This window comes from Rhinolophus sinicus, chromosome 15, assembly GCF_057876585.1.
Source record: "Rhinolophus sinicus isolate RSI-liver-muscle chromosome 15, RSI-T2T, whole genome shotgun sequence".
Classification (NCBI taxonomy): domain Eukaryota; kingdom Metazoa; phylum Chordata; class Mammalia; order Chiroptera; family Rhinolophidae; genus Rhinolophus; species Rhinolophus sinicus.
Genome location: NC_142515.1, coordinates 86,865,165 through 87,004,293, shown reverse-complemented (window position 1 = coordinate 87,004,293; position 139,129 = coordinate 86,865,165). Strand labels below are relative to the sequence as shown.

At 52.7% G+C, this 139,129-nt stretch overlaps 5 protein-coding genes, 2 long non-coding RNA genes and 1 other non-coding gene across 19 annotated transcripts; 6 read left to right on the top strand and 2 right to left on the bottom strand.

Annotated features, from left to right (window-relative positions):
* Window positions 1–2,186: 2,186 nt before the first annotated feature.
* On the top strand, window positions 2,187–2,260 carry TRNAK-CUU (transfer RNA lysine (anticodon CUU)). Its single transcript has one exon. It is a non-coding gene; the product is annotated as a tRNA-Lys (tRNA).
* Window positions 2,261–36,452: 34,192 nt separating this feature from the next.
* LOC141572705 (uncharacterized) lies at window positions 36,453–48,341 on the bottom strand. Its single transcript, XR_016019018.1, has 4 exons — window positions 48,257–48,341; window positions 47,473–47,740; window positions 40,984–41,156; window positions 36,453–40,764 (listed from the first exon to the last, which is right to left on the bottom strand). It is a non-coding gene; the product is annotated as an uncharacterized LOC141572705 (long non-coding RNA).
* On the top strand, window positions 48,325–95,233 carry ADGRL1 (adhesion G protein-coupled receptor L1). Of its 11 annotated transcripts, none has more exons than XR_016019017.1 (24): window positions 51,085–51,258; window positions 66,976–67,140; window positions 70,567–70,780; window positions 74,185–74,294; window positions 77,836–77,850; window positions 81,260–82,060; window positions 82,943–83,257; window positions 84,010–84,113; window positions 84,424–84,609; window positions 84,843–84,881; window positions 85,037–85,220; window positions 85,394–85,516; window positions 85,982–86,196; window positions 86,475–86,645; window positions 87,095–87,304; window positions 87,391–87,611; window positions 87,745–87,811; window positions 88,144–88,235; window positions 88,690–88,858; window positions 90,105–90,501; window positions 90,579–90,707; window positions 90,876–90,893; window positions 91,353–93,115; window positions 94,228–95,233. XR_016019017.1 is itself a non-coding variant. In XM_019746109.3 (24 exons), the coding sequence occupies exons 2-24, from the start codon at window positions 67,071–67,073 to the stop codon at window positions 92,093–92,095; spliced, it is 4,422 nt and encodes a 1,473-aa protein (XP_019601668.1). In that variant the 5' UTR covers window positions 51,089–51,258; window positions 66,976–67,070; the 3' UTR covers window positions 92,096–95,233. The 11 variants fall into 11 exon arrangements, 10 of the variants coding, with proteins under 10 accessions (XP_088648560.1, XP_019601665.2, XP_074194195.1 ...); XM_019746109.3 differs by having other exon boundaries at window positions 51,089–51,258; window positions 90,105–90,233; window positions 90,405–90,501; window positions 91,353–95,233; XM_019746108.3 differs by having other exon boundaries at window positions 51,089–51,258; window positions 77,833–77,850; window positions 90,105–90,233; window positions 90,405–90,501; window positions 91,353–95,233.
* Window positions 92,929–106,606, bottom strand: LOC141572707 (uncharacterized). The gene is made up of 2 exons (XR_012498090.2): window positions 106,352–106,606; window positions 92,929–97,660 (listed from the first exon to the last, which is right to left on the bottom strand). It is a non-coding gene; the product is annotated as an uncharacterized LOC141572707 (long non-coding RNA).
* A 174-nt stretch (window positions 106,607–106,780) lies between these two features.
* On the top strand, window positions 106,781–115,909 carry ASF1B (anti-silencing function 1B histone chaperone). The gene is made up of 4 exons (XM_019746165.3): window positions 106,781–107,205; window positions 112,372–112,487; window positions 114,179–114,355; window positions 114,728–115,909. The coding sequence occupies exons 1-4, from the start codon at window positions 107,097–107,099 to the stop codon at window positions 114,929–114,931; spliced, it is 606 nt and encodes a 201-aa protein (XP_019601724.1). The 5' UTR covers window positions 106,781–107,096; the 3' UTR covers window positions 114,932–115,909.
* A 1,762-nt stretch (window positions 115,910–117,671) lies between these two features.
* PRKACA (protein kinase cAMP-activated catalytic subunit alpha) lies at window positions 117,672–134,266 on the top strand. 2 transcript variants are annotated; one of them, XM_019746152.3, is made up of 10 exons: window positions 117,672–117,894; window positions 125,907–125,968; window positions 126,406–126,534; window positions 128,002–128,100; window positions 129,029–129,111; window positions 129,945–130,071; window positions 130,161–130,256; window positions 130,356–130,478; window positions 132,198–132,362; window positions 132,785–134,266. In XM_019746152.3, exons 1-10 carry the CDS (start codon window positions 117,849–117,851, stop codon window positions 132,908–132,910), a joined length of 1,056 nt encoding a protein of 351 aa, XP_019601711.1. In that variant the 5' UTR covers window positions 117,672–117,848; the 3' UTR covers window positions 132,911–134,266. The 2 variants fall into 2 exon arrangements, with proteins under 2 accessions (XP_019601711.1, XP_074194191.1); XM_074338090.2 differs by lacking the exon at window positions 117,672–117,894 and adding an exon at window positions 125,554–125,779.
* SMIM46 (small integral membrane protein 46) lies at window positions 122,893–123,331 on the top strand. Its single transcript, XM_074338091.2, is given in 2 exon segments — window positions 122,893–123,162; window positions 123,164–123,331. Coding segments are annotated over 2 exon segments (153 nt in total). The 5' UTR covers window positions 122,893–123,039; the 3' UTR covers window positions 123,194–123,331.
* Window positions 134,267–135,452: 1,186 nt separating the features above from the next.
* Window positions 135,453–138,448, top strand: SAMD1 (sterile alpha motif domain containing 1). The gene is made up of 5 exons (XM_019746084.3): window positions 135,453–136,523; window positions 136,944–137,238; window positions 137,327–137,423; window positions 137,521–137,632; window positions 137,715–138,448. Exons 1-5 carry the CDS (start codon window positions 135,582–135,584, stop codon window positions 137,871–137,873), a joined length of 1,605 nt encoding a protein of 534 aa, XP_019601643.3. The 5' UTR covers window positions 135,453–135,581; the 3' UTR covers window positions 137,874–138,448.
* The last annotated feature ends 681 nt before the right edge of the window (window positions 138,449–139,129 follow it).

The following is a 139,129-nucleotide window of genomic DNA, read 5'->3' as shown; positions in this document are numbered from 1 at the left end:
AAGCCAGACATCTAGATTTTTATACAAAACCCTTAACTATTTAAGTCTCAGTGATCAATTCAAATATTTCGTAAAACAAAGCAAACCCGTGGGCTGGTTTTGACCGGTTCTCACCCTCTGTGCTACCCTTGTCAAGCATGCCACAGTTCCAAGAACCTGATATATCCTTTAAAAACCCCAAGCCTTTGCATAAGCTTTTCCTTCTGCCTGGCCTGCCTTTCCACTCTTGTGGAAAACTCCTATTCATTCTGCAAAACTCTGCCCAGAAATTACCCAAAACAGAACTCCCCTGGGAATATTTCTTATTTTATTGGGTAGATTTATTTGTCTCTCCCCCCCGCCAATCTGTGAGCTCTGTGGGGACCAAATCTGTGAGTCTTGTTCAGTTCTGTGTCCTCAAGTTTCAGGGATCAGCCTGACAGAGCACAAATATAGCTGTTTGAAAGCGTGCCCTTGGATTGTCTACATCCAGTGGTGTAGTGAGTGGTGTGTAAAAAATAGCTCTTAAAAATTAAAAAGGGGCCGGCCCAGTGGCTCAGGCGGTTAGAGCTCCATGCTCCTAACTCCGAAGGCTGCCGGTTCGATTCCGACATGGGCCAGTGGGCTCTCAACCATAAGGTTGCCAGTTCAATTCCTCGAGTCCCACAAGGGATGGTGGGCTGCGCCCCCTGCAACTAGCAATGGCAACTGGACCTGGAACTGAGCTGCACCCTCCACAACTAAGACTGAAAAGACAACAACTTGAAGCTGAACGGCACCATCCACAACTAAGATTGAAAGGACAACAACTTGACTTGGAAAAAAGTCCTGAAAGTACACACTGTTCCCCAATAAAGTCCTGTTCCCCTTCCCCCCCAAAAAAAAAAAAATTAAAAAGGTCCGGATCTGTAGCATCTACCAATTTCAATGGTGTAAATGCTCCCACCATGGCTGATTTCAAGATGTGAATGTGACGTCACAAGCTACTAATGCGACGTCACTGAACACAGAGTTGGAAAGGGATGTGTGCACTATGAACCAGCTGCTTCACAGCACTTCCCCCAGCGATAACTTTCCCTCTTGGTTTGATGACAAAACAGAAGCCCCTCCCCATCTTTCTCTTCTAAGTGGCCATAGCCATCTCTGTTTTTCAAACTTCTAAAAATCTTTTTTACTGGAACATAACAAACATACCTCAAAGCATGTGTATCGTAAGCATACAGCTCCGTGAATTTTCATGAAATGAATACTCACATGTTACCAACACCAGGTCAAGAATAGAACATTCCCAGCTCTGAGAGACCCCCTTCCAATCACTACCCCTTTGCCCAAGAATGACCATTATCTCAACTTCTATCATCACAGAAGAGTTTTGTCCATTCTGGAATTTCACATAAATGGAGTCAGACAATATGTCTTCTGTACTTGCTTCTTTTCTCCAATATTAAGTTTGTGAGATTCTTTCATGTTGTTGCAGAAAGCAATGGGTTTCTCTTTTTCATTGCTGTGTGGTAGTCCATTACCTGACAGTATCACAGTCTGTCCATTTTACTCTAATGGGCAGTTGGGTTGTTTCCACTTTGGGTCTATTTACCCAAGAGCAGAATCATGGGGTCATGGAGCAGGTGAATATTCAGCTTTCACAGATGAAACAGTTTTCCAAAGCAGGTTTAGCATATACTCTCCCACTGCCAGTGTGTGGGATTTGGGTGGCAGAGCTGTCTTCTTATAATGTAAATCAAACCAAAACCCTTTAAGGACTCCCTGTGGCTTTTAAGACTGACAAACACCTTTTGGCCACTGCTGGCCTTTCCCACATCAGCTGTCTGCCACTCTCCCTTCCTCTGGTGCTCAGGCCACATTCCTTGAATATGCCACATGTTTGAGCATTTCAGGGACCTCCACTCACTGTTTCATCTCCCTGGAAGGCTACCCTCTCCATTCTTCACCAGCTATCTTTTACGTCCCTTAACTGAGCTCAAATGCAACGTCTTGGGGATGCCTTTCCTGACTTCCTTCACTATCTAAATTGGTTCCCCCAGGTTATTCTGTTAGCTCCCTGTTCTTTTCCTTCAAGGTACTTATCACAATTTAATGACTTAGGTATTTATTTCGTCAATGTCTAGATATCAGTCATGTTCTGTTTCTTAACTGGGGTTGCAGATGTATTGTTTATTAAATTATACATTTAAAAATATATTGGGGGCGGCCGGTTAGCTCAGTTGGTTAGAGCGCGGTGCTCTTAACAACAAGGTTGCTGGTTCGATCCCTGCATGGGCCACTTTGAGCTGCACTCTTCAGAACTAGATTGAAACAACTACTTGACTTGGAGCTGACAGGTCCTGGAAAAACACACTTAAGTAATTAAAAGTTAAAAAAAAAATAGAGTGAACACATTAAAGCCCTTAACCCCCTGTTAGATACTGTTCTAAGTATTTTTTGAATATTAATTCATTTAATTGATTAATTTCACTTAATTTATTTTATTGAATCTTCAAAATAACCCTATGAGGTAGAGGCTATTATTATTCTACTTTATAGGAGAGAGTATGGAGGTACAGAGACACCATCCCAGCCCCCCCCATTAAGACACTCAGAGTCCCCCTGCATCCCTTATGTCTAATTGGCTAATGCCAGAGGAGGGGTGGATGGAGGGGAGTGGAGGCACTGGTAGGATATTTTAAGGTCCTGTCCCCAAAGTAGAACAATTACTTCCTCTGCCTCCCATTGGCCAGAACTCAGCCACATGACCCTGTCCAGCCATAACGGAGGCTGGGAAATGTGTGTACAGGAAGAGGAAATAGGTTTGTGGTTGACACATTTCATGAGTGCCTACTAAGTGCTAGGTACTTTACCCATGTTATCCTGTACAGTGCTGGTAAATAATAAATAAACAAATAGTAAATAAACAGATAATAAATTATTTTAAAATACATTTTTAAATAAAAATTAAACAATTTTTAATAAATAAATTTTTAAAGTAAATTATCATTAATAAAGTGATCGTGTGTGTGTGTGTGTGTGTGTGTGTGTGTGTGTGTGGAGAGAGAGAGAGAGAGAGAGGATATGGGTTATGGAGTTGGGATGGTCCTGTCCTTCTACATGAGGCCAATTGTCCTAGAGGGCAGAGCCCACACCCAGATGAAGCATATCCAGCCAGCAGAATGAAATACTAACTGCCCCTTGGCATCCATTCTCCTCTTTTTTTTTTAGGATTACAGCCCCCTGAGTTTTAGGTGGACACATAGCTTCCCTGTTAGAGACTACATTTCCCAATCTGCATTGCAGCTAAGTGTGACTATGTGACTAAGTTCTGGTCAATGGGGTGTGTGCATACATGATGTGTGCAACTTCTGGGTATGTCTTTCAAAGGAAGCTGTCGCCCTCCACTTCCTTTTACCCGATTCCTCTGGGAACCCCAGAGCTGTTCCACTAAACCTGGACCATAGGCCTCTGGACACTTACGAGCTCATCTTGTTACAGTCACTGAATTTGGGGGCCTCTTTGTTACAGCATCATGGCTTGTGCTTGACTAATGCAGCATCAGCCTTCACCTCAGGCTAACCCCTTGGCTGCCAAGCCAGCTCCTCCATTTCTGTTCCCGCGGTATCTCCCTCCTTTCTCTGGGACTCTGATATCCTGAACAACACTGCACAAATCTTCCTCGATTGTGTCCTGAGTAAACACCATTACGTGAGAATCAAGAGTTAGATAGAGAGGGTATGTCTAGACTTCATTAGTTCAAGGTCCTTACGCTTGGGGCTGATTGTACCTTATGCTTCAATCACCAGCTTACACTGAGTCTAGGCTCATGGAAGTCTAATCTGTGTGCCTCCTGGCATCCCTCTCCTCTTCTACAGTTTTCCTTTGAGGAGCCACCTCTATACTACTTTTGGTCAATGTGAAACACCATGGTGGGGTTGACATCCCCTCACCTCTAATGATGAACATGTGGCCCAAGATGGGAATCTGGCTGCTTTTGTTTCATTGCCATCCTTTTTTTTTTTTTTTGAGTGTGGGATAAGGGCCATGGGGAGAGGGCAGCTTCTCCTCCTTTCACTATTGAAACTGTCAAAATTTTAAAGTGGCTTGTTGTGTTTTTACCAGGTGAATCCATTGGGCCATGCCTGCTGTATGCTTGACAAGGAGGTATGCAGAAAATGGAAGCGAATGACTAAACTTCAGAGGATACTGGGGTGTCAGCCTGGGCTGCTTTGCCCTCACACCAATTCCTCATCTTCATCCTTATCGGCTCCTACCCAGTTTGGCTGGAAGTGGCCTCTAAACATTCTACATTCAAGGCCTCCAAAACTTTCTACCCCTTCCTCTCTCCATGAACTCTCTCTGTCTTCGTCGCCTGCTGGCTGGACAGGGAGGGATTGCAGAGGGCTCTGAGTCGTTGGAAGGAGGTGGCACTTTCCTTCAGTTCAGAGGGAGGCTAGGTTTGCCAGTGGAGCAGAGCCACCTGCCACATGAGTGAGAAATAAGCCCATAGTGTGTTAAGCCCTAGGAGCTTGGGGGATGCTTGTCATGGCCACTGGGGTGTACTTATTCTGAATAATACAATATTTCAACTTGCTTAATCCTCAAAACAGCCCCAGGAGATAGGTTCTATTATTATCCGCACTCTATGGATGAGAAACTGAGGCACAATGAGTCAGCCATGCACCCAAGTTCACAAAGGAAGTGAGAAAGCTAGAATTCTAACCCACACCAACTGCCTTCAGAGCCTGCTCTGACCCACCACAGTAACCTGCCAGATGGTGCAACTCAGGGCAAAGACACTTCCCCTCTCTGGGCCCTGAAGTCCCTCCCCCTACAGTGTATTTCCTGTTCTTGTGGGGGCGCAACCCCAGCCCCCAACCTTGCCCTCCTTGTTGTATCAGAGAGTGCTCAGATGTGGCTTGACTCTTCTTCTAAGAGGAGCCCACCGGAGATGTGTGAGGGGCTTGTGTACTGCTGGTGCATAATAAACTCTCAGTAAATGTTTGAGATTATTATCATCATTGACGGTGATGGGGCACTGAATGAGAGGCAGCATAGCTCAGCAGTTCAGCCAGCTGGGCTGTGTGACCTTGGGTAAGTAACCCCATCTCTCTGTGCTGCAATTTCTCTATCCATAAAATGGGAATAACGATGCTATTTCATATGGTTACTGCAAGGATTAAGATATAAAATGTTCCACAGTGCCTGCCACTACTAATGTTAGGTTTTATTATTGTTCTAACACTTTTCCCTGCTCCGTCTCATCCCCTAGGTCCCCAGGCATGGCAACAGCTGGATCTCTGACTGGGGCTTCTCCAGGCTGTCCACTACCCATGAGATTCCCCTGCCTTTCCCCTTCCTTGGCTCCTGGTGACCCCTGCCCCCAGCCTGGGTTCCAGTGCCCTCTCCTCCCTTTTCCTTTGCCCCTCAGCCCCAGGGTGACCAGAACCCCAGCCTCGTGGGACAGCTTTCTAGCACTTTCCCCTTTTTAAGAGATTGACTGCAATTTCTATAATAACATCACATTAGCTAGAAATTAATGTCCTCATTAAGACAGCAATTAGGCACATTAGTGCGGCAATAAAAGAGAAGCTTATGAAATAATTGCTGGTTCCAAAATGCCTTTAATTTGGTATTTTATATTGCACCGTGTTATTAATTTTTTCCCTCGGCAGAAGATAATAAGAGAAACATTTGCATTGTGAGGAGGTTTAAAATAAAATAAAAAATTTTTTTAGAGGAAAGAGTTGTTGATACCTAGAGACAGACGATCTTTCTTCTCTCCAAAGCCCCATCCATTCCTGAGTCCATCAGATGACAGTGATGATGGAGGTGGGCAGAGGGCCAGGCCATGTCCCGGACTCTCAGCCAAGCCTGAAATCTAAGGAGGCTGGAGTGGGGCTGCCTTTGATTCCAGAAGCACAAGGAGCGGTGCCATGTTTCTGCCCTACACAACAAATACCTGTTCCCTTCATTTTTTTCCAATGGCGTCATCTTCTGCATTCAAATTCTTTTAGCAAATGTTTCCTTGGGACCCAGTGGCTCTGTTGTGAGGTTCCCAGCCTGGTGGAGAAGGCAGGTGTATAAATGTGAAAGTGCAGTGGTAAACTGGAAATAGTGCTATTTTGCAACTGGTAATGAAATCGTGGATCATTTGTGGATTGGGAAATCATTAGGGGAAAAGCAGATCAGGGATGTATGCGTGGGACGTTCTTTTGCCCCTTTCTGAAATTGTGGGTCGACCTTGGCATCCCTAAATTGGCACAGTTAGACATCAGGTGTCTCCTGGTGGGAGCAACAGATGGTATCCAGCACCACTGGATGTCCTCGCTCCAAATCTAGAATCTTCTCTAGCTTCTAGAATTGTCTTAGGTTGGGTTCCTCCAGAGACCGACCCTGAGACAAGAATTTGAGGGCAAGTAGTTTATGCGGGAAGGGACCTCAGGAAACACCAGGAAGTGAGACAGGGAAGGGAAGAAAATTTCAGGTAGTGACAAGCACTGTAACAACAAAAATTAGAGGAGGGACTGGAGGGCAGCATACATGTCTGAGCTAGAGAGGGCCTCTTGGAGGAGCAGACACATGAGCAGAGACCTAGAGAGGCGAGGCAGGGACCCACATGAAGATCTGAAGAAAGAGGGTTCCAGGCAGGGGAACAGCAGGTACAAAGGCCTGGAGGTGGGAACAGGTTGGAAAGTGTGAGTATCAGCCAGGAGGCTGGTGAGGCTGAATGGAAGTGAGAGAGGTAGAGAGTGGAGGGGATGCACTCAGGGAAATATCAAGAAATGGAACAGGGAAGAATTCATAAGGAAGTGAAGGACATGGTAATCAAATCAGTTACCAATTTTCCATTCTGCTGCATAACAAACAACCCCCAACTCCAGTGGCTTAGACCATCAACAGTAATTATGGCTGCACTGTCTACAGGTCAAGTGGGCAGTTCTCCTGGTCTTGGCTGAGCTCATTCTTGAGTTTGCGGTCAGCTGTGGGTCTCAGAGGCACACTCTGTTCACCCAGGTTGTTCTCTTCACATGATTGGGTCTCAGCTGGCTGCAGGCTTGTCTAGGATGGCCTCAGGTCGGATGACAGGTCTCTCCACCATGACCCTGGCTGGCTAGCCTGGGTTTTGGTCATGTGACAGAGACAAGGTTTCCAGACAGCAAGTAGAAACATGGAGCACCTCTTGAGGCCCAAATTCAGAACTGCCCTATCACTTTCACTGCACCAGAGTGGCCAAATCAGGTGAGGAGACCAGCCCAGATTCAAGAGTGTGGGGGAAATAGGCTCCACCTCCAGTGGGAGGAGCTACTCAGGCTTGACCGTCTACCCTGGCCCCTCTAGAAATTCTTTGCTCTCTCTAAGATCCCTAAAGATCTGTAGCTAGTGTTGTTCAAACCCCCAAATTCCTGACAAGGCTTCCTTTCCTTCTCTGCTTCGGAGTGTGACCAGAACTGAAGTTTTTTATTGAAGTAATTGGCTCTCCTAACAGTGAAGGGAGTCGGTGTCAGTTATGGCAGCCCGTAGGGTTCCCCTGAGCGAAGGAGAAATGGGCACTCACAGCATGGCTTGAGCTCACTCACTGACCCCTTGTGCAGTGTCCAACCTGCCCAGCATATCAGCCTCCCCTGATTATGGGATTGTTGAGGAAAAGGGAAGAGAAAAGGAAGGGAAAGGGATTCCACCGGGAATCAGGGTACCATTTAACCTTAGCCTTGGGGGCAGATGAAGGACCTTCCTCAAGCTGATGAGGACCCAGGAGGGAGCCATGGCCCAGCAAAGGAACCCAGATAGGCAGCCTGGCTGCTGTGGACTGAGGCTGGACCAAGCCCTGTGGGGGAGGGGTGGGGGTCAGGAGAGAAGGTAGGTAGGAATGTGCCAGCTGAAACGACCCAGTCGTCTTCCTCATCCCCCCACGCCCCCCATCCTCTAGAAAATAAAGTACAACTGGGTTCTTTGTTGCCATGGCAACTGCCACACAAAAAATTGGGGGGAAAAGCACCCCAGGGGCATGAAGAAGCAATTTGCTCTCAGCTCTGGGAGGCAGGGGGTGGGGGAAGAATGGGAGGTCAAAATCTCCTGAGTGGGGAAAAAGCAAGAGAGAGAGCTGGGCTAGGGTAAGTGATATCCTAGGCTGGAACTTTCTGTGGCCCCTACCAGCCATCTGTAGGAAGAGGGTGGGGGCTACTCTGGGTTTAGCATAGGGAGTTTCCATACCTAAGCCCCCAGTTCCAAGGCCCACCAGGCACCCAGTGTCTACGGGATCTGGGCCTCCATACGAATTCCTTTTTTGTTGTTGTTAATTTCCACTTCCACCTAGGGGATGGCACAGGCCTGGCACCCATCAAATTCCCTCCAAACCTAGGAAGGGGCCAACCTCTCGGCCCACCCCCGTCCCCACCTCCCCCTTCAGGCTGTGAAGGAAAGGTCCATGCATCCTGGGGTGTGGTGAGGAGGGTGAATTTAAACCTTCAGAGGGACCCCGCAGCCCAGTTTCCCCCTTCCTCTAGTTTCCCTTAACCTCCAAGAAAGCAGAGAAAGCACAGTGTGGTGGCAGCTGAGTTTTTTTTTTTTAATCTGTTAATAAAACGCAACTGAATCAAATCCGCTCTGAGGGAAAGGGGGAGGGGGCAGCAAAGCAGGGGCCATGGTGTTTGCAGAAGTTGGAAATTTAATAAGAAGGAAAAATAAAAATAGCCACTGTGCTGGAGAGACAAAGAGAGGGCTGAGAGAAGCAGGCAGTGTGGGACTCTAGGCTGGGTAAGGACTGGTGCAGAGGGGAGACAGGGTGAGGGGCTGGGGAAGGTGAGGGCCCCCCAGAATCTGGAGGGGCAAAGAAGGCATAGCTAAGGCAACAGGAAGGGGGGCTTGGAACACCACCCAGAGTGGCCCAGTTCCCTGGCCAATTTTCCACAGGGGTGAACAGGGCACAGAGGTTAGGGATTGGCAGACTGAAAGCCTAGGTGGGGAAGTGCAGTCTGGTCTTCACAGTGCCTTCCCCCTTCCCCCCATCGCCCCCCCCCCCCCCCAGCTATTCAGGAGACACGTCACACTAGCAGGGTTGCCATGAATAGCTGTGCAGGTTGCTCAGGACACAAGAGCACAGGACAGAAGCTGGAGGAAGGGCTGATATTATCTGTTCCCCTAGCCACCCACTGCATCTGCCCAGAGAAAGGGGTGCCTTTTAAAGAGCCACACAAAGAAGGTGGAAATAACCCAAATGTCTGCCAACAGATGAACAGATAAACAAATGTGGTCCATCCATACAAAGGAATATTATTCAATCATAAAAAAGGAACCATTGTTTCTGACATACGCTAGGATGTGGCTGATACTCAAAAACATGATGCTAAGTGAAAGAAGCCAGAAACAAGACAAATATTGTATGAGTCCATTTATATGAAATGTCCAGAATTAATAAATCCATACAGAAAAGAGATTGTTGGCTGCCAGGGGCTAGAAGGAAGGTGAAAATCGGGGTACACATTTATTTTTGGAGTGATGGAAAGTTCTGGAACTTTAGATAGAGTGGGTGGTTGCATGACATTATGAAGGTATTAAATGTCACTGAATCATATGCTTTAAAATGGTTGATTTTATGTTAGGTGAATTTTACTTCAATAATAAAAAAAGGAGGGTCGGCCCCCTGGCTCAGGCAATTGGAGCTCCGTGCTTCTAGCGCCGAAGGCTGCCAGTTCAATTCCCACATGGGCCAGTGGTTTCTCAATCCAAGGTTGTCGGTTCAACTCCCACAAGGGATAGTGGGCTGCGCCCCCTGCAACTAACAATGGTGACTGGACCTGGAGCTGAGCTGCGCCCTCCACAACTAAGATTGAAAGGACAACTTGATTTGGAAAAAGTCCTGGAAGTACACACTGTTCCCCAATAAAGTCCTGTTCCCCTTCCCCCCCCCAAAAAAAAGGAGAGGTCCCCACAAAGATGATGGAGGACAGGCCAGTCCCCTGCACATGACTAATAACACCCCCTGCACCCCAGAAAACCCAGGATTGCTGACAGGCCGAGGCCAGAGCAGCCTTAGGGGGGCTCCCTGGGAGTGACTGAATGGAATTCATTCATTCACTGGACAAATATTTACTGAGTGTTTATTTCATGCCAGGTGCTAGGCTGGGCAGCGAATAAATAACCCTCTGCCCTTGGGACTGACACTCCAGTGGGGGGACAGACAAGCCCAACAAACACAGCTACAGTACAGGAGGTGATGGTCTGTGTTATAGAGAGAAATACAACCAGGTGGGCTCGGGGCACGCAGAGGCACTACATGTAACTCTAACAGGATGACCACACCGAGGAGGTGACATTTGCACAAAGCCCTGAAGCAGGCAAAAAGGAGTCACACAGGTACCTGGGGAGAGAGCATTCCAGGAAGAGGGAACAGTCAGCGCAAACCGCTGAGCTGAGCCCTGTTATGTGCAAGGAGACCTCCAAGATGATCCCCAATCTATGCTAGGACACGGACAATAATCATAGCAGCAAATCCCGTGTTTCCCCGAAAATAAGACCTAGCCGGACAATCAGCTCTAATGCGTCTTTCGGAGCAAAAATTAACATAAGACCCGGTATTATATTATATTATATTATATTACATATTATATAAGACACTGTCTTATATTATAGTAAAATAAGACCGGGGTCTTGTATTAATTTTTGCTCCAAAAGACGCATTAGAGCTGATTGTCCGGCTAGGTCTTATTTTGGGGGAAACACGGTCGTAGACAGGACTTACCATGTACCAGATATTGCCACCATATTCACTCATGTGGTCCTTACAACGAACCGCAGTGACATCAAAAATGTTATTATCTCTGTTTTAACGATGGGGAAACTGAGGCACAGAACGATGAAGTGGCTTCTGGGTTTGCACCCAACACTACTATCTGCAGATCCAGGTAGGCGAGGTCTGTGAGCTTCCGAAGCCCCACCTTGACAGAGAGGGGTGGAACTTGGAAGAGGGTCCCCAGCAAGAATCCTCAGCGTTGGCAGGTGATTGATGGTTTAATATCTCCCGCTGTGACCCGGGGCCCTTCCTTGCCCACAGCTTCGCAGGCAGTCCCCAGCGTGAGGCAGAGATGGGATAATTCGGTTACCAAAAAGAGAAGGAGAATTCCAGAGAGGAAAAGACCAGGGGAAGAGCTGGGAGCTGGCTTTGCTGGCTCTGATGGGAAGAAGGAGGCAGATCCCCAACCCAATCCTGTTAGGGGCCAGGGAGCTCACAGCTCTCAGCCCCTCTCCAGCCCCATTTGACTTCCTGCGTAGAGAATGGAGATGCATGAGTGGGAAGGACAGGGTCAGGACCTCAGAGGAGACGGCAGCATGTGGTCTCCACCTGAAATGGCTGGATGGAGGATGAGGGGACACGGGAGGGAGGCCAGGGATGGAGCTCGGGTTGGAAGGGGCTGGGGGCTCTTTGTACTCAGGTCAGAAGTTTTGAGTCGTTCTTGGTTAATCTCTCTCTGTCTCTGTTTCCGTCCCTCCCTCCCTCCCTCCCTCCCTCCCTCCCTCCCTCCCTCCCTCTCTCTCTCTCTCTCTCTCTCTCTCTCTCTCTCTCCCCACTCACATCCAAACAACCTTAGATTTCACTTGTCCCCACCTTTATGGTTCACCACCTGGTCAAGCACAGCATTGCTCTCCAGGACGGTGCAGTTGCCTCTGCCTAGGGCACAGGCTCAGCCCTCGCACTAAAGTCTATTCCCCTCACAGCCCCAGAGGGCGCCAATGAGCCTCGGAGCCTGGTCTCCCTTCTCTGCTCAGAACTCCCCTGACTTCCACCTTGGATTAGTTCCTGTTGCTGCCGTCATTAATTCCCACAAATTTAGCGGCTTAAACACATATGTGTCATCTCAGGTTCTGGTTCAGGTCTCACTGGGTTAAGATCCAGGTGTCAGCAGAATGCGAGGCTCTAGGAAATAGCAGGGGTGTGGAATTCAATTTGGTGGAATTCAATTCCTGTCCTCCTCTTTTACCACTGTCTCCATCCATCACCTCACTCCAGCCTCCTCAATGTTTCTCAAATACACCAAGCGAGTTCCAGTCTTAGGGCCTATCCACATGCTTTTCCTCCACCAGTAAAAGTCTACCTCCTGGCATTTGCATGGCTAGCTCTCTCTCTTCACTCAGGTTTCTGCTTGGGATATAAACTGTTTCCCAACACCACTTTGTCTTTTTTTGTGTGTGTAAGTAAATTATTTTTTAGTGTGATAAAATACACATAATCTAAAATTTACCATAGTAACAATTTTACAGTGCACAACTCAGTGGCATTAAGTACATTAACAATATTGTGCAAATATTACCGCTGTATAGTTCCAGAACTTTTAATCACTCTCAGTGGAAACCCCATATCCATTAAGCAGTCACTCCCATTCCTCCCACTTTTTTCCTTAGTTTTTTTGGTTTGCTTATTTTTGTCTAATAGAACACCTCCATTTTTAAGCTGGGCATATGGCCACCCAGGAAAAAGACTACATTTCCCAGTCTTCCTTGAAGCTATGCCGCGTGATGATATTCTGGCCAATGGCATGTGAGCAGCAGTGAAGGGGCGGTGTAGAGCCTCCCTGACCTTCCCCTCCCATTGGCTGGAGGGTGGACCTGATGGGTAGTCATTTAGGTTCACCCTAAAGATGGTAGAACAGAAGACGCAAGACAAACGGAAAGAGTCTGTGCCTCCACCACAATGTAGTCAACCATCACAGCCCTGGACCATCTACACCCAGACTACGAAGTGAATACTAAATAGAATTATCTCTTGTTTGAGCCACTGTAATGTTGGGCTTCTGTTCCAGCAGCCAAAGCGATGTCGTAACTAACACATCATTTGGTAATAGAATCTAAATTATGCGACATTACCTTAGCAGGTGGGCAGCTGGTGAGATCCCAGACATGACAGGCTGGGAAGTTGGTGGCCCCTGTTATTGAGGGACAAAACATCTACGAAGCCTGTTACTAGGGACTGAATGTATGTGTCCCCCAAAATTCACATGTTGAAACCTAATCCCCAATTTGATGGTATCCGGATGTGGGCCTTTGGGGGGTGGGGGGTGGTGTCATTAGGTTATGAGAGTGAGAGCCTTCATGAATGGGATTACAAAAGAGATTCCAAAGAGCTCCCTCACTCCTTTCACCATATGAGGACACAGTGACAAGATGGCTGTCTATGAACCAGGAAGTAGGTTCTCACCAGAAACTAAATCTGCCTGCATCTTGATCTTGGACTTCTAGCCTCCAGAACTGTGAGAAATACATGTCTGTCATTTATAAGCCACCCAGTCTGTGGTATTCTGTTATAGCAGCAGCCTGAACAGACTAAGACAGCTGCCATCTGTGATATCCTTGAAGACAGCCTGTCGCTCTAGAGTGGTTGGCTTTGTGCAACACAGGCCATGCACCGCCTATGGCTGTTATGTGAGTCAGAAGTGACCTTCTGTGTCCTTTAAGCCATGTAATGTTTCTCTTGCTATCCACAGCCATTGATTTCCTGAGTTCAGAAGACAAGAGTCAGGATGGTAAGTTCAGATGGTGGTGGAGACTGCATTTTTCAAACAGCAGACCTTTGGACAGTGAGGGGTACATGCATTTGGGGACCTTATTGTCACAGCTGCCTAACATTTGCCGTAACTAATACCCACTAAGTAAGAACACTTTTTTCATCAACTGTTGTGGGGATTCAATAAGGGACCAGAAAGCACCTAGCATGTACCTAACATATAACAGGTACTCAGTAAATGTTCACTGTTTTCACAACCAGTTTTGGTTTGGAGAAGCTCCTTTTGTATTTCTTTTGTTGCCATACAAGACATAGCTCCGTGGGGCAGACCCTCTCCCCACAGCTGGTTCTGGTAACTCTGTTTCCTCCCCATGTCCCTTCCTGCCTAGTTTATTCCTTTCAACCTTGCTCAGGCCCCTCCCTTCCTTAAATGCTCCTCCACTAACCCCGTAAGCACACCAGCAGCAGCAGGGCTGCGGCCAGTTTCTCACAAAACTTTTTATGACCATTTTCTGACTACTAAGTGGTTAAAAATATCCACTCCGCCCAGGCAATTTTGCTAAGCTGGTGTCAGGGGGAGAAAGGAAGACTCGGGAGAACTCACAAATGAAGCAAATTGCTGAAAATCGGATTTTTACTGTTTTATCTAGGAGCCACATGAGAGGAGATGAGATTGCAATTGCTGCTGGAAATTTCTCACGTCCCCGAGTCTGGGGCAAGTTAGTAGTGGAGAGCAGGGAGGAACGTTGAGAGAAGATGGGGAGAGAGAACAGAAGGGAAGACAGAGGTGCGAGGAGGAGGGAGCAGGAAGAGACGGGGAGAACAAAGTGAACAGGAGACATTATGTGCAGACATTAGGGGCATGGGTGTGGGTGCCATGACCCCAGCCAGGTGCACTTGTAGAGGCTGTACCTCTTTCGCCCATGGCATCTAATTTTAATTGCCCAGCAAGCTCATGCAATAGATAGAAACAATGGCCCATTTTACTGATGAGAAAACTGAGGCTTAGAGGAAGGAGGCCTTTGCTTAAGATCATAAAGTTAACGTACTAGTCATGGGAATGACCAAATGAGAATCTAGAACAGGGGTGGGAAAACTTTTTCTGTACAGGATCAGAGAGTAAATATTTTCGGCTTTGCAAGGCACATGTTCTCTTTTGCAATGACTCAAGTCTGCCATTGCATGGTGAACGCAGCCATAGACAATATGTAAAGGAATGGGTGTCTGTATACTGTATATTTTTGAAAGTTCTGGAGGCTAGAAGTCCAAGATCAATAAAACTATTTACAAAACCAAGTGGCCCACTGGATTTGGCCCCGGGGGGCCTTAGTTTGCCAACCTCTGGTCTAGAGTTGTATTGCCCAATATGGTAGCCACTAACTACACGTGACTATTTACATTTAAATTCATTGGAATTAAAATTAAACATCCAACCCCTCAGTGGCACTAGCCACATTTCAAGAGCTCAATGGCTGCATCTGGCCTTGAATGTTAGCTACTCTGTTGGGCAGCCCAGAAAGAAACCATTTCCATCATCACGGAAAGATCTATTTCACAGTGCTGCTCTAGAGTGTTTGTCTGTAGTTCGTGTTTGTCTCTAGTTCGTGTTTTTTAGGGGTCAGGGTTAAAGGAATGATAGTTGGGGCTTTCATTTATTCAGTCAACAAACATTTGTCCAGCACTATCTGGGTGCCAGATCCTGATGTTGGTGCTGGGGGCACAGAGGAGACTGAGAAAGATCCATTCCTGGTTTATTCATTGCTTTATTGTCTCTCTGAGTTGCACCTCCACTCACATATCTGTGTGTCTTGTTCTGATTTTCATTCAAGTTTCTGCTCCAGTGCTGCCTCTTCCAGGAAACCTACCCTGACCACTTCAACAGAAGAGAAAGCCCCTTCCTTGTGCTCTTTACACCTGCCTGATTTTCCTTTATAGCTCTCCCTGACACTGTGTTGTATATCCATTATTTGCTTATTTGTCTCCACCTCCTCCACCAGAGTCCAAAGTCCATTAGGACAGGTTTTATTCTGCTTTCTCTTTGACCCAAAAGGTGATTGCAAGCCCAGGCTTTCAAGCAGACCACCTGAGTCTGCGTACTGCCCTCCCCTCTTGCAGGCTCTGTGATATTCCACAAGATCCCTGGGCTTTCTCTGTTTCTGTTTCTTCACCTGTAAAATGGGAATAATAATAGTATGATGAATGGTGGCCCCCAAGAGATATATCCATGTCCTAATACCTGGACCCTGTGAATGTGACCATATATGGAAAAATACCTGGGTGGACTCCAAATCCAGTGACAAGTGTCCTTTTAAGAGAAAAGCAATGACATGATTCAGCCCAGAAATGACTTGTTAGTTGTGCTCAAAATTCCTTGGCCAGAAGGGGGAGAACAAGAGATATTTGGAGAACAGCAGTCATGGCTAAACCACATGGCCATGAGAGAGTGGTCTGGAGGGAGATGGAGAGCCTGAAACCCAACATTTAATGAACTGGGTAGAGAATGACCCTATAAAGGAGGCTATCAGGTTATGGCTGGGGGAACCTGGAGACTTTTCTGTGCATCAGTCTGGTGGCTGCTACAGACAGAGGACAGGCTACCCCAGACATAGCTAGGAACTAAGGGATGAGAGCAGTCCACATGGCCAGGCTGGAGATCATCCCTTCAGCAGTCTGACCTTCCACCCTCCCCAGAATCCCATCACATTGGTGAGGCTCAGACAACGACAGATGCCACACTAGGTATTTCAATGGGAAGGGATTGAATGCAGGGAACCCGGGCCTGCAAATGTGCTGAGAGGACTGGAGGGAGGCACGCTAGCTTCCAAGAAGGCAGCACGGGCAGGAACCTTGGAAAGTCATTGCCATTGATCTTAACTGCCTGCTCTCAACATCAAAGCCGGCAATTTGGGAGATGATGCCCAGACGGTGCCAGGCAAACCACTGTCATTTGCCAGGGCCCAGGTTCCTGCTCACCATTGACAGAAATAGTGACGGCTCCTGTTTCTCTCCCACCTGACCAATCTTGTATGAGTGCTGCTCAGTGGTGGACTCCAGCCTATAGCCCTGCTGACAATTACGTCTTAGAGATGTAGCGCTCAGACTTCCAGCCCCTGAGATACAGTGGAGGACAAAAAGAGGTACAGAGCTCCTGGCAGATAATCCAGCACACCCAAAAAGGTGGAACATGGCGCTGGTGGCCAGAAGGGATCGGGGCATGGTGACGTGCTGGCCAGGAGGAGTTGGAAGTGATCTTGGGTCCTGGTGGGGACCCCACTCCAGATGTCCAAGGCGGCTCCCTTGTTCTATGAGGTCATTTCTTTCCCAGGCATCTCTTGGATTGTGTTCCTCCTTGCAAAGTGACAAAAATCAGGTGACAAAGTTGAGCCCTGGCAATGAAGAGGATGTTTAAAAGTAAAGAATGGAGTAGGATGCAATGATCAAAAGAAATGAGCTATCGAGCTGCGAGAAGATATGGAAGAACCTTACATGCAGATTGCTGAGTGAAAGAAGCTAATCTGAAAAAGCTACAGACATTGTATGATTCCAGCTCTATGACATTCTGGAAAAGGCAAAAACCATAGAGACACTGTCGCTAGGGGTTCTCGGGGAGGGATGAACAGGTGGAGCACAGGGATTTTAGGGCAGTGAAACTGTTCTGTAGGATACTTGAATGATGGATCCGTGAAATCTTGCCATTATCAAAACCCATGGGACATACAACACCTGGTATCAACCCTAATGTCAACTGTGGACTTTAGTAACACTGCACTGGTATTGGCTCATCCGTCGTAACACATGTACCACACTAATGCAAGATGTTAATACTAGGAGACATTGGGGGGTATATGGGAACTGTCTGCACTATCCATACAACTTTTCTGTAAATCTAAAACTGCTCAAAAATATAAAATCCATTTTAAAAAAAGAAAAAAACAGTCGAAGAGTGGCTCCTTGGGGCTGGATCGTGCTCCAATCTGTGGGTGTTCTCTGCTAAACAAAGAGAGCTGATTGAGCTGCCGTGGGTGCACTAGGCATTGAACTTCCAGCCCCTATGGCTGAGAGCCAGGCACATCTCACTTTGGGCAGACCCGGGAAACTAGGCTGGCCTGCTTCCCCTGCCAACCTCGACAGTCTCTCTCCAGGACCTGGGCTCCTTTGCCAAGAACTCTCTTGGTCTCTCTCAGATAAGTAAGCTAACTGGATCTCAGTTTCACCATTTATAAGTGGGGATATAATATGTAATAGTTAGGACAGCCTAGGTTGTGCTATAAAATAAACAAGCCCAGATTGCCGAGCTAGAAGAGGCTGTGTTTCTAGATTCCAGACATGCTACTTGTCAGCAATCTGGAAAATGAGACTTTCAAAAGACACTGCCATGCAAGGCGTCCGGCGGGGTCTCAGCTCCCGCTCCCCACATGAGAATGCAGGACATGGTGAGGCCAAAAAGGAACACCCATGGAGCCATAGGTAGGGGAGTCATACCACTATATTCTCGCTGGCGGCTGGGTTGGAGACACAGGAAGCAGGAGCCACACTGTCTGCAACCTGCTATCCACTTCTCTGCAATTCGCAACCTGCACTCTGCCGTGCTAACTGCAATCCACCCTTGCCAGCCACCATCTTCTTGCTAGCCCTCATTTTCTGCTAGTGTAGCCACAGCACTTATATTAGTGGCCAATGGCTCACTGGTTACAGCTGACGGCCAACTAGCCACAGCTGATGGCCGTCCAATCACAGTTGATGGCCATTTACTACCTGAGCCTGCACCTTTCCACGTGAGGCCGAGAACCTGGAGACTGCACTCCCGGCTCTGTCCCCAGGCCCAGGTTTGCAGCGGGTCAGCATGGTGGTGGCGGCTATCTCTGAGTGTCCGCCAAAGCAGCCGGGAACTCACAGATGATGACAATTTTGCAAACATGGCCACCTGCTGCCTGCCCAGAACCAAACAAGGAGACAGTACAGTTCCAAACCCAGCCTTTCCTGGGGTCCACTCTCCCAGTCCCAGAGCCAGCCCTTTCTATCCTGTCCTGCTCGCCCCACATTCCCTCAGTGCTGGAGGTTAATAAACTCATCACTGGAGAACAGGGAACATGTCTGCAGAGGTTTTAATTATAGCAGAAAATTGGCCCAATTGGTATTTAACGCAGAATAAGTGTGGAGTTAACTGGTCAGGGCAGGAGGAGCTGAGGTTTGCATGACGGTATCCTAAGCCTGGCTGGTTTTCTCTGGAAGCCTTGAGTGCAGGGGGGCTGTGGTTCTGGCTCTCTGGGGAGGGCAGGGGAGCTTCAGGGACCCTGGAAGAGGAGAGGAAGCAGCCTAGGATAAAGGGGTGAGAAGGCATTTCTGAAACCTCAGCTCAGGGCTCTGCTCTCTATCCTCAGGCTTTTTCTCCCTTGTAACAAACATTTCATTTCTTGTAGGCAGCAGTGGAGGAATGTTGGGGTTCATATATAATGAGAGTGTAGGAGGAGCTGGGAAATGGGGTGGAGATCTCTTAGGACCGGAGGGATTGGTCCCTCAGAGGAACAAGGCTGAGCTGAAGGAGCTAAACTTTCTTTTTTAAAAAAAAAAATAACCCTAACGTTTATGATCAGTTGACTTTTTTTTTTTTTTTTTTTAAGGAGGGCACAGAACACAGTGGCCCAATGCGGGGATGGAAAACCGGCAACCTTGGGATCATGAGCACCACGCCCTAACCACCTGACCTAACCAGGCACCCCCCCAACCCCCGGAGCTAAACTTTCTAAGGGAGGATGAGGGAGAAGAAAGCTCCCTGGTCCTCTCACCCAGACTCTCTAGGGATTCCCCAAGGGGAGCTGAAGGAGGGAAATTTTCCAGGAGAGCCAGTGCCCAAGAGAGAAAGAAACAAAAAGCCCCAAATAATTGGCAGCAACAGGATAGCAGAAGTCAATCTCACCCAGAATCCATTACTGTTTATGATTTTCTATACATTCCAGGCCCCCCGAGGTCTCACCCAGAGACATAGTTTAGAAATAAAGGCGGAGACTCTGCAGTCAGACTGCCTGGATTCTAACTCTGACTCCATCACTTACTAGCTGGGTGACTGAGGACAAGTGACTTAAGCTGTCTGTCTTAGTTTTGTCATCTGTAAAATGGGGGTGTAATTTCTAATGGTTAGATTAGGCTAGGCTAGGCAGCAGAAACAAAGAAACCCAACATATCAGTGGCTGAAAATCACAAGTTTTAATTCTCACTCATCTTTCATGTCCATTTTTGGGTCACTAGGGGAGCAGTCTTATTCTGGAACATTCTGGAACATTGCTGCCATGCCAGGAAAAAATAAGAGCTTTGGAAGGCCTCTCAAAGGCAATTAAATGCTCTAGTGTGGGGATGACTCTTGTCAATCCCTCTAAGAGCTCATTGGCTAGAACTAGACACAGAATCTCACCCACAAGGTGAGCAGGAGGTACGATTCTTGGCCAGCAGCACTGATGGCCTCCAGCTGACAGGATGTTGTGAAAATTAAGTGAGTTAATGAACGTAAAGTGCTTGGGACAGTGTGTGGCACATAGAGAGCACTCTTTACCCAATCCCGGTTCTAGTTTTCATCAGGAAAAGTCATCTCACCCAGGTATCTGATGTTTCTCTGATGCTGGTTGAGCAGAACCAATATGGACCAGTGGCTGGAAGCGTGGAAGGTGTGCTCCAGGTATGCTCCAGGTAGGCGTGTGCCAGGGATGCCCAACCATTCAGGCACAGTCAAGGTACACTCGTGCCAGACCCTGAACTTGGATGAGGCCATAGAGAGCTCCAACATGCATTCTGGAGAGGGAGATGTGAGCTGGAGCCTGCCCAGATCCTCCAGCTCTGGACCAATAGGCACCCACAACCCACAGAGCTACCCCACATCCAGTCCACCCACGCCGCCTGGGCAAGGGCAAGTGCTCATGTCAGCTCCAGCCTGCAGCCCTGGACCTCCTGAAGGTAGGCGCCTGCCACCACTCCTCATTGTCCTTTTCTCTTGGCCAGGAGGAGCACTCACTCAGAACCAGACCCTTTCACTCACTCAGTTCTTGACCCAGAGGAGGGGACAGCGACAGGTAAAGAAATAGGCTCTGACAGGCAAAGTCACTTGCTCGGGGTCTCCTAGAGGAAACTGGTGGAGGCAGGATTCGAACCCAGGCTGCACTGTCTTCAGAGCTTTCAAAAATGTCACCAAACTGCATCTCTGAGGCCTCTTCATTGCCCATTAGTTCACCACCTGTCCCACCAGCCTTCTGCAGCTTCCCACCTTGACCCAGCCCATAGGAGCAGGGCAGCTTTGCAGAGCCTCAGGTTTTCCCATCACCTAACCGGGGTTCACTTCAAAGGTGGGAACCGAGGCCTGCCTGGCACCCAGGGAGCCCCCTGAATAATCCACATCGCCCAAGGGCCCAAAAAGCACTGGTAACTCCAGTTAAAGCCCAGTGCCCTCCGCGGATGCAACTTAATTATCCTGGCAGAGCCCAGCCAGGCCCCAGGCCAGGCGGCTTTTCCAGCAGCTTGGGTATTTTTAAGGAGAGGAGAGCAGCAAAGTAGTGCAGCGTGCCAGCTCCCAAATCCTCTTCCAGCCCCCTACCATGCGGGTGGTGGGGACACAGCAGGCCAGGAGGGGCTGTTTATCCGGGTTCTACAGCCACCATGGTGGAATCCCAGACGGGGGCGGGGGTGGGGAAGAGGCAGTGTCTTGGTGCATGGCAGGCAGAGGGGAGGAAGTACGAGCTGCCCTTCCCAAGGGGACATCCCCCAAGTACACACTACACAGTTCCTCCTCTCTTACAGGGCGGCGGGAGGGGATGTGGGGGAGGGACGCCTGAGAAGTCCCCCAAAGTGCTCCAGCTTCCCAGCTTCATTCGCTGAGAGCTAAGCCCTGCCTGGGGCCTCCCTGCCCAGAAAGGGCAGGAAATGAGAGTTAAGGAGGATTTAGAGACCCGCCTGCCTGCTGAGAGATTAGATTAGATCAATATGCAGAGGGTTGGGCGAAGATCCCCTCAGAGGGGCTAGTTAAAACCGTGACCCTGAGAAGTAATTAACAGGCTTGCTGGGGTTGGGCCAGGCCCCCCACCCCCACCAAATACTCCTATGAAGCTGGGTCTGGGGTCCTGGCTTCATCTTTCTCTTCTGTGCCTGCCCTTCGGGTCCAGAATCTGGGTTCTCCATCCAACTACTGGGGGATAAAGAGGGGAGAATCATTCTAATAGTCATTATGATTTACTGAGTGCTTGCTGTGTGCCCTTAGGTGTCTAAAGCTTTAGAAAGCTCTGTGAGCTCTCACCACAATTCTAGGAGGCAGGTTTCTATCAGGAGGTCTACTTTGCAGATGGAGAAACTGAGGCACTGGGAAATGAGGGAACTTGCCCAAGGTTATACCATCAGTAAAATGATTCTGGGATTCAAAGCCAGGCATTTGGGGGCCAGAGCTTGGGCCTCTAACCTTCTGGACTACAGTTCCCTTTCTTGACCCCACCTGCCTCAACTCCTAGACAACGTAACACCAATAACACTACTGTATTGTCCCCCAGTCATTTTTCTGGCACCTTAACCAACTGGAACCATCTGAGCATCCAAATGCAAGGAAAGACTCTCTATGAACCAAGCACATATCATAAAGTCCATGCGTCAACAAAAGCATGTGACCCAGAAGGTCTAGAAGCTCCAGGAAGATGGTGATCCCCGGGAATTCCATTTATCTTGTTTTTAGAAGGTCTGGCATGTGGTGGGTGGTCAATATATTTATGTGGAGTTGAATTAAACCGATGGGTATGGCCCTTATTGATAGCCCATTTACTCGTAGTTTAGACACAATAATAACAATTAGTTAAATGTATGCAGGAACTATTCAAGGTAGACAACCAACAATGCTGGAGGCAAGAGATGGGAAGAACCCTTTTTGGTCAGGGTTCCCATGGGAAGCAGACTCTGCAATTTAAGTAGGTGACTTGAGATTTGTTATAAAGGTGAGAGAAGCTTCAGGAATAGCTCTGTCAGGCTGCCCTGGGGCCCTGTGAGGCTGGGAGTCTTAACCACCCCCAGAAGCTGTGGCCCTGGTCAGGTGTGAGTGACACCAGTTGCAGGATAGGTTCAGAGCTGACCTCACTCCCCTCTTACTCTCCATCTCCTACCAGCACTTTCTGTTAGCTGAACCCATTGGAAGCCAGAGGACCAGGGAGCCCACATCCATCCTTGCCCCCTGAGCTGAGTGGAGGAGGGTGAAAAGTGGATCTTTAAGTCCACATGGGAGCTATCTTGTCCTACCCTTCTTAACTTAGAATTCAAAACCAGACAGCTTTTTCACCGGTGGGAATACCTTCTGGAAAGGTATTTGTCCTCCTGCACAAGATGGTATAGATAAGTACTTTGGCAAGAACAAAACATTGGATACAATCTAAAATACAGCCACGGGAAATGAGTTAAATGAATTATGGTTCATACTATGGAAAACAAGACCAAAAACAAAAAGAAAGAAAGAAAGGCAGTGGAAAAGGCACCACAATCTAGTATAGTAGGTTGAATTGTATCCCCCCAAAAAAAGATATGTTCAAACCCTGACCCCCACGACCTGTGAATGTAACCTTGTTTGGAAATCAGGTCTTTGCAGATGTAATTACCGTGTTTCTCTGAAAATAAGACCTAGCATGATTTTTCAGGATGACATCCCCTGAACATAAGCCCTAATGTGTCTTTTAGAGCAAAAATTAGTATAAGACCCAGTCTTATTTTCGGGGAAACACGGTAGTTAAAGATCTCAAGATAAATTCATCCTGGATTTTAAGGTATGCCCTGAATTCAATGACTAGTATCCTTATGAAAGAAAAGAGAGCATGATATACAGGACAAAAGGTAAAGAAATACCAGGAGCCACAAGAAGCTGGAAGAGGCAGGATGGATCCTCCCCTAGAGCCTTTGGAAAGGGCCTGGCCCTGTCAACGCTTTGATTTCTGACTCTGTCTGGCCTCCAGAACTGTGAGAGAATAAATGTCTGTTGTTTTAACACCCCCAGTTTGTGGCCAATTGTGACAACAGCCACAGGAAACTAATACAGTGAGAAAAGAACAGGGAGCTAGTGGATATACCCCAACTCTCTCACCTGGTGGGGACAAGTCTGAGATGCACAAGGTACACCCAGAGTCTCCCAGAGGTCTGCAGCAGGACTGAGCCCACAGGGGTCACCTGCCCATTAATGCCCCCCGCCCCCCCATTGGCTTCCTCCTTTCCCTGTTGTATTAATTATAGGATCCTGCTTAACTAATGACCCCAAACACAGTTAAAACAATGTTCATATATTCTCTCTCATGTTTCTGTGGATCAGGAATTCTGACAGGGAACAAGGGAAAGAGTTTGTCTTTGCCCCCAGGTGTCTGAGACCTCAGCCGGAAGTCTTTTAAGGCTGGGGCTGGAACCATCTGAAGGAGCGTCTTTCCTGCATGACTGGTGGCTGACACTGGCTGTCAGCTGAGGATCTAGCTGGGGCTGTCGGCTGGACATCCACATATAGCCCCTTACTCATTCTGGGCACCCTTACAATATGGCGGCTGGGCTTCAAGTGCAAGAATCGGAAAAGGGAGAGGGAAGAGGGAAAAGGGAGATGGAGAGAAACAGGTGAAAGGTTTCACCTCCTAGGACCCTCCTCTAGAAATCTCTCGGAATCACTTCATTTATACACCATTGGTTGGGGCAGTCACAACCCCACCCAGATTCAAGGGGAACACAGACCCACCTCTTGTGGGAGGAGCATCAGCATATTGTAAGAAGAGCCTGTGAGATGGGTGGGATAAATAAGAGGGGCGACCATCTTTGAAAATCACAGCCTGTGATTCCTTTTTCACTTCCGTGCTCCCCTACAGTTGTTTCTTGGGATCACCTCCCAGACCAACAACTTGTCCTCAGATCCTTGTCTCAGGATCTTTGCCTTTGAGGGAATCCAAACTAAGACATCACACAAATCAGTACTATATTTATTAGGTTGCTGCAAAAGTAATTGCAGTTTAAAAGGTTAAAAAATCATTGTAAAAACCACAATTACTTTTGCACCAACCTAATATATAGGTGGGTAGAGGTATATGTAAATGTTCAGAAAAAGATCTTTAAGGATACACCCCAAAAAGACAACAGTGGGTCCTCTAATAAGGGAGTTGGGACGGGAATAAGGAAGGTTCCTCTGTAACATCTGGATTTTTTGCCCTGAGAAAAGATTTCCTGCATCCCCTATAGAAGTAAAATAGGGAGGGGCAGGGTCAGGAAGCCATCTTGACTTTCAGGGACACTAGCCCTGAAGCAGCTGTGACTCTCTTAGCATACACAAGAAGCAGGAAGAAAGGCAGAGGGCAGCCCCAGGCAGCCCCTCTCTGTACCTTCAGGGAAGCCACCAGGGAGCTGAAGGCTTGGGGCAGTTCAAGGGTCCAGGATTTCTGGGAGACTGGAGAATACCCTCACTTAGGAGGGCACTCGAGCCTCAGTTACCTAATCTACAAAATGGGTATGATAATGACAATCCCACAAACTTGCTGTGAGGATAACACGTTATTACATACAAGGGACCTGGCACACAAAAACAATGATAGATGTATTGAGCAACAGCTGTGTGCCAGAAGTTGTTTTAAGTGCTTCTTGTGTGTTAATCCATCTCACTCCTCACAATAACAAACACTATGAAGCGGGAAGCATGATCGTCTCAATTTTACAAAAGAGGAAACAAAAAGGTGAAGGAGTGAGCCGAGGCCACACCGTGCGCTGCCAGACACTTGACCTTCCCTTCCTTCTGGTCCCAAATGCCGTGCTCTTTCTACGTGTCATCCCGCACCTCCCACGGAAAAAAGGAAAGAACGGGAAAAGTCAAGCTGGAGAGAGACTATGTTTCCTTTGTCTTTGCTGGGACTTAGGAGAGGTGGTGTAACCCAAGAAGCAGGTACCCTCCCCTCTCTATCCTAAACCAGTCAGGAGTCCACTCAGACCCTCCTCTCCAAACCAAGTTTTTGGGGCAAAGCTGGTGGGGGAAGCATCTCCTTCGAGATCCCAGATCCGAGGACGGGGGTTCCTCCTCTCCCAACTCCCATTTCCCTTTTAAGGGGGGAAAGCTCCCCATGCAGTGAGATGGAGCAGCGGGTTCCAAGGGGCCTCAAAGCTGTTGCCATAGCAACCAGACTCACTAGCAGTTTCTGGTACAGGAGTTGGCTGGGCCCACAGCTTAGGCAGGAAGGAGATGCGGGGTAGCAGGAAGGAGACCTCAAGAACATCCCCTTGCACTCAGACTGGACCTTCCAAACCCCAGGACCAGGGGAAGCTGGAGGCTCAAGTCACCCCAAGGACAGGGGAAGGGGAGAGGAGCACAGCTACCCCAGGACCTCCCTCCTGAATCTGGGGCAGCTGTTTACATTTTCCAACTTTTGTCCATCCTGGAAGACTGTGGTGAAATCTCTGAGGAGGGAGGTGTCAGGATTCTCACAGCATAGGGTCACACACAACTCTAGGGGACATTTTCTTTTCTGTTTCCTTATTTGTTTTCTTTGAATGAGATATAACTTGCGTAAGATAACGTGCACAGTCTTTGAGTTTCAGCTCAATGAATTTTTACACCTGAACACACCTGTGTATCAACCACCCAGATCAAGAGAGAACATGTTCATCGCTCCAGAAAGTTTCCTCACGCTCTTTCTTGGAAGTCAGTATCCTCCAATCTGACTTTGCCGTCATAGAGTAGTTTTGCCTGTCCTTGAACTTCATATAAAAAGATCCGTACTGAGTGTCCTCTTCTGTCTGGCGTCTTTCGTGTTACAGAAACCTGTGGGAATCATCCTTGACATTGAGTATTATTAGTCTGTCCTTTTTCTTTGTTATGCAATATTCCATTGTAGGGATGTACCACACTTTGCTTATTTATTCTACTGTTGATGGATATTTGAGTTGTTTGCAGTGTTGGGTTTCTCTGAATAAAGCTGCTAGAAATATTCTTGTGTCTTCTGTGGAAAACAAGTTCATATATCTGTTGAGTCAATACCCAGGAGTGGAATTGTTGGGTCATAGGGCAGTCATATGTGTAGTTTTAGGAGATACTTCCGGGTTTCCAAAGTGGCTGTTCCACTTTACATTCCCACCAGCAATGAGTGTGAGTTTCTGCTGTTCCACATCTTCACCAACATTTGGTGTTGTCAGTGTTTTTCATTTTAACTATTCTGGTGGACATGCGATATCTCATTGTGACTTTATTTGTATTTCTCTAGTGACTGATGATGTTGGGCTTCTTTTTATGTGCTTACTGGCCATTTTGACATTCTTTTTGATAACAGTTCAAGTTTTCTATCAGTTTATACATTTGGTTGTCTTTTTGCTATTGATTTGTAGGAGGTAGTTATATAGTCTGGATATGAGTCCTTTGTCAGATATACATCTTGCAAATATCTTCCTCTTGGGGGAATATTTCCTACTCCAAATTATCTTTCCAGGTTCTGGACTAAGAGAGGCCACAAGAGCAAATAGCCACAGATTATTCTTTTCTGGTTCCATCTCCATGAAGAAGGCAAGTGCCCTGGTTTATTGGATCCTGGGATATGACAAGGACTTTATATCATTATATCCTTAAATAGTTACAACATTCTTATGTATTTAATTCACTTGTTCAATACATATTTGAAAATCTAATAGATGCCAGATATTCTGGGACACACTGAGAATAAGAGTCAAGGTCTCAAAGACTTATTCCAGTGGATAGTGGTGAGGCTGGAAAGGTAGTGGATAGCGAGCCACAGGAGGTGGTCAGGAAGGTCCCATGGAGGAGGTGACATGGAGCTGGGGCTTAAGGAAGGAGCTGGAGATCGAGGGGGAAGGATGTTCTAGGAGCGGGGAACAGCTAGTACAAAGACTTGGTGTAGCTGGCGCGGAGTAAGCAATGGGGAGAGAGATCCAGAGAGTCTGAGTGAGGGATGTGGATTGAATCTAAGAGTCACAGGGATGGACTGCAGCATTCTGAACCCAAGGACATGAATAGCAGGATGCCGTAATAGGGCAGGACCAGGGTGGGGTCCCAGAAGTGAGAAGAGAGCAAATTCAGGTTCTATTTGAAGAGGGAAACATCAGTACAGGGAACTGAATCTTAGAGAGGTTAAGTGACTTGCCCAAGGTCATACGGCTAGAAAATGGGGAAATGGTGAGAAAATCCAATTTTGACCTTCTTCAAATACTGGAACAATGCCATGTTGTGGGTGGCATGACCTCAGGAAACCTAAAGATGAGGGGATCCAGGGTGGTGATGGAGAGATAACAGAAGGGTGCCTGCAGACCCAGAAAATCCATGTGTCCTTCTGGTGGTCTCGACTTGCCCCTGGACTGCAGGGCAGGCACGTGGCAAGCTGCAAACTGAACTGAGACCCCGTGGCAAGATACATCAAGCGATATCCCAAACTAGCTTGGACCCCTATACCTAGCAGGGGTCATTCAGAGAGATGACCGGACCCTGGGCCCTCAGAAGAGGCCAGAAGCCCTGGTTGGTTCTTGAGTGTATGGGGTACTGGGGAGGACGCTGGGGCGCTGCCACTATCAGCCCCATTAGCACCACCGTCATTATCCCAGATTTATGTGTGTGTAATTCTCAGCCACCTCCCCGAATCGCTCCTGCATCTCCCCTGGCTGCAAACCCTACTTCGCGGGAAACAGCCGCGGAGCTGCTGCTACGGGGCCATTAGCACGCAGGGAAGGGGTGGTGGGGGGAGGGAGCAGTCAGCAGGGAAGAGTGGGGGGCGGGGACAGGAGGGAGGAGGAGGCGGGAGCTGGGAAGGCTGGAAGAGGTGAAGGAAACCAGGATAGGAGGGGAGGAGAGGGAGAGCCACGACGGGTTGGGGGCGGGGGACACGGGTCCCAGTAGGCTTGGCCACAGAGAGCTGCCCCAGGGTCAGCCCAGGATCTCCTGCGTCTTTTCTGGCCAATGCCAAAGCCAATGGGGGACTCTACTGGACCACGTAGGCCCAGGAGTTACTAGAAAGCCACACGACCCCCGAAGCCCCTTATTCTGGGAAGCAGCGCCTCAGGCCCGGCCCACCTGCGGGGCTGCCCCTGCAGAGCCCGCAGATCTGGGGGTGATTTGCGGGGGGCGGGGGAGGGCTTTGGTCCTGGAGTCACGACTTCCGCCCCCATCCCACAACGGCCCCCTTTCCCCCATCTCAGTCCGGCCCCACCCTCCGGCCCCTCAGGGGACGCGTGAGAGGCCCCTCCATCACGAGGGAAATCAATGCAGCGTTAATGTACTATTTCCAGGCGGGTGGCGGGGCGCTTCATAAAAGATGCATTGTTTCCATGGCCTCCTCGCGGCTCCCTCCCCAGCATCCTGCAAGATGGCGGCGGCCCCAGCGGAGGGCGGGAGCCGAGACCACGGCCGGGGAGGGGGTGCAGGGGGAAGTGGGCCCCCTCTCTTTCACTGGGGAAGGTGGGATGAGAGGCCAGCATGGAGGAAGGAAGGGTAGAGGGAGGGAGGGAGAGAGAGAGGAGGGGGCTGGGAGGACGATGGGGAGGCGGGAGCCAGTCAGAGAGAGGAGGGCGGGCTGGAGTGGGGAAGTGAGAGGGGGAGAAAAGGGGTGGGTGGGAACCGGGAGGAGGGACATGAAAGGCAGCCCAAGGAGATGGCACCGAGGGAAGCAGGAGAGCAGGCTGGGGGGGGGGGGGGAGGAGGGGGTAAGGTGGAAGAAGGGAGGGCGGAGGGGGGAGGGCAGGGGGCCAGGAAAAGTGGCCATCTGGGGTGGGGTGGGATGGGATGGGTGAGGGAAGGATGGGGTGAAGGAAAGGGGGGAGAGAAAGGCTATGAGAGCAGCCTGGACTAGAAGGAAGGTAAACTACCCCCCAACTGTCCCTAGGCTCCACCCCTGCCTCCAGCGGGGCTCCCTAGCTGGCTCTCTCCTGATTCATGTGCACGCTCCCCCATGGAGATGAGCTAAGGAGCCCCAATCCTCGACATAGAAGCGGCTGCACCCATTTGGTCTGGCTCCCCACCTTCCTTCCCGCCCTGGCACCAGGGGTGCCAAACCTCCCCCATCAGTTTTTCTGGGCAAAGGGGTAGCCTCCTCCCTCCCCTTAGCTTCTCAGGCCCCTGACAGCTTCCACTTACACCTGTGGCCCAGCTGCACTGCCTCCCCACACTGTCTTCCCAACTCCAGGCCTTCAGGTTTGACCGCGAAGAGCCCCCTTCCCATAGCAGGGACAAAGTTTGAGTACGTCTGCATCCCATCCCCGAGTTTCTGGAGAGGCGTGCAAGGGTTCCAACAAGGGGAAATTGGGGCAGAAGAGAGCTGAGAACACAGTATGGGTCTCCTTACCCCCAAGTGTCCCACCCTTGGCCCCAAACCACCCAGAGTCCCCCTCTTTCTTGCCTACTCCCTCATCCTCCCTCAGCAACAATGATGAGAGTTTCAAGGCCCCTCCCCATCCCGACCTTCCTGCTTCACGGTAGGGGAGCTCCCAAACGCCTGAAAATATCTTTAAATTAAGAAAAAGAGCTAAGCCGCCAGGGTCCTTTGGTCTATGAAAGGAAGAGCAGAGGCCACCCCGCCCCCACCCCCTTTACTCTCATTTTGCATTTGAAGCCCTGACTTCGGATGATCCAGCGGGAACAATGACGGGCCGGCCCAGCCGGCCCCTGCTGCTTCCCTTTCAGAGGCCCTGTGCCCCCTGCCAGGTGTGCCAAAATTAGCATGGCTCCCTTCTCCGGCCCTTTACATCCCCTTGGGGCTGCTGGGGCCTCAGAGGCGCTAATGAAGCTTCTGTTGCTGCCTTCCTTTTAGGCAGAGCTGGCCTGAGGGAAGCCAGGCTGGAGAGACAGGACCACGCCTGGAAATCTGCCCTCGAAGAACTGCCCCCAGGAATGTATTCATGTGCCACATCCAGTGAGGGTTTTCAGGTAGCACCCACCCTCCTCCCCTCCTGGCTCCTCCAGTCCCTCTGGGTCCTGGTGACATTGGCCTTCTTTAGGCAGCCCTCCCAGCCTGCAGGCATTTGTTTTCTACTGTATCCTTTGGGGTTGGGCTTTGGGTTCAGGCTGCCAGGGTTCACATCCCGGTCCCACCGCTTTTTGGCTGTGCCTCTGGGGTAGCTCAGTTAACCTCTCAGAGCCTCAGTTTCCCCATCTGTAAACTGCATATAATTATGAAAACCTATGTCATGAGACTTTAATTATGTCAAAGGAGGTCATACATGCAAAGTGGGTACAACAGCTCTTAGTCCTGTGGTTCCAGCCGCAGCAGCCCCTCAATGAAGCCAAACACACCCACATGCTCCCACCTCCAAGCTTCCCACTGGCTGTTACTTCTAGGTATCCCTACAGCTCCTTCTTCCCTCTCCGCTCATATGTCACCTCCTCAGAAGGGACTTCCTTGGCCACTCAGCCATCACCATGTTGTTCATTGTTACCTGTTTTATCACCACCTCACACTGTATTACTTACCTGAGCTCTGGCTCTGGAACCCAAGGACCTAGGTTCGAATACTGACTTCACAGCTACTGGCTGTGTGACTTTGGACATGTTACTTAACCTCTTTGAGCCTCAGATGCCTCATTTATGAAATGGGGATCCTAATAACCTACCTCACACAGCTGTTGGGGTGAATAAGTAACTTAGTGACTGGAAAGCCCTCAGAACAGTGACTAGCCCACACTAGCTGTTATTCACAGAATTAATATTCGTATTATTTCAGGTACCTTGTCTCTCCCTTCCTGCCTAACTAGAATGTATGCCCTCCTGAGGGCTAAAACTTCAGGGGCAGCATTCACTTTATTCACTGCTGCATCCTGCATAGTAAATGCTCAACAAATATTTGATAAATAAATGACTAAATGAGGTTCTACTGGGCCTGCCTAAGCCTCAGTTTTTTCATCTGTAAACTGGGATGATAATAGCATGTGCCTCACAGATGCTGAGGATTACATGAAATAAATACTACTGCTTTGATTCTAGGAGTAGCAGAAGTCAGCTGGCCGGGGGCGGTCGGGGAAGGGTGGGCATGTTATTGTCCAAGTCTCAGTTGCTTCATCTATAAAATGGCGGTAAAAACAGCAATATGCTGTGGTGAGGATCAGATAAGTGACCTAGAGGGTTATCTAGGTGACCAGCGGAAGCTGGACGGTGCTGGCTCTGATGCCATCGAGCTGCTCACCTCCAGCAGCCCCAGGTGCTAAACTCTACATTGTTTGATGAGGAAAAAGCAATCTTTCTGTTTAAGACACTGCAGTTCAGGTATTTTGATACTTGCAGCCCAAGGCAGTCCCAAGTAGTGATATTAAATTTCCCTGGATCTCTGAGAATGCTCAGGACTGGGTAGCAGTTTACTGATTTAAAAATTGCTTTCCTTTTATTACTTGTTTTAGTTAACAGACTATGAATTGAGGCTCAGGCAATGCAACAACAACAACAACAAATGGGAGAGTGGGTGCGTTTGACTGGGCCCCTGGACAGCCCAGGAAGCAGCCACACGAGATTGTCTGTGAGGGAGGGAGAGTATTACAGGGTGAATTGTGTCCCTCTGAAAAAGATGTTGAAATCCTAACCCACAAGACCCCAGAACGTGACCTTATTTGGAAACAGGGTCATTACACATGTATTTAGTTAAGATGAGGTCATAATGGAGTAGGTTGGGGCCCTAATTCAACGTGACTGGATTATACATTTATTCTAAGAAAAGAGACACAGGCACAGATACATGAGGGGGGAACAACACGTGACAATGGAGACAGAGATTGGAGTGATGTGTCTACAGGTTAAGAGACACCAAGGACTGCCGGCAGCCCCCAGAAGCTGGAAGGGGCAGGAAGCATCCTCCCCTAGAGCCTTCAGAGGGAGCCTGGTCCTGCGGAGCCTTGATTTCAGAATTCCTGCCTCCAGAACTGTGAGAGAATACATTTCTGTTGTTTTAAGGCCCCCAGTTTGTGGTACTTTGTTATAGCAGCCCCAGGAAACTCACACAGGAGGGCTGAAAAGCAGGGAAACACAAAGCAAATGACTCACGAGGGCTTTTGGATGCGTGACTCTGGGCCTTCGTCTGTTTAGCACCTGCAGGCCCAGGGCACAATGATGGACAAGGAGGGTCCTCTGTCCATGAGCACCGCACCACTCCATGTGCGGGAAGCCTTCCAACCTTCCAGAATCTCCCCAGGCAGAGGTAATGTGTCCCAGGTTCCCTCCACGCAGGGGTAGGTGGCTGCTGTCATTCCTGTGGATTTCAGGTTACCGATGCCCTTGTCTCCCTAGCTAGGCTGGAACCTCCCAAGGGCCGGGGAATGGCCCTTTCCTTAGTGCCAGACAGAGTCAGCTACCTTCTGTACAAAGCAAAGGGGTGTAAACCTGCTTAGGTGTCGGAAATACCCAGCTGGTTGAAAGTGAGAGAAGTCATACTTGGAGCATATGAGCCGAATCTCAATGATGACCCCAGTGCTGGTATTGAAACTGTCTACGTTCAAATCCCAGACCCGCCTGGGACTGGCTGAGTCACCCTTAGGCAAGCAGCTTTGCTGTTCTGTGCCTCAGTTTCCCTGACTGCAAAATGTGGCAGTCCTACCTGGGAGGGCCATTTCAAGGGTTAGGTCTTTAATCCATTTTGGGTTCATTTATGTGAGTGGTGTAAGACAGGGGTCTAGTTTCATTTTGCGTATGAATATTCAATTTCCCCAGCACCGTTTATTGAGAAGACTGCTTTTTCTCCATTGAGTCTTCTTGGTTCCCTTGTCAAATATTAGTTGACCAGATATGAATGGATTTATTTCTTGGCTCTCAATTCCCTTCCGTTGATCTATGTGCCTGTTTTCATGCCAATACCACACTGTTTTGATTACTATAGCTTCATAATATAGTTTGAAATCAGAGAATGTGATGCTTTCAGCTTTGTTCTTTTTTTGCAGGATTGCTCTGGCTCATTTTGAGAATTAAATGAGATAATGCCTGTCAGGTACTGAGAAGTCAGGGGCATACAGTAAGTGCTTAATGAGTGCTGGTCCCACACATAGATGGGCACACTCGCTGAGTGTGTGCTAGGAGGAAGACATGAGGCCAGGGAGCTACCTCCAGGGGTCCCCCCCCCCCCACCTTATATCATTCCCTTCCGTATGCAGGTGCTAGAAGGGAAAAGGGCTGACCTAAAGGTTATGAGAGAGACCCTGTCTCAACTGACTCAAGACCTGAATTCACTCTATCATTATTTGAGCACCTACTGTGTACCATGATCTGCTTTATGATTCGAAAGCCCTCTCTGGCTGTGGAGAGCCATCTGGATGGAGATTGGAGGGGAGGAGGAACCCTTGCTTTAATGAAAGAGACCAGGCTAACTTGACCTGGGCTGGTGGCAGTGCAGCAGGGGAAAGATATATGGATTCAGGAGAGATTTGGAGTTGGAGATGACAGGTTTAATAATGGACTGGATGTGAGGGGTGAGAGAAGGAGGGGGAGTCTAGAGAGATTGAGTAGATGGTTTACCAATCACTGCTTGTATGCCTTCCCTGCTGTGTCCCCATGGCACTCAGCATTTCCAGTTATCTATTGCCATGTAACAAATTACCTCAAAAGCCAGTGGCTTAAAACAACACACATTTATTATTTTATAGTTCCTGTGGGTCAGGAATCCAGGTGTGGACTTAGCTGGACACCTCTGGCTCAGGGTCTCTCACAAGCTTCAGCTGAGATGGTGGCTGGGGCAGTGGTCATCTGAAGGCTCAACTGGGGAGAACCTGCTTCCAGATTCACCAGTTGTTGGCAGGATTCAGTCCCTCGTTGGTCAGAGGCCTCCTTAACTTCTTGCCATGTGGGACTCTCCCTAGGGCAGCTCACAACATAGCAGCCTGGCTTCCCTCAGAGTGAGCCAGAGACAGATCAAGAGGGCACTCAAGATGGAAGCCAGTGTTTTGTAACCTAATCTCGGAAGTGATATCCCATCACCTTTGCCGCATTCTGTTGATTAGAAGAAAGTTGTGGAGTCCCAATCACACCCAAGGGTAAGGGATAACACAAGAGTGGGGATCCCTACGCGCCATTTAGAAGCTGCCACTTCACCACACACATCGATCCAATGGCTTCATACTGTCAGCCCATGCCACTTTGCCAGGAGGCTCTCTCTGGTTACAGAGGTAACTCTGGCCTACTGGGGGCAGCCAGGTGTTCTGGAGAAGCCATTCCCCTTCCTGGCAGACCTCAACCAATAAACACTGGGAGATGGTGAATAAATTCCCCAGCTCCCTCACCCCTCCAGAGATGACGGAGGTCTCCATGGGGATCAGACCCTAGCTGTCCCAGGATAACATGCTCATGAACACACTCTTTACTGGCTGCCCTCCCTTCCCTGTCTCATCTCCCCTCTCCCCTACCAGTGCTTCTGTGATTGCCTCCCAGGTAAACCATTTGTATTCAAATCAGGGTATCTTCTGTGTTGGTTTCCTAGGGCTGATGTAATAAATTGCCACAAATAAGGTGGCTTAAAACAATAAGAGTGTATTCTCTCACAATCTGGAGGCCAGAAGTCCAAAATCAAGGTGTCATCAGGGCACCCTCTGCAGTCTCTAGGGAAGACTCCTTCCTTGAGGCAATCCTTGGCATTCCTTGGCTTGTAGCTGCATCGCTCTGGTCTCTGCCTCCATCTTCTTTTCAGTGTGTCCTCCTCCTCTTAGAAGGACACCCATTGCTGGATTTAGGGCCCACCCTAGATCCAGTTTGATATCATCTCCAGATCCTTAGCTAATGAGTTCTGATTTCTGCAAAGACTGTATTTCCAAATAAGGGAACCTCACATTCTGAGGTTCCAGGTGTTCATAATTTTGGGTGTGGGAGCATTTTATTTTATTGGGGAATATTGGGGAACAGTGTGTTTCTCCAGGACCCATCAGCTCCAAGTCATTGTCCTTCAATCTAGTTGTGGAGGGCACAGCTCTCTGGCCCATGTGGGAATCAAACCAGTAACCCTGTTGTTCAGAGCTCACGCTCTAACCAACAAGGCATCCGGCCGCCTGGGCGTGGGAGCATGATCCCACCCACTATAATAATGGACAACTGTGGTGGTACCAGTTGACTAAGATGGGGGAGGTGCAGATCTGGGACGTGTGGTGGGGTTGAGAGTTCTGTTTCAGACATGATATTTGGGCATGGCCACCTGGAGACACCTGGAGGGAAGTCGAAGGTCAGCAGAGGCTCAAGCTGGAGATGTCATTGGCAGGTGTAAGTGGCATTTAAGTCCTCAAGACTGATTGAGATCACCTGGGAGGGCAGTGTAGACGCAGGAGAGAAGAGAGCAAGCTCATGACTCTCTCTCCAATGTCAAAGTTGGGGGATAAAGAGGAATCCCCCAAAGAAGAGAGAGAAGGGGCAGCCGGGGAGATGGGAGTTGAACTTTGGCAGCATAGCGTCCTGGATGCTGAGAAAGGACCATTGGATTTGACAGGCTGGCGCCCTCTCCCTAGCTGGCAGGGGGGTGGGGGTGGGGGAATGACAACTCTTGGGACAATATGCTGGAAAAGGAAATGTATTCATTTCCTGCGGCTAGTGTAACAGCCACAAACTGAGTGGCTTGAAAAGAACAGAAAACAAAATCAAAGCAAAACAAAACAAAAGCCACACAGAAAAGCATTCTCTCAGTTCTGGAGGCCAGAAGTGCAAAATCAGTATCATTGGGCTGAAATCCAGGTGGCTCTTTGGACACTAGGGGAGGATCCTTCCTGCCTCTTCCAGCATCACTCCAATCTCTGCCTTCGTTTTCATGTGGCCTCCCCCCCACCCCCCATGTCTGAGTGTCTGTCTACCTTTCTTTTCTCTTCTAGGACGCATGCGAATGGACTTAGAGCTCATCCTAATCCAGGATGATCTCATCTCAAGATTTTTAATTTATTAACATCTGCAGTGACCTTTTTTTCAAATACGGTCATTCATATGTTCCAGCGGTCAGGATGTGGACATATCTTTGGGGGGGGGGCACCATTCAGCCCACTACAGGGAAGAAAGGAACAGGGTTGGGGATGGGGAGGGATAAGGAGGTGATCTGGACAAGCCACATGACCTTCCAGAGCTGCTGTTTCTGAATCAGGAAAACAAGGATTGTCATTGGCTTTGAGACCAAAGGACTGAATATGTACGGGACAGTCACAGCCATGTGTCAATACAGGAGGAACCCTTTCTGCCCAGAAACAGGGCAGAAGCCCCCCATCCTCGTCTCTGGCCACCGACCCATGAACAAGACCTATGCCATTCTTCAGCACACCAATTAGCCCTCCTCTACACTGGACCCATGCTTTTTCTCCCAGGTCTGAGCCTGCAGCAAATTCTTTCAAGCTTCCACGTTTGCCCAGGAAGTTCCCTTCCCCTAGATGGACTTCCCTCCTGCAACTCTGTCCCACTATCCTTCAAGTTTCAGCTTACGGGTCTTTCCAAGGAAGGGGGGGGGGGGCTCAGTTAAGCCAAGTGTGGGGACAGAGCCAGGAGAGCAGTTTCCAGGCTCTCAGCCTCACGTGGAAAGGTGCTGGCTCTGTTATCAGATGGCCGTGAGCTGTAATCAGATGGCCATCCACTGTGGCTGGTTGGCCATCAGTTGTTACCGGTTAGCCATTAGCCACTGATATAACTGCCGGGGCTACGCTGGGGGGTTGGTTGGTTGGCAGAGAAGCGGAGAGCGGATTGCAGATCCTGTGGCTCCTGCTTCCTGTGCTCCAACCCAGCCACCAGCGAGAATATAGTGGTATGAACCCGCCATCCATGGCTCCGTGGGTGTTCCTTTTTGGCCTCATCATATCCTGTGTTCTTGTGCGGGGAGCGGGACCAGAGTCCCTGCAAGACACTAAGATTTTGTTATCCATTCCCGACATGCCCCATACTCTATTCTGAACAGCTGCCATCATTGTAATTACATAGTTTTGCCTAATTATTTTGTAATGTCACTTTACCCCTTTCTGGAATGTGGGCCTGGGGCAGACAGGGCTTAGGAGGCCACTGTGTCCCCTTGCACTTAGTTCAGGCATGGCACATAGTAGGTACTCAATAAACATGCCCAGGTGGTATCTCAACAAATTCCTTTGTCTGGGTGACGGGGATGCACTGGGACTCTGACCATCTTGTCTCAGCAGGACATTCTGGAATCTTCTCTGAGGTGAAAGGAACACCACACACACACACACACACACACACACACGCACACACACGCAGACACGTGTGCACTCACATGCACAGGGTGAGACCCTATTTCCAATTTCTTGACAGAATATTTTTTCCCCTGGGCAGAAAATGAGCCATTATTAAAACAACAGAGTGACCAGCTGGGAAAACCCATTTGCAGCCATTTATATTGTGTCACCCAAGGAAATGGGAGGAGAAGCACGGGGTTTAAGCCCTGGGGGAAGAATTGCGATTAGAGGGAGAACAGATGGGTGCTTTTTCTCCCCTGTCTCCCCTGCTTGGGCTGTGAGTAAGGAATCCATGTCAGCCACAGGTTTCTTCTTCATGGTGTGATGGGGGTAAGTTTGGGGAGGAGGAGGCGGGCCAGGATGCTGGGTCCTAGTGGGGAGAGGCAGCCTGGGATCCACCTAGGACACTCTGTCCCTCTGCCCACCTGTTCCTGCTGTCTCCTGGGCTGGGGGGTCGCCCGATTTGAGTCCCTTCCCCTGTTCACCTTGTTTTAATTTTTACATTTTTTAAAAGTATCACCTGGATTTTCCTCTCCCTTTATTTCCTCCCTCATCCTTTGTCCTTTTCCTTGAAGGCAGGACCATATCCTGTCCCTGTGTCCACTGCATGGAACACACAGCAGTGGCTCAAATATCCACAAACATGGGCTCACCACCACTGCCCCGAGCATCATACCCTGACTTTATTATTTAAGCATCGCCCTCCGCACCAGGCTGTGAGCACACTGAAAGACAGGGGCTATTTCTGCGTTTCACTCATTTATGGATCCATGGTCCTTCCACCCCCAACAAGAAAGCCTGATCCACAGCCCGCTTTGGGGTGGGGAGAGATGAAGAGTTGAACATGACTGAGTCATTCGCTGTTTCAAAGCTATCCTTAGCTTCTCGAATCATTCAAAGTTGAAACCTGTTAGCGTGGCTCCAGTGGCCCTTCCCAATCCAGACTCATCTAGTTTTATCTCCCGCCAACACCCCACACCTGCCCTGGCCCCAAGCACCTCCCAGTCAGACCCACTGGCCCATCCATGGTCCCCATCTCACCCACGATGCTTTGCACTGCCGTCTCTCTGAACATCCCTGTTGGCAAACCTGGATGCCCTGGTCCGTCTGTGCCCACCTCCTGAGCCTGGGCTTGACATCCAGTCCAGCCCACCGATGTGATTTGTTTGGCCAAGGCAGAGTTTTAAAAAGTGTAATGAATGGCTAGCTTTTAAATATCAGGTGATGGTTGCATAAAAACCTGGATTCTTGGCTTTCCGTTAAAAGATAGACTCTGGGAAGCTGAGGCCTCCATCCCAGCGGGGCTATGAGTGCTCAGCGAGGGCTGCCCTCTCCCCATCCCTCCAGGTTTGCCAGTTCTCACTGAGTGAGTGGTTAAGGGGACTCTGGGCCCAGACTGCCCAGGTTAGAATCACTCAGTATTCCTATTCTAGAATCTTCTACTTGCCCAATTGGAGAAATTCTCCCTTTGCCACCTTGTCTGGTGTTCTGGGAGGCTGGGCTGTGTGGATCCCACCAATGCAAATTAGGCCCCTGTGGAAGGCAGGGGGTGGGGGTGGGTGAGTGTGACATTATTCCCCATGGTTCTCTACATCTTTCTGCGCTTTGTAATTGCACTGCTCGCATTACCCAGATTGTCCTGGTTCCTGCTGGGGCCCTGACTGACACTGCCCCTATGCCTCAGGGAACCCACCTGGAAAGGGGATAATGGTAGTGCTTACCTCTAGACTTATGTGGATTAAATGAGTTACAACTATGTAAGGGAAGGGCTTAGCAAGTGCAGATAAATGTTATTATCCTTTGCCACAGTCCCCACCACTCCTTTTTATCCCCCTAACACTGGAGCTGAAGGTCACCTGCGCCATTGCTGACACAGTTGGTCTTCTTGACGTGGCTGTTTGGTGTGTTTCCATTACCTGCTGTCCCCTGTAGGCTGTGGCATGCTCAGGGCCCAGCACTGTCATTACCACTGCTGTCGAGGTCTTTGGCAGCCTCCGCCCCCCGCACATCCCTCTCCCCGGAGCTCTCTGTGAATGATGACCCCAACACACGGACAGGATCCACGCATGTGTTTGCTTCCCCACTGTACCCCAAGCCCCTGCAGGGGCTTCATAAATGCGTGTGGAATTGAAAATCAGGGCCTGTATTCGTTTCCTAGGCCTGCTGGAACAAAGGACCACAGACCAGGCAGAGTAACACAAGTCATTTACTCTCTCACAGTGCTGAAGGCCAGAAGTTGGTACTAAGGTGTTGTCAGGGCTGTGCTCCCTCCGAAGGCTCTAGGAGGGGAGTCTTCCTGCCTCCCCAGCTGCTGGTGGTTCTTGGCTTGTGGCTGCATCACCCCGATCCCTGCCTCCATCTTCACATGGCCCTCCTCTCTGTCTTCTCTCCTTTTCAAAGGACACTTGTCATTGGATTGGGGGCTCACCCTAATCCAGGGTAATTTCATCTCGTGAACCCTAATGACATCCACTAAGACCCTTTATCCAAGTAAGGCCACATTCACAGGTTCTGGGTGGATATATCTTGTGGGGGACCAGCATTCAGAACACTACAGGCACCACAGTTTTCTGGAGTCTTAGCTTTCTTTCTTTCTCTCTTCACTCATTCAATTTTTTTGAAAACAGTGGAGAACAGAAACCAGACAGCCATCCCTGCCCCCAGGCCCACTTTGGGAGGAGGTAGGGGGCAGTCTCCTTGCCAGGTGGGGAGGCATAGGCCCAAATGCTGCCTGATGGCCCTGTTTCTAAAGCAGGCCAAGCCCTCAGGAAGCCAGCTCCTCTGTGGGCGGCAGAGGAGCTGGGGTGAGCCCCCCACCTTGCCCCAAGCTCACAGAGAACACCCCAGCAAGCACCACTTTATCATTCCTCCATGGCGGGCTGGGCTGAGAGGTTGTCATTTCTCTTCCACCCGTCAGAACTCTGCAGTCCCTTCCACAGTTCCAAGGCTAGCCTCTGACCTGCCAGCCGATTTCTTTCCAGGGCTGACAGGCTGGGTTAAGAGGGAGTGCTCCCCTGAGCCCAGACATACTTTCTCGACTCCAAGTTGCTTCAGCCCTCCCTCACCGAGAGCCCACAGCTCCTGCTGTAAAGTGATGCCTCCCTTTCTCTGAGTTCTCCCCTCCATTGTAAAATGGCCAAGCTGGCCCAGGACATGCGGTGTCTTGTGCAACCTGTGTGGGTTAACTTTTTAAAAAAAATAATTTATTTTTGAGGTAAAAACACTTAACGTAAGGTTAACCATTTCAGAGTATACAACTTGGTGTTTTTGCATATTCAAGTGTTGTGCCCCTGTCACCCGTGTCTAGTTCCAGAACATTCTCATCACCCCAAAGGAAACACTGTCCCCATGAGCAGTCACTCTCCATTACCTCCCCCCGCCCCCCGCCCCTGGCAACCACCGACCTGCTTTCTGTCTCTATGGAGTTGCCTGTTCTGGACATTTCATATAAATGGAGTCATACAATCTCTGGCCTTGTGTGTCTGGCTTCTTTCACTCAGCATCATGTTTTCGAGGTTCATCATGTTGTAGGGTTAACTCTTTTATTGTGAAGCACAAATCTCTTAGGAAGACAACTCTGTGAATTAAAAAAATATGTGCCACCCTTTGTCACCACCACCTAGCTTAAGATATAGAATATTTCAGTCCTTTAGAAGCTCCTAAGGCTACTTTCCGGTGAGCATCCTCCCCCAAGGGTCACTTTCCCAGTGGTCCTCACCTGAAGGTGATTGTGGCCCCCCCCACAAGGGACACCTGTCACAACTGGGGAGATGCTACTGGCATCTAGTGGGGAGAAACCAGGCATGCTACTCCACATTCTCTAATGCACAGAATGCACCCCAACAGAGAATCCTGCAGCTCCAAGTGTCACAGTTACCACCATGAGGAAAGCTTGGGCTCCCCTGACTCTCTCCACAGATTACTTGTGCTTGTCCTTGAATGTCATAGGAATGTGACCTAAGACCACGCTGTGTGTCCTGTGTCTCACACTTTTGCTCAACATTATGCCTGGAGATTCATCTACACTGCATGCATTCGTGGTTTGTTCTTTTTCATTGCTGCATCATATTCCATTGTATGGATATACCCCAATTTATTTTCCATTTGCCAGTCAGCGGCCACTGAGTGGTGTCCAGCATCTGGAGATGATGAATGAAGCTGCTATGAACATTGTTGTGTCTTTGGGTGGACATAAGCGACTGTTCCCGTTGGGGATAAAGAGGAATAGAATTGCTAGGTCAGAACAATGGAATGTTAGTAGATCAGTATGTGATAGTTAAAGCTCAGGGAATTCTGAACAAAAATCCTGACTTCTGGCTTCTCTTGAAGAAACATTCTAGCAACTCTGAGCCTGACTTTGTACCTGGTAGCTCTCAGCTGGAGGTGAGTAGTAGCAAATGGCTGCCAGCTTAAAAGAGGGTTGTGTCTCCAGCTCCCCACAGCTGCCACCCTCCATCTTGACTGCCTCACACTGCTCCATTTCTGCATTTTTGTCCCCTGGTTGGCATTTGGCTTTGCAGCCCCTGTCCTGGGTCCATGCAAGGTCAAGAATCACTTTCTACCTTCCTGTGGCTATGGCCTTGATCTCCATGAAAATCTCATCTCCATTCTCATCATTTTCCCCAGTTCCACTCCATCTCACAGAACCTGTATCCCCTTTAGACCTGGCAGGCATTTTCAGGTTGCCTCCGGCCCTCCCACTCCCTATTGCCCTCCTGTAGCCTGGACCCTGCTGGCATTTTTTTTCTTGGAGACATCCTCAGAACCTCCTCTCTGCCCAAACCATCAGGGCCTTCTATATTCAGTGGTAAGTTCCTGCTCTCTGCTTACAGGTCCCTTCCCTAGGGCAGGCTTCTCTGTGCCCCCTGGCCAGGAGAGGCCTCCCAGCTCTACTCCCCCACAACCCCTACGGGTCTGCCACCCTTCACTGTGTTAATGAGTCCTTGACCAGTCTGTCTGTGTTGCTCACTGCCATTTTCCCATCACCCAGCTCAATGCCCAGTGAATACTGGCAATGGGGTGTGGGACACGAAGGAGAGAGAGAAAGCCTTCGTGCCAGGTTGAATAAACCACTTACCTGGCCATACCTCCTGCAGAAGTAAGCTGGCTCCTAGGATGAGCTTGGCAGGCACACCTCACTGGTCAGAAGCTCCTTCCCATTGCTAGCCCAAGGGGGCAGGGCCTGAGAAATCCGTGTGTGTCCTCTGTCCTCCCAACCCTTACCACCAAAGTTCATACCTTCCAAGGCTGACAAAGTGCAGGGCTCCTTCCCACAAGCCAGGCCCACCCCCCAACCATCCCAGCTATCCCCATGCACTGTCCAAATGTCCCCCTCCAGGACTCTCTCAGACTCCTCACGTGCTCACCTGTCTTCCCTCCCCTAACTTTGTCCTCAGTGTTTTCCTCCCAACTCCTCCCTCCGCCAGATCCCTAGCTCTCCCCTCCACACTGCTCCTCTTTCCCAAGCACTCAGCCGCTCCTCCTCCTCACCTTCTCACACCTCCAACCTCCCCAGGGCTCTTTTCTCCTTCCTCTAAGCAGCCCCCACCTCAGACACGCACAGCTCTCTCCCTCCCCCCAACTTTGTCCCTTCCCCCCAGGCCCGGCGGCCGCACCTTCAGCTCACCTGGCGGGGAAGGGGCGGGGCCTTGTCACCTGGCGGCCACAGAGCAGCGGGGCAGCGGCCCCTAGCGGCCGGGGAGGGAAGCGCAGCCCAAATGGGCTCCCCTCTCAGCTAGTGCCTAACTGGGAACGGACCACCATTCCTGCCTGCCTGATACTCAGGCTCTTTCCAGGACTCTCGCTTTCTTTCACTACCCCACTTTTTCCTGAACACTTGCTATGTGCCAGGAGCGGTTCTAGTTGTTGGGCATATGCAGTGAACAAGAAACAAAAATCGCTGGCCTGGAGGAGTTGATATTCGAATGAGAGAGACAAACAAATACATGAAATAAATTAGGTAAAGATATGGCCTGTTCCTAGATGTAAAATGCTATAGGAGGGGAAAAGGGATGAGAGGAGCCAGGAAGTGATGGGGGGAGGTGTGTTTGCAATTTTTAATAGTGTGGTGGAGAGGTGACTTTTTTTAGCAGTCCTGGAGAGAGGGGGGTGCAAAGCTTAAGGGGTCCTTTTGGCTCTGCTTCTAAGATATGCCTTAAATTTGAACACCTACCCAACATCCTGTTCCACGCTTCCATCGCCTCTCACCTGGATTAGCAGAGGCATCCACCTCCCCAGTCTCCTGGCTTCCTCTCAAATCCACCCTATAATTTAGTTTCAATTGAGGTAAAATTCACATAACATAAAATTAACCACTACCCATTTTAAAGTGAAGAACTCCATGGCATTTAGTACATTTACAGTGTTGTGAAACCATCTACTTCCAAGACAGTTTCATCATCCCCAAAGGAAACTCTACCCAGTGGCAGTCACTCCCCATCCTTCTCCTGGCAACCACCAATCTGCTTTTCTTCTCTGTGGATTTATCTAAGGCAGACATTTCATGTAAGTGGAATCGTACATCTGTCCTTTTGTGTCTGACTTCTTTCACTTTAGCATGTTTTCAAGGTTCATCCATCCACACTGTAGTTTGTGTCAGAACCTCTTTCACTTTATGACTGAATAATACTCCCTTGCATGGATACACGACATTTCTGTTCATCCACTGGTGGACATTTGGGTTGTTTCCATCTTCTAGCTTTTGTGAGTAATGCTGCTGAGAACACTGGAGTGCAAGTATGTATTTGAGTCCCTGTTTTCAATTATTTTGGGCATATAACTAAGAGTGGAATTGCTGGGTCCTATGGTAATTCTACATTGTACTTATTGAGGAACTTCTATAATCTTTTAAACATGCAAATAAGATCATGTCAACCCCCCAGAACGTGCTCAAAGCCCTCGGCTTCCTAGTCACTGAGAATCTTATCCAGACCCTCCCACAACCTCTGAGGCTATGCCTGGTGGCCCATCATGCTGGCCCTTGTGCTCTTCAAATAGTCCTTCCAGCCTGTTCCAACCTCAGGGCCTTTGCACTTGCTGTTCCTTCCTCTTGGATCACACATGATAGTCTCCATCTCAGCTTTCAGGTTTCAGCTCAAATGCCTTAAATGCCTCCTCCTCAGTAAAGCCGCCTTAGCCTAAATCATACAGATCCACATCCCGCCTCATGACTATTCAGTTTTTTCCTTCATAGCATCCATCACTCTCTGAGATGTTCTTGTTACTAGTGAATCATCAGCTTCCCAATAAAGTGTGAGCTCCAGGAGGACAGTGACTTTGTGTCTTATTCACCATCATACTCTTGACTTCCAGAAAATGGATTGCCTGGAACCAGGGTCAAGGCCAGCATGAGGCCAAAAAACCCTCAGCTGTTAAGATAAATCATATTTTAATGCAATATTTTTAAAAATCAAAATTCATGCAAAAAATCCATGATGAATAAAATATTGAAATCTTCAATAAAAAGACAGCATCAGTATTCCTGCTTTCTCTTTCCCTCAGGTTCCAGTGTGTCTCCACATGGCATTCTTACTTTATTTAAAAAGTTGATTATTTTGGTTATTGTGGGTTTTTGGCATGAATTTTGGGCTTCTTATATATTACATTGCAATTTGTTTCTCTTGATCACCGAGTTTTTGGCGTCCTCTTAAATTTTGTGGCCCAGGAAGCGCCTCACTCCCCTCACCCTCATACCAGCACTGGCCGGAGCCTGGTGTTCCCTCCTTCCATCACAGGTGTTCGAGGATGAACCGATGAGCAGGAGGGAAGCTGGGAGCTGCGCAACTGCCAACCCCATAACCCTATTCCTTGACCCCTGCACAGCCGAGCAATGACTCCAAGTGACCAAGTCCCAGGGCCAGACATTTTTTTTTTAACTATTTGGGTGAGTTATGGATTCTCAGTTTCCTCTTCTGTAACCTAGGGAGAAAGTACCCACCCCACGGGGTAATCATAAAGAATAACTGAGATGGTCAATGTTAACTTGGACCATTTCTCAGCTAGCCTGGGCCTCTCCCCAGTCACCACTCGACATCTCTATTTGAACATCTATCAAACCAAAGGTACTCCTGGATTTAACCTCCAATACCACCCTGCCCTCCATCGTCTCCATCCTTCTAGATGCTCAGGCCATAAGCTTTGACTTGTCTCTTTCCTTCACATCCCACTTCCAATCTATCTGCTCCACCCTCAAAATACACCCGGAACCCACCCACTGCTCACCTTTTCTGTTACTACTCCCAGCATTGAGCACCTGGACCAATGCAGTTGCCTTCTCCCTGTCTCCCAGCTTCTGCTCTTGACCTCCACACTCTGTTTCCCTACAGTGGCCAGAGGGTGCTTGTGAACATCTGAATCAGAACATGTCACTCCTCTGCTCAAGAACCCTCCGTGGCTCCCACCTCACTCAGACCAAAAGCCCAAGTCCTCCCCAAGCACACCAGGCCAGTACAATCTGCCCCATCACCTCCCTGCTTGAAACTTCTTTTCCCCTCACTCACTCCCTCCAACCACACAGGCACCTTTGAACACCCAGCACATTTCTGCTTTAGGACCTTTGCACAGGATATTGCCTCTTCCTGGAACGCCCTTCCCCCAGTTCCTGCCGACTCCTACCTGGTCACTTCAGGTCTTGATCCAAATACTACCTTCCCTGACCTCCCCTATCTAAATTGGAGGCATCACCATGCCTTCTTCTTCCTTCCTTAATTTTCTTCCATAGTACTTGGCATCATCTGACATCCTGTATCTTCTATTTGTCTGATTTCTTGTCTGCCTTCCTGATTAGAACGTCAACCCCAAGAATACAGAATCTTTTTTGTCTTGCTCACTGCTGTGTTCCCACACCAAGCACAGTGCCTGGCCCACAGTAAGTGCCCAATAAATGTTTGTTGACTGACTGAATGGTTCCCTCCAGAAAGACCGCAATTGGGATGAATCCTCGCCCCCACCCTATCCTCCCAGTCCAATGCTAAGACCTCTTTACCTTGCTTTTCACTTGGGTAAGTGTGTAGGACAGGATGGGGCTCAGACATTGCCTAAAGTGGGGGTACAGAGAGGCACCAGGAGGGCCAGGGGCCCACAGAACTCTGCTGGCCCACCCCTCAAGACTCAGATAGGTCCACCATCCACTCCCTTAGTACCCTACTCATTTTCGAGGGCTAATTCTGTCGTGTCTTCTATGTCTGCCTTACCCACTAGCTCCAGGGTGCCTGAGAGGGCTCCCAGTCTTGATTGTGGGGCACTAGGCATCCTCAATGCCCAGCATGGCACTGTCCTAAGGGTACCTACAGGCGCTCTATGAGGAAGAAATGGAAGGAGTGAATACATGAACTGGATGATGAAGCGGAGACCTGGGCATTGCCTTGGTTCACCAGAGTCCAGAAACATGTTTCTCTCCCCTCCCCACCTTCACCCTCCCTTGCAGGACCTAAGGAGCCTGAGGCAGGACACTCAAAACCAGGGAGCTAGGCCTGAGGCAAAGGACGCAAAACACTGGGGACAGGGGAGGGTGGAGGAGAGCAGCACCCAAGACCGTTAGCGTCAGCGTTAGTGCCAGAGGCAGTGGGCGAACACATGGAGGGCAAGGACTGAGGGCACAGTGAGCAGAGTAGTGTCTGAGGTCAGGGTGCCAGAGGTGCTAGGTGCAGAGCATGTAGGGTCCCCAAGACGCGGAGGATCAAACGTGGGGTGTCCTAAGCGCGGGAATACTGGGTGTGGGGTTTTTCTGGCACGGGGTGCACCGAAGCCGGGGTGCCCAGACACAGAGTTCAAAGGACATGGGATGTCCAAGGTGCGGGGCACGCTGGGAAGGGGACTCTGCAGGCGCAAGGTAGGGTGCGTGAAACGAGGAGCTACCGGGGTGGGAGCAGGGAGTCTGGAGCGTGAGTACTAACCTGCGCAGAGCTGGGCACGCGGCGCCCAGGCGAGACTGCGCGCGCGCGCGGACGCGCTGATTCCCGGAGCCTCGTTGCTGCCTTGGCTTCCATTGCGGCTGCGCAGCTGAGGGTCTCGAAGCCGGGGTGCTGCGGCCCTTTTGCACCCCCAGTCTCTCCTCATTCTTCGCCTCCTGCGAGCCCCGCCCCACGAGGCTAGAGACCGAGATGGAATGGAGGCCGGGGAATCGATCCCAGCCGCGACCAGGGGCGCTGCGCTGAACGCGGGCTTTGGGAAAGAGAGGAGGGGCTGGGAGAGGGTCCTGGTAGGGATTTTTCCAAACTGAGCCGGGGGACCCTTAAAGCATGCCACCCTTTCCCCTCATATAAGTAAAGGCCATCCCTTCTCGCAGTCTCTGGAGAATGCAAGTTAGAATCACCTCCTAGGCAAACCCCTAGGGTGTGCAGGGGGGGCGGTAGGTGGGCTACTGCGCACGTCGGGAGGGTGAGGTAGTGGGAGGAGGTTTGGAGCCAGAGGATTCTGAAGGTGCCCAGCTTTTCCCCCTTTCAATCCTGCTGGGTTTATAGAAAGCTGGCTGTCTGGATATGGGGGGAGGGTGTCCTGGTTGCCCCCTGAAGCACCACCCCCACTCTCCAGCACCCCCAAGGTCTTCCATGGGTCCTACCAGGTGCTGTGGATATAGCTCAAAGTGGGAAACTGAGGCACAGAGAGGCGGGACACCCCCAACCCATTGATAGATTTGTGGCCAAACAGATGGATGTGATCCTTTCTGCACCTACCAACCTCTACATTCGCATTTGGTCCATCAGATCCCACCGTCTGGCCTGGCCACCCAGATTCAAGGCTCTGGCACTGGAGCGATGGAGTCCTGCGCGTTAAAGGGGAACGAAGGTGGCCCACCTACGCCCTTCACCCTGAAGTTTGGGACACCCATGGGACCCAGGTTCCAGGCTGTGAGAATCCTGCCCAGTCCTGAAACGAAGGCTGTACGTAAAAGGGGTGGTTTTGGGTTGCCACAAAGGTTGCCCCTGGTCACTAGCCAGCCTGCAAGTCTGGTGTCTCTGCCTTTCCCTAAATTCAGCCACCAGGACAGGCTTCTTGGAAGAGATTCTTAGAGGTCAGGTCAATAAATTTAGGTTTTCTTAGATATTCATAGTTCCCATGCAATTCTGCCCCAAGTTTTATGTACGGGTATTTGCCACCCAAACCCTCCCACTGCCTCTTCCATACTCTTTCCCTATTCCTCACCCATTCTGCGGAGCCAAGCTTGGGTGGCAATACATTCTCCTCTCTGGAGACAGAGACCAGGTTTGTTCCCCTCCCCATTCTTAGCACAACACCTTCCTCTATAGTCCAGATCCATATTTGTCTGCCCTATTCCTCCCTACACCCCATTAATGCCCAGTCTGATCCACTAAGATTCAGCTGCGACTTTGGACTTTGCTTTACTATTTAGGCCTCACTTGGATGGACTCCCTTCCCCCAAGGATCCAAGCCAGGTATTTGCTCCTCCCACCCATCAGTCTTAGAGTTTCACCCATCTTTCATAAAATGGAGCCAGGAGCCAGGCTTCCAGGTCTGGGCTCCCCAAATCCTCACAGGATCTTACCGTGAAAGTCTCACAAGACTTTCTCCCTACAACCCTCTCCAGGATTCTGACCCCTCCAATTTCTCCCCCAGCCCCCGCCTGGCACTGAGTCGTCCATTCTATTGAAGTATCTATTTTTGGCCTGGGGCCGGGTTTTATAGCCCCCACTGTGGGTCTTGGCAGTTACCACTCTGGCTCCAGGGATCCAAGCCAGGTCGGACCCAAGAGGGGGAGCGGGGCTCCCTCTGCAGCCTCTGGAAGAAACCTGCTCCCGGCCTCCTAGGCATCATCAGATGCCTAGGATCCCGCCGGTTCCTTGCCTTTTTCAAACCCACCAGCTGCAGTGTAGTTGCTAGGCTGTGGAAATCCGTAGCGGGTTTTTGCTCATGCCGAAAATCTAAAATTCATTTTTCCCCTCTTCCCCGTCCCCCGCCTTCCAAAGCGAGACGTTTGAGGCGTTTCTAGATACTAACCTCCCCTTAACACTCCCCTCCGTCCCTGCTGCCCAGTCGGCTCCAAGCCCGCGTCCGGGTACCCAGGATCTTCTGCTAGGGTCTTATCCTGTCCGGCTGACTCCAGTCCTGGCTTTGCGGCCCTCCCTCGTTTTTCATTGTAGGTCTGATCTCCCAGGGTAGCGGCCTCCTCACAGCTTGTCGGGCGTATAGCCCCTGGATCCTGAAACCGCTTTTACCTGCTCCCTCCGGTGCAGCCAGCGCTCCGGATCCCCTCGTGCTGGAGTCCAGCCCTCCTTTTGCCCTTCCCCCTTACACGTCGCTGCCAGGAAGATGGGGGCAACCTACGCGGCCTTCCTGAGCCCCCCTCACCCCCGCCCCCCCCCCCCGCCCCGCGCGAGCCCAGGTCCGGAAATTACAGGCCGGGTCTTACTTGTTCCCACTGCATTAAGCATGACGCATTACTCCGTCTCCCGAGGAAGGATCCGGCCCGAAAATTGCGTGCCCCCGGGTACATTTGGCACAGTCGCGGCTTCCCACCTCCCCGTCCATCCCTTCTGTTTAATCCATCCCGGGTTTTGCGTACCCCTTCCAGCTCTCCCCAGTTCTCCTCTCTCTGGACTCTACGCCTCTCCTTTACTTCCCTGCCGGAAAAATCCTCCCCGAGTCTTACATGCACCCGCCTCCCCTCCCCCACGCCCCGTTCCGAGGGTGATATCTAGCACGTCGCCTTCCCTCTCCCCGGTTTTCCAGGAGGGCTGGAGGAAGCGCAGGGGAGAAAACTCCAGCCCGGGTTTTCAAGCCTGCCCTCGGTGCGCCCTGGCAGGTTGCGGCGGCCGGTCCCGGGCAGTGGCTCCGGGCCGGGTTTTGCGCGCGTCCGTTGTCCCCCTCCCGGAGCTTGTGCGCCCGGGAGCGGGGCGAGCAGGCGGCTTGTCATTGCTGGTACCCGGCGCCGGCTCGGTCCGTGCGTCCTGCGGTGCCCACTGGCCCGGCCCGGCTCCCCCCTTCCGGCCGCTCCGGGGGCGCGACGCCGCCGTGCCCGCCTCCAGCCGCGCCCCCACCAGGCTCTGCGCCGCCAGCCCCCCACCCGAGCCCCCCGCGGCCACTGCGGGGAGCCCAAGCCGTCCGCGCGGGAGCTGTCGGCGCTGCGGCGCCCCCGCCCCGCCGTCTGCCGAGGAGGCCCCGGCGAATGGGGCCGCGCGGGCCCGGGAGTGGCGCCGCCGGGCGGCGGGGGGCTGCAGAGGCTCCTCTTCGGCCGCGTTAACCCCACGGTCCCCGCCGCCGCCGTCGGAGGGGGCTGGGAAGTCGCCTGGGCACACACGTGCCACCTCCGTCGGGGCTGCGGAGCTGCGGGGGAGATGCGGGCCGCTGCCGGCGCCGCCTCGGGGGGCTCCGCCTCGCCCCAGACCCCAGAGCTCTGACGCCGCCCCCGCCCCACCGCCTCCGCCGCCTCCCTACCCAGGAGGGGCGCGGACTCGCTCGCCCCCAGCCGCGAGCCGCCACCGCCGCCGCCGCGAGGGGGCTGCCTTTGGAGCTGTGTGATCCTTTTTTTTTTTTTTAATTTTTGCTTGGTGGCGGCGGTGCTGGGCCAGGGGAAGGAGGGGACACGGAGGCCTCCCTCTCCCCGCCATCCCTCACCCGTTTCCCCCCCGTCCCGGTTCCGGGAGATGTGCCGGGCGGGGGGCCCGGGTTCGCGGAGCCGCAGGAGAGAAGCACAGGGCCGACCCCAGAGCGGCGCTGGACAGGTGAGTGTCTGCGGGCCCAGGGCGAGGGGGACGCCGCACCTGGGCCAGGTGTGCGGGCCAAGGGTGGGAGGATGGAAGCTGGGGCCTCTCTGGGCCGCGTAGGGGGAGGGGATGCTGGAGCCGCGGATCACCGCGCCTGAGCCGGAGGGGCGTCGGGGGCGGCCGGCACCTCACCCCTACCGGTGAGAGGGCCGGGAGGAGCCGTCCCCACGGAGCGCCGGGGGCGCGGGGGTGCAGATGGGCGGCCGCGGGGACCCGGCGGGGGGAGGGGACCGCGAGTGTGCCCGCGCGTGGCTGCGTGTGCCCGCGCGCGCGCCAGCCTTTGTGGGGAAGCGGCGCGGCAGTGCCTGCGTGTCCCTGGTGCGTGTGCGCGCGGGTGCTTGGCGCCCTGTTTGTGTAGGTGTCTGGGTGTGAGCTGAGAGGATGCGTGTGCACGCCGCGCGCGGGCCCCGGGCCCCGGAGGAGCCGTGTCGGGGGCTGGCACCGCAGGATTCTGGGCTGGGGGTTGTTTTTCTCTGGGAGGCATAGGTACGGGGGATGGGGAGGGGTCTGTCTGGGCTCCGCTATCAGGAGGAGGGGTGCAGCCTGCAGCATCTTATCTCCGTGGTACCCAGTTAAGCATGGGGAGCTGTCGGGTTTGAGCCACCAGATTCGGGCTTTGAAGGCGAGCTCACCCCCTCTACCAGGTGTTGGGGGGTTTCAATTGCCATCCTCCCATCTGAGGATCCTGGGACAGGAGTCGGGGCCAGAAGAGTGTGAGGGTGCTGTATATGCTCCAGCCGTTGCCAGAAAATGCCCCTCCAGTGCGCTCCCGGCCCCCATTTGAAGACAGAACCCTGCCTGCACATAACCCCCAGGAAGAGCCCTGTCCATACTCTTCTGGTCTAGGTCAACACCCAGCCCCATCCCTGCCCAGCACCTCACTGTACCTTCCTGGTCCTCCCCCCCCCACCCCCAGCCGTGGCAGCTGCGTGGGTGTTCTTCCATCCCAGTCTTGATGCAGGGCCCCCTTTCCTCCTGGCTTCTGCAGGACCCTGAGCCTGGGTTTGTCTGCCCACATCCAAACATGTGGTATGCCTGGGGGAGCAGGGGGAGGGGTTCAAAATGGCTGCCAAGATGGCTGGTCCTGTCTCTCTCTCTCTCTCTCTCTCTCTCTCTCTCTCTCTCTCTCTCTGTCCCCCACCCTCCCTCCTTCCCTCTCCCTCCCTCCGTCCGTCCCTCCCTCCCTTTCTCTCCTCTCTCCCTCTGCTTGCCCTGTTTCCTTAGCAGCTACTGGAGTCACTGCCAGAGTCACTGCCCAGAAGGGGTTGGACAGTGTGAGGACAGGTGTTGGGGACACCTAAGGGTGCATGTTTGCTCTGGGCCTGTTGACCTCGATGCTGCTTGGTAGAGGCTTTTGGTCTCTGCTCCCCTTTCCAACATCCCAAGGGTCTGCATGAGCTTGTAACCTGACCCCAGACCCAATCTCTTCACTCAGGCTAACAGCCTGGGGGCTGGCTGCCTGCCCTCCACCAGGTCTCCTAGGCCTGGCACCCTGAATTGATCGTTGGGGTGTCAGGGTGCCTCACGGAGTGTCCCCATTTCTCGTCCTCTCCACATGCCCAGTGGCCAGGGGCTGATGAATCCGGCTGGGCCTTGGTCAGGCCCCAGCTGTGGGGCCAGGTGACTACTCCTTCCTCCCCACTCCTCTTCCACTAATGCTGAATTTATTACTTAAAAGTAGGATGAAAACGGGGAGAATAAGAGAAGGAATACAACCTTCATTATCATATCGAGAAAATTATCTGTGATTTTCCTAACTAGCAATTTGCCTGCCATGCCGTTCAGAACTGACTTGCCCATTAATTACAGAGATGAAAAATCATCTGGAAAGAGGAAAAGGGAACTAATTCGATCCCTGGCTGGTAGCAATAGCACCAAGCCACATACGTGTGTGCACCCACATGTGAGCGTCAGCCCTGCTGCTAGCATCACTATCTTCCTCCTCCTTGTCTCTTGGTGAACTCCTGCAGGGCCTCCACCCACCCCCTGCTCACCTTTCCTGCTCTCCAGTGCCCTGCTAGGCCAGCCCTCTCTCCATAGGGTGCCAGTCTCAACCCCCACTTGTGGGGCTCTGGTGGGGATCTGGCGTGTGAGGCTCAATCACCTGAGCTGATGCCTGCCCTTGGGCATGGAGATGGCGCCCTGGATGGGGGGAGGATGGGGAGCAGGGGAACAGTGCCCCTGAGCTGTGGGCCCTGCAGGGAGGAGGTAGAAGGCTGGATGGGGAGCCCCTTCTCCAGGGGGCCAAAGAGGACCCTGTGGGTATGTGGGGTGTGGGGGAGGGGCCTACAGGCGCCAAAGCTGCTCAGGAGTCTGCATAAAGGTCTGGGCTCCAGGCTGGGGCAGCTCCCCCTGCGTGTGGGGCTCTGTCTTGTGAACCCCAGAAGGTTGCACTGCTCTGCCCTGGACCTGGTACCTCTAATGGGGAACAGGAGCAGGATTCCCTCCATCTCCACCCACTGGCCACAGGGAGCTCCATCGGGATCGATGCCCCTTCCTACCTCTCCAGCCAGACGGGTGGCCAAGGACACGGAAGGCTCTGGTTTCTGTGTGGGCTCCTCCGGAGGATCCGATTTCCATAGGCCAGACACTTCCCGTCCTCCAGCCCCTTCTATGGGGAGGCAGGGGGAGGGGCTCCTGAAGTGCGGGTTCCCTAGGTCTGGAACCAGGATCTGACCACAGTGACCCTGGCGATGCCTGAGTGAGCTAGCATCTTTCCTGGGCCCAGTCTTCGTCACCCCGATGCAAGAGGAAAATGGGGTCCCAGGGTGGGAGGGGGTCTCATTGTCCCTGGAATCCAGTCCTCTGTCCCTGTCTGTCTGCTGTACCTGTGTGTACCAGTTCTGTGAGTGATTTGGATGGTGACCTGGCTGAGCCAGTGTGTGGTCATGTGTCATCAAGTTTGTCTTATGTTCATAGGGATCTCCTGTGTGCTGATGTTTGTGAGTTTTGGAGAGGTGCTGGCCCTGTGTGTATGTATATCCATGCGTGAGCATCTGTCTGCATCCTGTGTGTACCTGCAGGCATTTGCCCAGGTGTGTGTATGCTGGGATCCTTGGAGCAAGGCTGGTCACCTCTTTATGCATTCTGTGACCATTTGCCAAGTGCCTTCTCCATGAGGCGCAATGCTGGGAATGTCGTGGGAACAGTGCCCTGGTCTTGTCCTCACGGAGCTCACAGTCTAGTGACACATAAGTGATTTCAGTCAAGGGCTCATATCATAGGAGTTGCGGAGAAGGCTGTGTCTCCCCCTTCAGAGTGGCCAGAGTCCCAGCTGGGGACGGCAGCCCCAGATTTGGAAGACAGCAGCCTCTGGGTCCCAGCACTACAGCCGTCCTAGGCATGGGGCATCCTGGGTTTGACTCTGCAAAATCATCCCCGTCACCTCTTCCCCCTCACCCCTCCCTCTTTGCTGCTTCTCTAACATGGGAAGCACGATTCTACCCCAGGACCTTTGCACTGGCTGTCCCTCCACCTGGGACCTCACCCAGACATCTCCAAGGCTTTTGCTTTCTCACCTGCTTCAAATATCACCTCCCCAGTAAGTTTTACCCCCTGCAGCCTGTTTAAAATTGCAGCCTCCCACCTGCCTCCTGACTTTCCATAGCATGGATGGCTTTTTCACACTCTGTAATTTCCTGATTTATTGCACCTCCTTTATCGTCTGTCTCCCTGACCAGAATCCAAGTGTTCAGGGAGTTTGTTACTTGGTTTGCTTTGGGACCCCAGGTGCCTAGACTCATACCTGGCCCATAGTAGGTGTTTAAGAAATCTTGCCTGAGTGAATGGGAGGGGGTCTCATAAAGGACCAGAGACTTCTGTGTAACTCCCATGGCTGTGCACAACGAGGGCTCTCATTGCCCTGGCCCCCTGGGGAGAATTGAAGGCTACCTGCCAGGGGCCAGACTAGACCAGCTCTTTACCTGTCTGCTGGCACACCTAGGCAAACTGTCTCTAAAGTGGCCTTCTGGTGCTTGTGGGTGAGGCTGGGTGGGCAGGCAGGTGGCTCCTCTATGGGGCTGTGTGCAATATAGAGTTTAGAGCTCAGAGGGAGAACATGGGGGCCCCCTGCCCTTGCCAGGGGTAAGAGCCTCAGCGTCAAAGCCTGAGCAGCCCGTTTCTGACCTCCCCCTGGGGCACTGACCCAACCTCTCTCTCTTGGGACAGCACCCATTGTTTCAGTCTGCCCTGGCCCCAGGGCAGGTAACTAGCTAAGCAGAGGCCCGCTGCCACCCCTCCAACTCCAAAATTTGGGGAAGATAGAAATCTCAATAAATAGATGCCAAGTCTAAAAGTAGCCCTGCCCTCCCCCCAGCTGAAATTAGTCATAGCCCCTCCCTCAGAGGGTAACGATACCCAGGAAGGCAGGTGGGGCTCCTGTCTGCTGCTGGGGAGGTGGTACAGGCAGGTGAGGTGGTGCAAGCAGGTGAGGGGCCCAGGGCAGAGTTTGAACTGTGGCAGTCCTGACATTGGGGCCACATCATTCTTTGTGGGGGGCTGCCCTGTGCATGATAGGACTTTTAGCAGCATCCCTGGCCTCCATACTCTAAATACCAGTTAGCATCTCACCGCCCCTACACACACTCTAGTGGTGACACCTAAAAATGCAGACATTGCCAAATGGCCTGGGATGCGGGGCAAAATCCTCCTCCTCCTGTGTTGTCCCCCACAACCCCCCCTTCCCCCTCCCCTCAGTCTCCCCTCCCCCCACTGAGAACCACTGCTTTAGATCAGGGGTCAGCAGACTTTCTCTGTGAAGAGCCAAATAATAATATTGGAGACTTTTGTGTGCCTCTTGCCAGCTCTTGCATATCCTTCCTCTGCTTCTTTTTCTCAACCCTTTGAAAGTAGCAAAACTATTCTTAATTCATTGGCTGTACAAAAACAGGTGGTGACTGGACCGTAGGTGGTCAACTCTTGCGCTAGAGCGTCCCCAAATTACCCTTGGTAGTGGAGGTTGGGGCACCTGTGGATGCCCCCTCATCAGCAGAGGGGCAGCCCCATTAGGGGCGAGTCTATCCCTGTCTCCTCCCTGCCCCCACCTGCTCCAGCTCTCCTGTGCTCACTCTCCACCAGTCACACTGGCTTCCTCACTGGTCCTCAAACATGCATGGGCCAACTGCAGGGCCTTTGCATGAGCTATGTCCTCTGCCTGGAACATTTTTCTCTTCCTTGGACACCTGTATGACTCCTCCCTCACCTGCACAGGGCTTTGCTGAAATGTCGGGCCTTCTGTGATATTAGTACACCACAAAATTTCTTTAGTGCTCTTTGTGCCTGGCTGTCCACAGCTTTGTCTCCAGCACCAAATCAGTGGCTGGCACATAGTAGGTGCTCTAAAAAACATGTGTGGAATCGCTGTGTATATTTCTAAGCCCCACAACCACTGGTGTGAACCTTCTGTCCCATTTCCTCAGGAGAGAGAGAGAGAAAATAAGGGGGGGCCTCATCACATGGCCTGAAGTGGGCACAGTGGGATTTGAACCTAGGTCTCTGGTCTCTGCCAGCATCTAGTGGCAGTAGAGGACCCAGAGCCTTCTCCCATGCCCTCTGTTTCTGTGACTGTTTCCAGCTCTGCTCTGCTGAGCCTGGAGTGCGAGGCTTGGAGCTGGACAGTGAACAACTTGGTGGGGAAACAGACCACAGAGCACTGTGGTACCAACTTCTGTTATGGGGAGCACAGAGACGGTGCCTGGCTGGCCTGCAAGTCAGGGAGGGCTTCCTGGAGGAGGAGGCTTCTCAGCTGCAGCCTAGAGGGAGAAGGAAAGACAAAGTAGAGGGGAAGGAGAGTGAGAAGAAGGGGCCCATCCTGAGGTCAGAAAGAAGGTGGTGGCTCAAAGGGGAAAAGGAAAGATGTAGTTTCATAGCCGGGTATGCAAAGAGAGACTGGAGGCTGATCTAGGGGGCCAAAGGACTGAGTTTGTGAGGTTGCATTTCTACTTGTCCATGGGGCTGCGAAGGGCTATGGAGTGGTCAAATCCCACAGGACAGGGTCTGAATGCCCAATATGAGCTCCCTCTGGCTGCTGCATGGGAGAGAACTGCAGAGGGCAGGAAGGGAGGCCAAGAAGAAGAGGAGGCCATTGCAGCTGTTAAGGTGAGGGCTCCAGTGGGGACTTGAAACATTAGAGATGGATGGTGTCTGGTGTGCGGGTTTTCAAGTCAGAGTTGACATGATTTGGTGGATGTTTGGCTGGAGGGCGGAGGAAAGGGGGAGGGGAAGGGAGAAACTGCAGGTTTCTGGTTGTTTCCCCCCCCCTTTTTCCGCCCCCCCCCCCTTCAAGCCATTGTTTCTCAGTCTAGTTGTGTAGGACACAGCTCCCTGGCCCATGCTGGTGTTATGAGCCTTGTGTCCCCCCTGGCTGAGGCAGTCGGTCAATGGTCATCGGCTCTCGCCGGCTGCCGGCCACTCACACTGGCTGCCAGCCACTCATGGCAGCCCACGGCCGCCCATGCTGACCTCCGGCTGCTCATGGCAGCCCAGCTGCAGGGTGAGCCATTGTTCACAATCTCAGCTGTAGAGGGCGCAGCTCACTAGCCCATGTGGGAATTGAACCAGCGACTTCGGTGTTAGGAGCACGGCACTCCAACCACCTGAGTCACCGGGCTGCCCCCAGGTTTCTAGTTTTGACAGTGGGTGGACAGGGAGGAAAGAAGAGGGTGGGGGTAGGGAGCATCTGCCACTCTCAGCACCCACCCCCACAGTCTAATCTCCTCTTCTAATTAAGAGTCTGTGAACACCTGAGTCAGGTCTCATTTCTCCTCTACTCAGAACCTCCGTGGCTCTCATCTCACCTGGAAAAAAACCCAAGTCCTTCCTGAGGCCAACAAGGCCCGGCATGCTCTGCCCTGTAACTCCCCCCTCCACCTAGCCCTTACCTCTGCCCACTCTCCCTCTTTCTCACCTGGCTGCAGCTACACTCCACATCCAGCCTCAGGGCCTTTGCACATACTGTTCCTGCTGCCTGGGAGCCTCTTTCCCCGGGTACCTAGATGGCTTACTTCCTTGAGATCTGTGCCAAAATGTCACCTCCTCAATGAGGCAGTCCCCGATCACCCCATCTATACCACCCAAACATAACCTTCCCCCACCACTGTCTTTCCCCTTTGGGCCTATTTTTCCCCAAAGCACTTGTGACCCAGTGAGAACTAGGTCTACTGAATGGATGACCTATTCTCTAGGTTTGTTTCATCTTTGTTCATTAAACAAATTAACAAGTACCCACTCCTGGCACAGGGCTGGAGATGCAACAGAGCACCAAGTGACAGTGATGGAACTTTCCCTGTGGAGTCCCCAGCGGGTAGGCAAGACAGCCGATCAACAGCTGAATTCAAATCTGATTAGGGGAGCAAAAGGTGGAGGCCCAGTGTACTGCAAATGTGGGTACAGGAGAGACCAACGCAGTCTTGGTGGGCAGAGCTTTTGGGAGGAAGAGTGGGGCAGAGGGTGGGTGTGAGAGAGTTGTGGTGGGGAGCAGAGAACAGGCACCTTAGGAGGCCAGCGTAGAGAGCGTGATGACGAGGTGGCAGGAGACCAGGGCCTGAGACACCATGTTAGTGCACTGAGGCAATAGGGAGCCATGGAGGACTGTGGGCAACGAGGGAAGTGATTGGGTTTTCATTTTGCAAAGGTCACTCTGGCTACAGGATGGAGATGGGATGGGGTGGGAGTGGCAGATAGATGGGGGAGACCAGAGAAGAGGGAAGGGTATGCTTTGAACAGCCCCCACTCTCCTGCAGTCCAGTGCCACTCAGTAACCAGTGACCTTTTGAAATTTAACAAGACAGGCAAACCCCACCCTGTGGCGCAGACATCTAGTGGGAGAGAGATAATAAGCAAATAAGTAAGATGCATGGCTGGTGTGCTAGTGATGAGTGCTGTGGAGAAAAAAAAGGCAGAGAGGGATGTAGGAGTGCTGGGACCAGCAGGGGCCTAAAGGAGGCAAGGGAGGAGCTGTGTGGGTGGCTAGAGAAGAGTGAACAGCCTGTGCAAAGGCCCTGAGGGATTGTGCCTGGTGTTTTCCACCAGGAAAACGGGAGCTGACTGAGTGAGGAGCTGAGAACAGGGAGGTGAGAGGGCAGAGCATGCAGGGCCTTGCTGTCCAGGGGAGGACTTCAGCTATGGCTCTGCGTGAGGTGAGAACCCTGGAGGGTTCTGAGCTTTGGAGGGACTTGCCGGAACTCAGGTGCTCACAGGCGCCCTCTGGCTGCTGTGTGGGGAACAGACTGGGGGCAGGGCGAGCAGGAGTGGGGGAGGGGGCCTGGGAGGGGGCTTTGGGGCTAGGGCAGGTAGGAAATGGTGGGGCTGGACCAGGGAGGGAGCCAAGGGGCGGGGAGAAGTGAGCAGATTCTGAAGGGGAGCTGCTGTGGTTGGATGTCGGGGTGAGAGGAGGAAAGGGGTCCAGGATGACTGTACAGTTCTTGAGTGTATGTGGAAAGATGGTGAGGCGGAGGGTGGTGGTGGTGGAACTGAGTGTGCGGTGGGGACCCTGCCTTTCCTGAGCCCACAGTCCCCTTCCTGAAGGAGAGCCACGTGCCGGGCACTGTCTGGGCAGTTGTTCCGTCTGTTCGAGGTAGACGTGTTAGTCCAGAGTAGGGAAAAGGAAATGGGCCCAGCCTTGGGCAGCAAATTCAGACCCAAGAGCCTAGTCCTACCTACCCCAGGGCTTGCTGCTTCCCCACTCTGTCATGCCTGAGGGCCGTCTGGAGGAGGTGGACCTGTGGAGGCTGCTAGGTTTGGGGAGGGAGGAAGAGTCAGAGTGTTGTGTGGAAGGGCAGGACAGTGAGGGGCCCAGAGCCTTTCTGTCAGCGCCGCCCCCCCCCCCCCCAGGCACTCAGACTCTCACCCACTGGAGCGCTGAGGGTTGCCATGGCAGCCATACTCTAAGGCAGGCTGAAGGTGCTCCCCCTCTTCCAGCAGCTGGTTCTCCTCCTGTCACGTCCCCTGGCCCATCCCAGGGTACCCAAGGACAGAGCCTGGGCTGCATCAGCTGCCCGCAGGATGCCCACTGCACCCCACTTGACTTGAAACTAATGTGGGGCTCAGGTGCAAACACTGAGGCAGGTGTGAGGCAGGTGGGCAGTCCATAGGACTTGGGAGCTGGACATGCCTGTGGACTAGTCCCCCTCTTAGGGTGAGGGCAGTGAGCTCTATTTCCCATGGGTCCAGTTGGGGTCACCCAAGTTCACTGAGGCTCGAGGTGGGGACAGATGCAGGTGCTGGCTCACCTTGCCCTGCAGGTGTGGAACCTCCAGGCATGTCCAGCTCTGAGGACCTGTCACACAAATGCAGCCGGGGCCTGCAGGTGGGGCTCTCTTGGCCCCCAGGGTTTCCCCAGTTCCTTGTGTCTAGCCTGGGGGACCAGCCTGCCTGGGTTTAAAGCTCTGTCACCAGTTGGGTGCCCCTGGGACCTTACTTTCCTTTTCTGTAAAATGTGGGTATGTACGTCCCCCCTCCCCCATTTTCTTATGAGGATTAAATGAGATAGTTTGTGAGGCTTAAATGGGGTGCTCTCGTGATCACCCCATGGTGCTCCTCATGGAGCACGGAGGTGTCAGCTGCTGCACCTGGCACCTCAGGTGGTTCAGGCACTAGGTATCCCAGCAGCCCTCCACCCCACCCCTCTCCCGCAGTTTGTGAAAGATTCCCTGAAGTTGTGCAGCCCAGGGCCCTGCCCCATCTCCGCCTCCCCCCCCACCATGTGTCCTGACACCTGTGTGACTTTCCTAGGGCTGCTTTGACAAACTGCCCCAGACTAGGTGGTTTTAACACCAGAAATGTATTGTCTCCCAGTTCTGGGGGCTGGAAGTCCAAGATCGGGGTGTTGTCAGGGTGGGTTCCTCCTGGGAATTCTGAGAACCTATCCCACGCCTCTCCCCGGCTTCTGGTGGCTGCTGTTAGTTAGTCCTTGGTGTTTCTCGGCTTGTAGAAGCATCACCCTGATTCTGCCTGTTTTCATGTGGGGTTCTCTCTGTGTACATGTCTACATTTCCCATTTTTATAAGGACACCATTCTTATTGGCTGACCTTAATGACCTCACTGTAACTTGATTACCTTTTTTAAAGACCCTCTCTCTGTTCTGAGGTCCTGTGGGATAGGACTCAAAACATTTCTTTTTTGGTGGTGGTGGGAACACAATTCAATATTCAGTCCACAATAACCCCCTCTCAAGGCCTCAGGGATGATCTAGGTGGGTCTCACATGTCTACACCTGGCCTCCCCACCTAAGTGGGTACCAGCTGGCAAGCAAAACTCCAGGGTGGGGTGGGTATGCAGTCAGGCCAGAAGGGCGGGAATGCGAGCCACAGTGCCTAGCTCCTGAGCTGGGCTAAGTTTTGGTAGTTCCTGGGCTTCCTGGGGGTGCTCTAGGGAGGTGAACTCAGGGAGCAGTGGGTACCTGTGGGGAACACTTTCTGTGCCCCTAAGGCAATGGTGGTTAGCCTGTGTGGGCTAGGCTTGGCCCCTAGGTCACAGGGCAGACACCCCGTCTCCAGCAGTACCCACCATCGTCCTCAGTCACTTACCTTGGTTCATTCATTAACTGTTTGAGGCTACACTGCGTGTCTAGGTGCCAGAAGACGGTCTTGGGGGCTTCCATTCTCCTGAGGGTACAAAAGAAATCCATGAATGAACAGGTAAAGTCACACGACAGAGATATGATCAGTGGTGATGGTGGTGACAATTGCTGCAGGGGACATTTTGCACTTACTACGTACCAGGCGCAGCCCCGAGTGTTCATGTATATGAATTCATCTTGTTGCCCAACTATCCTATGAGGTGTCCCCATTTTACCAAGAAGAAAATGGGGATACAGGTTGCAGGATGGCAGGGGCTGGGCAGGCAGGCACTGATTGCCAGGTACTGTGATACGGGGTGTTGGAGGCCTGTGCACATCTCTGAGGAGCGTGCAGCTGAGCTGAAATCTAAGGGATGTGAAGGTGGCAACATAGGCTGAGGCTCAGCTCATGGTGGGAACTGGCTGGCTGGAGCAAGGGGGGAGGGGGGCAGGCGTCAGAACACACGTGGCCTTGTGGACCATGATACGGGAGCCAGTACAGGATTTCAGCTGGGGAGCGCCCTGTACAGATTGCCCTGGAAAGGACCTCTCTGTGGAAACAACCCAAGTGTCCATCTTTGGATGAACAGATAAACAGAATGTGGTCCATCCACACAGTGGAACATTACTCAGCCATAAAAAGGGTGAAGCACTGACACACACGAGCTACAACGGGGATGAGTAAGAGAAGCCAGACCCGAAAGGCCACATGTTGTATGATTCTCTGTATATAAAATATCCAGAATAGGAAAATCCATAGAGACAGAAAGCAGATTAGCAGTGCGGGGGGGCTGGGAGAGAGGGGAGAAGTTTTTGCCCCAAACAGGCACAGTTTCTGTTTGCAGTGATAAAAAAAAGTTTTGAAAATAGATCATAGTGGTGGTGGCACAGCATTAGGAATATAATTAATGCCACTGAATCGTATGGTTAAATTGACAAACTTTATGTATTGTGTGTGTGTGTGTGTGTGTGTGTGTATACATATGTATATGTGTGTGTATATATATATATATATATATATATATATATATATATGAGATGTGACAATTAAGTTCACGAACTTGCTGCAACGATGTTGCTCACCTTTTTCATATCAGAGGGATTATTCATTATGAATTTGTACCAACTGGACAAACAGTTAACCAAGTTTACTATTTGGAAGTGCTGAAAAGGCTGCGTAAAGAAGTTAGATGACCTGAACTTTTCACCAGCAATTCACGGCTCTTGCATCACGACAATGCACCAGCTCACACGGCACTGTCTGTGAGGGAGTTTTTAGCCAGTAAATAAATAACTGTATTGGAACACCCTCCCTGCTCACCTGATCTGGCCCCCAGTGACTTCTTTCTTTACCCGAAGATAAAGGAAATATTGAAAGGAAGACATTTTAATGACATTCAGGACATCAAGGGTAATACGACGACAGCTCTGATGGCCATTCCAGAACAAAAGTTCCAAAACTGCTTTGAAGCGTGGACTACCCTGTTTCCCCGAAAATAACCAGCCAGACCATCAGCTCTAATGTGTCTTTTGGAGCAAAAATTAATATAAGACCTGGTCTTATTTTACTGACCATCAGCTCTAATGCGTCTTTTGGAGCAAAAATTAATATAAGACCAAGTCTTATATTATAGTAAAATAAGACCAGGTCTTATATTAATTTTTGCTCCAAAAGACGCATTAGAGCTGATGGTCTGGCTGGTTATTTTTGGGGAAACACGGTAGGGGCTGGCACCGGTGCATAGCTTCCCAAGGGGAGTACTTTGAAGGTAGCTGTAGTGATACTCAGCAATGAGGTACGTAGCACTTTTTTTAGGATGAGTTCTCAAACTTAATTGTCAGACCTCGTACATGTGTGTGTATGTGTGTGTGTACATGTATACGTATATGTCATAATTTTTTTTAAAAGGTCCTTCTGGCTGCTGCGGGAGTCTGGAGTGTGGAAGTAAGAGGGGCTGGAGGGAAGTTGGGAAGGAGTCAGGGCCATCTGGGGTAGACGGTGAGCCCAGGTCTGGAGGGTGGCTGCTGAGGATGGATGGACGCTGGAATGTTCTGGAGGCACAGACGGAAATGTGGCTCCTGAACTGGATGTGTAGGGAGGAAGGAACAGAGAAGCCGAGGATTTTGACTCCTGAACGTTTGGCCTGAGGCCCTGAGAGGATGGTGGGACCATGGACTCATATGGGGGGCTTTACTTTGGTCTGGTCAGGCTGCAAGTGACTTGGAGACCTGAATGGAGGTGTAGACGGTGAGAAGGGAGACCGAGCTGGAGCTCGAATGTGGCAGTCGTCGTGGTACAAATGGTGTCTAAAGAGGCTTCTTGGGCTTCCCAGGAGGGAGCTATGGATAGGGAAGAGGCCTGGGGACTGCATTTGGGTTCCCAGTGTACTGGGGTGCAACCTGGGAGGAGGGAGCGGAGCCACCCCCCCCCCAGGTGCTCCCTGTGCCCTGGCACACACCAAGCAGTGGACAGTGCCCTCTGATGGGTCCTGGCTAGCCTATCGTGTATATAGACTGTTGTCCTTACCAGAATCCTGCAGATTTGAGCTACTGAGGGAACTTGGGTGGGGGAGGGGAAAGAACCCACTCAAGGTCACACAGTGTATAAATGACAGACCCCCAGAGCTTGGCATCCCAGCCTCCCCAGCATTAACCAGCCACTAACCAGTTTGACTACCTCAGGGAAGCCAGGAAAAGGAGTGTCCATCAGCCTGGGGTCAATGCCTCCCCTGAGCCTGACCCCGGCTAGGAGATGGGGTGGGGGGAGAAATGAGGTGATGAGGAACACCCCTACCCCAATTGTAAATGCTGCGAAATGTAAAATGCTGTGAAATGAACCTGAAGTACCACAGACCACGTCTGGTTAGGGTTGTGGGAGGAGACGCAGTTTCAGGCAGTCCAGGGGTGATTTCCTGCTGGCTGGGCCTGGGGATGGGGCAGAGAACTGTTGCAGGGATGGGGTGCAGGGCTGCACTGTGAACTTACTGTCCCATTTCACGTCAGAGGAGACTGAGACCTGCAGGGGATGGGTGTCTTGCCCCAGGAGCTTGGCGCACCATCTTTATTTCTTGAGAACCTGTGCTGAGTCCCCGCCCGCAAGGATCTCATGGTCTAGTGGGGAAGGGCGACAACAGAGCTGCTAATGTCAATAGGTACCGTTAGGTGCGGTTGAAGGCTATGAATTAAAAATGGCAAAAGAATGGCGAGTGAAGGTGGCGGGAGTGTTTGAGGTGGTTGGGGTTGGTTACTCTGCTGGGGTGACCTTGGAGTTGAGCTCTGAACAGTGAGAAGCTGCGGCATGGGTGCGGGAACAGCCCAGGCAAAGGGGAGGGGAGCAGAAGGAGGCTGGAACGTTCTAGTAGCCGGAGGGTTCGAGAGCGCTGTGGCCGCTAGGCCCTGGTGAGGAACAGAGACGCCAGTGGAGAGCAGAGGGATTTATATCATTGAATGATCCCTTAGCACTGAGTGGAGGGCAGGTTTGGAGGCAGGGAGGCCAGGAGGGTGAGCCAGGACAGTGTCCAGGGGCAGCAGAATAGTGGCTTATTCCTGGGGGGTGGCATTGGAAACCAGAAGTGGGCAGATTGGTGAGATCCTTTGGAAGCAGAGCCCACAGGACTTGCTGACGAAGCTCATGAAGGGGAGGGGAGAAGTGAGGAATCAAGGCACATTCCTACTTTTGGGGTCTGAGATTCACTCAACAAATACTCACTGCTGTGTGCCAGGCCTGTTCTAGAAGCTGGGGATAGGTTGAGTAAAAAATCCCAATGATCCCTGCCCGTGCAGGGGCTGTTCCGTACATGAGATAGTTACATTTGAATAAAGGCCTAAAGGAGGCAAGGGAGAAGAGGGAACAGCCATGTGGACAACTGGCCGGCAGAAGATACATGTAGAGGAAGCAACAAGTGCAAAGGCCCTGGGGCAGAGCCTGGTGAAGTGGAGGCAGGTGTGACCGGAGCAGAGACAGGAGGCAGGCATGACCGGAGCAGACACAGGGGTCGGGGAACTAACGGCACCGGTCAGTAGGCTTTCTTTTTTGGGGGAAAACAGTAGCCAGGACTCTGTTGAGAGATTCCAGGCTGGAAATAAGAGATTTGGAAAGTATTGGGTGGTGAATGGTGTTGAAACTGGGGGACAGGCTGGGGTGACAGTGGGAGACGGCAGAGCAGAGGTTTGTATACTGGATGGCTGGTTAAAACATGGGCATTGGCCTTCCCCAGAGAATATGTGTTTCTAGCAAGTTATTGGCCAGGCTGGCGCTGCTGGGCCAGGGCCACACGTGGAGAACTTGGTGTAGATACAACAAAGGGCTGAGTGCAGATCTGCGTATGCAACCTTGAGAGCATCCAGAGGAAATGAAGGCAGCAAGAAGTGGGAAGGAGCAGCCATGAAGGAGGAAAAGAGCGCTGCAGGGGAGGGCACACACACACACACACACACACACACACACACACACACACACCCATCTCCAGCTTACCCTGAGGATTCCCTGGAAAGGAAAGGGGACACAATTATCCCTGATCTGTGGCATGCCAGCCAGCTGGATTCTAGGGGGGGAGAGAGAGAGAGAGGAAGCAGGGGACTGGGGGTGGGGCCTGGGTTCCTGTCTGATCTGGAGGGGGAGGCTGCGAGTCGGCCAGTATGCCTGGGTCCCCCACTCTAGACGCCACCATGCTGGGTGAGGAAGCTAGGCAGGAGGTCAAATGGACACAGTTGGAATTTCGAGATGGGGAAGAGGCTTCCAGAGGGTCCCTTTCCCCAGGATGGAGGGTCTGAGGGCTGCCTGGTGACATCCTGGTGAGTTGCCCCTGCCACCTGAGGGGAGCTATCAGACCATGGGAGGTGCTTTCAGGAGGGTCCAAGGTCCCCAGACAAGACAGGTGGGTCTGTCTACTGGGGTGGGAGTGGGAGTGCAGTGTGAGCCAGAGGCCCTGGTGGGGGGTAGCCTCTGGCTAGAGGGTTCGGCTTCTGTCAGTGGAGATTCTTGACCTGGACTGGCCCCTCTCTGTGCTGCCAGACAGATGGCTTTGGCCACCAGCAGGAGGGAGTGGCCCAAATGCCCCTCCTCCTGGGCTCTCTGGGGGACGGCCCCCGCCTCACTGTCCTTGTTCCCACCCCCCAGGCTGGTGGGCCAGGCCGCGGTGCCCACCTGGTGATGTGGGGTGAGGCCCACTGCACAAGCCACTGAGAGCCGCGAACACGCCCGCAGCTGCCACTATGGCCCGCCTGGCTGCAGTGCTGTGGAGTCTCTGCATCACCGCCGTCCTGGTCACCTCGGCCACCCAAGGTAGGTGTTGTTGGGCTGCAGAGGGGCCATGTCTCCAAAGTATGGCCAGGAGGACGGGTAGGGCATTGAAATACCTCTGACTACTCATTAAAGAACCATGGCTCCCACCCCACCCCACACCGAGCAAGAAATAGGTCAGAGAAAGAGTTGGTACACAGCCCCAGCACCACCCAGGGGTCCCCAGCCCCTCATCCCCAAAACCCACAGGTCCCAGAGCCTGGGACGCAGGCAGGGGCCCCCGGGGACCGGCAGAGGCCTTCCTGGGGAGTTAAGACTCCTCTTGTCTCTCTCTCTCTCTCTCTCTCTCTCTCTCTCTCTCTCTCTGATTACATCTCCCAGGCTCTCACTGGGAAGAGGATTAATTAAAGCATGTCCGCTGACGTTTATTTAAAAACAACTAATTACCCTGCTCGGCCCTCTGCTGGCCCTGGGATCCTGCACACGCCACAATTAGTGCCCCGAGCGTGCCCGCCCACCCTCACCAATTACTCAATTATGGTCCCCATGGCAGGTCCTAGTGGGGGCAAGGGCAGGGTGATGAGGGAAGTAGAGAGAAGGAGCCCACTGGCCTTGTCCCTAACCCTGGGGCATATCCCCTGCCTGCCTCTTCCAGCGCTATCTGGAGGGTGCTGGCAGTGGATACTGCTTCCCAGTGCCCGGTCGTATAGCCCCACCCTTCAGAGAGCCACAAAGAGGGAAGGGGCATTGTTCAGCCATGCCCCAGGGCCCTGGCACTGATCTGACCAGCTGGTACCCTCTGCTCCCCCAGTGCCCGAGTTTTCTGCCCATCCGGGTCCTGCCTCATAGACCCAGCTGGGCCAGGAGGGGCCACTTCCACCCTCAGACTCATCTGAGCCAGCCCTCCACCCCCGGCCTGCCTCCCAGGCCCGGGAACAGCTAAAATTAGCTGTGGAAGCAGATGGTGCTAGAGGAACACATGTAAAACTTTCCCCCAAGTGGGACAACTCACCCCAGAAAACCCTAGGGGCCTACCTGCCATTCTCCATGGGCCCTCAGCCAACATTGGAGGGACAAGATATCAGAAAAGGAGCCTGCTTGGCTCTGCTACCATTAGGCACTGGTACCTTCTCTTCCTCTACAAGTGACAGTCACCCCCACGTTGGAGCGTCTGGGCTGTGTATCCCCACTGGCACCCTGTAAAGCTGGGCCCAGTGTCTGGGAAGGTGGCTGCCCTGGCAGGCATGGACCATGCCAAGCCTACTCTGTCCTGCAGAGACTAGCTGCCTTCATCATCTTAATGATAACAGTAGTTAGCACCACGTCTCGCTGAGAACCGCTGCACACACTGCACCCCGCATCCTGGTTCTGTGAGGTGGGAGCTCTCAGCTGTGTAGGGAAGGGAACAGGCACAGAGGTGGTCAGTGATTGGACAAAGCCACCAGCCAAGGAGTGGCCGAGCTAGGATTTAAACCTCTCAATCCAAGCTCTCAATCCCCACATGGCACATAATGGGCACTGACATGTGACGATGGGACCCCACCGGGAGCTGGGCCTGCCCAGGTATGTTCTTTTGTTGTCACAGGATGCTGTGAGGGTCTCCAGATGATAATGAGGGGCCCAACCTGTTGCGCCCTCGATGGGCACAGCACCATGCTCAGTGCTTCCTGCACAGACGTTCTCCAGCACGTGGATTCCTCACAGTGCAGCCCTGGGCTCTGGGTGCCCGTCTTTAGACCGTGTTTCCCCGAAAATAAGACCCAGCCGGACCATCAGCTCTAATGCGTCTTTTGGAGCAAAAATTAATGCAAGACCCGGTCTTATATTATATTATATCATATTATATTATAAAGACCGGGTCTTATATTAAAACAAGACTGGGTCTTATATTAATTTTTGCTCCAAAAGACGCATTAGAGCGGATGGTCCGGCTACGTCTTATTTTCAGGGAAACGCGGTAGATCAGGAAACTGAGGCCCGGGGAAGCTACAGCAATGGCTGGGCAAACTTGAGTGTAGGTCAGAATTGCTGGTGTAGATCCAAAGGCTCCTGCTTTACCCTGAGATCCTGATACAGCAGGCCTGGGTGGGTGCGGGGGGTGGGGGGGCTCACAATTTGCATTCTGAACCAGCTGCCATCTGGTGCTGTTGATCTCCAGGCCACACCGTGAGAAGCCCTGGCCCAAGGGACACGCCTGGCCTGTCAGCTGGGAAGTGGCAAAGCCAGGCACTATGATTTCTTCCAGAACATGAGTGCATTTTCCCCTCCCCACCCAGTGCCACCTTTGCTCCTTGTATGGGGTGATGTGAAGTTGCCAAAGGGCCCAAGGTCACCCTCACTTCTGACACTGATTGCAATTCAGGGGACCCCAGAGCACCTCAGGTTTGATGAGTCACTAGAAGGAGGCACAGAATTCAGAACTGCTGTTAAACTTACGGTTGCAGTTTATTACAGTGAACTGATGCAGATTAAAATCAGCCAAGAGAAGACGTGCACGGGGCAGCGTCCAGGAAAGCTCCATACACGGGGCTTCCAGTTGTCCCCTCCCAGTGGAGTTGTGGACATTGTTAACTCTCTTGCAATGTTGGCTGACAAGACACATGGTGTGCTGCCAACCTGGGAAGCTCCCTTCCGCCTTGGTGTCCACCGTCTTTACTGGGGCCGTCATGGAGGCATGACTGACCACCCACACAGCTGGCCTTGATCTTCAGCCCCTCCAGAGGTCAACTGAGACTTCATGACCCAAAGCTCCCTCCCGAAACCACACTGTTGGGGTACTCCCTTGCTAGGGCTGCTGTAACAAAGTAAAACAGACTGGGGCACTCAGACGAGACATTTATTCTCTCACAGTGCGAGAAGCTGGAAGTCCAAGATCGAGGTATCGGCACGTTTGTTCCTTCCAAGGGAAGGACCTGTGCCAGCCTCTCTCCTTGGCTTGTGGACGGCCGTCGTCTTCCCTCTGTGTGTGTCTCTGTGTCCGAATATCCTCTCTTCATGAGGACATCATTTATATTGGATCAGGGACCACCTTAATTGCCTCCTTTTAACTTGATTATCTCTGTAAAGGCCTCGTCTCCAAATTCAGTCACACGCTGAGCTCCTGGGGGTTAGGACTTCAGCGTAGGAATTTTGAGTGGAGGGGGACACAATTCCGCCCATAGCAGCACAGACTAGTTGGTGTGGCCCAAGGCCCTTAGGTAAACAGAGACACTCTTGTCAGACAGAACATTCCAAGGGCTTGGAGGGCACCTCCCAGGAGCTGAGGTAGAGGCCAGGCTCCCTTTGAGGTGAATGACCTTACTTACTACACAGGTGGGCACCCTGAGAAGCCTATTTCACAGGTGAATAAAGTGAGGTTTCTAGAGCCTGTGTCCTGGATACAGCCAAGCTGGAGGTGATACCTCCACGGCAGGGTCTTCCGTCCCTTCGCTGTGGCCCGGGTGTGATGCCCTCCCCTGTTCCTCACAGGCCTGAGCCGGGCTGGGCTCCCATTCGGACTGATGCGCCGAGAGCTGGCATGTGAAGGCTACCCCATTGAGCTGCGGTGCCCAGGCAGTGATGTCATCATGGTGGAGAACGCCAACTACGGGCGCACAGATGACAAAATCTGCGATGCTGACCCTTTCCAGATGGAGAATGTGCAATGCTACCTGCCAGATGCCTTTAAGATCATGTCGCAGAGGTGAGGGGTCCCACCGGCTCCTGGGAGGAGGGCCACGTCCGTTCCTGGGGTCCCTGAATACAGCGCCTGTCCTCCACGTACTTCCTGGCCAGTGCACCGTGTTCACCTTCAGTCTTCCTTTTATGCATTCAGCACACGTTTCCTGAACACCTACTGGGTACCAGGTGCTATGCAAATAATAAAGAAGACCCAGCCCATTCCATCCCCAGCCTGTCGCCCCCACAAGTCTATATCCCACCCACTAACACACATGAGCCTAATGCCTCCAGAAGCTCAGACCAAGATTATCGGGAGGCCGTGGGGGCTTGCAATGTAAAGGCAATGGCAGGACAGGGTGGAGGTGTCATGGGAGCTGAGGGAGGGCCCAGAGATCTGGCCAGGCTTCCCTGAGGAGGTGACATCTGAATACGGATGACAGAAGTGCGTGTGAGGGCCTGAGGGCAAGACTTGCTCTGTGTGTGTTTTGAGTGTGTGGTGGGGTGTGCCAGGCAGAGGCACTGTGTGTGCAAAGCTGCAGAAGCCTCATACCCACAGCCAGTCCACTTAGAACTGGTCAGTGCACCCTTCAAATTATACTGATTTGACCCTTGTTTCCACGCCCATGTCCACCCTGCCCCCCTACGCCCTGTACTCAGTCCCTTCTGCCCCCTCTCCCTGCCCCCTCTTGCCTGCTGCAGCCTGTTCCCTTCACAGCAGCCAGAGGGCGCCTGTGAGCACCTGAGTCTGGGCACAGTCTCTCTTGTGCTCAGAACCCTCCATGGCTCCAACCTCACCCAGAGCAAAAGCCCCAGCCACCCACCCCCCAGGTCCCCAAAGACCTGCGTGCTCTGCCCTGTCCCCTCACAGCCCTCACCTCCTCCACACCCCCTCACTCACTCTGCTCCAGCCAGTCCGCCTGCTCCTTACATAGCAAGCATCTTCCCCTAAGGGCTTCCTGTGGGCCTTTGCATTGTCTGAGCCCCCCAGTCTGGAATGCTGTTCCCCAAGACCCACATGGCTCCTCCCTCCCCTTAGGGATTTTTCACCTCGTTATCCTCCGCAAGGCCTGCCTGACCACCTGCTCCCAAGTCACAGCCCCCCACTTCCTTGCCCCTTCCCTATCTTTCTCCGAGCCCTGACTTCCGTCCACAGTTTCGCCAGATATTTTGCCTCTTTATGGTACTTATCTTATGTCTTCCCTCACTGGGCTGTCAGCCCCATGGGGACAGGGAGTTTGGTCTGTCATTACTGTGTCTGCAGCAGGCACTTACTGAATTTTTGCCAAATGCCTGGGAGAATGCAGGGTTTACTTCTGTACCCAGGGCATAGAGCTGGAAAAGGGAAGGAGGGCTGCGGTCAGCTATGCAGCAACTTGAGTGCTGGCAGAAGATTCTAGAATATGTTGCCGGGTGGGATTTCTGAACACCTCCAGAGAGTTTTGGGCAGGGGATGGACGTGGTCAGGTGACTTAGATGGGTTGGCTGGGCAGGAGCGCCTCATCCCCTCCCTCTTTACTCTCTTCAACGTCCATCCCCCTCCAACAATTGTACCCCTTTTCCCCTTCCTATCTCCTCTGCATGGGTGGTAAATCCAGCCTCCCAGCCTTTGCTTGGGCTGTGGCCCCTTGTCCTTGGGAACCCCTTTCTCCCTTCTGCCTCTCCAAATTCTCCCTCCACTTCATTCATTGAACGGTCTGTGGTGTCTCCCCAGCACCTAGCATGGTGACTGTCCAGTTCAGATGCTCATGGGTTCTCAGTTCCAGAGGGGGGAACACAGCACTGTGGTCACTAGAGCAGAGGCAGTGTTATGAGGGCGCTGCTCCACCATCTGGAAACCTGGAGGCACTTTGTGTCATTACGGTGCCCCTCCCTGCTCTGACAGACACCCTAGCAGAAATATAGCGATTGGAGTTGAGAAGTCCCTCAGTACCCACTTCCCTGTCTTTGTGCCGCCCCCCACCCAGTCCTTTCAACGGCCATGTCGTGCCCACTCCCCCCTCCCTGGCCAGATCTCGGTCATGGGCACTTCCAGCTGCAGGGGTGGCTGGGACATGCAGTCTCCGGCTGGAAGGCCAGTGGCTTTCTCTTTTCTTGATTTTGAAGGGAAAATGACATAAAATTCACCATTTGAAAGTGAACAATTGAGTAGTATTTAGTACATTTTACAATGTTGTGCAACCACCATCCGCACCTAGTTCCAAAATGTTTTCATTACCCCCAAAGGAAACCCTGTATCCACGAGCAGTCATTTTCAATTTCCCTTCCCCCTGACAACGACTAGTCTCCTTTCTGTCTCTGCATTTGTCTCTTCTGGACATTTCACGTAGAGTCACGAAATATGTGGCCTTTTGTGTCTGGCTTTCACACAGCGAGTTTTCGAGGTCCATCCACGTGGTAGCAGGTGTCAGTGCTTCATTCTTTTTTATGGCTGAGTAATATTCCACTGTGTGGGTGGACCATGTTGTGTGTATCCTTCATCAGCCAGTGGACATTTGGGTTCCCACCTTTTGGCAACTGTGAATGTTCATGTATAAGCAGTTGTTTGAGCACTTGCTTTTGCTTTCCGTTTTTTGTGAATACGTCTATCAAGCGGTGGAGCTTCTGGGTCATAGGTTTCTCATGGGTAACTCTCTGTTTAACCTTCTGAAGCCAGTGTTCTGTTTATAAAGAAGGGGGTTGATGTGGGTGGTTATGAGTAGATCCTCATTGGTTAAGGGCAGGTTTGAACAAAGAAGACACAGGAGCCTGCTCTGCCCTGTACCTGTCGGGAAGCCCCCCAAACTGCTTGCCGCACACCCATGGTCAGGTCACTGTTCCTCCAGCTGAGACCTGGCCTGCTCCAGGGAACGGAGACCCTGACTATGGGGACAGACAGCAGAGGAGAAACACATCTTTTGCTTGTTGTTAAGTGGGCCTCACTTGACATGTTAGCGAGACCCTGAGAAGCGAGTTCCCCGTGGGGAATCAAGAATGGCTTCACCGTGAGGTATGGACTCTGCCCCTGTCCTGGTTGCAGATCCTCACAGCAGCGCTATCCAAAGAGGTGAACACAGACAGACAATGGGCACGTCAGTAATACATTTGTCTTTGCAAAGATACCCCCTCCCTGTGTGGCTTTAATGTCTTCCTCTTCTGTGAACAAACGAGGGGCTTCCCAGTCCATTTAGGGAAAATCCCCAAGGATGTGATGGCACCAGTGACGTGCAGCTAGGATGGAAGTGACGAAGGGTGGCTGGGAAGCAGTTTATGGGGTGATGCGCTAGGCCTGAGAGAGCAGGCAGGAAACAGAGAACAATGCCCACGAAAGGCCCCTGGCCTTGGTCTCCATGGCTCCTTCCCAGGAGAGGGTGTCCATTCCTCTCCTGACCTGGGATGCCCCCCAGTTCTAAGCCTGTCTTTTCCCAGCTCCCTGTCTTTCCTCTGCAGGTGTAACAATCGCACCCAGTGCGTGGTGGTGGCTGGCTCTGACGCCTTTCCTGACCCGTGTCCTGGGACCTACAAGTACCTGGAGGTGCAGTACGACTGTGTCCCCTACAGTGAGTCATCTTGTTCCTTGTGCGGGCGTGGGCCCTTCCCCTCCCAGAAATGAGCGAGGAGGAGACACCTTGACCCAACACACACACACACACACACACACACACACGGCCAAGTCAGGGCCAGGTACAAGGGGACAGTTGGGCCTGCTTCCTCCCTTACACATTCTCTTCTCCCAGACACCCTTGTCCACCCTCAGTGCCTGCCCCATCTACCCCCCACCCCAAAGACTGTCCCTTTCCACGGGGCGCCTTCTCCAACTCTTGTGACATTGGTCCACTTTCCCTGCTTCTTCCCGTGCCCCTGGCTCATTTACACACTTCAAGGCCACACCCCCATACTCTGCTTGGTATACTTACACCTCTCCCCTCCCTCAGCCTTCACCCCACTGCCCTCTACGCCCTCTACCTCCCGCGTCTCTCATCCCGTCCCTTCTGAGCACTCCTGTCACACGCCTGCTCTTCCCTCTCCCTCACCACCCTTCCTCTCTGAACTCCCTCTCCTTCCTGTTGTTCCCCTCAACCCTCACATGCCCCCACTCCTGCCCCTTCCCTGTCTTGGAAGCTGGATTCTATGCCCATAGACAGGCAGACCACCCGCTGAGGCCTGGTGGCAGATCGGTGTGTGGGGCTGGGGGCATCTTCCGCAGAGCCCCGTCTCCCGGTGGGTTTGCCCATTGCTATCATAGCACTTCCTGTCTGCAGAGGAAGTGCCACCATGTTGGACTGAGGGTGGCCCCAGGAAGCCTGAGAAAGGTAATCTGGGGAGCCAGGGACCTGGCTTGCTTGCACCTGGCCAAGGGCAGCAGACAAAGACAGGGTCTCTCCTCCTCAGCACCCCACCCTTAACATCATCCTTCTTTCCTGCCCTCACTCTTCCCTCCGCTTCTCGCCGCCCCCCAGCCCCCCAGCTTCACATAGCCAACCTGGAGTTAGGGCCTCCAGGCAGAGGGGGGAGGAGGCAGGGCCACTAGAGTGTGGGGGGTGGGGGTGGAGGAATAGGAGGCCCTGTGACTCTCCCTCCTCTCCCCTCCCGCTCCAGCCTTCCTCCCCGACCTTTGATTTCTCCTTGCAGGTGACAACCTACACTGGGGAAAACAGGATCGCTTATGTGCTTCCATAACTTTCTTCTTTTACTCCTCACCTTTTCTTTTCAGCATCTGAGACCTCCAGCTACCGCCTGAGGGGGACACCCATCTGATCCTTGAAGCTTCCCCACAGCACTGGGGACACTCCCCATCCCGGGGACTGGGACAGCAGGGAAGGAGGGTGGAGGTGGGGAGTGCAGCACAGCAGGGACATCAGGCTGGGTTCGAAGCTCAGCCAGGCTCTTGAATTTTTCTGGCTCTGCAACTTGAGCAAATGACTTAATTTCTTTGGGCTGCTGTAAGAGGAGGCGAGTCAAGGAGCTCATGTGTGCAAAGCGGCTGGCACGGGGCCAGCCTCAGAACGCGCTCCCAGTGGCAGAGGCCACATCCTCACCCCCCAGCGCTCAGACCTGATCCTGGTTCCGGATGTGCTCAGTAAAGGTCCAGGTGCCTTTTCAAGCTGGTATATTTATCTGTGATGGGGGGAAGGGACCAAACACCTTACCTTGGATGCCGCCAGGAGTAAAACTCCATGTGTGCCCTGAGCCATAAGTGCAAAGGAAGTGGTGCCTACTTTTGCCAGCTGTGTGCTTCATTTCACTGAGCCTGTTTCCCCATCTATAGACAGGGTTTTAAAAAGATTGCTCGGGAAGTGCCTAGCAAGTTCCTGGCACCTGGTGAATGTGGGCACTTGTAGTTATTGCTGTTGTTGTAACTACCAATTATTATCATTGCTGTTGGTAATCAAAAATAAAACTAATGAAAGATGATGAACCCAGTTCCTCTTGAGGCAGACAGGATAATGGGCAGGAGAAAAATCCCCTGGGCCAAGTGGAGTCCAAGTAAGTGGACACCATACAGGTAAAGAAGCAGGAAAAAAGTTTAGAGAGCCTGGGGCGGAGAGACCTCCTGGAGCCACAGCCTGGTGTGGGCAGGGGCGTAACCCACAGAGACCAGGAGGGAGGCAGGTTAGCCCAGGGGACGAGCGGCCCCCAGTTTGATGGGGGAGAGCTAGCTTAAGCCCTGGGGAAGACAGGGCTCACACACAGTGGGTGTGTGGGGGGCACAGCGGGGCCATGTGTGCCCCAGGCAGGCAGAGCTGGGGGCTGAGCTAGTTCCCGGTTCCAGAGGAAGGGAACTGGAAGATGGAAGCTAGGCGCCAGAACAGAGAGGCTGGGTACTCACTTGTCTCCAAAACGTTCGCTGAGCACCTCCTGTGTGCCAGGCCCTGGATGAGGCGCTAGGAAGGCAGCCAAACCCTGTAGAACTCCCTGCTTCCACCTCCAGAGAGGTGGCGGGAGAGCCAGGCCCTGGTCAGAGGTTCCTGAGGGGCCGGGGTACTGAGCCTAGAGGGGTGCAGCCATGGCAGCCATCTTGCCCTGGGCTTCAGAGGCTGGGGTGGTCCCCGTGCTGGTGTGGGCGGGGCTGGGGGAGGTGCAGGCGCTACCGTGGGTAGGGGGCAGTGACGATGTGGGATGCCCCCACAAACACACATTGGACAGGCCCGACTAACATTGCATTTGCCTTGCAGCTGAGCACAGTCTAACCGTGGCCCCTTCCTCCCCCAGGTGCCGCCAGCCCACCAGGCAGCGGGTGGCATGGAGCTCCTGGCTCTGGGGCCCCCCGGGGGCGGGACTTGGCAGAGAAACTGAGTCTTGGGGGAGCGTGGAAGTCTGTCTGTGCCCCCACCTGCTGTCCTGCCCCATCTGTGCCGTCTCCCCACCCCAGCCGCTGACCTCTCTGCCTCTGTCTCCCCACCCCAGCTCTCTGAGGCCCGAGGGCTCTGCCTGTCTGCCTCTCAGTCATTCTATGTCCAACTCTACCACCCTCTCTCTGTGTTGGCTTTTTCTGGGTTGTGAGGGCTTGGGGGAACCCAGCTGGACTCGGGCAGGGCCAGCACAGACACTAAAGGAGTTCAGCATGTTCTCTTAGCTCCCAGTGCCCAGGGCCTAGGAGGCACTGAACCCCCTCCTCTGGACCCCTGGTTCTGGCAGGAGGGCAGCAGGCAGGGTGGGAGGGGATCTAAGTGGTTCCTCTCCCCCTCCTTCCCTGGCATCCCCCTAACCAGAACCTGCCTCTCAGCTGGGACTCCCCGCTCCCTGCCCCGCTACACTGAGGGTGCCCACTCATATGAGGCCATGGTCCACCTGCCTGCCTGTTCCCGCCTCACCCTGTGTCACTCTTGGTCTTTGTCCTCCCGCGTGTCTCCCCCTCCCTGTGACTGTCTTCCCCAACAACCTCTCACCCTGACCCTACCCCAGAGGAAGGGACTTGGGGGGTGGGGGCTGAGCTGATGCTACATTGGGGTTGGGGAACCAGAAGTGAGGAAAGAAAGGAAAAGGGGGCGTGTTGCCAGAAAAGAAACAAAAGCAATTTAATCTCTTTTTTTTTCTCTTTTTTTCTTGCACATTTTTTTTTCAATTTGTTTTCTCTCTCTCTTCCGATGCTTAAAGTAGAAGTGGAGCAGAAAGGTAAACGCACTGTTACCAATGCTAACCCCTAACTCACACTTTGTTTTACCTGTACCATACTTATGTGACCCGCCCTCCCCTCTCGGCCCCTTCTTCTCCCACCCCCCACTGGGTCCAGTTGCTAGCCCCCACTCCGGGTGTCCTCCCGGTGGGGTCAGCCCTGGTCCAGCCACGGGGAACTCCACCCTCCAGACACCCGAAGAAGCTCCTCTCTGAGCACGGGCAGGACCTTCTGTCTGTCTGTCTCTCTCTTTCTCTCTCTCTCTCTTTTTCCCTGTCCCTGCTTCCTAGTCCCTGGCCCTTACGGGGGACCTGGCCTTCTCTCATACTTCTTTTGCCTCCTTCAGGAGAAGTTTGTAAGCATCAGGGGCGGGTGGGGACCCCCTTCCCTGGCTCCCAAATGGGGGCGGGGGTGGAGGGGCACCGGTGAGCGTCTTTCTCTTCTCTTCTTCCTGCCCCAACTTTGGTAACTTGTTTCCCATTGGGGGAGGTGGGCTGGAAGGCACACCTTTGTTTTCCTTTCTGGGAGCAGATTCATCCTATCCCTCGGGCTCCTGGTGGCTTAAGTTCCTTCTGGTTTGGCGTTTCCAAGGCCCAGAGCTGTTTTGGAGCACAGAGCGCCAGTTTCCCCACCCCCAACCCCCATCCTCAACCAGCTGGGGCCCAGCCCTGGGGAGGGGTATAAGCTGTCCCTAGCCCTGGGAGGGCATCATGCCAAATGGGGCAAGGGGGTGGGGGTGGGCCTCATGGTGTGGGGAGTGTGGGTGGGGGAGTGATTTTTTCCTCTGGTTCTGAAACACTTGCGAAGCTGCAGTCAGGGTTTCTTCTGGGCTGTTGTGGTTAGAGGACCAGGGGGGAGGGCGGGGGTGGTGTAGGCTGGGTCTTCTAGGAGCACCGTAATTTCTTGGGGCTTTAACCTTCAGCAGGGGAGTGGAAGAACTCTGGTGGGTAGGGCTGTCCATCATGGGGGGGTGGGCAAGGGCTTCCGCTGAAGGGCTTGGAGGGCAGGATGTTGGGGATGGTGGCTTCCTCCTCTGAAAGTTTTGGGAAACTGACAGCTCTGAGGCTGGCAGAAGGGGCAGTGCTGGGTGAGACATCCTTTCAGATCTCTTTTGCCTTGAAATTACGGTGGTCTGTGGAGCATCCCCTTTGAGGGAGGTGGGGCGGGGTCCCTCCGAGCTGCTCCCCTCCCTCCTGCCCCTCTCCCGCATCTCAGAGAGGCCTGGGCAGCCATGCCACGGTCTGCCCCTCACAGCACCCCACCACTCTCTCCCTCTCTCTCTCCCGGAGTCTCTCTCCCACCCAGCACCAGACACTCTTCTTGCAGGCCCGGTGGTGGTTTGGATACGAAGCCCTGGATCTTTTCTCTTCAAGATGCGGGTGGGGGGTGGGAAAAGGAGGTGTTGGGAGCTTGGTGCTAGGGAGGGGTCCTTGCTGGCAAAGGCCCCAGGCAGACCCTTCTTCATCTTTCCCCCACCCCGGGGTAACCTCTAACCACATTTTCCTCCTCCATGCCCTTCTGACCAGGTCAGACTCTGAGACCTCCCACCGCCCCCCTCATACGCACTGCTGGCAGGTGGCCCCCCTGGCTTGGGGAGAGGGGAGTCCTGGGCACAGAAGAAATGGGTGTAGGCCAGGTGTCCTGGAGAGAAGGTGCAGGCCAACACCTCAGGGATGGGGACAGGGAGATGGTGGAGCCCAAGGGCCCAAGCCAGGATCCTTCTGTGTCCAGCCCACCTCTGTACCCTGGGCTTCCCTCCCCCTCCTAAAACAGGGCATGCTCCTGGCTGCTTTGTGCCTGGGGACCCTTGGGCTGCCCCCCAAGCCAGTGCCAGGTCCCAGCCCTCCCTCTCCCCCTTGGGGCCAGCTGCTTTGGTCACAGGCCAAGCAGAAGCAGAGAATTCACTGCAAACCCTCACCCTGGCCTGTCTGTGGGTTCTGCTAGCAGGGAAGTGAGAGGGAGGCCCCAGCTATCCTGGATGGAGGGGCCTCTGGCCATCACTACTCTGGGAGGAGGAGGGGAGCCTGACCACTGACCGTGAGAGTCCAGACCTCCACTGGGTCAGTAGGGGAGGCTAGGAGTAGTTGGTGCTGGGATGTGACGGGGCAAGGGTGGGCAGGCCAGCCGGGGCCAACGAGATGCAGTTGAGGTTTTCCTCCTTTTCAGGGAATGGGGGGGTGGGGCGGGGCCCCCCACCTTTCTGACATCAGCGCTGCCTTGGTCCCTCCTCCCGAGCCGGGGATGGTTGCAGGTAAATCGGGGTCGGGGCAGGGGAGGTGGTGGGCCTGGCTGGGGCGGGCTGGGTCTTTATCCTAGCACCTGGTTCCCTCCCTTGCCCCTCTGAGCTGGACCTGGGACTGCCCCTCGAGGGACCCTCAGTCCGGCCTGGGCCTTGGAGTGAATTCTCTGCTCACCCCCTCTCTCCTCTGCCAGCACTAACCCTTTCTTCCCAGGTGGTCTCCAGTGTGCCTCCCTTGGAGCCAGGACCTCTGCTGAGGCCCCCCCACCTTGTCTCTCTTCCCTCCACGCAGCTCTCCTTCCCCTCCCCAATTCTCCCGGGGAGTCCCCTCCCCCCATGTCATCCTCCCATCCCTGTGCACCAGTCAGTGCCTGCTGCTGAGCAAAGCCCATGAGAGACCCTGCCGGCTGGGGCAGGTGCCTTGGGGAGGGGCTGAACTTTTCCAAAAACCTTTCCTGATTGTGTGGGTACTGCATGTGGGGGGGGGGGGGCACAGGCTGCATCAGGAATCTTGGGTGCTTCCCCCACCCTGGTATGGGGGTACAAGACTGACATCGACCTGACACCCATAGTGGGTACAGAAACATTACTACCTTGCAATTTTTGCAGGAGGAAGAAAGTGGAGTTAAAAAAACAAAACAAAACAAAACTGTGTCCTGGTGTGGTTGGTGAAGGATGGGACCCTGGACTCTAGCTCTTCCGTAGGGGGCGGAGACGATGGCGAAGGGGCAGGGGGCTGAGTCCCTGGAACCTCAAAGCCACCAGCCAGTGGCTGCAGTGAGGAGAATTTTCTGCCCAGCTTAAGGCACACGACAATGGCTCTGGGAGGGCTCTTGCCAAACCAAACCCCTTATCCCCAGCCTGTGGGGTCTCTAGCAGCCAGGGAAGGAAAGAGGGACACTACCTCCCCCCACTAACCCTGCTCTTAATGGCCTCCAGGGTTGATATCTCCAGGGAGAGGGGCAGCTGGGCAGGTCGGGGGTCCCAGCCCGGAAACCCCCTTCCCATCACCAGCCCTACCAAGCAACCGTGACTGCAGCAGCAGGAGGGGACAGCCTGGCTCCCCCAGCCCGGTCCTGTGACCAACTTGCTTCTCTCTCCCTCTCTCCCCGCCCCCCTTTACCTCTTCTCCTCTCCTGCTTCCTCCCCACCCACCCCGGCCCACCCAGTCTTCGTGTGCCCAGGGACCCTGCAGAAGGTGCTGGAGCCCACTTCAACACACGAGTCAGAGCACCAGTCTGGCGCGTGGTGCAAGGACCCACTACAGGCCGGCGACCGCATCTATGTCATGCCTTGGATCCCCTACCGCACCGACACGCTGACGGAGTACGCCTCGTGGGAGGATTACGTGGCCGCGCGCCACACCACCACCTACCGCCTGCCCAACCGCGTGGACGGCACCGGTTTCGTGGTCTACGATGGCGCTGTCTTCTACAACAAGGAGCGCACGCGCAACATCGTCAAGTACGATCTTCGCACGCGCATCAAGAGTGGGGAGACAGTCATCAACACGGCCAACTACCACGACACCTCTCCCTACCGCTGGGGGGGCAAGACCGACATTGACCTGGCCGTGGACGAGAACGGACTGTGGGTCATCTACGCCACCGAGGGCAACAACGGGCGGCTGGTGGTGAGCCAGCTCAACCCCTATACGCTGCGCTTCGAGGGCACGTGGGAAACCGGCTACGATAAGCGCTCGGCATCCAACGCCTTCATGGTGTGTGGCGTCCTCTACGTGCTGCGCTCCGTCTACGTGGATGACGACAGCGAGGCCGCGGGCAACCGCGTGGACTACGCCTTCAACACCAACGCTAACCGCGAGGAGCCGGTCAGCCTGGCCTTTCCCAACCCCTACCAGTTCGTCTCCTCTGTGGACTACAACCCGCGTGACAACCAGCTCTATGTCTGGAACAACTACTTCGTCGTGCGCTATAGCCTGGAGTTTGGGCCGCCTGACCCCAGTGCCGGTGAGGACAACTCGTGTTCACTGGTCCCGGGATGGGGGGTGCACTGTGGGAGCTCTTAGGGATCTAGGGAGCTCTTAGGTGGTTGTTTTGGGCTCTGAAGGTCGGAGAGACTCACACAGCACGAGCTGTTCTAAGCACTTAGCAGCTGGTAACTAACTCGTCTAATCCTTGCAGTCTGTGACACGGGTTAACTTCCCCTAGTTTACATATGAGGAAACTGAGGCACTGGGTGGGTGGGGAATAACTTAGTTAAGGATTTTGCCCCAGGACTCTGGACCTAATCACGGAGCTGCACTGCCTTTCCCAGGGTCCTGTGCACTTTTAGCCTTGGAACTTTTATCGACCAGAATCTTGGGGGGAAGCCCAAATATCGGGTAAAACGGAACAAGGTGGACACTGCTGATGTTGATGAGGGCCCCTCTGCAGTCTCATTTGTCCCCTTAGCTGCCCTGAGCCAGCTCTGAGCAGCCCCAAGGCTCCAGGGAGCCTGACCTAATCCAGCCTCATTTTCATAATGGGGAACTGAGGAAAGGGGCAAGGAGGGTTCCAGAGACCAGAGTGAGAGTAACTGAGAATGAGAAGCCGTGGTGTTCACACCCTTCCTGGCCTGTGTCCTCTCTAGTTGCTTTCTCAGACCTCACAGTGCACACGAGTGAATTTTTACCGCCTTTTGATGCTTTAGATGGTCCCACGGGTGTGAGGGACCCCTGTGGGAAGAGAGAATGCAGAGGGGATCCGCTCCCAGACCCAGTGAGGACCAAAGACACTTTTTCACTTCAGTGGCAAGAAAGATGCTCGGCTGCCAGGGACCTGGTGCCCAGGCACGCTGAGGGGTGCCCGAGCATGGGAGTGATTTTCTCTCGTACTCCCTCTGCATTCCAGGCCCAGCCACTTCGCCGCCCCTCAGCACGACTACCACAGTCCGGCCCACGCCCCTCACCAGCACGGCCTCACCCGCAGCTACCACCCCGCTCCGCCGGGCACCTCTCACCACGCACCCAGTGGGTGCCATCAACCAGCTGGGACCTGACCTGCCGCCAGCCACAGCCCCGGCCCCCAGCACCAGGCGGCCCCCAGCCCCCAATCTGCATGTGTCCCCAGAGCTCTTCTGTGAACCTCGAGAGGTACGGCGGGTCCAGTGGCCAGCCACCCAGCAGGGCATGCTGGTGGAGAGGCCCTGCCCCAAGGGGACTCGAGGTGAGTACAGAGGCCTTGGTCACCTCCACTGTGGCTGGCTTGGGGGGTGGCCACTGCTGGTCTGGCCAGGGAAGGGACAGGGGACATGCCCACCACTCATCTTAGCATAGATCCACTTACCTGTCCATCTCCCTGCCAGAGCATGGGCTTTATGCAGTAGGGGTCACGCCTGATAGCTGCAGCTGTGTCCCCAGAGCCCAGCAGAGCTCCCAGGGCACAGTAGCAGCTCAGTTAGTCCCCAGCCATCCTGTCCCCTGTCCTTCCCTGCAGTGCTGATCACCTGCCACATGCAAAGCACCAGGCAGACCCTGCAAGGAGCCCACAGAGGTGACTTTGGTGGGTTCCAGCCTTGGGCTGAGATGGAACAGCCCTGGGAACAGCTGGTGGCAGGAGACAGCAGCTGAAGTGCCAGAGGGATGGGGCCGGGACCACATGCTCCAGGGCCTTGAGGGGAGGGTCAGAAGAGGCTTCATGGAGAGGGCACTTCCAAGTTGGGCTTTGTTAGAAAGTTCTAATTTGGGTAGGTAAAGATGGAAGGGGAGCCAAAAGGGAGAGCTTAGGGAAGTGGGGGGTAGCTTATGTCACCTCAGAGTGACACCTCTCTTGACTGTCTGGTCCACTTCATGTCTGGTCTTCCATGTTCCCCTCACCTCTTTCCTCTCCCACTTGTCTCCCTCTGTCGTCTCCTTTGGCCCATCCTTCTCTCTTTCCTTGTGGCCCCCTTCTCTGTTCCTGTCTGTCTGTCCCTGCAGGAATTGCCTCCTTCCAGTGTCTACCAGCTCTGGGGCTCTGGAACCCCCGGGGCCCTGACCTCAGCAACTGCACCTCCCCCTGGGTCAACCAGGTGGCCCAGAAGGTACCAGCAGCAGCCGCCCCTCCCAGACAGGCACCTGTGCTCACACACTGGGCCCTGGGTGGCTGGGCGCAGGGTGCAGCGGGGTCCGTGGAGCAATGGGAGACAGAGGGAGACAATTGGGCAACAGGTCTGAGAGAAAGGACTGTGGGTTCTCCTCCCTGGCCTACAGAGTGGGGGAGAGGGCTGACAGGGAGAAGGGGCAGCAGAGAGCAGTGAGAATGGCCTAGCAGGCTAGGCATGTGCAAAGGGACTGTGGGGGAAGCACGATGGCCCCTGACACCGCCGGGTCCCCCACTCCTGCCTCACGCAGATCAAGAGTGGGGAGAATGCAGCCAACATTGCCAGTGAGCTGGCCCGCCACACCCGGGGTTCCATCTATGCGGGGGACGTGTCCTCCTCTGTGAAGCTGATGGAGCAGCTGCTAGACATCCTGGATGCCCAGCTGCAGGCCCTGCGGCCCATCGAGCGCGAGTCGGCTGGCAAGAACTACAATAAGGTGGGGCCTGGCAGTGGGGCTGACAATGGGCACTGCCCCAGAGGCTCAGGAAGATTCTGGCCTGGTACCTCCAAGCTAGGCTGCCCTGGATGGGCCTGGGGGTCAGGGATCCCTTAGGAACAACTCTTGCTAATGGCCCAGCCCCAGGTTGGTGGCAGATGCAGAACAGTGAGAGTGGGTGAGGGGAGTGGGGCTGGAGGCGGGCCTGACAGCGCCTCCATCTCTTTCCCTAGATGCACAAGCGGGAGAGAACCTGCAAGGACTACATCAAGGTGAGGCCCAGAGGGCTCCTGCTGGCCGAGGGCGGTGGGACAGGCTCCACTTGGCACTGAGGAATGGAGGTTGAGAGGAGGGGATGCAGAGCCCAGCTCGATGGACTAGAGGATGTGAGGGGGACTCACAGTGCACCCCCCAAAAACTCGTGCAGGCTGTGGTGGAGACAGTGGACAACCTGCTGCGGCCGGAGGCTCTCGAGTCTTGGAAGGACATGAACGCCACGGAGCAGGTGCACACGGCCACCATGCTCCTGGACGTCCTAGAGGAGGGCGCCTTCCTGCTGGCTGACAATGTCAGGGAGCCAGCCCGCTTCCTGGCTGCCAAGCAAAACGTGGGTGAGTGCTGCGGTCTCACTGTGGCAAGTTCAGGTGCAAACCTTGAACCGTGGGGTCCGCCTGTTCCAAAGACCATGGGGGATGCCCTGGCACCCTGGCCCTTGACTTCGGATCTCCGGACTGGAGACAGACCCCAGCCCCATATGCCCTGCCATCATCCTCTGTCCCCACAGTCCTGGAGGTCACGGTCCTGAACACAGAGGGCCAAGTACAGGAGCTGGTGTTCCCCCAGGAGTACCCGAGCGAGAACTCCATCCAGCTGTCAGCCAACACCATCAAGCAGAACAGCCGCAACGGTCAGTGCCCGGCCCCACGCTGGCTCTGCCCGCCACAGTGGCTCTCAGCTTTTATGGGGTTGAAGAGTCCAAGAAAAGGTTGGGACCTGTAACAACACACAGAGAACTCCTCTGCTCAAGCTTGTGGGGACCCAAAGCCCCACAGAGCCCAGGACACATTGCAGTCTGCAGGGCTCACTCCTGTGCAGCAGCATTTGGTCCTCACAGCTCAGGGAGGATTGTCCCGTTTGAGACTAAGGCTCAGTGAGGTTAGAGATTCACTCAAGGTTACAATGCAAGTGAGAGGTGCCCAGGGACCCAGCCCTGCCTACTGCCCTGCTGTTTGGCACTGCCTACAACTGAGCAGTGGTCCCGGGGAAGGGCTCCCTGAGCCCCACTTGCCTGGGCTGCAGCCTCATGAAGCCAAGTCCTGGTGGCTGGAGGTCTGCTGGCCAGGGCTGACGGCACACGTGCCTGTCTTTCCAGGGGTGGTCAAAGTTGTCTTTATTCTCTATAACAACCTGGGCCTCTTCCTGTCCACTGAGAATGCCACGGTGAAGCTGGCAGGTGAAGCGAGCACGGGTGGCCCGGGAGGCGCCTCCCTGGTGGTGAACTCGCAGGTCATCGCAGCCTCCATCAACAAGGAGTCAAGCCGGGTCTTCCTCATGGACCCTGTCATCTTCACCGTGGCCCACCTAGAGGTGAGCTGAGGTACACCCCGCCCTTCATGGGAGTCTCACCTTCCCCCATGACTCCCCCCACTGCATGTTCATATACCCTAAGAGCAAGTTCCGAACCCTTCCTGGGCCACCAGCCCCCAGCCTCCACCTCAGCAGCTTTGGCCATTTGTCCCCAGATATCTCAGACAGCCGCCTGAAGCCCCAGGCACTTTTCCAGGTTTGTTGCTATCCCCATAGTTAGGTGTGAGGGCTAAGGGGGGTTCCCTACATCTGACTCCCCGGTCACCACCACATAACAGGCGAAAAACCACTTTAATGCTAACTGCTCCTTCTGGAACTACTCGGAGCGGTCCATGCTGGGTTACTGGTCGACCCAAGGCTGCCGCCTGGTGGAATCCAACAAGACCCACACGACGTGTGCCTGCAGCCACCTCACCAACTTTGCTGTGCTCATGGCTCACCGCGAGATCGTAAGCTGGCCAGCGCTCTGCTGCGCTGCTCCGGGCGGGCCTGCTGGCCTGGCTTTGCATGGCATCATAGAGTGCGGCATGGGCAGTGCCAGGGAAGGCCAACTTCGTGGGCATGGGGGGCCACCAGTCTTGCCCAGGGCATGAGGCCACACGTCTGGTTCTCTCTGGTCATGGTCCCACCTTCTGCCAAGGCACTCTGGAGAAGCAAGTTGGTGTCACGTTTGTCATCTCTCCACACGCCTTCCAGAGCATGAGGAAGTGAGCGTGCTGCCTGTAGAGGGGTGGGGGCTGGCAAGTTGGCTGGGAGCAGAAGGCTGGGGGCTCGGGGGGGCTGTGCCAATGCTGTTCGTGGCCCAAGGCCTTGCCCACAGCTGGCACCTAGCTGAGCACAGGGTGAGCCTGGCCGTGTGCAAGGCCAAGGGCACTGAGTGCCCCCTGCTGTCCCCCAGTACCAGGGCCGCATCAACGAGCTGCTGCTGTCGGTCATCACCTGGGTGGGCATCGTGATCTCCCTGGTCTGTCTGGCCATCTGCATCTCCACATTCTGCTTCCTGCGGGGGCTGCAGACGGACCGCAACACCATCCACAAGAACCTGTGTATCAACCTCTTCCTGGCCGAGCTGCTTTTCCTGGTCGGCATAGACAAGACCCAGTATGAGGTGGGCCGGCCGTGGGGCAGGAGTGGGGGGAGCGAGGAGGGCCGACCGAGCCCCGCAGCCTCTCACACGTGGCCCCCGTCCTGCAGATTGCCTGCCCCATCTTCGCTGGCCTCCTGCACTACTTCTTCCTGGCTGCCTTCTCGTGGCTGTGCCTGGAGGGCGTGCACCTCTACCTGCTGTTGGTGGAGGTGTTCGAGAGCGAGTACTCCCGTACCAAGTACTACTACCTGGGTGGCTACTGCTTCCCAGCCCTGGTGGTGGGCATCGCGGCTGCCATCGACTACCGCAGCTACGGCACCGAGAAGGCGTGAGTTGCTCCCCGCCCGTGTCTCCTCCTGCCTGGTTTCCTGCTCAGCAGTGGGACCCTGGGCTCCTGGGGTTGGAGGGAAGCCAGCACCCCACCCCCACCTCTCTCTACGCCAGCCCTGCTTCCTTTACAGCTGCTGGCTCCGAGTAGACAATTACTTCATCTGGAGCTTTATCGGGCCTGTCTCCTTTGTTATCGTGGTAAGTCGGAAGGTAGTACCCCTGGTACTGCCTCTGTCCTTTTCCCTGGCTGGCCTTGACGCTGATCCCCAGTCTCCCTGAGCCCTTGAAAACCATGGGGACTGAGCAGCCAGCTAAGATGGGAGCACAGAGGTCTGTCCGTCCCGGAGCTGTGATCTGAGCCCCTGCTGAGTCAGGCTGGGGGCCCCATCCTCCCAGCAATGGGAGCCACGGCGCAGGCACCTGGGGACAGGCCCACTGGCAGAGGCCCTGAGGGAGGGGGTGCGGGCTGGTCCTCCCAGAAGCTGGCACGGCAGCGGAGCAGCCCAGCCCAGCGCCCCCTGCCGCCGCAGGTGAACCTGGTGTTCCTCATGGTGACCCTGCACAAGATGGTCCGCAGCTCGTCTGTGCTCAAGCCCGACTCCAGTCGCCTCGACAACATTAAGTGAGCACCTCTCTCCCCGCATCCCTGTCCCCCAGAACCCCACACCGGGCTTCCTCTGGTGTCACACAATATGATTTAAGGACAGAGACGGTGTTTTATTACTGCGGTACATGGCATTAGCACCTCCATCCTCCTGTTTGGGGGACATGACTGCTTAGGGTGAAGCTGAGTTCAAAAAGTGAGTCCATTTCCGGGCAACTTAGAGAGACATAGGCAGCAATAGATAGTTCAAGGGTCTAGAAATATGGCCAAAAGGATGAAGGATGCAGGGAAATGGCTGGCCATTCATTCACAAACCCCGACTGCTGACCTCTGCCTGCCCCAGGCCCAGGCTGGGCAGAAGTGTCACTGGGCAGCCATTCTCCCGAGGCTTACTCACCCAAAGAGGCCAATGGGGAAGGCATCTCCGCTGGCGGGTACTTTTGTCATCCCTGTCCCCTCTCCCCACCCCCAGATCCTGGGCCCTGGGGGCCATCGCGCTGCTCTTCCTCCTGGGCCTCACCTGGGCTTTTGGCCTCCTGTTCATCAACAAGGAGTCAGTGGTCATGGCCTATCTCTTCACCACCTTCAACGCCTTCCAGGGGGTCTTCATCTTCGTCTTTCACTGCGCCTTACAGAAGAAGGTGAGGTCAGGGAGGGGCCCCGGCGCTTCCCCTCTTCAGGGGCCTATCTGCTATGAGGGGAGGACGGGCTTGGGGCAGGGAGAGTTTAGCCACAGGTGACAAATTCTGGAAAACAGCAACAGACTGGAGGAGTGAGAAAGCCAGGCAGATTTGGGGAGCTAGGAGAGCACAGGCAGGGACGTGGTAACAGAGCTCCATTGCGTGGAGGAAAATGACAGGGCACCATCCAGATGTATGTTTCCTAATTTAATAGTTAAGGAACAAACTGTGAGTTTTGTGGGGATAGAAAGTTTCCTTTTTAAATAAAGTGTGTTAAAATCTAAATGTTAAAATAAATGAAGAAGATAACAGAAGCAGAGGAATGTCGAGAGGGCATTCAAGACTCAAGGCATTTGTATACTTGGTCCTGAAGGCAGTGGGGGGCCCCGTCAGACTGTTGTTGGTCTGGGGGGACAGCGAGGTGGGTAAGGCTAAGGCGGGGAATGAAGAGAGCAGTGATCAGAGTCCTGCTACAAGGTTGTATCCCTGCTCCGCTCAAAACCATCTGGTGGCCCCCGCTGGACACACAGGGACAGTGACATCCTTACATGTCCCCCATGACACACAGTCAAAACCAGTGCCCTTGCATGGCCCCCACCTCACATACAGTGACAGTTCCTTCCTTATAGGAGCCGCCTCCAGCCATTCTTTTCTCTGTTCCCAGTCCCCTATATTGGGACCCTCCTCAGGGCTCCTGCCCCGCTCCTCCCCAGGTATCTGCAGGGCCTGCTGCCTTAGCTCTCTCGGGTCTTTGCCGAAATGTGTCCTCAGTGAAGCCTCCCCTGAACTATTTGAAATTGCAAACCACCACTACCCTCAACCCCAGCCAGGACTGCCTGACCCCCTTCTCAGCCACAGGTCTGTCACCATCAGACATCCTCCATTAGGTACTGATGTTTGCATCTACGTTATGTCTGGCTGCTAAGATAGCAGTTCTGAGAGGTAGGGCTTTGTCTCTGATTTGTTCTGTACCATGCCTGGCACGGAGACGATGCTCATTAAAGAGCTGTTGAGTCATTGAATGGATGAGAAACTATCCATGGAGGTGGAGAAAGGAGGATGGGCTTAAGTGAGGAGAGAGAGTCTATCTCCCCGACTGGCTGCTGGGGTACAGGAGACAGTGAGGTTTCTCATGCCCACTGGCAGCTTGGTCTCCGGGCTGCTGAGGTGGGGGCCTGGCTGCCAGCTGCCTGTCCTCGCCCCTCAGGTGCACAAGGAGTACAGCAAGTGCCTGCGACACTCCTACTGCTGCATCCGCTCCCCGCCTGGGGGCGCTCACGGCTCACTCAAGACCTCAGCCATGCGGAGCAACACCCGCTACTACACGGGGACGCAGGTATCTGGGCTAGGCTGGGCACAGGCAGGGCCCCCTGGGGCTGAGTGCAGGCCTGAGAGGCGGGCAGCACTTGGCCCAGGTCCCTGGCGGTGCTCGTTAGGCGAGTGGTCTCAGAAAGATCCTGGAGGGTGGGCAACTCAAGGGCCCCTCACATCTGGGCTGTGTCCCCAGAGCCGAATCCGGAGGATGTGGAATGACACCGTGAGGAAACAGACAGAATCCTCCTTCATGGCGGGTGACATCAACAGTACCCCCACCCTGAACCGAGGTGAGACAGTGTCCCTGACCCCCAGCTCCAGTCCCAGGAGCTTCCAGGCCTCCTGTGACCTCTGTTCTCACATACAGGTACCATGGGGAACCACCTGCTGACCAACCCTGTGCTGCAGCCCCGTGGGGGCACCAGCCCCTATAATACCCTCATTGCCGAGTCAGTGGGCTTCAATCCCTCCTCGCCCCCCGTCTTCAACTCCCCAGGTGAGAGCATCTGGTGGTGGGAGAGGGAGACAGCCCAGGTCGGAGTGTGAGGCATGCATCCTGAGGGGTCTTTACTTGGGCTGTCGTCGTGCCTCCTGAACGGGGGTCTGGACTCGGCTTCTAAGCCCACTCACCTTCTCTCTTTTCCCTCCTGGCTGGCACCTTCAGGGAGCTACCGAGAACCCAGTAAGTGTGACTTGCCTGGTAACATTTCTGAGGCCAGGAGGGGAACGTGGCAGTGGCCTCCTCTGATGGCTTCACTCACTTAGGGAGGAGAACTCAGGGTGCTCCCCCCAGCGTATCCACGCACAGCCTCTGGCTTGGCAGCTAGCTCGTGTTGCCTTTGGGCCTCAGGGGAATGAAGGTGATGAGGGTCAGAGCACAGGAAATGGACCCAGACACCCAGGTCTCCTCACACTGCTGAGATTCTGTGCCCCTAGCTGGGAGGGGACCCTGGGGAAACTGGTCTCCACCCCCACTTCCACCAGCCTGTTGCATGGCAGGTGTCCCCAGTGTCAGTGAGGAAGAGGGAATGGGAGACCCCGCTCCTCAGTCGCAGGGGTGAGGCCAGGCACCCCAGGCCACACGGCTCGCACCCCTCTTGCTGCCTGGCCCTACTCCTGAGCAGCCCCTTTCTGCCTGCAGAGCACCCCTTGGGAGGCCGGGAAGCCTGCGGCATGGACACGCTGCCCCTCAACGGCAACTTCAACAACAGTTACTCCTTGCGAAGTGGGGATTTCCCTCCAGGGGACGGGGCCCCTGAGCCACCCCGAGGCCGGAACCTGGCAGATGCTGCCGCCTTCGAAAAGATGATCATCTCAGAGCTGGTGCACAACAACCTGCGGGGTGGCAGCAGCGGCGCCAAAGGCCCACCACCGCCTGAGCCCCCTGTGCCACCTGTGCCAGGGGGTGGCAGCGAGGAAGAGGCAGGCGGGCCCGGGGGTGCTGACCGGGCGGAGATCGAACTTCTCTACAAGGCCCTGGAGGAGCCGCTGCTGCTGCCCCGGGCCCAGTCGGTGCTGTACCAGAGCGATCTGGATGAGTCGGAGAGCTGCACTGCGGAGGACGGGGCCACCAGCCGGCCCCTCTCCTCCCCTCCGGGCCGGGACTCCCTCTACGCCAGCGGGGCCAACCTGCGGGACTCGCCCTCCTACCCGGACAGCAGCCCCGAGGGGCCCAGCGAAGCCCTGCCCCCACCCCCACCCGCGCCCCCTGGCCCCCCTGAAATCTACTACACCTCGCGCCCACCGGCCCTGGTGGCCCGGAACCCCCTACAGGGCTACTACCAGGTGCGGCGGCCCAGCCATGAAGGCTACCTGGCGGCCCCAGGCCTCGAGGGGCCAGGGCCTGATGGGGATGGGCAGATGCAGCTGGTCACCAGTCTCTAAGGGACCTCACGGACCAAGGGCTGGTGGCCCAGGCCAGGAAGGGAACCCTGAGCAGGGCTCTGGTGGGAGAGGGAGACTGACAGAAGTAGTGGCTGGTGGGCCACTTCTCCAGGCTCCCCTCAGCCACAGGCCCTTCAGGCCCCTTGGAGGCTCTGCCATGGGGACCTGAGGTGCAGGGTTCACAGACAGGGTTTTCCACCAGCCACGTGCACCAGCTTGATTTGGGGGAACTGCAGTAAGATGGAGCCAAGAGGTCCCCAGGGGAGTGAGGAAGGAGAAATTGGAAGGGTGCAGCCCACTCTTGACTCCCCCCTCCCCCTACTCCTACCTGCTGGAGGGAAATGCGGGCTTTGGCGTCCCTGGGCCAAAGACCCTGCTGGATGGAACCTGTCAGCTACTCCTCTTTCTGCAGCCAGAAATGCTGGGCTGCACCAGGAGCAGGAGGACAGACGGACAGGTTCCTCCCGCACTACAGTTCCCTGCTCCCTGGAGACTGGGGCCTTTGGCCCAGGAGAAAGCCCCAGGGCGAGAGGAATGGTGCATTTGTGGCTGGTGGTTTAAAGGTGGAATTTTCTCTGAAGCTCCTTTCCTCTGCTCTTCATCCCTGCGTCCCCAGCAAGCCTGCCCCCTCAGCCCTCCTCAAGTGCACCCAATGACCCCCTCCCTTGGGGTGACTCCTGATGAAGCACAACTCCCCGCAGGGCCCCCAGCCCACAGGGGTGGCCATATTTGGGCAGTTCCCAGTCCTGTGGGCTTGGCTATCTGGGGAGCAGATTTTGGGTCTGGATCTCCCTGGGGAGTGGGTCCGGGGCTTGGATCTTTCCCTAGGGGGCTCTCTTCCCCTTCCACTCTTCTCCTCCTCCCCCATTGCTGTAAATATTTCAACGAAATAGAAAAGAAAAAAAAAAGACAAAGAAAATCTCATCACTTGAAGCCACCAGGAGCCTGCAGCCTAGCCAGCCCGGGCTTTCTCCGGAGCAGAGCAGCGCCGCTGGGCCCTGGCAGCCAGGACTGCTCCGTGTATGTGTGCATCCCCTGCCGGGGTGGGCGGGCCGCCAGAGCAGCTTTTTACAATTCAGAGACAAAAAAATCTAGAAGCAACAGCGAAACAAAGAACCCGTTTCCTTCCCGGCACCTGTTTCTGTCGCCTCCTTCCCTGCTCTGCCTGCCCCTGGCATCAGTCAGCCCTCCTGGGGCTTGTACCTCACTGCCTGCCCCAGGACCAGGGGCCTGTCTTCCCCCTCCCCTCCCCAGTGGCCCAGGGGAGGCACCCCTCACACCCAAAGATGCTTTTGCCAAGATGGCTGCGCTGTCCCTTTGAGTTCCTGCCTCTTGTATATTGCTTCTGGAACTCTGGGCTGGGGATGAGGGGCTGATTTCCTGCCTAGAGAGGTGGATAGCGGAAGGAAAATGAGGGCAGCAGGGTTTGATAGTGGTGGGTAGGAGTGAAGAGGGAGGGCTGGGAGTGGTGAGGTAGACTTCTCTGGGGGGTGGGGGAGGTTGGGGAAGATGCAGGGCACAAAGGTGAGAGAGATCACCTTCCCTACCCTACACCCTCCCTCGGGAGGCAAAGCCAGGTACCAGGGCCTGGAATAGGACTCCCAAGTTATGGGGCTCAGCCCCAAACATAGACCCCAGGAGTTCCAGGCTTGGGACGTCTCCTGAGTACCTCTCAGCCCCCTCCTATCCAGCCTGTCACCCTGGCCTTCCCAGCACCCCCCATATACACACACACTCTGGGGTTAGCTTAGTCCCTTTGCCACCCCAGCCCAACCCCATCATTGCCATTTCCCCAGGGGTAGCCTCCACCTCTGCTCTGACTCCTCGTCTCTTGCCCCTCCCTCTTTTCTCACAAGTGCCATGAGTTTTCAAACATCTTCGGGTCTCAGCCTGCTGCTGCCATGAACTTCTTTGGGTTAAGGGGGAGGGGCTTTAGGGAGGAACTGGGGGAAAGAGACAGGTGGCTGGAGGGACCCTTTTTGCTGCTAGAAAGCCCCTCCCTTCTGGGGAGCTGGGGCTGGCTTGTCCCTGTCAGGGGAGGAGGGGTCAGACCAAAGATGGTTTGTCCTGCATAGGGGGACAGGTGTGCGGAGAAGGCAGGGTTGGGTTCAATCTCTGGCTTCTTCTGGTAGGAAGGCTTAACCCCTTTCATCAGAAGATCATGGATGAGTCTGGACGGAGAGGAGAAGTAAGGATGGGGATGGCCTTGCCCAGAAGGCTCTGTGAGGAGCGCAGGAGCCAGCTCTGTGGCCGGCGTTGGCTTCAGGAGGCCAGGAGCTCCACGGTGGGAGGCGTGGGTGGAGGTCTGTGCAAAGCTGGCGGGAGACGAGGGTAGACGGAGGTAGTCGTCCAGCCCAGGTGTCAGCCCAGCTGGACCTCGCTGGAGGCTGCTTCTGACACCAGCAAGGGGACTGGAAGAGGGCAGGGTGGGAGAGTTCCCAAGGGGACTGGAGACATGCAAGGAGTCCCTCATCCTTTCCCCTGTTGAGCCCTCCTTTTATCTCTCCAGACACTGACAATCAAGCAGGGAGAGAGAGGGTGCAGTGGGTCCTTTGGTTCTCATTCCAGCCAGAATCACCAAGGTGGATTCCCAGGCCTCAGAGCTGTGTGGCAGGGCCCCCTGGTGGGGCTGGACACCACTGCAGTCCAGCGCAAAGCCAACCCCAGGAGCCCAGGTGTCCCCCCACCCCAACCAGACCTGGTGCCTTGATGCCCCCACCCCAGCTGGGACGGTATAGAGAAGGAAGGGTCTTGGTTTCCTCTCCTACTCCCTTCCTTGGGCTCCTGAATTCATTTGCTTTTAAATCTTGTTAATTATGTTTTTGGTTTTTTTGGTTTCCCTTGCCTTCCTTTTTCTCTGTGTCTCCACCTTTTTCCCTGTGTCTTCCTTCCTCACTGTCTGTGTTCCTCTTCTCACTCTCAATTTCTCTGTCCATTCGGGCCTCCTTCCCTCCCCCCACACACACCCAGTCCCTCCTTGGTCTCCTTTTCGATATGCCAAACCAATTTTGGGTCGAGTGCATTTAACGAGAATAAAACAAAAGGCTCATAACAACAAGAACGTTTCAGAAAAAAAAAAAAAGTTAAAAAAAATTGTTGAGTCAAAAAAATCAATAAAGAAATTAAGATTTCTTGGAATGACAAGAGTGGCGTGACTTACTGGGGGCGAGAAATGAGTGAGTGGATTTGCACAGGGGATCCCATGAGGTTCTGACACAGGAGCCTGCACTGCAACGTATAGAACCCAGACAGAGGCCTGGAGAGTCACAGAATCAGTAATATTCACAGAGAACTTGGTAGGTTCCTGGGTCTGGCTGAGCAATTCTGGTGCAGTTTTTCATTGAGCCTCATAAACACTCTAGGGTGAAGGTTATTAGAGCTCCATTTTAGAGATGGGGAAACTGAGGCTTACAGTACCTGGATGCACAATTGCCAGGCAACTCTGCCATGTGTCTCAGAGAAGCCCTTCCCAGCCTGGACCTGGGTCCACAGGCTGCATTCGAGCAAGCACAGGAATTGTCCGCTGTGCCTGATTCCACCTGCTTTTCCTAAACTCCAACATGCTGCTGGAATGGTGCTTTTTAAAAAGTGACAACACAATGGAATTGCATCGTGTATTTCACATTTTCATATAGAATTGCTAGTGCTCAGAGGGAGAAATGACTACGCAAACAGAACAGCTTTCACCATGCCCCTCTGCCTTCAACACCTGTATCCAGGACGCCACCAAATTCTCCCATCTCCCCAGCCAGTCCTTCCCAGTCCTGTGGCTGGTTCCTTCTCATGTCTTGACCTCTTAACGTTGGCGAGGCCAGGGCCTCAGCCTTGGACCTATTCCCTACCTACCCTGGGAGCTCTCATCCCACTTAAGGTTTGAAATGCTGTCCATACTCTGATAACTGCTGAACATAGAGCACCAGCCTAAACTTCTACCTTGAGCTCAGATTTACATCCATCCAACATCTCACTCCACATCTACCCCTGGGTGTCTGGTAGGGTCTCAAACTTAACGTCCTAAATCCAGCTCCTGACCACCATTCATTCCCCAGCTACTCCCACAGGCTTCCCCACCTCAATTAATGGCAAGTCCATCCCAAGACTCAAACTAAAACCCTTGGAGCATCTCTTGAACTTAATCTTGTTTTATACTCCATATTTATTCTGACAATAAATGCAATGGTGGTTCTAACTTTAAAATATGCAGAATTAACTAGTTCTCACCACCTTGGTTCAAGCCACCCCTGTCTCTCAACAGGGCTGCTGCAATAGTTCCCTAACTAGCTTCCTTGTCCCCTTCAGGATTTTCTCAACACAGAAACCAGAGTGATCTCGGTAAGCATATTTTGTCCATCTTCTGCTCGAAACTCGCGAATGGCTTCCTCTCACCCAGACAAAGGGCCAAGGTCAGCACAATGGCCGACAGGGCTCTACAGCATCAGACCTCATCCCCACAGCTCCCTCCTTCCCTCCATGACAGCCACACTAGGATCCTTTTCCAAAACCATGCAGGCACCCTCCTGCCTGCCTCAGGGCCTTTGCACTGGCTCTTCCAGTAGGACTTATGCAAATCAGAGATTCCCAGCAGACTTTCCCAGGCTACTCCATTTAAACGGCTACTGGCCACCTCCACAACTTCCCCTGGTCTTGCTTTGTCTTCCATAGTTCTCCCATCTCACAAACTAAGTATCTTTTTTGCTTGTTTATTATCTGCTTCCCCCACTAGAAGGTAATATAGAATGGTGTTTTTCACTGCTGTCCCCCAGTGTCTATCTAGCACAGTGTCTGGCACATAGTAGGTGGTCAATAAATATTTGTTAAAGGACAAAAAGCTGAATTGAGTGTAAGACTCAGAGTGAGCCTGAGAGCTGAGAATGAAGGGAGTTGTGAACCTGCCGCTCCTGCGGCCGGTCTCAGTTCCCACGCATCTCACTGTGTAACGCTAAGTTTTTACTTCAGCCTGGCCCAGAAACCTAACTTCAATATTTCAGCTAATGCTCACCCAAGAAAAGGCAGTCTGTTCCTATGCTGGAAGAGGAAATGATTCTACTGGACTTACTGAGAGATGCCCTGTGAGCCAGTTCAGGGGCGTTAAAGATAGTTAAAGTTAACTATATGATTTTGACCTCATGGTCTGATTTTGAAATCTAATGCTGGCCTAAGATGAGATTCTACAACACACCCTGTTCTTCTGCCTTTGTGTTCTTTCCCCAACTCTGCATGCATCCTTCCCTATTATACACACAGTAGAAATCCAGTATGCCTGACAACTGACGACCCTCAGGAGGTTGATAGTGGCACCATTTGCAGGTGCCCAGGAATAACTTTTATGTTGAGAATTATCATTTCAAAGCTCTTTCCTTACATTTCACTTCATTTAATTACCACGAGGTATGTGACTATCGTTACTTATCAGATGAGAAAACTGAGGTGAGTGATTACATGACTTACTCAGATAAGATTCCTAAGCAGTTCGCAGTGCCCTCACCCTGGATGCTTCACACGTGCTGTCCAATGTAATCCTTTCAGCGACTCAGCAAGGCAGGTGTTACTTAGCCCCATTTATAGCTGCAGAAATGGAAGCCCAGAAGGTTAGAGAACATCCCCACATGGTTAGAGAATGTTCCACGTTTACTCAGCTAATAAGAGAGAGCTGAACCAGGCCTCCATCTTGGTCTCCTGTTTCCAGGGCAGCTTCTAGGGCTGTCTGCATACAGCTGCAGTTGCCCACTCCCCATCACTCACTGCCTGCTAACCCAACTCGGCACGATAAAGGAGGCTGACAATCTGGCTGGCATCAGAGGAGATGCCCACTAACCACACTAGTCCCTACATAGCTAGTGTTAGGGCTGTCCAGAGTGGACCCATGGGAGTCAAGCCAGAGGGAAAACCTAATGCAGAGCAACAGAAGAGTCTCTTCAGATAACCAAAGAACAAAAGCACTGGGGCCCTCTATCCTTGAGAAAACGTCCTCTCTTCCAAGAACTCTCGGGAAGGCCAGGGGAGCTGGGCTGAGGGGAGTCCTCCAGCCCCACAACATTGCAGGTTTAGTCTGCTCTTCTCCTACCCTTTCATACATAGCAGTCATGGAAACCAGCAGTGATGACAGGCCCCTGCGGGCTTCTCCTTCCCCATTTATATCACATCTCACTTCATCGGGACTCTCCTTGACCAAAACCCATACAACAGCTGCTCTTTTCTATCCCGTCCCATTGTCTTCCACCACCTTCTCCCTCCATCCAAGTGATCCCAGCTTCTCACAGCTGAAGCCCTCACTTTAACCCAACCAGCCCTTTGCTGGGACTCGATCCTAAGTAATTGCACATGTGCATGAAGACTCAGCAACAAGAAGGTTCGCTGTAGTAAAGCTTCTAAGAATAATAGGAATAGTCTAATCTAAAATTTCAGCATAAAAAATAGTTACATAAATTATGCACATCCATCGAAATAGAATACCATGCAACCATTAAAAACGATGACGTAGAACACTAAATGATGTGGAAATATATTCAAAATAATACTAAGTGTAAAAAGCTAGGTATAAAAGACTGCCCCAATTTTTAAAATGACATACATATGCCAAAAATGTACATACTGTGTTTCCCAGAAAATAAGACCCAGCCGGACTATCAGCTCTAATGCGTCCTTTGGAGCAAAAATTAATATAAGATGGTAATTTTTGCTCCAAAGGACACATTAGAGCTGATGGTCCGGTTAGGTCTTATTTTCCGGGAAACATGGTACATATACAAAATTGTGTATGTGTGCATGTGTATGTGTGTGCAGTATATATGCACAATATAAAGCTATACACCAAAATGTTAACAGTTTATCAGTAGTGGGTAATTTTTACTTTCTTGCAACAGTTTTTTTTTTTTTTTTTGCATTAAACATATATTATTTTGTAATAGGGAAAAGTATTTGTGTGTTCTACTTTCTGTGGACAAAGGCCAAGAATAACCAATATAACTGGAAGAAGAAAGAATAGGTGGGGAGCGAGCCTTACCAAAATTGGTTATAGTGTGGTAATATTTAAGATGATATGGTGTTGGCACAGGAAGAGACAAACGAGCCAATGAAGAGATTTGTGACTAGATGGAAACTTGCTCTACATATAGGTTACAAGTCACTAGGGAAAGAATAGATTGGTCCAGAGGATCTCAAATTTTGTGGTATTGAGATCCCTTTACCCCCTTAAAAATGAACAAGGATGGGGGATGACTAGGTGGAGCACAAAGGATTTCAAGGCAGTGAAACAGCTCTGTATGAGACTATAATGATGGACACATGTCATACACTTGTCCAAACCCATAGAAGGTACACGAGTGGACCCTACTGTAAACTATGGACCTCATGCTGATAATGTGTCGATATAGGTTCATCCATTGTAACAAATACCCCACCCTGACGGGGATGTTAGTGGGGGGAGGGGCGATGAATGTGCAGGGGGGGGAGATATGGGAAAGCTTACTCTCAATTTTGCTATGAACCTAAAACTGCTCTAAAAAAAAAAATTAAGTATTTTTTAAAAATTAATGAGGACCCTAAAGAGCTATTGTTTAGAGGGATAGGGATTACATTTATATTGACTGATTTGGAAATTAAAATTGACAAAAAATTTTTTTTCTAATTTTTATTTACTTAAGTGTATTTTTCCAGGACCCATTCAGTTCCAAGTCAAGTAGTTGTTTCAATCTAGCTGTGGAGGGCGCATGCGGGGACTGAACCAGCAACCTTGTTGTTAAGAGCACCGCGCTCTGACCAACTGAGCTAACCGGCCGCCCCAACAAAATTTTTTAAATATTTAACTAAATTAGTTAATAAATCTAATTAAATGTTAAACATAAACAACCTATGTTATGAAAAATAACTATACTTTTAAAAAAACAAAGCAGTGAAAAGAATGGCATTGTTTTACATTTTTATAAAACTCCTACTGGCTTAATGGGGAGACAGCTGGATTCTCACACAGACTTCTGCAATCAATCTGTTGTAATATGCTGTTTTGGTTGAAGTATATGAAGAAAATCCAGCCTCACACAGATACATAGTTGGAAAAGGAAGGAGAGTATTATAGCCTTTCCAGCTAATAGGAATATTCTACTTTGTTACTACACCAAAACTCAACAAGTGGTGGTGGGTGTATTAAAGTTAGTTACAATATGGAATATGAAACTGTATCAACGAACTTTTCTTACTCTGTTACATTGAAACCCATTAGTCTTATCTTACAATTTTAATTGATCTTTTCCCTAAGCATGATTTTGTAACATCATGCATTGGTCTTTGGGAAAATACTGACCTACTAAGTTATTACATTTCACTATATAATATTTTTAAATTCATATTTGTTAATATCACCACTGATATCATCAAAAAAGCCTTTAAATATTAAAAAATGGCCAGATTCATGGAGATGAATGTTTCCCAAACGTCTAAGTTTTGCTTTCTTGAAAGCTCAGATTTTATCATTGGCAACAACTGTCAGTTGTTCTCACAGTGACTAGCTCACTCCATTCATTTCTGAGAAAATATCTGCTGAATACCCTAATCTGAGTAACCAGTCTGTCTCTCAAGTATAAATGGTGTTACATGAAAAAAAAGTCACCAGTTTCACCTCAACTCAAACAACTGTATTATCAATTACCATCATTCTTCAGCATGCAATAGACGTACTCTATGCAAACTTCCCATTTCACCACACAGAATATTAGAAAGATCTGCTGCAGGGCTAAACTTTAACACATAATTGTGTTATGTGTTATACTTTTCACTGTTTCTTCAAGGACATTCTTAAGTGAAGTATTTTGTTTTATGTTGGAGTGTGTGGCGGCGAGGAATACAATAATAACTACTGCTAGTTTGGTGACACTACCTTGATTCCTGCTAAGATGCCAACAGTTTTACCCACCATTGCTTTTATACCAACAGTGCACATGACAACACAGCACAAATGAGAAAGGGAAACAACTCCTTCAAATTATTATGAAAATGGTTTATCTCCCGGATCTCCTAAAAGGGTCTTGGGGATCCCCAGGAGATCACATTTTGAGAACCACTGAACTACTCAACACATGGGTCTGGTACACCTGGTTGATCATGTGGAAAAAATTAAATCACAGTCCTACCTCACATCATAAACAAAAATAAAGTCCAGGTGGATTTTATTTTTTAAAGATGAATATGAAAAGTAAAACTTCCAGGATAAAACACAGTAAAATATCTTATTGACCTCAGGATAAGATTTCTTAAGCAAGGATCAAAAACCACAAAATATTCATGGATTGGTAATTCTGATGACATTAAAATAATAAATTTTGAACATCAAAAGTCACCATAAAAATAAAAAGGCAAACCTCAGATTTGAGAAACAACTCCTGAACTTAGACAAAGAAAACCCAGCAGGAAAATGGGCAAAGATATGAAAAGGCAATTCACAGAAGGCAAATGGTCAATAAACATATGAAAACAGGGGCCAGCCCGGTGGCTCAGGAGCTTGGAGCTCCGTGCTCCTAACTCTGAAGGCTGCCGGTCCCATTCCCACATGGGCCAGTGGACTCTCAACCACAAGGTTGCTGGTTCGATTCCTTGATTCCCGCAAGGGATGGTGGGCTGCGCCCCTGCAACTAAGATTGAAAGGACAACAACTTGACTTGGAAAACCTGGAGGTACACACTGTTCCCCAATAAAGGCCTGTCCCCCTTCCCCAAATAAAACAACAACAACAACATATGAAAACAGCTCAACACTAGTAATCAGAGTAATGCAAACTGAAACCGCTAATACACACCCATCGGAAGGACAAAAATGTAAGATGCTGATAATACGAAGTGTTGATAAGGACACTGAGCAATAGCAACTCTGCTGGCAGGAGTGGGAATCACGATGATCTATTTGAAGAGCAAACTGTCAATATCTAGTAAAGGTGAATACTCCCATAACCCATACGCCAGCAATTCGTCTCCTAGAGAAACTCCTGCATGTATGCACAGGGAGACATACACAACAACGCTGTTTGTAACAGGAGAAAGCTGGAAACCTAAATATCAACCAAGAGGTGAATGGGTACATAAACACTGTCCAACAAAACTTTCTGTGATCATGGAAGTGATCGCTGGCCAATGCAGTAGCCATTAGCCGCAGGTGCCTATCCAGCATGTGAAATATGGCTGATGTGATTGGGGAAATGAATTTTTCATTTTATTTAATTTTGATTAATTGAAATCTAAATGACCACATGTGGCTAGTGGCTACATCAGATAGCACAGCTATTCAGCAGTGAAAATAAATGAATTAGAGCTATATACATGTGTCAACATAGATAACTCTCAAAAGCATTGTTGGACCAAAAAAAGCAAGTTTCAGACAGTAGGGCAGGTACTAGAGTGAAGGAAGTTAGGTGCCTAGGGTGAAAATTGTAGGAGGTACTTACCGTCATACAAGTGCAAATTGGACACTTGAGCGACCCTGAGAGTGAGCACCTCCTAAATTTTGTGCCCTATGTGCTTTCCTTGCCTTACCCTAGTTCCAGCCCTGTCAGGATATATCCAGTATGATACTGTGTCAGGGTTCCCCAAGATCACCCCCAGGTTCAATGATTCCCTAGGAAGACTCACAGGATTTAGCATATAGCTGTATGCATGGCTATGATTTCTTACAACGAAAGGGTACAAAGCAAAATCAACCAAGGGGAAAGGCACATGGGGCCTAAAGTCTGGAGGAAACCAGGCACAAGCTTCCAAGAGTCCTCTCCTACTGGTGTCAAACGGAACGCGCTTAGTTCCTGCAGCAGAGCTGTGACAACTCGTGTGAAATGCTGTCTACCAGGGATGCCTATGAGAGACTCAGTGCTAAGGTACTTATTGGGGGTTGGTCAAGTACCAGAATTCCCGACTTCAGAAAGAAAGCAGGTGTTCAGCATAAACCACACTGTACAAATCGTTTAAGCATCATAAGCCACTCTTACCATTTAGAGACTGCTGGGAACCCTCCTAAAATCCAAGTTCCTAGACACCAGCCAAGGGCCAGCTTTGCCAACAGGCCTTTCTAAGAATAGCTGTCTCAGGCCTGTTAGGTTAACTCTTTTTTGCATAGATATCATTTATATAAAATTGTAGAACATGACACACTACAATAAAAGACACATGCATATAAGGATGCACACCATGCACAGAAAAATAAACACGAAGTCCAGGGTTGTAGTAACACGGGAGGAAAAGGGGAGAGGAGCAGGTTTGAGAAAGGGCCTTTCAAATGCATCACTAATGTTTTACTTCTTCAGCTGGGTAATGAGTAAAAGTGTATTTTGTCATAGTATTTCTTATAGTTTTTCAAGTGTGTGCACCTGAACTATTACATAAGGAGAATAAAGACTTACCTGCTTATTATATACTAACAGTTCATGTTTATTGAGTGCTTTTCACATTCCGGGTACTATGCTAAGCCCTTTATATGGATTTATCCTTTTTTTAAAACCTACTGAAGACTTTCTATGTGCGAGGCCCTGTGTCAACCGCTAGGAATACACTGAGAGGTCAATATGAGGCAGGTGAGATCTCTGCCCTTAACCTTTCAGTCTACTGAGGGATGATGAGAGATAACAAGCACAACTTAAAACCAACGTAAGTACAGATTCTGAGTGCCACTAAGATAAAACTGGGTGACGTGATTAAGGAAGGGCAACTTTGACTAGGGTGGTCCAGGAAGGTTTGACATTTGAATTGAACCATAAATGATTTGAATGAGACAACCATGCAATTATTTGAAGAAAGCAGATTCCAGAAAGAGGGAACAGCAAGTGCAAAGCCCTACAGCAGGAATAAGCTTGGTTTGTTGAGAGACAGGAAATAAAGCCAGTTGGGCTTGAGAGTGGTGACAAGAGGGAGACTGTAGATGAGGCCTGAGAGGTCAGCTAAGGCCACCATGCAGAGCCTCCTAAGCCACAGTAAAGATCTTAGGTTTCATTTTAAGTATGATAAGCCTTTTGAAGGTTTTAAGTAGGGTAATAACATGATCTGGTTTACAATTGAAGATTATTCAGCCAGCTGTACGCATAACGCATTACAGACAGGACCATTTTTTTCATTGGCACCACAGACATAATGCTTGTGGCTGATTAGCTTTTCAGAGGCTATGAAAAGGTTGGGGCTAGGGATAAAGGGAAACAAAGTTCCACAATGTAAAAAGAAAACTAGAGGTTGGAATGAATAACTGTTTAATTAAACATCTAGAAAAATGTAACATTATGGCAACTTTATTCATCATTAAATTTAGTACTCATAAACAATTGAATTACATTTGGAAATAATTTGAAAATTAGATTTTCTAGAGTCACAAAAACTTGCAAGTATGCTCAATGGTTGCCAAGAAATCACAGGCATTACAAATGTGAATTTTCTTGTAGCCAAATAGTTTTGGGGGGAGGTCTCAATTTTTTTAAATGCAAGAAAACTTTTTTTTCTTTTTTTTTTTTACTTAATATGAGAGGTAGTTATAAAAACATACCTAGCATTATGAGGCCGTAAGATTCTAGGGAGACCACAGAGGTTGCTAGATAAGAAATGCTAGTGACTTGGACCAGTCTATTCAGGCTTACTCTCTGTTAGTTTTAACACTGTCCAGGGGCCCGTTGGTAAGGTTTTTCTGACAAGACCTTTGAACAGAGAGACGTAAATGACAAGAAGGCACCAGCCATGACAACAACTGGGAGAACAGATTCTAGGTAGAGGCTCTGCGCTGGGAAGGCCATGTCAGATTTTTAAGGAACAAAGAGGGGGTCAGTTTGGCTAGACTGAAGTTGGGGCTGGTGGGAAACAAAACATGTAGTCTTAAAGACAATACAGTAGTGCCCCCTTACCAGAGGAGGACACATTCCAAGACCTACCCCCGTGGATGCCTGAAACCGTGGATAGTACCAAAGCCTATATATTCTCCTATATATATGTACCTATGATAAAGTTTAATTTATAAATTAGGCACAGTCAGAGATTAACAACAATAATAAAATAGAATTATAACAATATGCTGTAATAAAAGTTATGTGAGTGTGGGGGTCTCTATGATATGCTGGACAAAGGAATGATTCACCTCCTCGATAGCACAGGCTAGTACAAGATTTCATCTTTCTTCACAACACTCAGAATGGTGCACAATTTAAAACTTATGAATTGTTTATTTCTAGAATTTCCATTTACCATTTCAGACCAAGGTTGACCACGGGTAACTGAGACCACAGAAAGTGAAGTCAGGGATGAGTAGGATTGGGTGGGAAGGGGGGGCATAGTTTCCTGGGAACAATAGAAAATCACTCACATTATATGCAGGAAGATGACTGATCCAATTTCAGACCTGCACTGTCCAATAATACAGTAGCCACTTGCCACAGGGGCTATGAGCACCTGAAAATAGCTAGTGCCACCCTGAAACATAACTTCACATGTCACTCAATTTTAATCAATTAACATTTCAATTTAAAAACCTGCATGTGATTGAGCTCATGGGAAACTGTTATGTTGGGAACAGCTTGGACATGTGAATCTACATTTTCAACGATAAGTTTTATGAAACTTAAAGCCAGATCAACTCTTTCTAATGAAGACATAGCTGTACTCATAAGTGTAAAACACCCAGGATGTCGCAGCCTTACTACCGAATAAAAAATGTAAGCTGTCTCATTTGTATTTTTTACACCCATCACCGGTTGAAATAATATTTTATTTATACTGGATTAAATAAAACATATTCAAGTTAATTTCGTATTTTTAAAAACTTTTTTTAACGTGGTGACTAGAAAACGTAAAGTATATGGCTCAAATTATTTTTCCACTAGTTGTGGGTGGTAGCAGAAGAGTGGGTGTTGAGGTGCCTGGAGTCTTCCAGGCAACCAACGGTGCTCCAGCTCGGCATGTGGGTGGAGAGAAGTTTCTAGTTGTATCATGAGTCATGTCAGTGAGTTTTCACGGCTTCGTTCAATGAGCAGGGAATCTGTGGCCTCGTGAGCTCAGTGGCAGAGGCCGGACTCGAACTCCCAGTTATAGCGTTGTCCACCTGACACCTCCCAGCGGCCCTCGAAGGGGCGAGAGCGGGATTCGAACCGGGGCCAACTCCCGGGTCCGCGCCCCAGCGCCGCGTTACCACCGCTCCATCTCCCCTCAGGGGTGAGTCAAACGTTCACAACGTTCACAACGTTCACAACGAACTCCCCGGCCCCTGGGCCTGAGGGGCCAAGAGGCCCTCAGAGAAGCTCCAGATAACGCTCACCTGCCGACAGACGCCAAAGCAGCAAACGCTCCTCCTTTCTCTTCACACTCCGCTTAACCGCGCCGCCGCTTATTTCCGCTCCTCTCCCACGAATCCCCAGCCGAGTCTTCCTCTCCTTCCGCCCCCTGAGGCTAACCCAGCCAATCACTTCTCACAGAAGCTGCTTTACTCCTTTCTCACCCGCCAATCACCGCTGGCTCGAGCATCACCCTTCCCGCCCTCTTACGCTAGCGCCGCGCGCCACCGTTCGGCAGTTGGCCGCGCTGCTCCGGGATTGTAGCGTCTCCCGGAAGGGAGAGGCGAAGAGCGGGCCACACCGGTGCGGGAACGCTCGGGATTGGCTGAGAGGAACACAGACTCTGGCTCCGCCCACCCCGCCCTTGATATCCGAGTCGGAAACGCTGGGGATTGGATCCCGGCGGACACCCAAAAAAGCCGAGAGATGGTTTCACCTCCCTCGCGCAGCCCCAAGAGGGAGTTCAGCGGATTGGCCCAGGGAGTCTCGGCGCGCACCGCCCGGCGCTCCAGAATTGGTTAAGGGGGTGCTTGCGCCGCCGGGGAGCGTTGACGGTGATTGGCCGGAGGGTGCGGCCGGCTATTTGAAGGAGGAGCGCGGGCGAGATACGCAGTTCAGTCGGCGGACCAAGGAGGCGGTAGTCTTTGAGCAACGCTGTCCCGCTGACCCGACGGGACCCAGCCGTGGGCTCCGCCCCAGCTCTGGCTCGAACTGCGGCCTGGCGAGGCGATGGCTAAGGTGTCGGTGCTGAATGTGGCCGTGCTGGAGAATCCGAGCCCTTTCCACAGCCCCTTCCGGTTCGAGATCAGCTTCGAGTGCAATGAGGCCCTGGCGGACGGTGAGGCTGGGCCTGTATGGATTCCCCCCCCCCCCCCCCCCCCGTTCCCCGGGCCAACCCGACTTCCTCGTAGAGGCTCCCGACCTCGAAATACACCCCCAACCCTGATCTCCCCACTTCCCTCCCCACCAGCCCCAACCTCCGCGTGGAGACTTCCTCCCACCCCCACCTCACGGCCAACCCGACCCCCTCCCCACAGTTACTCCGGTTTCCCCCAGTGGAGACTTCATCATTCCCTCGCTCCCTTTTCTTCCTGTGGAGCTCCTGGGCTTTCTATGTAGAGACCTTATCTGCCGCCATTCTTTAACTTGCGGACACTCTCAGCCACCCCATCTTCTCTGTAGCAAGAAACCCCCCACCTATTTCTGTGTAGGAAATTCTATTTTTGTTCCACTCACTCAGTCTTCCCCCACCCATCCCCTCTTCTCTGTGGTGAGACACTCCTGCCTCACTTTTTCCCTATGGAGACTCCAACCTCCAGCCTCCCATTTTTTATTTATACGGAAACCCTAGCCTCCCATTTCCCCTATGGAAACCTCAGTCCCCTCCCCCAGTTTCCTTGTGGCGGCCTCTCCCTCAAGTTTCCTCCTTTTCCTCCCAGTGGAGCCTCTCCTGTGACCCTTTTTCCCTGTGAAGACCCTCCCGTGGCAATACCTCACTCACCCCCATCTCCCCATTGTCTCCCAATAATCCCCTCCCCATTATCCCCCAATAATCCCCTCCAGAACCTGCTGATACATAACCAACCCCATTCACTTCTTGTTTTCTACCCCAAAGTACGTAACCTAGAACCTGGCTTCCCTCCTTAGCCTGGCCCCAACCCTCCATTCTTGAGCTCCACCTGGGGAGGCATAGCCTGGCTTCTAGCTCCAGTCTTTGAGGATAACTTGGTCTCCCCAGCTCCAGTTCCTACCTCCTCCCTGACTGTGGGCTTCGATGAACACACTCAAATCTGAAGGATGGTCTAGCCAGGCATTAGCCAGTTCCCACTGTTTGCCTGCCAGGTTTCGGCTTGACCTACTGCCATAGTTCTTCCAGCACTTCTGATGGTCTGACCTAGTCTGGAGGGTATGTGGGCCCGGCTGAGCCATGATGGTACCCAACTTCAAACAATCAGCTGGGGGATCACAACCTTTGGGGCATCTTTTCCAAGGTGCTTTCACTGATGTACTTATTCATCTGTGTGACATAAAGGTGGACATGGCTCTCATCTCACAGATGAGAAGACAGGAGCCACAAAGAGTGACAGACCTCTCAAGGAAAGATCTGTAAAAATCCGAAAATCTAAGGTCGCCCAGGAAGTGTTAGCACCACTTTCAAGAGGAAGTACAAGCACAAGCATACCTTGTTTTATTACACTTCACAGATGTTGCATTTTTTACAAATTAAAGGCAAGACCTTCCACCAGCAGAAAGATTACTACTCACTTTATTGCGGTGGTCTGAAACCAAACCACAGTGTCTTTGAGGTGTGCCTGTACTCCATTAGACCACTGCACTGGGTTAAAGAGAAGAGGCAACAGCTGAGGAGGTGGTCTGTGAGGCCAGAGTGTACTAACTAGCGCCTCATGGTGGTAGGTGGGTGGTTTGCCTGCAAAGCCGGCCTCTGGGATTAGTTTGGGGTTGATACAGTTTGAGATTCACGTGCTTGGTCTCAGTCTCCCTGGTTTTTCTCCTTTTTAAATTACAGCGTCTACTTGTGGCTAACTATAGAATAAGTACAGTTAAATCCTTTCTGGAACAAGGCAGGGTGTAAATAAATAAATAAAGTGTAGAATGTCACACTGGAATAAGATTTAATTTTAAAGCCAGGAGGAGATGTAAGGAGCTAATAGATTAAGGGATTCACAGTTCCCACATGGCAGGAGATCAGGTTTCAATCAGCCTGCTTGTGCTCCTTGCATTTTAAAATGGTTATGTGGTCATTTTCTAGTGCTTTTATTCCTATGAAGCCCCTGCTCTGTTACTTTACTGACTTATTTTTAGAATCAGAGTAGGAAAGATCCAAAATCAACCTGCTGGTCACTATTTTTTACTGGAAACAGAATGACTACTCCATGGTCGCATAGCTGGTTGGCAGAATTATTGATACTAGGGCCTTTCTCTGAGTTCTTAGTCCAGGGTTCTTTTATCTCTGCTATAACCTGGGAAAGAAAGAATGCATCCTCTATTTTAGAAGTGGAACATAAATAGAACTGATCATAGAATTTATTTCCACATCAGGACACTCTCACAAGAGAGCAAAGGGGGTGCTGTTATTAATTACACCCAGACAATAAAGCTTTTGCTCAGAGAAACTCGAGTTGCGAAGCAAACTCTAGCTTGGAAATCCAGACTCTGGTTCTTCCTCTCTGTGACTCTGACCTGCCAGTTTGCATTCTACTTCTTCCTGGCCCTCTTCCCACAGAGCAGAAAGAATTAGTTTCCTGCCTGTCTCCCAAAGAGATGAGTGGGCCTGAATTTAGAAGTCTCTCAGATCCTGGAGAAATCTTAATCTTATCACCTCGACACTGGCAATTGAAGATCTGACAAGACACCCAAACCCCCAGTCAATCAGCTGACCTTGTTTCCCAAGGACTCCAAGGTCTTTTTGCTCTCTTTCTCCTCAGCATCTGGAAATAGATGCTTCCAAAACATGGGTCCACATTTAACATACATATGTTTTCCCCCCATTTACCTGAGAAGTTCAACAGACACTGCTTGAATAAGTCATGGGGCCAGATATTCTGACCCACAGCTAGCACTCTGGTCAGGCCAAGGTTCATCTGTATGATTACAAAGACAGTGATAAACAGAAAAAGGCCTATTAGATAAGTTTTTTTAAAAAAAGAGGCAGGAAACAGGTTCTTCAGCTAGTTCAACTACAATAATATTTTACAGATCTTTTATCATGGCATTGGTTTTGGTTTTGTTTTCATTCATAGTGGAGGAGCATCTTGTGCAGTGGTTAGATCGAAAGGTTAGGGCATAAAAAAAAATGTAATGCAGTTGAATTACCCTTGAAATTGCCCAGTTGTTAAGTACACATGTTACACTTATATAATTGTCCTGTATTCAATAGAATGAGTTTGTGCTGTATTGGTGACTGATATCCCATTTCTAATTTTTTTTATTTTTTTTATATTGGGGAACAGTGTCTTTCTCCAGGGCTCATCAGCTCCAAGTCGTCCTACAATCTAGTTGTGGAGGGCGCAGCTCAGCTCCAAGTCCAGTCGCCGTTTTCAGTCTTTAGTTGCAGGGGGCGCAGCCCACCATCCCATGCGGGAATTGAACAGGCAACCTTGTTGTTGAAAGCTTGCGCTCTAACCAACTGAGCCATCTGGCCGCCCTCTAATTCTTTTTTAAGGAGGGGGCAGCTCACAGTGGCCCATTTAGGGAATGAACCGGCAACCTTGGTGCTACCAGCACCACACTCTAACCAACTGAGCTAACCAGCCACCCTCCATTTCTAATTCTAAAGAGGAGTTCTATTAAAAAATGAAGTCACTTTATGCTTCAGCTTAAAACACTTCAACTTGAAGATGATTCCAATTTGTAGGTCCTTTTGCCTTCCATAGATGATTTTATCAGCTCCTGCAATTCTTGAGTCAATATTTCTCTGGTCCTCTGTTATTCTCTGGTTTCTTTCCTATTGAGGGAGCCATTGTGGCCCACTTACTTGCCTGGCTGCCCACGCAGTGTTTTCTCTTCCGGTCAGCACCCACACAGTCTTTGTTTAGGTTTTGCTAACAATATTGAACATCAGGTGCCTGTGGCTTGCCCCTAGCTTGCTCTATTTCAGTCTCCTTTTTATCTCCCCCTCCCCCAGCACATTAGTTAAATGTACACATATGTGATTGCACTGGTGATGGGGGAGTGGCCAGAAGGAAAGGTACCAAAATCTAAAGCTGTGTGAGAAAGGTGAGAACAGAGTTACCTGGTTTTATTTGTCCCAAAACATGTTATGTCTAGGTGTATCACTACTTATAACAAAAATAAATCAATAAATTTAATCCTCTCTGCAAACAATGAGACTAGAGTTTGACTGAACCTCAGTGAGCCCCGGGGGTCCCTATACCCCACAGACCAGCTAGGGTCCCTGAGTAGGTCTGGGCAAAACTGCAAAGGGACAGGAAGCCAGTGTATCGAGGAAGAGCTTGGGGCTCAGGTGACTAACCCTAGTCATGGCCGGGCATCAGTGTGCTTCCGAATGTGAATGCACTTGCAGGACAGCGGACCAAGGAACAGGGCAGCTTCCAAGAGCATTTGCTTCCTGTGAAAATCACAGCTTGTGAAACTTCCCCCAGCTGCTGGAGCAGTAGGTTGTGTAATTTCAGAGAACCTAAAATAAGTTGCAGGTCTCTTGCCAAGCTTCCCTGTACTAGAGTGACCTTGCCCCTGATACACTTGGACCTCCTGCAAGAGGCAGAGGTCCCTGGGAATTTCCTGTGATTGATAGGCAGGGTCTCCTTAAGCACTTTTCCTTTCATCTCCCTGGAACGTACTCAGCGATGGGATCCCCCTACTGGATGGGATGCAAGGGAGTTGGGGTTCAGAGGATCACCTTGTGAGGCCACAATTGTTGACTAAGTCACCATCGCCCCAATAGCCATGAACAGACATGACTTGGTGCTGAATCTGGAATTCTTGGGGACAGGCTGGCTCCCCCAGCAGTCTTGTCTTCCCCCTCCTTCCGGCTGGCTGTCCTGCTGGATTGGAATCTGCCGCCCTGTCCCAGTTGTCGAGGGATCTACTCAATTCAGTGGCACAGGTCCCTGTGTGTGAAAGAGGATGCTGCTTCCTATCCCAGCATCCAGTGAGCAGGGCCCTGAAATGACCCAACTCCTTTCTGTTCCCTCCTCAGCACGCCTCTGTCACGTGGGTCTTAATTCAGCCTCTGCCATACGGTTCACCCTCAGACTCTGAGAGGCCCAAGTTTCCCCAGAGGTGCAGTCAAGGTCGCCTGGCAAAGCTAGGCCTACAGGAGAAATTTCCCACTGGAAGTAAGAGCTTCCCGCCCGCCCCAGTGTTCAAGACTGTAGTACCTCCCTGGCACTTAGTGCCCAGAGGATGTCAGGTGTTGTGGAGAATAAGGATCTTTTGCCATCCAAAACTAGCACAAGAAGACCCTTTCCCTGCCTTCCCGCTGTCAAACTATTTCAATTCCTTAACACCCGTGTTCTTACAGACCTGGAGTGGAAGATTATTTATGTCGGCTCAGCTGAGAGTGAGGAGTTTGATCAAATCCTAGATTCAGTGCTCGTTGGCCCTGTCCCAGCAGGGAGACACATGTTTGTCTTTCAGGTAAGAAAGGTGAGGCCCTAGGCCTAGACACCTAGAAAAACCCTCTTCTTCCCAAAAGCACACACTATGGTTCAGTGGTCAAAAGTTCAGGTTCAAATTCTGGCTATGCTTTCAAGAATAGTCTGATCTCAAAAGTACTTCAAACCCCTCCCTTTCCTACACCTCTGTGTCATGGCTGTTACTATGAGCCACTAATTCATAGGTGGTCCTCATTATTCACTGGAGTTTTGTTCTGTAAAGTCACTGCAAACAGTGAATTAGTGAATTACTGAATACTGAACCATTGCCCCTAAGAAGTACAGGGTTAGGTTCCTGTGTGTCACATTTTTGTCAACATATAGCCTTTTTTATGTGTATTTAAAATATTTAGTAGTATTGTTGATTTATTAACGTTGAACTCAAAGCAAACAGCATAAAACTCATTCCTGAATGAAGCTTATCTAATACGTATTTTTTCCATAAGACACATCATAGCTTCTTGCACTTAGGGACATTAGCTAGCACTTAGCACAATGCTTGGGGTTTATTTTAAACAGTAGAATCCCCAACAAAAACCACAGAAATGCAAAGAAAGTTGGACACTAAATAGGCTACGGAAAGCATACTTGTTTACAATATGAGCTGAAACAAGAAGGCAGAGCATCACGTTGTTGGACCTACGCTGGGAACATGCGCATTAAGCAACTCAAAATTTTCTCACTCTGCATATCCTCAAATGACCATGAAAGTGCCCTGAGTATTGATTTTGGGGTTGCAAATACATTTTAGCAAGTAGGCAAATTTGCAAATACAGAATCAGTGAATAATGAGGATCTGCTGTAACTGCTAAAAGACTAATCCAGTGTCAGAGGGGTTGTGAGAAATGCAGGTTTAATGTGATTCTTAATACACACTGAAGTTTGAGAACCTCTGCTCAAATCCCTTCACTCACTTCCATGTCTGTTCCCACCCCAGTCTGAGCAGCCTTCTCCACCACCTAATCCTCAGCCTCCTGTATCACACCTGCCAGCAAGCCCTAGCTCCACATCATCAGGGCCGGCTTCCTCGGTGTGCGACCCACGCTGTCACACAGGACTCCTGGCTTGGTGGGATGTTCTGTTGTCACTGGCTGAAGAACACTCATTTTGAACACAAGAGCCCCGTGTTTTCATGTTGTATTGGTCTCATTTATACCAGTTATGTAGCCGGCTCTGTCCAGAACAACATATCCCCAATCTGTCCACTTCTGTCCTTCTCTATTGCCTGGTCTAAGCCACTGACCTCTCTCCAGGATGACTCCTGCCTAGTCTCCCTGCTCCCACGAATGCTTTCTTCCATCACAGCTCCACATGCTGCCGCCAGAATCTTTTTAGGCCACAGGAATGATGTGGCACTTAACCTATTAAATGTCTCACTTTTTTCCCCAAGCCCTTACCTGGCCCAATAGTCCCTGGGTAGCCTTGTTCAACCTCATGCCATCCTCCTCCTTGCTAACCATACTCCTCAGCACCATTTACTTGGTGGTACCTGTCACATCCAGCATTTTACAGGCATTTACATGATTGATTCTGTCTTCCCCACTTGATTGAAAACTCCCAAGGGCAGAGGCCATACTTTTGGCTCAATAAATACATGTTGCTTGAGAATGACTGTTACTGGTCAAGATGTGACTGTGGCAGTTGGTGCTAAGGCCCAGGATGTGTTTCCCGTAGGCTGATGCCCCCAACCCATCCCTCATCCCTGAGAGTGATGCCATCGGTGTGACCGTCGTCCTCATCACCTGTACCTACCATGGGCAGGAGTTTATCCGCGTGGGCTACTATGTCAACAATGAGTACTCCGACCCCGAGCTGCGGGAGAACCCGCCCCTGCAGCCAGACTTCTCTCAGGTGGGGCCTCTCTGCACTTCCTGCTCCAGACTGGCAGGCTCTTTTGCACTTGGAGGGAGTTGAGTCATTGGAATCTGGAGCCAAGGTCACTTCTTAAGGTTTTCAAGTAGCACCCAGATCTTGCAGCACCGGGTTAGAACAGGGGGAGAGGAGGCTTTGTTTCTTAGAAGCATGTCTCGCAGAATCAAGATTAGATAGCTCCCGGCCCTAAATCATGGTGCACAGGTGTTCCCTGGAGTCCCGCACATATTGTTGGTGGTGATGGAACAAGTAAGGTCTGCACTTCCTGGGGTGGGGGGTTGGGAGCACCCAAGCTCTGTGGGAACAATGAGAGGGCATACTGACATGTTGATGTTCCTCTTCTTGCCCCAGCTCCAACGGAACATCTTGGCTTCGAATCCCCGGGTGACCCGTTTCCACATCAACTGGGACAACATGGACAGGCTGGAGGACACAGAGAACCAGGACCCTGCCCTGGGCTGCGGCCTCCCCCTCAGCTGCACCCCTATCAAAGACTTGGGGTTCCCTGGCTACATCCCCAGCCTTCTCCCCGAGAACTCCATGGACTGCATCTAACTGGGGGACTGCAGGCCCTACCTGGGCCCAGCCAGGACTGTGGCCAGTCTCCTAACATATCTGGAAGGGGCAGCTGGGCCTGCCGGAGAGTCCCGTGGGGGCCATCTGGAGGACTTTGGGGCCATTAACTACTCCAGGCCAGTCAAACTTATCCCCGAGTAAAGAATAGGCCTCAGGTCTCGCCCAGCCCTGGCCCAGAAGGATCATCTCATCTCTACTACCCAGGCTTATAAGAAGCAGGTACTTCAGTTCTTAATTCTGACTTGTGTCCTTTCTGTCTCCCAAACACACTATAAATTCCACCTGCAGGCCATTCTACCTACCATGCTCCTGTGAGTACCATGTACCCACAGCTCTTCTCACAGACCTCCCTGGCCTACCTTGAAACTTTGAAGATCAATGGCTGGCAAGGCTTGGATCCTTGGGCCAAGGTTCCATCATTCCTTTCTTTTCCTAAACATCTGAGTAGATCCACCCAGCTTTCTGGAGTCAGGCAAAGAATCTGGGTTAGAAAGTGGACTTGGGCACAATGTCTGCCCTCCCAGAACAATTTTTAGGTCTTTTCAATCCAACAGTCCCTGGAAAGCTGTCCCCAAAAGTGTGATCAGCAGGATGCTGAACAATGATGGTTGACTCTCAGTTACAACCACCTTCCTGTTGCCTCCTAATTCAATCTGGATTTCCCGGAGGCTGCCACTGTGGGGAGATGCCATGTTGGAGGGGGCTGCTGTGCTCGGTCTCAGTGTCAGCATCAGAACCCCTCTGCTAAGACCTCATGCTCTCACGGGCCACAGAGTGATCGCAGGCATGGGAAGCAGGAGAGACCCTGAAAACCTTCCTTCCTCCTGCCATGCTCCCCTCCGTGCCCTCATCTCCTTGCTGCTACATGGATGCTGTTGAGATTGCAGTTTGTATATTAAAGGGTTTTTATATTAAATATGTTTGGTTGGTCTAAAAATAAAAAGCACTTAATCTAGACTGGTTGTTTCTGCTTTTGTCTCAGGTAGGCTGAGGCATCTTTGTCCGTCTCCTCTCTTTGGGACATAGTGGAGGGTCCTCTTGCCCCAACCAGTGGGGTTCACTGCCCCTTGGCCCCTTGCTCAGCTTCTTGCTCTAGTCTTAATTGGTTATATAGTTGTAATCCAGACTGAGGTTTGAAAAGGGATTTTTTTTAAAGTTATGCAACCCAGCTGTTCCGCAGATAGAGCATAACCAGTGATTTTTCAGACTTTGACCTTGACCCACAGGAAGAAATTAACATTGTACTCCAAGGACACACAGCAATACTTTTATTAAATTTTACTTAACGTTACTTTGTAACCCCACAGCCAGAGGTGGAGTGGTTTGGCTGGTGAGCCATTTCCCCCATAATTCACAGAAGTGCCCCAACTTTTCCTCCCTGGGACTATAGTTGACCTAGCATAGGTGCAGAGAGCAGCTGGGTAGGGTGCAGGCAGTACAAGTCTATAGGCAGAGCAGTGAATCAGCTTATAGACCTGAGACCCCATAGCCCTTCTAAGTCAAGGAGAGCTGGCTCATCCTGTCCCCTGCCCTGCTGGACACCTATTTGGGCTTTCCTCTGCTCCAGTGGTTCTCAACTGGGGGCAATTTTGGCCCCCCCAGGCACATTCAGGAATGTCTGGAGATGGTTTTGGTTGTCAAATCTGGTGGAGAAGGTTCTACTGGCATCCAATGGGTAGAGAAACGGATAATGCACAAGACAACCCCTCCACCCCCCGCGCCAGCAAAGAAATGTGAGTAGTGTGACAGTGGGTAACACTGCCCTCAAGTTGTGTATGTATAAAAAGAGCACCCTTAAGGGGCGTCTTGCTACTTCTCTGCCCCTGGAGGGCAGGTTCCCTCCAACTCCAAGACCGGGAATCCTCAGCCTGATTGCCCCCGATTCCTCCTCTGTAAAATGGGAGCGATAATAGTACCTGCGTGATACAGCCGTAGTAGGAAGTAATGTATTTAACGAGTGCCTGCTCTTACTACTGGCAGGAGCCCAGCGTGGGCGCCCAGCAAAGGGATGGGCACTGACCCTCCGCTCCCAAGCGCCCCTTGCTCCCGAGGCCCAGCATCCTCTTGAAGCTCGGGCTGTGGCTGGGGGAGACCCAGGAGCTCCACCCCCACTCCCGGGCCTGCCACTGTTATCCTGCGTCAGGCCTTAAAACACGACGGCTGACGGCCCGGCGACCTCTGACCCGCGCGCCGCTGCGCCCCTCCCCCGCTGGCAGGTGGACAGCGGCAGCATCGGGGGTCCGCGGTGCCCGCTGGCCGGCGGCCGCTGCCGCACTGAGCGGGGGCGGGGAACTGCGGCGCGCACAGGGGCTGGCGGGCACCCGCCTGGACCGCCTTCTGGGCCTCGGAGCAAGCCAGCCTCCGCCGCCCCGCCCGGTCGACCCCGACAGCAAGCTGCGCCGCCGCCCCGCCCTCTCACCCCGGGATTGACACTGAATGTTCTGTGGGGGGCTGGCCGGACTACGCTCTTTGGCCAATTGGCGGCCTCGCTGGGCGATCCCCAAGCCCTGTCGCGAGCTTCGGCCAATCAGGCACCTCGTAGGCGCGCGAGTGGCCGGGCGTCCGCGGCCGCGTCACGGGGCCGAGAGCCTATAGCAGCGCGGGAGGGTCGCGGAGGGCCAATGGGCGGCAGCGCGGCGGCGTCAGTCAAGGTGGCCTGGGCCAATGAACGCGGGCTGCGGGAGCGTCACGGACAGCAGCAGCGGACTTGGGCTGAGGTTCCCGGGCGGGCGGGCGCGGAGAGACGCGGGAAGCAGGGGCCTGGCGGGGGTCGCGGCGCCGCAGCCAGCGCAGCAACCCTAGGGGCCGCCGCCGCCGCCGCCCAGCGCGCTCCGGGGCCGCCGCCAGCACCCGCCGCGCCGCAGGTCCGGGACCGGCCCCGGCCGCCGCCGCCGCGATGGGCAACGCCGCCGCCGCCAAGAAGGGCAGTGAGCAGGAGAGCGGTGAGTGCTCGGGCCGAGACCTGGATCCCGGCCCCGCGCTGCCAACCCCCGCCCTGTCCATCACCGCCTGGCCCCTCCCCCAGGTGCCCCCCCATTGCTCTTTGCTTACCCCCAGCACTCCCTCCCCCTGCCTGTCCAAGGTTGGGGCCCAGGGCCCGCAGAAGACCCTCCAGAGGGGCTACCTTGCCAAAAGCCGCCCCTCGCTGCAAAGACTGTGTCCCCCCCACCCAGCTGTCACTGCCAACCATGGCACGTATGACCGCTGGGGCCCCACATGGGGCCCTGTCACCACCGCACCCCCTCCTTTCCTGGACCCTCTTCCCAGATTCTAATACCCCCCACTTCCTCACTCGCCTATCCCACAAATGGGACTCACCGCAGTACCCCAACCCAAGCTTCTGACAGTCTTGGGAGTGTTGTGGGGTCTGTCTCCACCCCACAGGAACCTTGGCCACTTGGTGACCACACCCCTCCCCCCTCCAGCCCCGCCATCTTTCTCCTGCCCTTCCCCTCTTCACCTTACCACAGCCCCCCTCCGAACCCACTCTGTTCCCTTGAGTTTTTCCCAGAGCCGTGTCCAGCATTGTTTTTACTTTCTGTGTCATTTGGCATGGGGGACAGGATCTTTCTGGGTCCCTCTGCTCCTTTCATCCTGTCACTCTCTGTCACTCTGCTCCTGTGCTTGTGCTTTCTCCTCTGAGCAAGCGTCTGTCCCTGGCTGGGGTAGCAGACTGTTTATGAACCAAGAGAATTGCTTCAGTGTGTCCAAAGCCAAGTTTGAGCTGGTCTTCCTGGGTTCATTGCATCCTCCTTCCTGGGTTGGGGACGGGGAGGGGGGGCAGCGGCAGGAGTGCCCCTTTCTATCTCCTGTGGTGCAGTGAGGTAGACTAGCTAGACTCCTTGGAGGGCCCCTCAATAATAAATGGTTGTTTCACAACTGAGGCTCCGTCACTCACCCAGTCCTGTGGGCTTCTTCACCCGCTCCTGGCTCAGGATGAAAAGTGGGGGATTAAGAGTGTCTGGATTTAACAAGGCTCATTCAGCTTGAGCCAGGATAGTGAGAAAGGGGACTTGAGGTATGGTAGTTGTGGAGTAGTGGGTGACATCCAGTGACTTGCCTTTTACCAAGGGACATCCTGATCGCTCCCTGGGCTCAGCCAGAAAGAGGCTTGTTCCCCCCTCAAACCCCAAATTATGTTGGCCTTTTCCAGCCAGCCAGAGAAAGAGATTCTGTATCTGGAAATGCCTTCAGAAATGGCCTTGAGCCCCTTCCTCAATTCCTCCAGCTCTTAAGTTGTCATCGCTCCAGGCCTAAAGCTGGACCTCAGCTAAGATACCCTTCCTGTTACGCAGAAATAGTCAGAGATGAAAAAGGTGACGCCAAATATGCTGTTCCCAGTTACTGGTCTCAAACCCCAATGTCTGAGTCCCCTGAATGCCCTCTCCCAGAAAGACCCAGGCACAAAATCCAGGGAACTTTATTCAGATGGCAGAACTCAGAGTCACTGAGCAACTATGGGGAGGCCTGACATGTCACCAATGGGCGGGGGACAGGGAGGCAAGTGCCTGTAGCTGAGTGCTTGATGACAGAGGAGCAGGTGGATAGTGACCAAAAAAGGTCTGGGCATGAGCTTGGAGGGGACTAGGCAGAGGGGGGAGGGGCTGGGCCCCCAGCAGGTGAGGCCTGGGAGGTAGAAGGTGGAGGCAGGCAGCCATATATTACAGAGGCTCAGTTGAAAGTTGGGGAGATGACATAGTCCTGGAAAACTTTCAAGGCATATCAAACACATGCAATGTGTGTGGAGGGGTGGGAGGGGGTGGAAAGTTACACAGGGAAAAGGATCCCCAAGAAAAAGATCAGAGGCTCCGGAAGTGACCACTAAATCTCTCAGAGTGCAGGCCAGACACTCAGGAATTGACCATCACAGTGAAATAGAACCACTATTTATTGGGCATCTAGGATGTGCCAGGCTAAATGGTCTCCATAGATCTATCTGCTCAAGTGGTTTTCATAACGGGCTTTTTTATGAATTTTCCAAATGACATCTCTAAGTTTGACATAGACGATGTCACAGAGGCAGGATTCACATAGATCCACCTTCCAGCCAATTTTCTGGACCCCAGAATTTCCCAACCCAGACATTCTCAAGCTGCCTCCCTGATTTTTACTCTATTTACTTATATTTCCTTCGTTTACAATAATAAAAGTTTTGATTCACTTTTGTTCAGATGTAAACTTTGCTCCATCCTAAGCAATAATATAAATGAAATCATGGAATTGTTGTGCCAGTTACATTTCTCTGCTACACACTGAAATACAATGTAACTAGAAAAGTGAAACATCCCTAAAATCATTTCTAGCCCTGCCAATGGGACCTATGTCATATATCAGGAAACGCCCTAAGCTGTACTTAGTTCTAGAGGCTCGCAGGGACTCTCAGAGAAGCAAACAGGATAAGGAAGGAAGCCCCTCTTTGCTTGGAACTCTAATTCTGCAAGGATGGAGTTAGACAAAATTTGCTTTCCTGTAACTAGAGCCAGGCCTGGGGTGGGGGGTAGGGGGCAGTAGCCAGGCCAGCCTGCAGGGGGCACCTGAATTTCATCTGCCAGACACCAGCCCTACTGGGGTAAGGAGAATGTCCAAGCCTTAGTGGGCACTACTTAGGCATCCTCCAGCCCCCTGTGCTATCGTCTGGGCAGGACAATGCCAGCCTCCTTCCAAGAGAGCAGGGATCTATCTATGTAAAACAAGCCCTGGGATGGGGTGGGGTGGGGGAAATCTGTACCCAAAGATGCCAAAACTTTGGCAGGGGCCCGGGTAAGATGCTAAGAGGGCAGAGAAAAACAGATCTAGCACTGGACTCTGAGAAGCTAGAGAAATTGAGAGAGGGCAGTGGTCCCAAGAGGCCCCTGGGATAGGCCGCCAAGTGGGGCTCAGGCCTTGGCTAGCTAGCACTGGCCAAAGGCACCCCTGGGAGCTGGCCCACGGGAAAGGGGGCAGGACTGGTGAGAGGGAGCCCTCAGACACTCTCCCCACCAGGCCACAGGGACAAGCAGATCCAGACTCTGAGAGAAAGATCCCTGGATGGGAAGAATTGTCACCGTCTAACATCCTGCAGAAGTCCAAGAGGGTCGAACTCCTTCTGTGCAGTGGCAGTTGTATGGGTGCCCAAGAGGGTCTTGCCAAGGCAGCTTTTTTTCCTTAGCCCTTTCAGACCTACGGAAGCTTGAGGGTCCTACTGCCCCTCCCCTTTACCCACTGGCCCCCAGATTGGGTTTCTCTTCTTGCCATCACCCCCACAACTCCTTGGCTCCCCCTATAGGCAGGTCTCTGGGGATGGGCCTCCAAGCTGGTGAGGCAGGTTTCATGAGCCTTCCCAGCCACCGTAGTCCTGGTGCCCTGAGAGGAACACTGAGTGATGGCTTCCAGCCCCAACGACGGTGAGGCTGAGCCCTGTTGCTATAGCAACTCCTCCGGCACACACTGCCCTTCTGGTCAGGGAAGGGCTGTAGTAGGATTTGGGGAGGAAGTGAAGAAGAAAAAGCTGTGGACTTCTGGCTGGCCCTGGAAACCCCTTACAACTCTGGGCTGGGAGCCTCGGAAGAGCAGTGGGGATGGGTGGCCCAGTTCAGACGGGGGGTATGGCCCATCCAGAGTGGGAGTCCAGCTCAGAGCAGGGCAGTGGTGTGGTCCGTCTTAGTGTTGGGGTTCAGCTGAGACTGGGTGTTGGTCCAGCTCAGCGATGGAATCTGGGTCAGAATGGAGATGTCCATATGGAGTCCAGGTTAGATGCTCCAGTACAGAATGGGGAGCCATCAAACTGGGAAGTGGTCCAGCCCAGTGTCAGGGTCCAGCTCATACTGGGGGATCACCTAGTCCAGAGTAGAGGTCCAGTTCAGAATGAGATTGGTCCAGGCCAGTTTTGGGGTCCAGCTCAAACTGGAGGGTAGTCCAGCCCAGAACAGGGGATCCAAGCTAGACTGGAGGAATCAGCCAGCCTGGAGTAGGGGTTCTAGCCCAGGCTGGGCATCCCGGCCCCAGAATTCCTGGGACAACCAGGTTTCAGAGAGCAGAGGGTACTGAGAATGTTGTCTGTCTGGGGGGAAGACTGGGGCTCTGAGTCTGGGCTCCTGCTGCTTGCTGTGGTCCTGGCTTTTCAAAGAGTATCTGGGGTTCTCTCTGGTAGTGAGCCCAAATTCAATCTGGACCAGGGTGGAGGCTGGCAACCCCCATGTGGAAGATGTGGGAAGGGTGGCAGGTTTCACAAGCCCACAGCCAGCTGGGTTTCCCTTCTTTGCCACTTCCTGTTGTCAGAAGGGCATTCTGCGAGAAGCTGCCACTGACCCTCTACTTTTTTTGGGATTTGGAAAGAAGGAGGAAGATGGTCAAGGCAGCCTCCCCCTCCCCCACCCCTGGGTTTAGCCTTTCGTTTCCGGTTTGGACCTTTATGGCTGAGAGCAGAGCCAAGCACAGGGCAAGGTTTGACAGAGGCCAAGGACATCCTAGGATGCCATTCCCCTCTCTGCCCCTGCTTAGGAGCAAAAGAAAGCCAGATGTACCCATTTGTCTCTTGGGGTAGCAAGATTTGGGGGCTCCAGGTTCAAAGAGGACTCAGGAAGAGATAGGGTGGCTCTCAAACCTCCCCTCTTGCCTTTCTCTCCAGCTGCTCTTTCTGCTAATTAATGGAGCTCTGGGGCCTCTTTAGACCCCAGGGAGCCCCTGACTGCTGCCTGCGCCTAAGCCTTAACTCCTTCCCCTCTACCTAGTGGGCACTGCACTGGGCACATTGAGTACCATCTTCTGGGTAGTCTAGCACCCACTGGGGAAGGCAGAAAGGGCCTGGCATACTGGCAGTAGTGAAGTCCCTAAAATGGGAAGTTAGCTTTAGCACCCCGCCCCCGGGGTAGTCAGGCCAGCCAGGAGGGACAGCCTCTGGAGAATCTTTTCACTGTCCTCTGCCAAGAAGGGCCTTTGCAAACCTTGGCCAGCCATGAGCAGGTACCTTTAAATGCTTCCCTGGCAACCAGCTCCTCCTCCTGGGTCCCCCGAGGCCCTCCCTCCAGAGGAAGCCAGCTCAGAGGCTCTGTATTTCCTAGTTCCCCTGCAAAGGGAAGATTTCCAAGGAGAGCCCAGGGTAGCTTGGGATGGATCTGGGGTTAGATAGTGGCCAGGGTGGCGACTCAGAGACCACCTTCCAGCTGTGGCTGCAGCTGCTCCTATGGGCCCACCTGACTGTCCGTTTCCTGAGCTACCTGCACCACACCCTGTGCAGCACCTAAGCCACAGCCAGTACCCTGAGCTTCCCTGGCCTGGGGCAGATGGGCCCCAGATCACCCCATCCCACTCCATCCCCCATTGCACCCTCTGTTGGAAGAGGCAGAAAGCAGAGGTGAGTATGGGGGCTCTTGGCTGGGGGTCTCCCATCATTATCCTTCTTTATCTGCCTGCTCTTCCTGGTACTGCCCTTCCCCCATGCCCATCCCCAAATCTGGCAAGCCAGTGACAGCAGAGGAGATGCAGCCTGAGCCCTTCCGCAATTTGAGAGGTGAGAGAAGGGTGTGCTACCCTGTTTTCCCGAAAATAAGACCTAGCTGGACAATGCGTCTTCGGGAGCAAAAATTAATATAAGACCGGGTCTTATATAAGACATATAAGACCCGGTCCTATAGTAAAATAAGACTGGGTCTTATATTAATTTTTTTTTTAAATTTATTTAAAATGTGTTCTTTCAGGACCCATCAGCTCCAAGTCAAGTAGTTGTTTCAATCTAGCTGTGGAAGGCGCAGCTCACAGTGGCCCATGTGGGGATTGAACTGGCAACATTGTTGTCAAGAGCACCGTGCTCTAACCAACTGAGCTAACCAACTAACGAACTGAGCTAACCGGCTGCCCCTCTTATATTAATTTTTGCTCCCAAAGATGCACTAGAGCTGATGGTCCAGCTGGGTCTTACTTTCGGGGAAACACGGTAGGACCTAGGCATCATGTGGAGCCTCTCAGTGGGGTACCAGCAGACAGCCAGAGGCCGAGGCTCACTGAGTGGGGAAAAGCAGGACACGGCAGTTCTCAGGGGTGGCTGAGAGTGAAAGGGGAAGCAGGACTTGTCATTATGGATTTCCTCGCAAGCCTGCTCTTCCCTACCTCCCTGGTAAGTGAAGGTAGAGTCCCAACAGGGTACCCTCTCCCCCACCTTCATCCAGAATTCAGTGTGTACATTTGAAGGTGTCCAAGGAAGGTGGTGTGTGTCAAAAAATATTCTGCTAGTGGAAGTATTGGACGTGGCGCAGTTCCTAAACTCAGAGTCTCTCAGTTAGTGGCCCAGCCAGATGCCAACCTAGGACTCCTGGTCATTCCTTGACTGCCTGACCTCTCTCTGCCTGCTCACTTTTTGTAGGGCTTTCCTAACCAACAGTCTCTCCACCTGCCATTCTTGTAGCCCCATGGAAGGTTCTTCTGTCCAAACTCTGAAGGGAGAGCCTTGGGGGAGAATGGGGGAGTCATGACTACCCAAAGATTGTGTGGACCTCCTGGTACTGCATATGGATGGGACAGGCAGATGACAGGCAAGGCCAAAGTACAAGTGTGCAGGACCTCTCAGGGTGGCAGCCATCAGAGGATCCAGGTCAGGTCTATCTGTAGGCCACCCGAGTGCACTGCGACCCGTCAGGAGCAAAGCAGTTAATCTCATGAGAAGTGGGATGGGGAAGGCAACCTCAGGCCTGGTCAGTCTTCTCTTCTGTGTAATGAGAGTAATAGTAGCTCTGAGCCATCAGAATAGAAGTTAAGCATAGAAAGCGTTGAGCACACAGCTGGCACACAGGCAGGCTCCCTAACAACAGCGTGCCTGGCGCCGGGGAACGGTCACAAGGATGAGTCTGTAATGTACAAATCCGTCAGGCTGCACATTTAAGATCTGAGCACTCGACACACCCCCTGTATTTTATACCTCAATTTTTGAAAATACTTAAAAGCAAAATTAATAGCTGACAGTTCTATGACACAAACTTTGTGCAGGCCACTGTCCAACCAACCCCCTTTGCCAAGATTAACTCTTTCAGTCCTTATAACCCTCCTGCCAGGTCATTACGATTATTATCCCCATTTTACAGATGAGGAAACCTGAGGCCCAAAGAGGTGAGGTCAGTTACCGAAAATCATACAGCTCATCAGAGACTAGGCTGGGGTCTGAGCTTTATCTCAGTCCCAGGGTCCTGGCATTTAACTGCTTTTCTGGGCACTGGCAAGAATGACTTTTCAAGCCTCAGTTTTCCTAGAGTGTTAAATTGGGAGAATGGATAAAAGGAAAGCTGGCAAGCGAACTGAATGAGGTAGTGGAGATGAAGCAGCAGGCCCAGGGTGCCTACTGGGAAGTCTTCAGTATTAACCAGATGGTGATATTCTTTGGGGTGCTGAGGAGCCCCTGGGAGGGTGGGCATCAGGTGATGCCTCCCTTGAACCAGCTGTGGAGCCAGGGCCCCTCGATTGGCAAAGACAGAAACAGGGCCAGCTGGGGACCAAGGCGACAGCTGAGCCCCCCAAGGGCTCCTGCTACCCGAGCCCCAGAGGCCTCCACCCTGGCCCAGCCTCCCCAGAGAAGGGGCCTGAGGAACAGCCAAATCCTGAGGCTATAAATACCTCGGCTGGCGTCGTCCCTGGCCGTGGAATGTCGGTCAGAACTGGGGCGAGTGGGGGTGGGCTGGCCTGGGTGCCGCCCTCTCTCCCCCTGAGAGTAAGCTCCAAGTCACACTGCACCCCATTTGGGACGGAGCTGAGGCTGGATCCCACCTCTGTAGTAAAAGGGGCCCAGGCCTCAGCACAGATCAGCGCCCACCAAGCTGCCCTCAGATTTCAGCCAGGGCACCCAAAGGCCCTGGGAAAAAGAAGGTCAGTCTCTGGGTTGAGACATCTATCTGTACCTCACTTTCCACAAATGGGCATCTCCCCAGTGATACCCTGGGCCTCTCCCAATGAGATGAGGTCTCCATCTAACTCTCCCCTCTCTTCCTTCCAGTGAAAGAGTTCTTAGCAAAAGCCAAAGAAGATTTTCTTAAAAAATGGGAAAATCCTGCTCAGGTAAGCCCCCGGGGTGCAGGGCGTGGGAGGGGTGAGCTGACAGCCCCCATCCCCCAGTTGCATCCCTGTGACATGGCGAGGATTTTAGGGCCATGTGGAGGGTGTCTAGACACCCATGAGGGCTTTGTGTGGAGGCACCTGATCACCCATTGCCAGGCTCCCCCACCCTACCACCCCCTTCCAACTGGCAGCCCCTGCCCCCCACACAGCTGCCAGCAGCTCCTGGGCCCCAGGCCAGGGCCAGATCGGGCCCCTGCCACCCTCCTCATGGAATGTGCCCTCTGCCATCTTGTTTTTCCGCCCCCGTCCTTACCCGGTCACTCCCCCTGCACCCCAGGGCCCCCTCTGCTGGTGGCAGAGGGGATGCCCCAGACCTCGTCATCCCAGCAGGCCACAGAGACGGGGGTCCAGACCCATCCCAACCCTTCCGCACACAGAATACAGCCCATTTGGATCAGTTTGAACGAATCAAGACCCTCGGCACGGGCTCCTTCGGGCGGGTGATGCTGGTAAAACACAAGGAGACCGGAAACCATTTCGCCATGAAGATCCTGGACAAACAGAAGGTGAGCTCTGCTCTGCCCTGCAGCCTTGTCCCACTTGCTGCCTGGAATGCTCTTTCCGCCCATCCACTCACCAACTGCTTCCTGAGCCCCTATCATGTGCCAGACCCAAGGGCCAAAAGGATACCATGCTGCCTTCAGGAGGTTCCCCCCAGGCCAGCCACTGAGGGGAACCCAGGCATTGGGCATGGACTCAGACGCCTCGCCAGAGGTCTTCCTAAAGGAGGTGGCTTTTACACGGGCCTGCTTTCTGTAAATGTTTTTGATACCCTACTTGTGCCGGGCACTGCTCTAGAGCAACGCTGTCCAGTAGAAATGTCACACAAGCTACGTATAATTTTAAATTTTCTAGAACCTCATTAAAAAAAGAAGCAGATGGAATACATTTTAACAATATGTTATAATTAAGCCAGTATATCTACAATATTATTTCAATGTATGTAACCATTGTAAAATATCATTAATGAGACATTGTACATTCTTTTTTTCTATACCAAGTCTTCAAAATCCAATTTGCATTTTACACTTACAACACAGCTCTGCTCCGATGTTAAATTTTCACTGGAAAGACAAGAAAAAGTAGAGAAATTGAAAAAGCAGATTTACATAGCCCAGTTCTTCCAGACAGGTTTAAAAGTTATCCGGTAACTGCATTGAGTGTCAGTTTTTAATTTTTCATTTTAGATACTTCAAATTTTAAACTCGGTTCCTCAGTTGACCGGCCTGGTTTCAAGCTCTCAGCAGCCATGGGTCGCTAGTGTGGATGGTACTGGGCAGTGCATGTGTAGATCCAAAGAATACAGCTGTGAACAAAGCAGAAAAGGCCCCAGCGCAGAGGTTCAGAGCTGACTGAGAGGCCAGGCTGCCTGCCTGTGACTAGCTGCCTGTGACCTTGGGCAAGTCACTTCCCTTATCTGGGCTTCCAGACTGGCATGCTCACAGTGCATACCCCTCAGGGCTCCCATCACTACATGTGAGCTGCCTGCTAGGGACAGCTGAGGCCCAAGGAGGAATCAGCCCAGGGTTCAGATGGATGTGTTTGGGTGCTTTAGATGCAGAGAAGATATTTGTAAGCCCACCCCCCCACCTCCTGGGGCACTACACCTGCTTGTCTTTACATTTTCAGCTCTACTGTCCCTTCTTCCAGGAAGCCTTCTCTGATTACCCTGCTCACAGACTTTGCAGGGTACCTCACCAAGGGGCACAGGCATCATCCGCAGGCCCTGAGCTTCTCCTACCAAGGCTCTGACCTCTGGGCCAAGAGGCCTGGTGACTCACGTATTCTTGCCCTGAACTTCATGCATGGGGACAGGCAGCCTCGGCCTTCTATTGTGTCCTCAGCACTCAGCCCAAGGCTCCACAGGCCACAAACACTCACAGGAACCAGCCCAGCCTGCACCCCTAGTTCTGGGCATCAGGGGAGAGGGACCTCTCACACTCCCTCCTCTCCACCCTGCTCTGGGCCCACAGGTGGTGAAGCTGAAACAGATCGAACATACCCTGAACGAGAAGCGCATCCTGCAGGCGGTCAACTTTCCGTTCCTCGTCAGACTCGAGTTCTCCTTCAAGGTGGGGGAAAAGAGGGGGCAAAGAGGGAAACCACACCTGGGGGCTGAGGACAACCAGTGGCTGCCCTAGAAAGCAGGCCTACCCACTGATGGTGGGGCGCGGCGAATCAGCCTGGGCTCTCACACACCAAAATTCAACTCCTGGATCTAACTTGATAACCTTAGGTGGGTAAATCACTCAAGCTGGATGACATCCCTCAAAAATCACTGCCCCGTTTATAAGAACCTGATACACAGCCTGGGTTCAAATCCCAGCTCAGTACCACCTGCCCATGTGGGCAAGAACTTCATTGCCCTGAGGCTCAGTTGCCTCATCTGTAAAATGGGGATCATAACAGTCCCCACCTGGTGGGTTGCCATGACAGTTCCAGGCACATTGTGAACACCCTGTGTGAGCTATTTTTGGTGCTATCCTAAGGCAGGACTTCGAAAGTTGGGAAAGGCCACTCGGGGCCTGCCACCCAGGCCCATGCTTGGTGTTATGCTCTACTACTGTTGTCTTGAAATTCGTCGTCATTTTTATAGCAAGTGGCCTCACATTTTTACTTTGGGCGCCCCCTCACAAATTCTGTAGCCTATCCTGGTCCCATTTTACGGATGAGAAAACTGTGGCCCAAGAGCCTTGCTCAGGACAGTCACAGACATGAGCTGCTGTGGAGTCCCCTCTCCAGCCCAGGCACCTCTAGCCAGCCCTCCCTTTCACCCTCCATGAGCAGGATAATGGCTGTCCCTTCTTCCTCATGAGCCGAAGAAACTGAAACTGGTAGCTGAGTGAGCACTGTGCCTGGTCCTTAGCACGTGCTTCATATGGAACCCTAGATTGATGTTGTCACCTAATTTCTGAACATCTGTTGGGTGAGGGCACCAGGGCTTCAGATCGGGCCCAGGGCTTGGGGAGCGGAGCCCTGATCAGCTGCTGCTCCCCACAGGACAACTCGAATTTATACATGGTCATGGAGTACGTGCCTGGTGGGGAGATGTTCTCACACCTGCGGCGGATCGGAAGGTTCAGGTGAGTGGACCCCCGCTAGCCACCCCGGGCCTGGGGCTGTCCACAGTCAGTGCTACACAGCCAAGCCATGTGGGGAAATGAAGGTGGCCTTTCCAGGGCCCTGTGGGCTCTCATTCCCTGAGCTGAGGAATCTGTGATGTCTCAACCACCATGAAACAAAACAACATGGTGACTTAGGTTTTTCCATTTAAGTTGGCGATTTTATGCAGTTTTTAAATTGATGCTGTTGTTTTATTTTGTTTATTCATATAGCTATGCACTTTACATGCAATAAAATGCACAGGTCTTCAATGTTCCATGAGTTTTGACAGTTGCATGCATTTGTGTAACCACCACCCAAAACACCATATTGACCATTTCATCACCCCAGAAAATTTCCTCGAATGCCTTTCTTGTCAGATCACCACCCTGACACAGGCAATTGTCCCCTCTGGCTTCAAACACCACAGAATGTGTTCGGTCTGGGTTTGGGCTTGATATAAATAGCATCACGCAGTTCATATTGTTTTGTCCCATTCTACTTTCACGTCACATAATCATTTTGAGAGGGAGCCACGGTTGTGCATATATTCATCGTTTGTCCTGGTGGTGGTATTGAGTAGGATTCCATTGTGTGACTCTGTCACAATCTGTGACGCCATTCCTCTCTTGATGGACATCTGGGCTCTTTCCAGTTTGGAGCTCTGTATGACTAAGGCTGCTCCTCTTACGCATTTTGGATAGCTGGGCTGGAGGCAGCTCTGCAGGCCCACCTGCTGGGCCATTTGGGGGCGGGCATGTCCTGTTGGGGGTGGCCACCCACTCACCCGGCCCCTCTCCACTTATCCCACCAGCGAGCCCCATGCCCGCTTCTATGCCGCCCAGATCGTCCTGACCTTCGAGTACCTGCACTCCCTCGATCTCATCTACCGGGACCTGAAGCCGGAGAACCTTCTCATTGACCAGCAGGGCTACATTCAGGTGCCCACCGGCCGGGCGAGGGGCAGCCCCAGGTGGCCATGGCCTGGACCCTCCCTCCCTCTCTGCCAACCCTGCTCTTGTGCCCTCAGGTGACAGACTTTGGTTTCGCCAAGCGTGTGAAAGGCCGCACCTGGACCTTGTGCGGGACCCCTGAGTACCTGGCCCCCGAGATCATCCTGAGCAAAGTAGGCACCTCCTCACCCCTCCCACTGCCCCTGAGGCCCACTCTGCACACGCCTCCTCCTCGCCCTCTCCCCTCACACTTCACCCCTTTCTCGCTCTAGGGCTACAACAAAGCTGTGGACTGGTGGGCCCTGGGGGTTCTCATCTATGAGATGGCCGCCGGCTACCCACCCTTCTTCGCTGACCAGCCCATCCAGATCTACGAGAAGATTGTCTCTGGGAAGGTGAGGCCCGGATGCAGGGGCTCCGCCCAGGACAGACCCTTCCCTACCCACCTTCATTGTCAAAACAATCTAGAAGTTCTTTAAGTCAGGCCAGATGGCGAAGCTGGGTGCACCAGCCACGCTAACCAAGGCGAATCCTGGGCCCATACTGCTGATCTCCCCAAATCTTCTAAAACCCCAAGTCTCACTCAGACTCCCGCCCTGCCCAATGTGAGGCTCTTGCACCTAGTCATCCCCCTTAGCATGAGTTTTCACAGGTTTCACGGAAAAGTGAATGTGTTCAATTCCCAGACCCCACCGGGAGTCATTTTGGGTGTATGGCTCACACCCCCTTTCCCAACTGTAGACTTCCTAACTCCGAGTGTGCGGGTGGGTGATGGGTGCTTAGAGCTTGCACCCACGAAGTACATTAAGCACCCACCACCCCCTGCATCTCCTCCATCCTACCCAGCACTCTGAGGGGCTGAGGAAGCTGAGACACAGAGAGGAGACATGTCTGGTCCAAGATCCAAGGGCCCAAGAGAGGCTGGGACCCCCCACTTCTGTCCTCAGTTTACCCACCTCGCTGGGACGACCCAACCATCCCTGCACCCGGCCCAGGAAATGGTGGGAGCAGCTCCCAGCTCAGCCTGGGTGGGCCAACCTGACTCCAGGTCCCAGCTATGCCACCCATTGGCTTTGAAACCTCGGGCAAGTGCCTTCCCCCCAAGCCTCATCTTAATCCACCTGAGAACTGGGGAACTAGCCACCTGCCTCTCAGGGAGGTTGAGGAATCACCAACTGCAAAATGGGGTCACAAAAAAAGGGAAAGATGAGGTGTCTGCCAGTAAGCAGAATAGAAATTTCCAAGAGAATGGCCCAGAGTGGGAAACAAAGAATAAGCCATAGAAGGTTCCGAGGGGGATGAGAAGAGCATAACTCCCTTCTTTGTAGCATTTCACAGTTCCCACGCACCCTCAGCAGTATTATCTTCCTCTTGCAACCCTGGGATATCTGCCCTGTGCTAGACAGGCAGGCACAGGCCCAGAGAGGTTAAAGGCTGTGGCCAAGGTCACACAGTATGTAAGAGGCAGAGCAGTGGTGGAAGTCAGTTCTCATAGCCATAAAGCCAGTGACTAGTTGTATACAAGGCTATGGGCTTAGAGCATTTGGGGAAAGTTTCTGAAAGATTTGAACTGAGCCTTAAAGAATGGAAGAGCTCTAGATATGCAAAGAGAGAAATAGAAAAAAAATCGTCTCTCTCACAAGCATGAATATTTCTGAAGTTCCCAGACCCCAGCAGAGCCACCTTAGGAAGCACTGGCTAAAAATGCAAGTTCTGGAGTCCAACAGACCCAAGATGGAGCCACTGGATCCCACTCCTCTGTGTGACCTTGGACAAGCTGTTTAGCCCTTCCCAGCCTCAGTTTCCTCTTCTCTAAAATGGGAACCATCAGAGCACTTATCTTGGAGCAGCGGTTCTCAAAGTGGTCCCCTCTCCAGCACCATCAGCATGGCCAGGGAACTGGCTAGAAATGCAGACTCTCAGGCCCCAACCCAGATATCCTGAATCAGAAACTCTTAACAGGCCAGGTGAGCTGTTTTAATGAGATTCCAATGCACACTCAAATTTGGGGTCCTCTGTCCTATAGGATTGTTGGATGACAAAGGCAGTGTTCTCGGGTCCCCAAACTCCAAGCCAGTTTCCCACCCTGTCTGTGTCACCCCATCCATCCCCAGGTACGGTTCCCGTCCCACTTCAGCTCTGACCTAAAGGACCTACTGCGGAACCTACTGCAGGTGGACCTCACCAAGCGCTTTGGGAACCTCAAGAATGGGGTCAATGACATCAAGAACCACAAGTGGTTTGCCACAACTGACTGGATCGCCATCTACCAGAGGAAGGTGGGCCCCCCCACCCTGCCCCAGGTTGCTGAGGGTTTTGGGGGCAGGCCAAGAGACAGAGAGGGCTTCCAGTGGAGAGAGAGAAAGGGAAGAGGAATTTGAAAATAGGCCACGGGCCCTGGGTCAGTCTAACTGGGGCAAGCTTAGAGCAGTGGGGGTCTAGAAATAGGATTATGGGGTCACTTGGCCACTCTGTGACCTTGGGCAGGAGACAACACACTCTGGAAAGTCATTTCCCTATTGATGAGTTGGCTGTAAGATTCTTGGGTTGTTAAGGTGAGTCGACACCATAATTCTAAGTTCAGTCCTGGGTCCTAGTAAGTTATCTCATGAATTTTAAGCCATTCATATTTATTGTTGTAATGGGGATTATGTTGACTGCTTGACTGCTGAGGTCTGGGTGGTTCTTGACCCCTCTCCAGGTGGAAGCTCCCTTCATACCAAAGTTTAAAGGCCCTGGGGACACAAGTAACTTTGATGACTATGAGGAGGAAGAGATCCGAGTCTCCATCAATGAAAAGTGTGGCAAGGAGTTTTCTGAGTTTTAGGGGTGTGCCTGTGCCCCCAAGGGTTTTCTTTTTTTTTTTTTTGTGGGGGTGGGGTGGGTGGGAGGGTTGGATTGAACAGCCAGAGGGCCCCAGAGTTCCTTGCATCTAATTTCACCCCCCACCCCACCCACCAGGGTAGGGGGAGCAGGAAGCCCAGAGATATTCAGAGGGACAGAAACACCAGCTGCTCTCCCTCACCCCCTTCGCCCTCCTACCCTACCTACTGCTTTGGCCTTCCTCCTCCCCCACAGCCCTCCACCCCAGACCACTTCAGCCTGTTTTAAACCAGTTTCTCAGTTCTAGTTAGACTAGGTCTTGCTAGTGTATCCAGGGACAGGGTGTGGAAAATGGGGCCCAAATTTAACTCCAGCCCCCACCACCGGCACCACTTGCTAAGAACCAATGAAGAATGGCCAACCTTCCCTTCAGAGCAATCCTGCCCAGGAAGGAGAGATTTTAGTGATACATGCAGTGGGCTGCTTGCTAGAATTTTTAAAAAAACAATCTACAATCTTATTTACACACTTATTTAAGTTCCACCAGTGCCTCCCTCCCACCTTCCTATACCCCCTCCCACCCCCACCCCAAGTCCATTTTAACAAGGCTGGGAAGCAGACTGACTTGTAAAGGAAGGAGCTGGGGTTCCAACCTCCCCACAAGCTGCTAATCTCCCCTGCCCCCCTGCCCCCAGGTCCCCTGCCAAGCCTAAAAGGGTCTCAGCCCTTTTAGGAAGCCCCTACCCCCTTCTGCCCCAACCTTTCTTCATCCTTGGGCTTTGGGACCCAGACAAAGCAGCTGCCCCTCTCCCTGCCAAAGAGGAGTTGTCCCCCAAAAAGATAGAGGGGAAGCCCCAAGCCCAGGGTCTTTTCTCCCAGCACCACTCCTCCCCAAACTCCTTAATTTTATTCTGAACTAGATTTTAATGCCCAGCCTCCTTTCAGCTCAGTTGGGAAGGCAAACCTGCAAAAGGAGGCAAAGCCCTCCTCCCCCTCGTAGCCCTGGTTCAAGGCCAGGGTTGCTGGGGAGGGGCTGCCTGTTTTATTCACCCAATAGCCTCCACCCCCAACCCATCCAGGGCGCTCCTCTGCTTAGCTGTCAGCTGTCCGTCACCCCTTGCTCCCCATTTGTGCTTTTTTCTCTTAATAGAAAAGTGGGGAGCCCCCCCATCCATCCCCGTCTGTCCCTCTCATAACTTCTCCCCATCCTAGGAGGAGCTCTCAGGCCTGGGGTGGGCCCCGGGTGGGCACGGGGGTGATTCAACCTGTGTGCTGCGAAGGACGCGACTTCCTCTTGAACAGTGTGCTGTTGTAAACATATTTGAAAACTATTACCAATAAAGTTTTGTTTAAAAAAAAGTGTCGCTGCTGTTCCCGACTTCGGTCACCCTACACACACACACATACACACACATAGTTGGAAAGGGAATTTCGCACCCCACCGTAAACACACACACACACACACACACACACGGTTGGAAAGGGAATCTCGCACCCCACCGTCCAGGCTGATCAGGATCTGACCTGGAGTCCTTGTAACCGGGTTCAGCTGACTTCCGCCACTCCCCCCCAACGCCCTGCAGAAGGGGGCATCCAACTGCCCTTTGACCCGAGATTCGGGGTCCCCCACATCTACGGCAGTCCCCCTCGGCGTCCAGCCCAGGGCCAAGAGGGCGCTCCAGAGAGACTGTGGGGCGGGTGCGCCGGGAGGCCGACCTGCGGCGGGGGCGCCCCAGGTTGGGGGCGGTCATAGGTGGGGGAGACGGTGCGCGCCCTCCTCCCGCCTTCTCAACGCGGGGCCATGCGCGTCCGACGGGCGCGGGGGCGGCAGCGGCCCGAGGGTCCCCGTGGCGCCCTGCGAGCGCGGGAGCCCGGCCCGAGGGCGGCGAGTTCCCGGTAAGTGCGGTCCCGAGAGCGGAGCGCGCCGGGAGGTGTGGAGAGGGGGGCTGGGCGCCGGGGACGTCTGGGTCCCGCGCCCAATGGCTGGAGGGCGGCCGAGCGCCGCCCGCCCGCCCTGCCCGCCCCCTCTCCCCTCCCCCTGGCGCTCCCTTCCCCCTCCCCCGCCTGCCGCTTTCCCCCGCCCCCGCCCCGGCGCCAACTCCGCGGCGCCTCCTTAAAAAGCGCGCGGGAGTTGTAAGGGGGGGCCGGGGCGAGCCAGAGTGAGCGAGAGCGCTGGGTAAAGGGGGTGGGCGGGGGGCCCGGGCTCCACCTTAAAAGCGGGCGCGTGGGGGTGGGAGGGAGGAAGGCGGGCGGCGGGGCGGAGGGAGGGAGGGAAGGAAGGGGGGTCGGAGTGTCCCGGGCGCAGGGCGCGCGTGCGGCGGCGGCGGGGAGGGGCCGGCCGCGCCGCGCTCCCCTCCTCCCTCCTCGCATCCCCGGCCCCGCGCGCGCCCAGCAGAAGCGGGTCTGTGTGTGCGTGCGTGCGAGTGAGTGAGTGTGTGCATATTTTTTCTCTCTTTTCTTTCTCTCTCACTGTTTTTTCTCTCTCGCTCTCTCTTTTTTTTTTTTTTTTTTTTGCAAAGAAACAGCAGCGCCGCCGCCGCTCCGCCGAGGCGCTGCGCCCCCCGGGGGGGGGAAGCGGAGGAGGCGGGCAGCGGCGGAGGGAGGGGAGTCGGGGAGGGGGGCGCCGCGCTGGGAGGGAGGCAGCGCGCACGGTGCAGCCGGGCCGGGCGGGAGGCATGGCGGGGCCCCCGGCCCTACCCCCGCCGGAGACGGCGGCGGCCGCCACCACGGCGGCCGCTACCTCGTCGTCCGCCGCTTCTCCGCACTACCAAGAGTGGATCCTGGACACCATCGACTCGCTGCGCTCGCGCAAGGCGCGGCCGGACCTGGAGCGCATCTGCCGGATGGTGCGGCGGCGGCACGGCCCGGAGCCGGAGCGCACGCGCGCCGAGCTCGAGAAACTGATCCAGCAGCGCGCCGTGCTCCGGGTCAGCTACAAGGGGAGCATCTCGTACCGCAACGCGGCGCGCGTCCAGCCGCCCCGGCGCGGAGCCACCCCGCCGGCCCCGCCGCGCGCCCCCCGCGGGGGCCCCGCCGCCGCGCCGCCGCCCACGCCCGCCCAGCCGCCAGCGCCCGCGCCCGTCGCTGCCGCCGCCCCGGCCCGGGCGCCCCGCTCGGCCGCCGCCGCCACAGCGCCCCCCTCACCCGGCCCCGCGCAGCCGGGCCCCCGCGCGCAGCGGGCCGCGCCCCTGGCCGCGCCGCCGCCCGCGTCTGCTGCTCCGCCGGCAGTGGCGCCCCCGGCCGGCCCGCGCCGCGCCCCCCCGCCCGCCGTCGCCGCCCGGGAGCCGCCGCTGCCGCCGCCGCCACAGCCGCCGGCGCCGCCACAGCAGCAGCAGCAGCCGCCGCCGCCGCCGCCACAGCAGCAGCCGGAGGGGGGCGCGGCGCGGGCCGGCGGCCCGGCGCGGTCCGTGAGCCTGCGGGAAGTCGTGCGCTACCTCGGGGGCAGCGGCGGCGCCGGTGGCCGCGTGACCCGCGGCCGCGTGCAGGGGCTGCTGGAGGAAGAGGCGGCAGCGCGGGGCCGCCTGGAGCGCACCCGCCTCGGAGCGCTCGCGCTGCCCCGCGGGGACAGGCCCGGACGGGCGCCGCCGGCCGCCAGCGCCCGCGCGTCGCGGAGCAAGGTGAGCGCGCCGGGAAGGGGGGGCGCTGCTCGGTGGGCAGGTGCGGGCGAAGTTGGTGGCGGGGGCGCGAGTCCCGGGAGGAACCGGGCTGCGGGCGGCCAGAGCTTTGTGCGTCTTTTCTGCGGTCTCCGTGCGTGTTGACCTTGGCAAGTGACTTAATCTTCCCGAGCCTCAGTTTCCTTCAATGTAAAACGCGATTTAACTACAGTAGCGACCTCTTGGGGTTGTTGAGCGAGTTTAGTGAAATTTGGCTACTAGGGGTTTTTTTTTAACACAGAGCCTGGCACGGAGTGAATGCTTAAAAGTTAGTTCGCGTTGATATTAAAGGTGGCCGTTAGGCACACCATTTGGTCTTGGATCCCAGGGACTGGGCCCAGGGCCAGAACAGCTGGTAACCTGTGCGCTTCTCCCTGATACCAGAGAGGTGGAGAAGAGCGAGTGCTTGAGAAGGAAGAAGAGGAAGATGATGATGAAGACGAAGATGAGGAAGACGATGTATCTGAAGGCTCAGAGGTCCCTGAGGGTGACCGTCCTGCAGGTGCCCAGCACCACCAGCTTAATGGCGAGCGGGGCTCTCAGGGTGCCAAGGAGAGGGTCAAGGAGTGGATGCCCGGTGTAACCCACCAGGGCCAGGATGAAGGGCGGGGGCCAGCGCCAGGCAGTGGCACCCGCCAGGTGTTCTCCATGGCAGCCATGAATAAGGAAGGGGGATCAGGTAAGGACTCCTCTGGGTGGGGGAGGGTACCTGGTGGGGAGGAACCAAACCCCAAGACAGCCACTGATAAATGCTTTTTCTTTCTCAGCCTCTGCTGCCACTGGGCCAGACTCCCCATCCCCTGTGCCTTTGCCCCCAGGAAAACCAGCCCTGCCTGGGGCCGATGGGACCCCTTTTGGCTGTCCGTAAGTTGGCGTGTTTGAGACACCAGGGTGGTGCCTGGGGTGTATAATAGAGCCAGAGAAGCATCACTGCTCACTGGTTTCCTCTGTTCCAATACAGTTCTGGGCGCAAAGAGAAGCCAGCTGACCCTGTCGAGTGGACCGTGATGGACGTGGTAGAGTATTTCACGGAGGCTGGCTTCCCTGAGCAGGCAACAGCTTTCCAAGAGCAGGTGAGTGCCCCACCCTCGACTTCTTGGGTCTCAGTGGGGATCTACTCTGACCCTGCTCTCTGTCTGTCTGTATCCCACCCAGGAAATTGATGGCAAGTCTCTCCTGCTCATGCAGCGGACAGATGTGCTGACGGGCCTGTCCATCCGCCTTGGCCCAGCCTTGAAAATCTATGAGCACCATATCAAGGTGCTCCAGCAAGGCCACTTTGAGGATGATGACCCTGATGGCTTTCTAGGCTGAGCACCTGGCCTCACCCCTGCCCTGATCCATTCCTGCCCTATCTCACCCAAGATCCCCAGAGTCTAGGAACTGGACCGGGGACACCCTCAGCCCTCATAACATATTTCAGTGAGGGGGCACTCCTCCCTACTCATCTCTTCCCTGTGTCTCCCCAACACGTACACACATCTGGCCCCCAGCACATCCCAAACTCCATGATGGAAGAGTGGGGAGCAGGACAGGGGCCTACTCATTTTACCCCAAGGAGGCCAACTCTTGCCCCCCAGCCTAGGACATTTTTGGAAAAAAGAAATGGGGGCTTCCCATCTCCCCTAGATCTTCAGTCCAGCCAGATGTTTCCTGTATAAATGTTTTGTTCTGCCTGTTCACTTTGGTGGGTGGCCTTTCTTCCCTCCCCCACCAACCAATCCCCTTCTCAGTCTGCCCTGGCCTCCAGCACCAGGGAGCAACTGAAGTGGGGTCCCTGGATCTTCCCTATTCCTCCTCTTTCTTTCTGTTGGTTGTCGCTCCAGCTGATTGTATTGCTTTTTAATATTGCACCGATGGTTTTTTAAATAAAGTTTTAAAAAAAATAATGAAGGCCAGAAGTCCCATTTTATGAATGGAGTTGGGGAAGGGGCATTGAAGAGCCACACCAGCCTCCTGGGAGAGTCAGGTTAGGACAGAATTATTGGAAGGAGACAGGTAGTGAATGGAGCTAGCTACCTCATAGCCAGGAGTGACTGCTCCAGGAGGGCCAGAATATTTGCTTAATTCTGTCATGTCCCCATGCCCAGAACAGTGGCTGGGCACGCAGTAGATGCTCAAACCTCAAACTTCACTCGGCTTTATGAGCATTTTCTGGGTTTTCTCTGTAGCCCCATGAGACAGAGTGTGTAAAAACCCACTTTACAGACAAGGCAACTGGCTCTGCACAGCAGATTCTTGCTCAGGGTCACACAGGGTGGGGTCCAACACCTCTCTGAGCATTTATCCATGTTCTTTAAGTATAATTAACGTATTTGGCTTGGTAGGTTATATATATATATAACCTACATATGTGTGTGTGTGTGTATATATATATATATATATATATATATATATATATATATATATATATATATGATACATGTATATATATCTGACAGCCTGTATGTGCTGCAAAGAACTATTGGGAGCAGGGATCTGTTCTGGGCCCATGGCAGAAATCTCCAAGCCCCACAGTCCTCTTCGTAAAAGGAACAAGGGATTGGGTCATCAAATGAGATCATGGGATG

Excerpts from the sequence above, each read along its gene's own strand:
- ADGRL1 (XM_088792434.1), top strand. The coding sequence starts at position 67,071 with ATGGCCCGCCTGGCTGCAGTGCTGTGGAGTCTCTGCATCACCGCCGTC. Across the intron at positions 84,882-85,036 it reads CCTGCAAGGACTACATCAAG|GCTGTGGTGGAGACAGTGGA; the intron begins GTGAGGCCCAGA and ends AAACTCGTGCAG. Across the intron at positions 87,612-87,744 it reads AGCTACGGCACCGAGAAGGC|CTGCTGGCTCCGAGTAGACA; the intron begins GTGAGTTGCTCC and ends CTTCCTTTACAG.
- ASF1B (XM_019746165.3), top strand. The coding sequence starts at position 107,097 with ATGGCTAAGGTGTCGGTGCTGAATGTGGCCGTGCTGGAGAATCCGAGC. Across the intron at positions 107,206-112,371 it reads CAATGAGGCCCTGGCGGACG|ACCTGGAGTGGAAGATTATT; the intron begins GTGAGGCTGGGC and ends GTGTTCTTACAG. Across the intron at positions 114,356-114,727 it reads TGCAGCCAGACTTCTCTCAG|CTCCAACGGAACATCTTGGC; the intron begins GTGGGGCCTCTC and ends TTCTTGCCCCAG.
- PRKACA (XM_019746152.3), top strand. The coding sequence starts at position 117,849 with ATGGGCAACGCCGCCGCCGCCAAGAAGGGCAGTGAGCAGGAGAGCG. Across the intron at positions 130,072-130,160 it reads ACCAGCAGGGCTACATTCAG|GTGACAGACTTTGGTTTCGC; the intron begins GTGCCCACCGGC and ends TTGTGCCCTCAG. Across the intron at positions 132,363-132,784 it reads TCGCCATCTACCAGAGGAAG|GTGGAAGCTCCCTTCATACC; the intron begins GTGGGCCCCCCC and ends ACCCCTCTCCAG.
- SAMD1 (XM_019746084.3), top strand. The coding sequence starts at position 135,582 with ATGGCGGGGCCCCCGGCCCTACCCCCGCCGGAGACGGCGGCGGCCGCC. Across the intron at positions 137,239-137,326 it reads GAATAAGGAAGGGGGATCAG|CCTCTGCTGCCACTGGGCCA; the intron begins GTAAGGACTCCT and ends TTTCTTTCTCAG. Across the intron at positions 137,424-137,520 it reads GGGACCCCTTTTGGCTGTCC|TTCTGGGCGCAAAGAGAAGC; the intron begins GTAAGTTGGCGT and ends GTTCCAATACAG.